Here is a 144179-nt window from a genome sequence, read left to right as displayed (position 1 = left end):
TAAAAAAATACTAGAGGTAAGCCAAACCCTATATAGATATAGATTAAATCTTATTACCCAAAACAAGATTTAGAGGTGCAAAGTTGAGGGTTGGCAATAGTCGAAACAACAAAGACTATAAACATAGAAATGGAAAGAGAGATCTATGTCTTAGGAAGGGAAGAGGCGCAGGTTCTAGGGTTTTTGTGTAGTGTGTTCTTAATTTTTTTTTCCTCTTTAGAAGCCTGTTATAATTTGTTTGGGAGGGAGAAAGAGAGCCAATTTGTTTTACTTAAAATATTGCTAACGTTTATCAGGTTTTTCTTTTTTTTTTTTTGGGGGGGGGGAAGGGGGAGAAAGAGATTTTTTTAATTAATTTTTTATTTTTTAAATATTGCTAATGTGAAAAATTGTGTGAATTCAAATCATACAAGGCAAGCTCTCAAAAAGTCAAAAAAAGTAAGAAACTTTTGGTTTTATAGTATATATAGATAGATTTGGCTTGCATCAAATACTTTTTTAACTGGAACCTTCTTTTATTTTAATGTGAAACTATCATATCATCCACTAACTAAATAAAAGGTAGAGATTAAAACTTATTACCGCTTGTTATTGTATATTTAAAATAAAAGGACATGTTTAGTTAAAAAAGTACTGGAGGTAAGCTAAACCCTATATAGATATAGATTAAATCTAAAGAATAAACACAAATTTAATGCTCTCTCTCTTCAAGTTGGCAAGTCTTGCAACCAAATACCTCCAAACATTAACAAAGGGGAAGAAGAAAAGGGGGGGGGGGGGGGGGGGGGGGGGGGTATAGGGCATGGCAAAATTTCCCTCCCCAAAAATTTTAAAAATAAAAAAATTCTAGCATCCCCATTACCATCATCCTTATTTCCCAAGGTTGAGATTTTTGTATTAAGTGTTTTGATAATCAAAGTTATATTATTTTACATAAAATTTATTTTCTTCTAGTCATATTACAAGTTTATATTATAGGGAGAAAGTATCTCTTTAAACTATTTTTTTATTGAATGTGAATTTTGAAAATCTAACTGTTAAATTTTATGTTCTTATTACTTCCTCCATGCTTAAAATTCCAGAAATCAAATATTAGTCGCTATGTCATCAATCAAATATTTAATTTTCACATTTTTGTAATTTAAAATTATATATAAAAAATAAGTTTATTGATCATATACTAAATAATATATGATTCGAACAAAATTTGACTTATATGTTAAGAACATAAAAAAAAAAAAACATACAATTTAATGGTTAGATTCTCAAAATTCACACCCAATAAATAGATATAGAATGAGTTTGAAGAGTTTCTTTTCAAACTAATTTGAAAAGAAACCTTGTTATAGATAGTGGTTTTTTTTTTTTTTTTTTTTTTTTTTTGCTCGTCTACAATTCAAAAGAATCAGAAGATAAGAAACTTAAATAAATAAAATGATAATTTAGAAAATCAAATAAATATTTTTGAATTCATATTTAAATATAAAATATTACACTTAATTGTTGTCCTAAGTTCCAAATTGTATTCCAGTTATGCCTTTATAGTTTATATCTTTGTTTTTTGCGCAATGAAACAACTAGATATTCATGGAATGATAACTTGTGGAAAAAATAAACTTTTAGCAAACGAACAAACATCATCAAAAATAATCAGATGAGTTTAATAATTCAATATGCTACTTATCACAAAAATAATTGAACACCTCAAAATTAAGATAAAAAAAATCGCCTATGAATATTAAAAAATAGAGATTGTATTTTATAAATTATAACGGTGTGAATATTGTTAAATTTTGTAAAACAAAGAGACAATTGTAGAGATTGAAAATGAGCAGAAACAATAGAAAATAAGAATACAAGGGTTATATGGTTGAAATTAACAACCTATGATCACAGAGAAAGCTCTCAGAAAGCTATATCTCTACTCTAAGCATTGTTTATTACAAAGAACTTAGGAAGAGTATAGATAGGGGCTAGCTCTACATATGGACTCACAATATATTTGTGTCTCTTAAACCATTTTACATAATCACATCACAAACAATATCTTTAATACTTCCCCTTAAAATCAGTGTACAAGTTTAATGATGCCTTAAAGTTTGGAATATAAGCTGGTACGGTGAAGATCCTTCAAAGATGCCTTGGACGACTGGACTGGACACAATGGAGAAAGAACCATGCTAACTGGGATGAAGATTACAAATAAATGTCGGAAGATGGCTAGCTGCAAGGTCCTGAGAATAGATGCATCAGCAACCAAGGAGAACTGAAAGTTCAAATATGTGTATAAAACACCCTTGAACGTTTAGACCCCAATAACAGAAATATCAATTCAAGCTTAATGTCAAACAATAAATGTGTGGAACATGAACATAAGCTAATAATCGAATCGATAAACAATCTAAACCATAAATAATCACAATTACAGTAGTAATTAAATGGTAAAGATAAAGGGAAGAGAGATGCAAATACAAGAACAACACTCGATGTGTTATCGAAGAGGAAACCGAAGCCCTCGGCGTAAAACCTCTTTGCCGCTCTCCAAGCGGTCAATAATCTACTAGAAAATGTAGTTGGGATACATGAACAGCAATAGACCCTCCAAGCCTAATTTACCAGATGTACCTAAGCCCTCCAAGCTTCTTGCTCCAACGAGGTTGCGCCGAACCTTTTTATTTTCTAGCTTACCAAATTCCGCTATAGTCCATAGCATCAACCAATATGAATTGGTCCCTTCCTAACTGCTTCCCAAAACACCAAATAAACCTTCTCACAGATATGGGTATGGTGAGAAAATGATTTGACCAGGAACCTCTCAAGGATGTATCAATAGAGAGGAAGAGAGTAGAGGAATTTGAAGAGTCTCTTAGGTGAAGATTGTGGATGAATCAATCTTGTTTTTCTCTAGGGTTTCTCCCTCAAAATTCTCTCTGGAAGCTCTCTTTCTTTCGTAGGTATAAGGGGTATTTATATTGGGGTGAGAATGGAATGTGAAGAGTTAGGTTTTTCAAAACAGGGCTGGATCGCGGCTTGGCCTCGCGACTTGGTTTCACGGCTTAACTGAGTCGCAAGATCCAGCCGTGAGATAACTAAACGGCCAGTTGTCCGATTTTGTCTTGTAGTGCTCCAGCTAGCATGACGCTTCAACTTTTGGCATACCTGGCATGTGTGCAGCTTCTGGCGACTTGCAGCCGCGAGTCACCCGCGAGATCCAGTTGCGAGTCTCTATTTTTCTTGCACATTCTTAAGCATTTCTTCACACTATCTCGCTCATTACCCTTACAAAAATCCCACCTAAATACATGGTTACTAATTACTGAAATACAAGCAAATTTGGCACGAAATAAAGCCAACAAGATGGTTGATTAAATTCAACCTTACAATCTCCCCCTTTGGCTATTTCGTGACAAAACCCTAAAACAGACTCTAGACTTAACATGTGAGTTGGGAACAGTTGAACAAAACTCACTCACACCTAACTCTAGAAACTGTGAAGCTCTTAAATCATATGAACATGAATCTCCTGAAACATAACAATACACCATGATCATTGTATGCAAAAAAGCATGAAATGCATATGAAGCAGGCATGATGTGATCAAGCAAAGATGGAGTTAAGAAACAAACCATGGCTTGATCAAACAATTAATCACTACAAGGCAGTGACAACAATCCTCATTCACACTTGGAATGAACATTTGAACATACAAGCTAATAAGATCAATGCAAATCACTTGCATGCCCAACACTCAACCAATGCATAATACACTAAGTATATGCATCTAGGAACAATCCTACAAGGGCACAAGAGTGACAATACTTAAAAGGAAAATGCATGACATTTAGTTAGAAGTACTGATTTAACAGAGCATAAAGGCAGCATAAAGCATGGTACAAACCATAAAGCCTACAAAATATGAAAACAAACCCTAAAAGTTTACGAAAGCAACATGGGTACAAACCACAAAATACTGAATATAAACTTAAATAATATAAACTAAAAGTGCTTAAAGTTTCTCCCCTTCAAAGTGATGAGAAGCTGTGATGCACTTGGAACATATATACTTGTAACCTGAAACACTTGCACAAAACACGCTAGATCCTCAAGATAAAGCAAGTAATAAAATGACAAGTATAATGTAACAAGTAAATTGCGATCAACTAAACATGATGTGAAACATGTGAGCAACTTGATCATACACCAAAACAGTCATATAGAAATGACTACAATGATCACATAGTAAAGTAATTGATTATCCGAACATGCATTCAATGAAGCACAATAGCATAAGGAAGTATGCATGTCCAATACACAAACATGAAGCGATGAGAACAACAAAGCATAACTCAAAACACCATAAAGCCAACAAGAAAACAAACAAAACAAAGTTTTCTAATTAACACGATATCTTCTCCCCCTTGGTATATGCATCTCTCCTATGGAATATCTATTTCCCTACAAATGTGCATGAGAAATAGAATTTTTTCCCCCTAAAGATGTGCACAAGAGTCATATAGAAATGAAAAAACTCTCCGGTATACTCTCTAGAGTATACTCTCCCCCTTTTTGTCAAGAATAGACAAAGGGTCAAGGAGAAAAGAGGGAAAGAGATGAAGGTATGAACAATAATAATGATGCATGAGGGGTGCGAGATGAATGAGAAAATGAAGCTCAAACCAAAGACAAAGTAAAATGCTACAAAGCATAAGGTAAACATGACATGCTAGGATGAAGAAGCAAGGTAAAGACTAATGCATGACAAGGGTAGCAATGGTGTATGCAAGAGGTGGCTATATGCAATGCATGACCAATGCATAAAAAATGCACATGTGGGGCAAGGTGTGTTAAATACACAACCAATGAACCAAACATGTTCCTAATGAGAAAACATAAGAAACCTCAAATTTTGGTACTCATCGGAGTCCAAACAAGCGAGAAAATACCTAAGAGGTATTTTATCAAACACCTAGCATGCACACTATGAACAATAATATGAAACAATGCATAAACATCATGAAATACACCCTTAATACATGTTTTTTCTACCCCAAGGGGCCAACATCCAATGCAAATCAACAAAAGAAACCAATCCCATGAAAAAATTTGACAAAAATCAAGTTTTCTCAACCCCTATAATGAAAATCTCAACCAAGAGTACAAAATTCTCCAAAACATAATCTAAGGATCAAAATCAATGAAAAGAGTTTATAATTACCTTAGAGATGTTAATGGAATTAAAAACCATTCAAATTGATTGGGTTTAGATGTAAAAATAGTGAAAGAGAGGTTTAAGAGAGGATGGGAGAGGTTTAAAACAGGTTTCCCATAAAAAGCCCTTTAAAAAGCTATTTCTGGGCGTTTCGCGACTGGGCAAGTCGCGAGGTTCAGTCGCGAAAATTTTCGCGAGTCGCGAGTGAGTCGCTAGCAAGCCGCAAGTGAGTCGCCAAAATTTTTGGATGAACTCACAACTGGGATTTCGCGACTGGCGAATCGCCAGCTGAGTCACGAAAAACTCTAACACCCGTTTTTCAACACAGAATATGTTTAAACAATGAAAAACAAAGTAAGCACTAAACATGAATACAAAGAGTGATAAAAAACACTTCCAAAAGCATATAAAATGATCAAAAATATTTTTGGATTGATCCATATATAGTTGAGCACACACACATCATATTTAAACAAGTACAATTGAACAAATGAATAAGGTATTCATTGAATATTAGGCATGTGTGTTGTGTGTGCGTATTAAATGTGGAATAGTCCTTAGTCTAGAGTGAAGTTTCAATGATCAATTCAATCAAGTCATGCACAACTAGTACCAAGTCAAGTGAACTATCTCAATTATAGAAATGAACTTATATGACCTCCCACAAGAAAATAATTACATACAATGAAGCTTTTCATTTGGCTTCCTTACAATTCATAACATTTGATCATTTTGAATCACAACATCTCATTTTGAGATCAATGCCTGAAATTTGTGATATTTTAATTTATGAACAAGCCTTTGGCTTTTTGGGCATCATACATTTTCATATAAGTCGCTTTCCCTTTTTCCTAGTCGAATACTAGTATGTGCGACGGCTTTTGCAACTCATTATCTCTTTTCATTTTGAGATTTACATTTACTGAGCTCTTTAAGTAATAAAAATAAAAGAATGGGAAGAGATATAGGCACAAGTCTACGCATGTATCAAAACCAACATGACTATTGACTAATCATTCATGACAAGCTAGAAGATCGATTTACAACAATCATACAAAAATGTCAAGATTTTTTCCACAAAGATATAAGTGCAAAAATAACAAGCTAAACTTGTAAATGCACAAAACCATTTGTACAAAGGTACAAGGCCAAACTCACATGTGATATGTGCTCAAACATATACAATCAAACTTTTTGAATTTTTCACTTTTTATGTGGTTTTGGGTTTTTTACTCACACAAAACTGAAATATAAAAGTAAGATAAAAAACAAAACAATGCATACAAATAAATGCAAGATGCACAAAATGCATGAAGATATGACATTTAATACATGAAAGGTCCTACAAAGATCGAAAGAATTAGATCAAGGACCAAAAGAGCAAAAGCTCAACCATAGGAACCCTTCCTCATCCAAACGGAACGATTGTTTGGAATGAGCGTCTCAAGAGAAGTGAGACGAGAGTTGGAAGAATGAGAACCGGAGATGCACATAGTCAAGGAGTTCAGAGCATTAAACATTTTCTTTAACAACATGCTATTTTCACTCAAAACCGGTTTATTCTTTTTAGCACAATTTCCAAAAAACTCAAGTTTTTCTTTTCTTTAGATTCTTTTAAAAGCATGAAACTTAGAGTATTGAGATCTTAGATGACCAAAGGCATCACAATGGTGACACATAATATGTTTAGGTCTACTAGGCCTTTTGGGAAGGGATCTAGCAATATGATTTTGTTCCCTCTTCAACTTATGACATTAAGATCTTATATGACCAATCACACCACAATGGTGACAAGTTGGAACAAACTTAGATCCATCCAAAGCCTTAGGTTGAGACCTAAACAAAGGCTTTGACTTAACAGCTTTTCTCTCCACCTTTTGATTTCTTTTGTGTGGAGGAACGTACACCGATTTGTCCTTAGAGGCAGAACACACAATAGGCACAAGATCGGGTACCACAACATGATTGCAACAAATATTATCCTCCCTTTTATCAATGGGTTCAGCAATCAAACACTTGGCATGCATCTTAAGATATTCATTTTCACATTTTAACTCATTAACATGTTTGTTAAACAAAACAAGTTTAGCATCCAAGTCCTTATTCAAACATTTAAACTCTTTTAGCTTTTCAAAAGAATCTTCAACAAGTTTTTTATATCTCTCAACTAATTTGTTGGATTCATTGAGCTTAGCAATCAAATCATCATTTTCACAAAATAACTTGTTCAAATTCTTTTGAAACTTCTTAGCATTTTTCTTCAAGAGTTTGTCATTTGGAATATCAACAACATCAAATGATTCATGCAACATAGCATCATAATCATGAGGATCCACACTCATAGAGGCATTTTCATAAACACATGACATGCTACATTTATCATCAATCAAATCATACAAAGAGGCATACAATTCACAATCCATGGAAAATAAACACAAGGGATCAAGGATCACACTTAGGTATTTAAACCACAACAAGTGTACCTGCTCTGATACCAATTGAAAGTTCAAATAGTGTATAAAACACCCTTGAATGTTTAGACCCTCAATTACAAAATAACCAATTCAAGCTTTATGACAAACAACTAGTGTGCAGAAAATGAACACAAGTTATAACCAGAATTGGTAAACAATCTAAGCTAATTCAAATCACATTCACAGTAGAAAATAAAAGGCAAAGATTAAGGGAAGGAAGATGCAAACACAAGGACAACACACGATGTGTTATTGAAGAGGAAACCGAAGCCCTCGGCGTAAAACCTCTCTGCCGCCCTCCAAGCGGTAAGTAATCCACTAGAAAATGTAGTTGGGATACATGAATAGCAATAGACCCTCCAAGCCTAATCTACCCAGTGTATCTACGTCCTCCAAGCTTCTTGCTCCAATGAGGTTGCGCTGAACCTATTTCTTTTCTAGTTTCCCATATTCCGCTACTTGACCATAGCATCAACCAATGTAAATTGGTTTCTTCCTAACTGCTTCCCAGAACACCAAACAACCCTCTCACAGTAATGGATATGGTGAGAAAAAGTTTTGGTAAAAGGTCTCTCAAGGATTTAACAATGAAGAGGAAGAGAGTTGAGGAATTTAAAGAGTCTCTTATGTGAAGATTATGGATGAATCAATCTTATTTTACTCTAGGGTTTCTCTCTCAAAATTCTCTCTGGAAGCTCTCTTTCTTTCGTGGGTATAAGGGGTATTTATACTAGGGTGAGAATGGAATGTGAAGAGTTAGGTTTTTCAAAACAGGGCTAACTCGCGGCTTGGCCTCGCAGCTTAACTGAGTCGCAAGATCCAGCCGCGAGATAACTGAACAGCCAGTTGTTCTATTTTGTCCTGTAGTGCTCCAGCTAGTATGACGCTTCAACTTTTGGCATGCCTGGCACTTGTGCAACTTCTAGTGACTTGCAACCGCGAGTCATCCGCGAGATCCAGTCGCGAGTCTCTGTTTTTCTTGCAAATTCTTGAGCATTTCTTCACACTATCTCACTCACTACCCTTACAAAAATCCCACCTAAATACAGGGTTACTAATTGCTGAAATACAAGCAAATTTGGCATGGAATAAAGCCAACAAAATAGTTGATTAAATTCAACCTTACAAGAACTAATATGGCTTAAGAATTAATATGGCTTAAGAATGGCTACACCAATGGCCTGAGGAATATCAATGAAGGTGACATTATAATGAAGTACTTGTGAGTGAATTGGCAAATTTTATGTAGATTGGACCTAAAATGAATGAGAAAAGAGCCAATTTCAATGACTTAGGATACTTTTATGGGAAAATTGACCTTAAAATTAAAATCAACGCAAAAAAGCGAGAAGGATAGGTATGGTTTGATAAAACTCAACCATGTTTAATGGTCCAACTATATTTTTTTTTTCTTATATCCTTTATACTTGCAAAATTTCTGAAAAAGTAAAAATTAATAACTATGTCAACAATGAATTGTTTAAATTGCAAGTTTTTATAATTTAAAATTATATATAAAATATAATTTTATATATCATATAGTAAATAGTATCAAATTGGCACAAAATTTGACAAGTATATTAAAAGTGTAAATAACTATAATTTAATGGCTAGATTTTCAAAATATGTAGTAATATTAATGATATTGAGTAACTAATTTCGTAACTAAATTTTGTTCTAAAAACTCCCAACTTGATTCACTATTTTCTAGTGAATTCGGTGTTTTGGGAAAAGAGCATTTGAGGCTTTTTATAGTGATCCGAGAGGGATGCAGGGCTCTTCCCAACCAATGTGAGATTAGTTTTGCATGATTTTTGTAATTAAAACTTTCCTTACAGGGCATCTGTATTCCTACATCTGTGTGCATACTTGAAGGTGTGAGCACATGGCCAAAGTATGCGTATGCATGATTTAGACATGCACACACAAACTTAGGTTCCTGTAGGTTTTTCCTAAATGTTCAATTAGTGTATAAAACACCTTGAACGTTTCCAATTTACAAATTACCAATTCAAGCTTATTATCAAACAATATATGTGATGAAAATAAACATAAGCTTATAACAGAATTGATAAACAATCTAAACCAAATAAAATCACATCCACAGCAGAAATTAAATGTCAAAGATTAAGAGAAGAGAGATGCAAACACAAGGACAACACAACAATGTGTTATCAAAGAGGAAACCGAAGCCCTCAGCGTAAACCTCTTCACTGCCCTCCAAACGGTTAATAATCCACTAAAGAATGAAGTTGGGATACATGAACAGCAAAAGACCCTCCAAGCCTAATCTACACAGTGTACCTAAGCCCTCTAAGCTTCTTGCTCTAACAAGGTTACACCGAACTTTTGTCTTCTTTAGCTTATTGGATTCCGCTATAACCCATAGCATCAACCAATATTAATTGGTCCTTTCCTAATTGCTTCCCAAGCACCAAATAGCCTTCTCATAGATATGGGTATGGTGAGAAAAAGGTTTTGGCTAATGTACCTTTCAAGGATGTAACAATGGAGAGGGTGAGAGTTGAGGAATTTGAAGAGTCACTAAGTAAAGATTGTGGATGAGTCAATCTTGTTTTTCTCTAAGGTTTCTCTATCAAAATTCTCTCTGGACACTCTCCATATTTTGTGGGTATAAGAGGTATTTATACTGGAGTGAAAAAGGAATGCAAATAGTTAGTTTTTCCATAACAGAGTGGACTAGCGACTTGGCCTCGCGACTTGACTGAGTCGCGAGTCTAAGCCGCGAGCTAATTGAATGGCCAGTTTGGACTTTTTATCCTGTAGTGCTACAGCTGGCATGACAGTTTAGCTTCTTTACATGCTTCACTCGTGTGCATCTTCTAGTGGCTTGCAAGCCACGAGTCCCTGCTTCACTTCACAGTCTTGAGCATTTCTTCACACTCTCTCACACACTACCCTTACATGATTCTCACCTAAACACAAGGTTACTAATTGCTAAATTATAAGCAAATTTGGCACGGAATAAAGCCAACAAGATGGTTGATTAAATTCAACCTTACAATCTCCCCCTTTGGCTATTTCGTGACAAAACCCTAAAACAAACTCTAGACTTAACATGTGAGTTGGGAACAGTTGAACAAAACCCATTCACACCTAATTCTAAAATCTATAAAGCTCTTGAACCATAAGAACAAGTATCTCCTGAAACAAAACAACACAATATGATCATTGTATGCAAAAAACTTGTAATGCATATGGACCAAGCACAATGCGATCAAGCAAAAATGGAATTAAAGAATAAACCATAACTTGACCAAAAACAAACAATCACTATAAATAGTGACCACAATGCTCATTCACACAAGGAATGAACATCCGGACACGCAAGCTAATAAGCTTAATGAAAAATATCATCTGCATGTCCAACACTCAACTGATACATAAACACTAGGTAAATGCATCAAGGATAAAAATCCAACAAAGGGCACAAGAGTGATGTACTTAAAGAAAATGCAAAACATTAAACAACAAGTACTACGCTACAAAGCAAAGGTACAAAATCCAAAGTACATAGAAAATGAAGATAAACTAAGTCATGTGATAACAAATAAACAAAGCAACATAGTCATATGATAGCAAATAAACAAAGCCTTAAACATAGGCATCTCCTGCTCAACATTAGCTCCTTCTCAACATCAGTACTCCCCTTATCATTATACTCCCCCTATCATCATCATCTCCCCCTTTTTATCATGGAATAGCTAGTCCTCATTTTCTTCTAGCTTCCTTTGGATTTGGACTGATTGGATTTGGAGAGAAGTGAAGTTCGTATCACAACGGATGTGGTGATGGTGCAAGAGAGTAGCAAGTCCAAACATCTTGGTGCTTATGTCGTGGATGGATGCCATAATATTATTCAATTTCTCATCATAGGAGGATGAGGCAGAGTGTGAACCAATAGGAGGTGCTGAAGTTTCCGTCTTGATTCCCTTTCAACTATGACAATTTCTAGCATTGAGTGTACGGATGTTGATTGGACTTGGCTACAGGTAAGGAGACTCATTGTCAGATGGATGAACGCCTTTGAGCTTTAAAATCCTTGAAATGAGGCAGCAAAAGGGAATGCATGCCCTTGAATCAATTCGATGAATCGTTTTGCGCAAAAGATGAAAGATATGAGCACGGATGTCGATCTCTTCATCCGAAATCAGATCATGAAGGAACAAGGCTCTCCCTAGATTCATATATTCGGTGTTGGATAAAGGATATAGATTGTGGAACATGATTATGGTAAGTAACCTTAGTTCAGGAGACAGGGAAGAAACACTAATTGAATTCCTAGTCTAGGAGAATTCCAAGTTTCTTCCAAGGGTTTCCTAAAGTAAATCCTCGTCTGGATTTAAATCATCATATACCGGTGTTGTAGCAAGCATTAGCCGATTGATGTGTAGGATATCTGCTAGATAAACAGGAGACATGGAGAAACTCTTTCCTCTAACACAGCATTTGAGCTCATCTCCTTCAACAATGGCATTAGCATAAAATTCTTTCACCATGTTCACGTATGCAACATCAAGGTTTGAGGGAAGAAAATTCCAATCCTTGGTGCCAAACCATATAGGAATGTTGGTTTCACAAAGAGATGATTGGTCAACAGCCCTTTCAACTAGTGGTGTGGCGTCTCTGAAATAATTTTCTTGAGTCTGAAATGTAGCATAGGATCTGAAATTGTGGGGATCATATACTCCTGACGGTGATCAGGTCCTTTTTGGCCTAGGAAAGGGGTCATCAACATCAATCGCCGACTCTTTTCCCTTGTTACAACCTCCTTTCACAGCTGCACTCTTGAATGGAGACATTTTTAAGCTGCATCATGTTACATCAAGGAGCAACAGAGACCACACAAGACAAAAAAATCTATTAGCACAGAGTTAGTCCCAAAAAAATATTGTGGAAAAACCCTAAATTCATTACATTAGGATCACAATAATGTCATAGAATGTGTGTGCGCTACAAATAACACATTTGTGCCGCCAAAGATAGAGTGAAATAATGCATATCCAACATAACCCACAAAACAATCTCTGCAACACAGTAAATGCCCATATTCAACCATCAATAAATCTCAAATCTCAATAACAACTCACAAATCAAGAAGTTCAAGGCAAAGAGCGTGAAATACTTAGGAAAAATAAGAAAACCTATACCTTTTCCTTGAAGATTGAAGTACAAATGATGAGTAACAATGGAGATTTTTGGGAGGAACACGGTGGGTTTGAGAGAGGTTCAATCGGGGAAGACAATGAACAGTCACAAAAGTTCGAGGGAAAACCCAAACGTTTTAAAAACTAACCAATTTGCGCAAAACACGCGATATTCGCAACTGATTTAAGTCGCGAGCAAGTCGCTAGGGTAAGTCGTGAGACTCTTTGAAACCAAAATTTTTGAAAATTTCTCTATGTGTTTTTTGTGACTAGAAGTTCTACCTGCGAGGTAAGCCGTGAAAATTTCTATGTATCCCTCGCGACTAGACCTTCCACCCCAAACAAGTCTCTAAACTGAGCCACGAGAAACATTAAAAACCCAAATTTTGAAAAATATTCTAAGTATTTTTTGCGACTGGGACATTGACCCGCCAGAAAGTCGTGAAAAATCTTTGTGTGGGCTCGCGACTGGGGCAAGCGACTGGACCAACCCGCGACTGAGTCGCCAAAACAAGGCAACACTGTTTTTGAAGATTTTGACAATTTTTGCAAAAACAAAATACTTTCCAAAAACAACTAAAACACTCAAAAATCTTTTTGTGTTGGATTAACAAAAATTGAGCATGTGAAAACACATTTAATCAAGTACAATCACACAAAATGAATATGACATTCATTGAACATAAACATGTGTGATGTATGTGGATATCAACAATGAGATAATCCTTAGTCTAACGTAAAGTTTCAATGATCAATTCAACCAAGCCATAAACAATTAGCACTAGATAAAGTGACCCATCTCAATTATGGAAATATGCATATATGACCTCCCACATAAACTTGATAACATAACTTTGAAGCTTTTCATTTGGCTCCATATACATCAAATCATTTGATCTTTTTGAATCATTACATCTCATTGTGAGATCGATGCCTGGAATTTTTTATATTTCAATTTGATGAGTTAGCCTTTGGCTTTTTGGGCATCATACATTTCATTTTACGTTGCTTTCCCTTTTTCCTAGTCAAATACTAGTATGTGTGACAGGCTTTTGCAGCTCAATATCTCTTATCATTTGGAGATTTACATTTGGTGAGCTTTTTAAGCAAAAAAAATAAAATAAATGAGTGGGAAGATATATAGGCACAAGTCTATGCATGTCTCAAGATCAACAATACCATTGACTGATGGTCTTATGGAGTGATTCAAACCGTGGACCATCAAAAGGCTTGGTGAAGATGTCCGCCTTTTGGTTGTCCGTATGAATGAACTCAAGACATACAACTTTATCTTCCACTAAATCCCGAATGAAGTGGTAACGTATCTCTATGTGTTTTGACTTGGAATGCTGAACCGGATTCTTAGAGAGATTTATAGCAGTAGTGTTATCACAGAAAACACACATTATCCCATAGTCATGAAGTAGCTTCTTCATCCAAAGTAGTTGTGTACAGCAACTTCCAGCAGCTATATACTCAGCTTCAGCTGTAAAGAGAGACTCGGAATTTTGTTTCTTGCTCATCCAAGAGACAAGATTGTTTCCAAGATAGAAGCAGCCACCTGAAGTACTCTTTCGATCATCCACACTTCCAGCCCAATCAGCATCCGAATAACTAGCAAGACAAGCATTAGAGTCCTTTGAGTATCACAAGCCATAATCCGGAGATCCATTGACATATCTTATGGTTCACTTCACCACAGTCAAGTGAGATTCTTTTGAAGCAGCTTGATATCGAGCACAAACACCCATGCTAAAAGCAATATCCGATCTACTTGCCGTGAGATAGAGTAAACTCCTAATGATACTCCTATACAAGGTTGGACTCACTTTTACCCCAGAAGAATCAACATTGAGCTTCATAGATGAACTCATAGGAGTAGAGGCATGCTTCTTGGAGTCTAATCCAAACTTTTTGACCATATTTCGAGCCTATTTTTCTTGTGAAATGAATATGCCTTCCTTCCTTTGTTTGACTTGAAGATCCAAGAAGAATGTAAGCTCCCCCACCATACTCATCTCAAACTCTTTCTTCATTTCCTCAGAAAATTCTATGGCTCGAGCATCAATAGTAGCTCCAAATACTATGTCATCAACATATACTTGAGCTATGAGAAGATAATCCTCATCATTCTTGACAAACAGAGTTTGGTCAACATACCTTATTTTGAATCCTCTATCCAGGAGGTACTGAGTGAGCCGATCATACCAAGCTCTTGGAGCTTGTTTCAAGCCATAAAATGCTTTCTTTAATCTCAGCACATGGTTCGGAAAGTGAGGATCTTCGAAGCCTTTGGGTTGTTCAACAAACACTTCTTCATTCAAATAGCCATTTAGAAATGCACATTTCACATCCATTTTGTAGAATTTGAAGTTCATGGTGCATGCAATTGACATGGGAATGTGAATAGACTTAAGCCTTGCCACGAGAGTGAAGGATTCATAAAAATCTATTCCTTCTACTTGAGTGTATCCTTGAGCCACTAATTGAGATTTATTCTGGATAATCTCTCCATCTTTTTCGGTTTTGTTTTTGAAGATCCATTTGGTGCTGATGACATGAATACCTTCAGGCCTAGGAGCGAGTTCCCAACATCATTCCTCACAAATTGATTCAGCTCTTCATGCATTGACTTAACCCAATTTTCATCTTGAAGAGCTTCTTCTACCTTTTTTGGCTCAAATTGAGCTAGGTAGCAATGATATGTCACATGATTGGCCAGAGGTTTGTTTCCCTTTCTAAGGCGAAGACCTTCATCTAAAGACCCAATAATGTTACTTTCCGAATGGTTTTTATTGTGTCTTTGAAGTGGACACTACATCATTCTGAGAGATAGGAGGATGAACTTCCGGAGGAGTGAGAGGACTTACTACTCTAGACATTGATCTAGTCTCCACTCTTGAGTTTACGGGAGTTGATTCCTTTTCCAGTGTATATCCTTCAACCTCAATATCAAGGGCTTCGACCTCAACAGTGGGTTCTTTAGTGCTTGGCCCTTCTCCATCATCAACCATCTCTACTTTTGTTATAGCATCATTAATTTTCAAGTTGATGGACTCCATTACTGTCTTTGTTCTCTTGTTGTAGACTTTGTATGCCTGGCTACTAGCAGAATACCCAAGGAAGATACCTTCATCACTTTTCACATCAGACTTCCCAAGATTCTCCTGATCATTGAGAATGTAGCACTTGCTTTCGAATACTCGGAAGTACTTCACTTTTGGCTTCTTTCCATTCCAAATTTCATATGTAGTCTTCTTCATTCTTACTCGAAAGTATATTCTATTGCCAATGTGACATGAAGTGTTCACAGCTTCTCCCCAAAACTTTTGTGGAATTTGCTTATTGAGTAGCATGACCCTTGCCATCTCTTGAATTACGAAATTTTTTCTTTCAACCAACCCATTTTGTTGAGGAGTCTTAGGAGCTGAAAATTCCTTTTTATTCCCATTCTTTTCGCAAAAAAAAAAAAAAAAATCAAATCGTGAATTCTCAAATTCCTTGCCATGATTGCTCCTTATCTTAACAATAGACACCCCCTTTTCATTTTGAAGCCTCTTGCATAGAACCTCCATTTTCTCACATGCTTCTGATTTTTCCCTAAGGAATTCCACCCACGTGTATCTTAAGAAGTCATCAACAATGACCATAATGTATCTTTTTCCTCCTAGACTTTCAGTTCTTGTGGGCCCCATTAGATTGACATAAAGGAGCTCTATGCATTGAGAAGCAGCAATCACATTCACCTTTTGATGACTTGCCTTTGTTTGCTTCCCCATTTGACATGCACCACAAATGGTTTTCTCGACCTTTCCAAATTTTGGAAGTCCTTCAACCGCCTCAAGTTTCGAAACTTTAGCCACTTGTTTGAAGTTTGCATGACCGAACCTTTGATGCCAAAGTTCCAACATGTCAACTCGAGCACTTTTACAGGAAATTGGTGCCATAAGGACTACTCCATAACAATTGTCGGTAGTCCTATTCTCTTCCAAGACTTGAATCCCTTCTTCATCAATAATTACACACCCCTTCTTTGAGAATTGAACAAGAAAGTCCTCATCACATATTTGAGTGATGCTTAAGAGATTTTCCTTCAACCCTTTGATGTATAAGACATCCTTCAATAGAGGTAATCTAGGAATCTCAACAGTTCCCTTGCTAAGAACTTGAGCATGACTTCCATCCCTAAATGTCACATAGTCACTAACCTTCTCTTTGAGTGACTTAAACAATGTTTTATCTCCTGTCATATGACGAGAATAGCCGCTATCAAGATACCATAGGCATGAATTAAAATCCTTCAAAGAAGTATGCACAAACAAGCAAGCATGAGACAAGCACTTTTGACCTTCAAATAGAAACTTATCTTCATTTTCCATGCTCTTGCTGGATTGAATTTTCTTTTTCAGATTATCAATATTATCACACAAAATTCTATTTCTTCTTTTATACTTCTTAATCAAAGAATTAGACTCACATAGGCTATTGTGTAAGATGTGATTCTCATTTTCAAAATACTTCAGCATGTGAACAAACATCCTAGCATGTTTCTTTGTTTTCAATAACTCTAGGAGTTCATTGTTAGGACACCCTTCAAATAAACTCATAGAGCCATTATCACAAACATTTAAACCACATCTCAGCATAGCCTTTTCCATAGCTTCATCCATAGCTAAGGGGTCTAGGATCACACTTAGGTGATTAAACCATAACAAGTGCACTCGTTCTAATACCAATTAAATGTTCAATTAGTGTATAAAACACCTTGAACGTTTAGACCCCCAATTTACAAAGTACCAATTCAAACTTATTATCAAACAAAATATGTACGGAAAATGAACATAAGCTTATAACAGAATTAATAAGCAATCTAAACCAAATAAAATCACATCCACATCAGAAATTAAATGACAAAGATGAAGGGAAGAGAGATGCAAACACAAGGACAACACAACGATGTGTTATCAAAGATGAAACCGAAGCCCTCGGCGTAAAACCTCTCCGCTGCCCTTTAAGCGATTAATAATTCACTAAAGAATAAAGTTAGGATACATGAACAACAGAAGACCCTCCAAGCCTAATCTACCCAGTGTACCTAAGCCCTCCAAGCTTCTTGCTTCAACGAGGTTACGCCGAACCTTTGTCTTCTTTAGCTTACTGGATTCCGCTATAACCCATAGCATCAACCAATATCAATTGGTCCCTTCCCAACTGCTTCCCAATTACCAAATAGCCTTCTCACAGATATGGGTATGGTGAGAAAAGGTTTTAGCTAATGTACCTCTCAAGGATGTAACAATGGAGAGGGTGAGAGTTGAGGAATTTGAAAAGTCACTAAGTAAAGATTATGGATGAGTCAATCTTGTTTTTCTCTAGGGTTTCTCTCTCAAAATTCTTTCTTGACACTCTCCATATTTTGTGGGTATAAGGGGTATTTATACTGGAGTGAGAAAGGAATGCGAAGAGTCAGTTTTTCCATAACAGAGTGGACTGGCGACTTGGCCTCGTGACTTGATTGAGTTGTGAGTCTAAGCCGCGAGCTAACTGAATGGCAAGTCTAGACTTTTTGTCCTGTAGTGCTACAGCTGGCATAACGGTTCAGCTTCTCTACATGCTTCACTCGTGTGCATCTTCTGGCGGCTTGCAAGCCGCTAGCCACCCACGAGATCCAGCCACGAGTCCCTGCTTCACTGCACAGCCTTGAACATTTCTTCACACTTTCTCACACACTACCCTTACATGATTCCCACCTAAACACATGATTACTAATTGCTAAATTACAAGCAAATTTGGCACGAAAGAAAGCCAACAAGATGGTTGATTAAATTCAACTTTACATTTCCTTTAGCAAAACATTTTCTAAGTTAAAAACTTTCTATAATTGGGCCCTAGACTAGTTGCGGACCTTCTAGTAATATCATCATTGGGGAACCGGGCTTAAGTCGTAAGATGAAAAAAATGAGGTGTTTGCAGGTGGTTAATGCTCCAAATAAAAAACAATTTGTTTGCCAACATAGATGGCACATGTAATGCTGACTAGGATTAAACTTAAAAAAAAAAAAAAAAAAAAAAAAAAAAAAAAAAAAAAAGTAAAAGAACTCACCTATTGAATGAAGACCTCAAGTTCTTGGGATCAAATCAAAATCCCTAAATCATCAAAATCTCAATTGCTCTATTTTGGACCCATAGGCCATAAACCAACTTCATGTTTTAGTTGAGAGAGAAACGGTGAGCCCCAACGTTTGCCATCATTGAACTTCTTGATTTTATCCATGAAGTCAACGCATCTTCTACTTGTCCTTCTCATTGGTGGAGTCGTTGAACTTGATGTGTTCATTAGACAAACATATGAATGAGCAAATTACAACTTATCTACCTATGATTTGGTTGAAATTTAAGTTGTCTACCTATGGTTTGAAAGTTGACACTCTACCCACCTAAGGTTTAACTAAAATTTAAGTTGCAACCAAAATTTAAGTTGCCTACTTGTGGTTTGAAATCCCTTGTTGTAAGTGTTCTGCTGAATTATTTTTTATTTAATTTGATCTTGTATTTTTATGTTTTTGTGTTTTTGGAGGAAAAAGACATAAAAGTGGAGTAAAACTACATATTTAGCCATGTTTTAAACCGAAGTGAGTTATGGAATTCTAACTGAGCTAATCTTAGGTGAATAAAGTGTCAAATTTCAAATCACTGTTAGGCATCTTATATTTCGACCAAATTATAGGTGGGTAAGTTTTTGCCCCATAAAAATTCAATGAGTCTAGCCAATGTATGAAAGCAAAGACAATCTATGGGATGAAAAATGCATTGGGCAAACTATATCCAAACAATTCGAGCAAACTATCATATTTCAAAAATTATTGTTAAAAAAACTAATCTATTAAATTCAACTTTAAAGATATATTAAACCCAAAACTCAGTTATTATATTATCAACCAGTGATTAATCACCAAGAATTTTGTGATAAAAAAGTAAAACCTTTTAAACCTAGAAAGTTTGCAATGTACATTAAAGCCAAATTTATTATTCATCAGCCTCCTGCTAAAGCAACTTCCCCAATGCTCTCTGATCCTACGCCAACTCCAAACGCTTTGAATACACCTCCAACTCCTTAATCTTTTAATCCCTACACCAACTCTCGTAGACTCGCTGGTCCTCACCGTCGGTCTTCACTCATTTGAGTCTCATCCGTCACCATTCTCTTTGGAGGAATTTGAGGAGGTGCCTTTCAATGAATGAGAATTGAGTAATTAGGATTTGGATCCCAAATCTCCCTTGCTTGCACGTGAGGGTGCTTTGAGTTATCAGGTTCTTTGTTTTGTAATTTAATGTTGACGTGCTGTATTTACGTCCATCTATGTAGCATACAAATAGTAATATTTTATTTGCGCCGTTACCCACATAAGTATTTTCTAATTATCACTTAGTGGAAGGAACCATTTTGACATAATAGCAAAAGATTAGAGACCATATATATAATTTTAAACTCATTATATTTATATATCCAAGATTTATACATAAGTGAAATGGATATTACACTAGGGTTTCTAACCCAGAATAAATATATTACTAACCCTATGTCTAAATTATTAAATTCTCCCTTAAATAATAATATTAAAAAAAATATTCTTCCTTTCTTTTCATTCCTTTAAAAAAAAAAAAAAAAATTGTAACCGGGTATAAAAAGGTGAATAAATTATATAATTTTCCTATAATTTAAGATGTTTTCGGATAAATCCATTAAAAAGTAATCGAAACAGTAAACTTTTTAAATTGATTTCAATTCGCAGCCTCAATAAGTATCTTTTAACTAAAAGTAAAAGAAATACTTATAATTACTCATGCTGCTTATTCAAACTAAACTTTAACTTTTACAAAGTTATTAATTAAAACAAGGAAATTTTATCCCATTTCAAATACGTCTCTAATAAATTTTCTCATTATTTACGACTAAAACATTTCTCAACCCAAAAATTCTTACATGTGAAACTATAATACCTCTAATACGCTATATTAAAATTACATGATAATAAGTTATTTAATCATTTTCAAAAAATCATTTACATTAAAATTGCATATTATATAAGCTCAAGTAGGAGTTAAGCCTTAGTGTGATGACAAGTGTTTTCCACCTAAAACAATAGGTGGTGGATTCAAGTCTAGAAATCAATCTTTCTGTTAAGGACATATTTTATGTAATTGGCTAATCCTTTGACAAAATGCACTTTACTTGTAATTTGATAAATCTAGGATGTGTTTAGTACTTCAAGAAATAAGAGTTCAAGTCAAGTATTAAAACTATGAAGATTGGACCAAGAAATAAGTGAAGAAAAGCTGTTCATTAAAGCTCGACAGATACCTTGACAAAAACAGTATCTATCAAGATTTAAGAATGAAGCTCGACAGAGTCTCGACATAAGCTGAATCTGTCGAGATCTATGAAATCATAATTTCCATATCTAATTTTTGGCCCTAGCTGACATGTATGTGCAGGGTTTCCTTTCTCACAACTCTAGACATATATGAGGCTTATTTTAAAGGTCGTTATATAAGGAGAACATATGCAGAAAGTGACCTAATGCCTTATTCTCTTTGCAAGAAGTTACTGCGTCTTTTGCACCTTAGATTTTTGTAACCAAGTACTTCTTGATCTTCATTGTTGATGAAGTGAAGAACTTTGCAGCCAACAATCTTCTTCAAGTTGGTAAGTTAGTCATGTACTGGGATTCATACATTATTGGTTAGTCATGTACTAAGATTCGTGCAAAAGGATAGCGTTCATATATTGAAGAGTTCAGAGATTCTAAAGCGGTAGAAGGTTTCAGTTCATCTACGGGGATTATAAAGTCTAGGGACAAAAGTTTTGTATTAGATCTAAAATTTCTCTTTACGATAGTGAACTGGTTTTCGAGAAGGTTTCCCCCCAGGTTTTTTTAGTGAAACTAGTTTGTTTCATTGGTTTTCTTGGATCATCATATCTTGTCTTATTTACTATTCCGCTGTGCATGATATTGATGTTTGTTTGTTTTAACAAGGTTTATTCATAATAAATCTAATTAACAACTTGGGTTTAAAACTTGTTAATTCTATCAACTAAGGTCTAAATTTCCCAACACTTTCCAAAAAGAAAAGTGTTTGGGGTGGGGGAGGAGGGGTAATGGGAGGAGATATGACTACCTAACAATTACCTCTCTAAAACCCGGCTAAAGTTGGGGTATTTTTGTTCATAGGGTACAACCTATTATTATTATTATATAAGCTCATGTTATATCATTTACTATATAATAATAGTGGAGTCCTAATCGTAATTGCAACAAACTCTATTTATTTTTATTAATTTTTTTCCTCTTTTTTCATGTGATCCACTACATGATCTCACCAGATCTCGATGAGATCTCATTGGATCTGTCAATTTCTTCATATGGTGGGGAAAAGCAGCTATTGGGGGTGGATATCAGTTGAGTCGGTTGGAATTGGATTTTGAAGTAAAGACCCACAAACCGACCGGTTAGAATTGGCTTTTGGATGCTAACCATCACTAGCCTCGGATTGGGTAGTTTTTAGGTCAGCTCGATCTATCTGGACTAGTGGGTTGGTCTAATGAATGGGTTGAACAGCCCTAATCATGAGCCATAAGGCACTAAGAAATTTACCATAACTATGCCATTGCTTGAGTCATGCAAATCAAGAATGTACTACGATATATATTTATATAATTGTAAGTATTTTTCTTAGAAAAAAAGTATGTATGACTTACTTCCAATACTTTTTTAAAAGAAATTTCTTTTTGCTTTAATGAAAGATTGTTACATTACTTACTAACTAAATAAAATCTATAGATTAAAACCTACTACCACTTTTTATTGTATATTTTTTTTTTAAAAATGACATGCCCAGTCTAGAATGTATTGGAGGTAAGTCAAACCTGATATATATGGTAAGATTAAAGGTAGAAAATTAATTTGTTTTAGGCTATATCTTTTAGGGAAGGATCTTGGGAACGTGGGTAAAATCATTTGACACTGATGCATGTACAGTGTTTATGTAATGTTCAAATTCTTCAATCTAAATGAGTATGGTTTGAAGATTAATCATTTGGGATTTTGATATTGCGTCTTCTTCTCATCCTCTCACATAATAGTGAATTTACTAATTATATTCAGAAGTCTATAAGTACAACAAAATCTTACAATGTTTTCACAATAACCTTATTTTAAATTTTGGTTGGTCCAGATATAATTTTATTTTATTTTAAACTAACTTATGGAGGGTTGATAGCTCAAGTTATAAAAATATTATGTAATATTGTTGCGGCCATGGAAGAACTCAAATAAATTTATGGCGAAACCCATTTGCCAGACCAACTGTGGCACTGAGTAAAGTTAAAATGTTAGCCCAACGCATTTGAGATACAGGTTTTTCAAACACAAAATTGAGTTTCATTAGAATGGATTATTGACATGCTAAAAAGGCGTACATAGAATAGGAGAAATGATTGAAAGGTAAAAACTATTTCACACGGTGAGTCTGTGTTTCTGTAACTGAAAAACGTGACTTTAACTCGCGTTAAACTCATGTTTTCAGTTTATTAAAACAGAGTGTGCGAAACAAACATAGCCCGATAAAATTAGAGAAATACAATAGATGGGTGAAGTTAATTAACTTAGCAGACAGCTTCCACTGCCAATCTTCCATTGACACTGCCTAGGTTGGATGTTCCGAATGTTGCAGATGACACAGTGATGGAACAACTTTCCCTCCCAATGCATGCATTTTCCACCACAGAGAAACTACTGGTAGCCTCAAAAGAACCTTTCTTGAATGAACCGCACTTTCCTTGAGGGTCCCCATAACTTGCAAATTTGATTTCTGAGATGGTTTTCCCACCTTGGCATGAAAGATCCAATTCGTGGCCCTCGTATGCATTTCCACACACAGTTCCAATCGTGACTGTTTGGAAAGACACATTCAGAGGATTTCCACCGAATTCTTCAAACAAAATCAATGTGTTTCCGTCATTCTTGAGGAACGATCTTGGCACATGGTACCACCTTTGGGTTGGATTGCCACAATTTGTCACACATTTTTCAGCAAAGTACCCTCCACGGTAATCACATGAATCACTGCATCCACTGCTATTAGCGTAGAATGAAGGCCAATAGCGTCCAATGCTTTTCCCATTCACCCAAGCTTGACCTTTGCCCAAACCTAGCAAGTCCACCACCACTGAGTCTGTACCAGAAGGAGTTTTGAAAGTGGTTTTATACCATGTCAAACGTCTCCCTACAGGAACATCCAGCGTAGTTTTCCACCTCCTCAGATTGGCTCTATTTGGATTGTATAGTTGGTTGATCTCACCATTCAATCCTACCTTGTAAGACCATTGGTTGGATGATATATTCCAAGTAGAATTGGATCCAATCAATTCTACAGGGCCTCCTGCTATACCAACGGGAGTAAGATCATAAAAAGAACCATAGCCTGCCAATCCAACTGTGGTACTAAGTAAAGTTATAATGTTAGTCCCACGCTTTAGAGATACAGGTTTCTCAAACACAAAATTGTATTTGCCATTTGTGCCCCATTGAGAACCAACGTACTTTTGGTTAACAAAGGCATGAAGAACATGACCTTGGGTGCTTACACGCAAAGTCACATTCTCCAAAGATGATTTTCCTTTCGTGTTAACACTAGTCGTGTACCACAAATAGTCACTAGAATCAGCTGTTGCTCGCTTTTGTTCAAGGAGTAGATCTGCTCTGAATTTACCTTTTCCTCTTAGTGTGTCTTTTATTGCCTCTGGTGCCCACACCCAAGAGAGCCGTTTATGATGACGGCTGCTACCAACTTGTTTCTTAACCATAATTGATGTTTGGGCATTAACCTTTGCAGTGTTGTACACTTCCTTGCTACAATTTTCAAGAATGCTGACAGACCAAGCAGGCACAAAGTATTTACCATCTTCTTGCAAGTCAACATTGGCATCATGTGAAACATCTGAATTGCTCAAGAAGCAGAATCTGCTTCCATTCTTAGCGTCAGCATATGTGGTCAGATGAATGTTGCCATATTGCTTGGAAGTCCTATTGCCAGTAGTAAGAATCTTTTCTCCCAATTTGATAGCAGCATGGAGATCCTTGAGATGCCCCCACTTAGGTTGATTGGGATTCCCATATTCATCAAGTGGGGCATTGTAATCATAAGAAGTTGTGATGTATGGACCTCCAGCATTGCGTCCAAAGTTGGTTCCTCCATAGTACATATAATAGTTGTTGAAAACTCCGCCGGATTCAAAAAACCGTGCAACTGAGAATGCCACATCTTCAGCAGTTCTGAAAGGGTCTCTGCCACCCCAGTTCTTGAACCATCCAGTCCAATTCTCAGTGAACATTTTTGGACTCTTAGGATTGTTTGGTGTAAAATTATCACAATAATAACCATTGCAAGTATTGATCATGGGTTGTGGAGCATCTGGTTGTTGGCACATAATCCAGGGGACGCCAGTGTTTTGGGATACAGCCATTTTAGCAACCCATTGAATGTAGGATTTCCCTGCTGCTCCGTAAGGTCCATCGACGTTCCCATACTCGTTTTCAATCTGTGAAAAGATGATTGGTCCCCCTTGTGAAGCAAACAAGCCTGCTTCTTTGCACATGTTTACTATCTTGGTTGTGAATGTTTGCATTTCATTCTTCCACACCTCATTATCTGTCCTTATCTGAACACCTGGCAAATTGTGTACCCACACAGGGACACCACCATAGTTCCATTCGGCAGTAATGTAAGGACCGATGCGTAGAATGGCATAGAGTCCAGCTTCATGAACCAGCTTGAAGAATTTGACGAAGTCTAGATTTCCTGAGAAATCATACTTGCGACGCTGTGGCTCATTGCGACCCCAAAAGATGTATGATTCTATTGCGTCCAGCCCACCATCCTTTGCCTTTTGAATAAGATCTGGCCACATCTCCACTGTGCTGCGTGGATAATGAATTGCGCCCGATAATATAACCCTCCGCTCTCCATCAATAATTATGGCATTTGAATCATATGAAATATTTGCTCCTAATGAGCTTGTATATAGGCAAGCTAAACTTGCAATGACAAGAACCTCAGTCCAATATATTGACATCTTAACAAACTCTTAAAACTTATGTTTTTCCTTGTGGCGGATAAGCATGTTTATATAGGAATTTTTGCCCTGCCTTTAATCTCTATGGTTGTTATTTTTATCCATGTCCAAATTTTTCTACACTTATCAGCTGCAAATTATCCATAAATAAACACTTACGTGACTATGTAAATTTCTAAATTTTGACTAGGACTCGGTACTGGTCGATTTTTATCAAATCTTATTTTTAGGCTTTGCTAACTCCAAATTATTAGGGATTGTAGGTTTGTTAAAAACCAATAATGTCAATGCTTTAAGATTTATTTAACAAATTTTAGTAATGCACACAATATAATATTTTTACAAACTATTGACATGACAAATTCTCAATAGTTTTCATTTAGGGTCATTTCTAACATCACATTTTTACTTATCAATAATCACCCACTATACTAGCAGTTTGTAAAAATGTTTGTGGTTTTAGCATTTTTCTTTTGGTGAATAGCTCAAATAGATGCAGATAGGGATACAAATTGGAGGGAGCTTAATCACTTCTTTTAGGCCTAAGAGAGAGGAGTAGAGCGAGTTTCAATACTATTATTTAAGGAACTTCCCTTATTTGGGATCCTCAATTTAGATGCACATGCATACTGTCAAATTCATCTGTTTTTAAGGCTTAAATCATAAGGTTAGACATGCTACATTAGTGATTTAAAAACTCCTAATTTTTAGCTAAATTAAAAAAAAAAAAAAAAAACAGTTTTTCTCCCACCTCCACATTTCTCTCTCATATTAGTTGTCAAGTACTAATACAACTTTTTCTTTTTGAATTAAAAAAAAAAAAAACTGTTTTTTTTTTTCCACAAACGTACCATTTTTTTTTTTTTTATCACTAATCTGTTTTTCTCCCACCTCCACATTTCTTTCTCACATTAGTAGTCAAGTACTAATATAACTTCTTCTTAAAATAAAAAAATAAAATAAAACTACCATGAGTAAAACGTATAAACCCAAAAAATAAAAAATAAGAAATCTCATCGCACGTGCAAAATGAATGTAATGAGGCTAGTACTATTTTATGGTTCTTTTAAGTGGTTATGGAAGAATGAAAAGATAAAATTTTATCATGACAGTTAATAATTTGTTATCCAATGATATGGATGTTCTAAAGTGGTTCCATTATATTCTTTTATTAGCATGACAGCTAATAATTTCTTTTCGACTTAGGCTTTGACCTTTTACTTTTCTTATAAAATATTCGAAGTTTAAAATTAAAAAAATAAAATCAAAATCAAAAGCATACTATAATTGGTAAAGCATAAAGTAAAATACAAAATGAGAAGTAGCGAATTTGTATTCTTTTTGTACCTTTCTCAAGTCTCGACAACACCGATTTGGTTAGTTGTGCTTGCACAGTCAAGTATACTTTCTTTGCACATTTCTTGAAAATGGTTAAGAGATTTAGGTGGGAAAAAGGGTTGGAGCTTTGAGGTAAAAATCAATATATTTTTTGAACCACAAAACAATACACAATCGTTACTCTCTTGTTCTTCTACTATTTATCTTAGAGACCCTCTTCACTGTTTTGGGTTGTTTCATGTAAATTGTATTGATCCATTTAAATTCACATGAAAATTGAAAGTTTAAATCATTTTCTTAAAGAGGTCTTTTAAAGTGAACGTTTAAATCATTTTCTTCAAGGAGTCTTTTAAAGAGAAAGACCGGCATCTCATCAGAAATGCCACCACTCAATGTGATGAAGTCTCCTATAGTTATACTATCCTATGTGCAGCAAAATGGATCGATTCCACAATGAAATTGTTGTTATCAACTAGATCGACTGAAATCAAGGCTATGTTTGCTCTTTTATGCCAAATATAATATTGTATTGCCATTGAAAAGTTTTAGCGTATAAGAGCATTCACAGTAAAGCATCTAAAAAAATCTAGCTTTTAACAACTCAAAACACTACTTTATCTATTTTAATAATTCACTTTATAATACACACTACAGCAAAAGTTTTATGTTAACATTCAACACATTAAAATAATATAAACAACATAATAAAATAATATATCTGACACAATAACTAAAAACTACAACCATCAATACATTAAAATACTATTTTTTGGTTTAACTTTTGAGCTACAGTGTTTTAACTTTTGAGCTACAGTGGGCTGCTATCTATAGCAGCCCACAATAGCTCAAAGTTTTTTTTTTTTTTTTTTTTTTTTTTTTTTTTTTTTTTTTTAACTTTAGCTGCTTTGCTGCAGCCATAGTTCTGGAGAGTTGGTTGCATCTATAGTTTTTGTCAATTTAGCAACCACATTGGGGATGCTCTAAGGCAGCAAGTCTTTAGCTTTTTCCTTTTGGGTATGTTGGCAGGTCAATAGCAAGGTTTTCAGATCCGAACCGTTCATTGAACCGTAAAAGGGAGACGTTCAAGGTTTTTGAGGTTGAATCGAGGTTGAACCGTGATGACGTCATAATTAATTAAAGCCTAAATATATATATTAAATTTATAAAACTAGCAAAATTGACAATATATCTATATATGTGAGGGAAATTTAATGATTTTCAAGCATATATTTAATAATTAAATAAGAAAGTTAATAAAATAAAATAATAACCATGAAAACATTAAAATTTATGATTAATTTTTGAAGTAAATTTGAATATCTTTGAAGGATTTTAATTATAATTTTTTTTATTCTTTGTAAGAGATGGATAATTTAATTAAGTAGAATAAAATTGTAAAAAAAAAAAAAAAATTGCTAGGGGTTGGACCGCACGGTTCTCATCAGTTCGTGCGGTCCAACCCCGGTTTTAGCAGTTCACGGAATTAACAAAAAATCTGGTTCTTTAGCCTTAAAAAACCGGTTTTCATCCCAGTTCCCGGTTTTCACAGTTCGACCTCCCGATCCGGTCCGGTTCTGAAAACTATGGTCAATAGTTGACAGTTGTGTACTCTAGCATATATTATACTTCTTAAAGTTTGAGCTCCTTGTCTCTGTGCATCTATGAAGCACAGACACGGCGCGACGCGGCAATGCGCAAGGGACGCCGCTGCCCGCACGTCGGGCCGCATCATACCATGTGGCTTTTTTTTTTTTAGCTGACTCGCGCTGACGTGGCTCCGACTCAGGCCAATTCGCGCTGAATCGGGCCAACTTGGGCCGTATAGGCCAAAACCGCCGATTCAGGCCAAAATTCAAAAAAAAAAAAAATGGTGCAAAACAACACCGTTTGAGCCAAATATTAAACCCTACTGAAGGCTCACTTCACACAAACACACCAAACTTCAGCTCTCTGCCTCTCTCTCATTCAGTCACTGACTCACTCGTCTCTCACTCTCTCTGTGCTCTCTGCCTCTGTCTCTACTCGCTGTGAGACACTCAGCCAGTGCCGAGTCAGTCACTTGACTCACTTTAGCTAATTCTTTCTTTAGTTCTCTCTCACGCATTCTTAACTCAGGTACCTTTCAATCTTAGTTTGATATTTGATTTCAATGATTTGTGATTTGTGAATCTGTGATACTGATTTGTGAATCTTAGTTTTCAATCTTAGTTTTATTTAGTTAATAGTTATTACTTATTACTCATTGTGAATCTGTGAACTTGAGTTTGATTTATTATTAATTTATTTAGTTAATACTTAATAGTTATTATTTGTAGGTTAAATTGAATCTATTGAATTTGCAATGGATGCAGTTACTAGCACAAAAACTTCATCTCAAGAAGTGCCAAATGCTGAATGTCCTTTTTGTCAATATGTGACTAAAGTAGAAAAACCACCTGGTGCTATCGTTAAAAAAGGTGGAAACACATACTTTAAGTGCAACTATTGTGGTGTAGTTTATTTGGGATCCTATTCCAGGGTTAAGGCTCATTTATTAAAAATTCTTAATAAAGGTATTAAAGCATGCCCTAATGTGACACCGAGCCATAGGCTGGAAATGCAGCGAATGTATGATCAAGTTGAGAATGATAAGTTAGAGAGAGAATAAAGAAGTCGAATTCCCTTACCCCCACCTCTCCCAGGCCATGGGCCTATACCTATTTCCCCATTTCAGAGACAGGAAGGAAGTGATAGTACAAATCCGGTTGATGGTAAGAGGAGGAAGGTGACTGGGATTTCTCCTATTGAGAAAGCATTCCAGAATACTGCTAGACATGAATTGGATAGTAGAATTGCTAGGATGTTTTACACTGGTGGGCTTCCATTTAACTTTGCAAGGAACCCATATTATCGTAATTCCTATGCATATGATGCTACCCATAGCATCCCAGGTTATGTTCCTCTTGGATACAATGCCTTGAGAACAACACTTTTACAAGAAGAAAAAGCTCATATTGAAAGACTCTTAAAACCAATTAAGGACTCTTGGCTTGAAAATGGTGTAAGCATAGTTTTTGATAGATGGTCAGATCCACAAAGGAGGCCTCTTATTAATATTATGGTTGTATCAGATGGGGGTCCAGTGTTTATAAAGGCAATTAATGGGTCAGGTGAGTTCAAAGACAAACATTATATTGCTAGGGTGCTGAAGGATGCTATAAAAGGGATTGGACATGAAAAAGTTGTCCAAGTCATCACTGATAATGCTAATGTGATGAAGTCTGTTGGAGCTCTTATTGAAGGTTAGTATCCTAAAATATTTTGGACACCCTGTGTTGTCCACACTCTCAATCTAGTTTTGAAGAATATTTGTATAGCAAAAAACACTGAAAAGAATGAAGTTATATATGAGGAATGTAGTTGGATTACACGTATTGCTGATGATGCATCCTTCATACGTGTTTTTATTATGAACCATTCAATGAGGCTGGCAATGTTTAATGAATTTAGTCCATTAAAACTACTCCAAGTTGCTGATACTAGATTTGTTTCGGTTGTTGTAATGCTGAAAAGGTTGAAGTTGATAAAAAGATGCCTTCAAGCCATGGCTATTAGTGAGCAATGGGCTTCTTATAAGGAGGATGATGTTGGAAAAGCTCTAAAGGTGAAAGATATGATTCTAAGTGATCTTTGGTGGGATAAAGTTGATTATATCCTAGAATTCACAGCACCTATTTATGATATGCTACAAGTAGCCGACACAGATAAGCCTTATCTTCATCTTATGTATGAGATGTGGGATTCAATGATAAAGAAGGTGAAGGCAGCAATATATCAGCACGAAGGCTTGAAAGATGATGAGTATAGCTCATTTTGGAGTGTGGTGTATGATATACTCATTGATCGATGGACTAAAAATTGTACACCACTACATTGCTTGGCCTATTCCTTAAATCCTAAGTAAGTACATTTATTTTCTATTTTCCTTAGTTCCCTCTTCTAGTAAAACACACGTTTCATCTATATTTGTTTTTTAATCTTTAACTAGGTATTACTCCATTGAATGGCTTTCGAAGAATCCAAAACGCATCTCTCCACATCGGGATCATGAAATTTCTATAGAAAGGAGCAAATGTTTGGATCGATACTTTGAAGATAAGAGTGAATTAAAGGTGGTGAAGTTTGAGTTTGCTGCATTTTTAGAGGGAGGTTTCCTTCACCAGCTGCCTTGACAGATAGGTGGGACTTACTCCCTTTGGTTTGGTGGCAATACCATGGCTCCGCATTTCCAACTCTTCAATCCCTTGCCTTTAAACTTCTTGGACAACCTTGTTCATCCTCATGTGCTGAGAGGAATTGGAGCACATACAAATTCATTTATTCCTTAAAAAGAAACAAAATGGCTCCTGCACGCGCTGAAGATTTGGTATATGTGCATTCTAATCTTCGACTCTTGTCAAGGCACAATGAGGAGTATGTAAATATAGTAACAAAGATGTGGGATATTGTAGGAGACTCTTGGAATGAGAGCGACATACATGGAGGAGCTGGAATTCTTGAGAATGTAGCCCTTACACTTGATGAGCCAGAGTTGGAGGCCATGGTTATTGGGAATGCCAACACTAGTGTTACTACCAGTGAAAGTGAAGTTCAAAGTGAAGCTATTGATCTTGATGATGATGATGCTAGTGTTTGATTGTCTTGTTGATTATCTTTTATTTCGTTTTAGTTTCAAACTTGCGAGCTGTATTCTAATTTCCGAACATCATGGAATGTTTTAGTTTCAATCTTGTGGGTTGTATTTAATTTATGAACATCATGTTTTAGTTATTATCTACTATTGCCCTTAAATTTGGTATATGTTTGTATAATGTGAAAAAGTATGCTTAGCAATATATTAAAAATATAAATAAAAATATTTTTAATAATTTTTTAATTACCGAGTCCCGCCGCACCCGCACCCACCTTTTCCAAAAATTGCCGAGTCCCGCACCCGCACCTGAGTCCCGAAACGCACCCATGCTACATAGCTGCGCGTTGTATTGTAAGAATCTATAGAATTTCTTGCTTCTCAAAAAACTCACATTAGTCAGTGTACAATAGAAAAAGTTGTCAAATTTACATATTTTCTTCAAAAACACCACATATCAGTCCATCTAAAACACAATAAATTTACATTTTTGCTACAGTAACTGCTCAATTTAAAAAACTCCTCTATTAATAATTTCTTCAAAAGATTCATTTAATAAGACTTCTTTAGTAAAAGACTCCTTCATTAACCCATCACCATAACCTAGAACTACAATCCAAAGAAGAAGAAGAAGAGTGGGAGAAAGTTTAGAGGAGAAGTTTTGAGAAGAGAAAGAGTTTGGATGTGGGTAGGAAAAGAAGCGGTGGAGAGGGGTGATAGGCCAAGAAGGTATTGACCCCTTGTGATGAATTAACCAATTAATTAGCCAAGTTACTTAATTAAATTAGCATACAATAAGCGTGGTAGACAAACAAATCACCAACTAAGTTAAAATGGAACAGAAAATAAATTAACACGGTGATTTGTTTATGAATGGGGAAAACTTACACGGTAAAAACCCCACTGGGTGATTTTAAGGTCACCACTCCTGATAATTCACTATTATCTCAACAAGCGGTTATAAGTAAAAGAATCTCAGTACCTTATACCAACCTACAGTTGAACCCTTACACCAATACCCAATTAGACTTATTTTGTAGTAACAATCTTTCCTTTCAATGCACTACTCCCAGTACGTGACTAACCAATTCGATGCGCGAATCCCAGTACGCGGCTTACACACCAACTTGAGAAAGATGTTGGCTGCAAATTTCTTCAGTTCATCAACACGATGAAGATCATAAAGCTCCTTGGTTACAAAACCCTACAGTGTACAAACACAGCAGCTTCTTGAATAGAAAGATGAACTAGGGCATATGTCTCCGGTTACAATATTCTTGTGAAAAACTTTTGCATTGAGGTGCATTAGCTATGACAACCCTTAAAACAATCCTTATATATGTTTAGGGTTGTGAGAAAAGAAGGCTCAAACATCTATACACAGATTGGATGAAAATCATAACTGAAAATTTGATTTTCTTAAATCTCGATAGATACCCTATCTATCGAGCTGCTGTCGAGCATCGAGCTTAAACAGCCTTTTATACCTCAATAAATACTAGTTACCGAGATAGCTGTCGAACTTTAAAATCCAGCACTTCTTCGCTTAATTCTTGGACAGACTTGCATGGTTTTAACATTTGAACTTAAAACTTTGTTTCTTGAAGTATTAAACACATTCTAGATCTACCCAATTACAAGTAAAGTGCATTTTGTTAAAAGATTAGCCAATTCTATATTGACATATATTCCTAACATAATTCACATGTGTCCTAATAAGGGGAGAAACATTTTATTTGAGAAGAGAGAGAGAGAATGTTAAAGAGCTTACAATATTGTAAAGACAGATTAAAAGAAAGTCTTTTTTTTTCCTCTTAAATAGATTTTAATCCCTTTCAAGTCTTATAGATTCTTCATCATTAAAAAATGGGACTTTTAAGCCATCACCATTCTTGTGAGACATACCCATATTGTGCTCTAATAAAGGTTTAAAAACCATTTAAGAGAGATGATAGAAAATCTTTTATATATATATATATATATATATATATATTTATTTATTTAGGTGTCTAGATATAGTATACATATTATATATATATGTGTGTGTGTGTGTGTGTGCGCGCGCACACACATGCGTGCAATAAAATAAAGAGAGAGGGGATCTGCAAGAAATTAAATGGGCTGACATAAAATAAAAGTATTAATAATAAAATCCCTAGATGCCTAGGTGGGATGAGATTTCTTCTCCCTAAGGGTACTTTCTATACAAATCCTAGGTGATGGTCCAATACCCATCTAGGGAAAACAAGCACATTAATATGAACCAACAACAATAATATGAATGTTGAAATAAAGAGAGAGATATATACACAACATGCACAAGAACATAGAAAAAAAATAAAGTAACTATGAACAACAAGCAAGATAAAAGAAAGATTTTATATATATGGAAATGATAATTGTAAGGCAATAAAAGGGGTGGGATGGGTGTAGTTATTAGAGAACTAACCCATCCCTATAGCCTTACCCACAAAACTTACAACAAAAATGGATGGAGTTTTTTGTGGGTTTCCAAGAGAGAGAGAGAGAGAGGAAAGATTTTTTTTTTTTTTTTTGAATTTCTAAAGGTATTTTTCCAGAATTTTCTTACTATTTTCTAATTTTCCTCACTTTGTTCTCTCTATTTTGCTATTTCTTCCTAGAGAGAGAGAGAGAGAGGAAAGTTTTTTTTTTTTTTTGAATTTCTAAAGGTATTTTTCCAGAATTTTCTTACTATTTTCTAATTTTCCTCACTTTGTTCTCTCTTATTTTGCTATTTCTTCCTATTTTTCTCCATCTTTCACTATATGATTTTTTTTTTTCAAAATTTTGGGCCGGGGCGGGGGGTGGGGGGGGGGGGGGGTGTTGATACATTAATGCTAGCCTCCCATTTTTGCTATCCCATTGGCTATTTTTTGTCTTTTTCGGATTTTTGGCTTGTTCTTCGTGTTGCTGTTTGGAGACCTTTCCAAGCTCCGATTTCTTCAAAAATTCTAAATGCACGGAAATCTCTGGATGTCTAGTTTATAAAGGTCTTGACTTCACTCAATTTGGAGCTACGTTCGTTGAGATATCATGCTTGGGAGGAAGGTGATGCAAAGCTAAAAATTCTGTGACGTTTTTTCTTCAAAAATTCATATCTTCCAATCCGAAGTAGATATCATATAGTCCTTTTGTTCAAAATTAGCTAAGACCATGTTCTTCAAGATGGTTCAGATGACTCATTCTAGTTCTTGCCCAATTGGTATAGTTTATTGTGCGAAGTCGAGTAAAAAACTATCATTTTTCCTAAAAAAACAATGAAGATTTCATTTGGGTTTTCAGTATTTTGGTGATATCTTATCCATTTTAACTCCGATTTTGGTGTAATGCCCCAAGTAAAATATATATATATATATATATATATATATGAGGTCAATTTTTGTTTAGACCCACGTGCCCCACCTTGTAAAATATCTCTCCCTCTTGGCCGGGTACCGCTCCCTTTTATCTTGTCCACCTTTCTTTTATTTCACTTTAAAACACAAACATAAAAACGCACAACACTTCTTTCTTTCTCCCTCACACTCTCCCACTGGTCCCCACTCCTATCCACCACCACCACCACCATCTTTTCTTGTGAAGTTTATTGGAAAACTCTATAGGAAAAAGTTAAGGCTCACTCATTTCTATTATTTGAGGCAAAGACTCCTAATCTTTTTTTGGGTTTATAAGCTTTTTCCTAAGGTTCTTTTAATCTAAGCTTTGATAATGATATTCATGTGATTTATAAGCTTTGGAAGTGATATTCATGTGTTTATATGTATGGGTTTGGTCTTGGTGGACTTATTTGATGAGTGGGTTTGTACGGTGAAGATTTAAGGGTTTTTTCTTGCTAATGTGAAATAATTGGTAAATCTAATTTTCATTGTTTATTTGGAGCTAGTGGAGGATTTACATTTGGGGTTTGTAGTGGTGGATATTGTTATATATGTTGTTATTTCATGAGTCATTTGAAAATGGCATGTATATATTGTGGAAGAAATTCATAAGGTGTTAGGATCTCTTATGATAAAGGAGAAGGCTTTGAATGAGATGATTTAAGTCTATAAATTGAGATCTATGCCTTGTAAATTAAATTGCTGATAAACTTTGGACGTATAATACATTATTTGTGAGGTTAAATACTAGGCTCGCCTAATTAAGTGCTTATTTGGCAATTCTTAATTTATAACTAGATACAAGTTCAAGCATTATGCTTTATGCTTATTGTGATAGGTTTGCTTGATATTATTTAGGTTATAGCTAATCTCATTTGGAACTTGGAGAATTAGGCTTTTGTGGGTTGCAAGGTAACTAGCTTTTTAATAGGATTTTTTAGAAAATAACCATGTTGCATAAACGTTATTTTTGGGTCAAAAACATTTTGGAAAATTATTTGTGGGGCTATGTTTTCCTGAAAAGTGTTGTGTTGTGACCCTATTATATATGACTATTTATGAAAAGTGTGTCGTATTTGGTAATGCATATGGGGAAATGCATGATTTCTTAGCTTGGAAAAGATAAGCATCTTTTATAAAATTATTGGGAATGGATTTTATGGATTTATTGCATTATTTGCAAATTCTAAAGATGTTTTATCTGGACTTGTGATATTTGGGAAATTGATAGAAAATCTTAATGACAAAAATGATTTTGGAAAATTTGAGAACTTTGTGAAATGCTTGGATATTAAAAGGTTTTATGAAACTACTTGGAAACAAACAAGTTTCAATTTCATTTAACTGTGAGTTGTATGTTGTTTTTACCCTTGTGCCATGATAGGTGTGATTACCCCAACCAAATGTCGTAGTCTTTGTGACATTGGTATCTTGGCACCCTATCTTTGTGGCAGTTTGATGTCTTGTGGCATAACTTGATGTCTTTGTGGCATAACTGATGTCCCTACGACATACCTAACATCTTTATGGCAGCTTGTCATGTGGCCTTGGGTTGGACTTTCAAGTTTTTAAATGGTGTTTTGATAGCTCACAATATATAGTAGGTAGTTTCATGTTGAAATATTTTGAGAAAGCTTAGTGCTACATTCTTTTAATCATTCTCACCATTTTATTAAGAAAAATGGATTTGCATGATCCAAATCAAAATTCCCAAATTATAACAAGTTTTGTAAAATGTTCATTATCATTAGGCTTGCATTTCCTCCACCCTCCTTAATTATGCTACTTATTGGGTTTTAGCTCATCCCACCCTATAATAGTTTTTTAGATTTAATTAGCTATACCTTGGGTATGGAGCTTACTTCATTGGTAATGATTGGAGTGCTATGTTAAATTTGGAGACTTTTGCTATAAATGGTTGGTGACTTGATCTTGTTATGTTCAACGAGACCTTAATTAATTCTATTGGAGGTTGGTCACTTGAGGTTTGTTAGACTTAGGCATGGTAGGCCTAGAATCAATGTTAAGGTTCCTTATTCTTGATATGATTGTGACTTTGTGTAATCCAATTGGAGTTTTGTAACATATTCATGTATTATGTGGAGGCACACAATTTTTAGTTGTTGTTCATAAATATGTTATAGAGCTCTAACTTGTAATGTGGACATTTTAGTATGGTTTTATATTCTTATACAGTAGAAAAAAAAAAGTAAAGAAAAATCTCCTACAATCTCTCTCTTAATGGTTCTTTTCTCATGTTTTGGACCCTTTTAGGTTTAGGTCATGACAATTTTGGTATCAGAGTTTAGATTATGATTCTATAGACTTTGAAAACCAAAATTGATTTTAATCTAAGTGAGAGCATTAGGGGTTTGATGAATCCTTTATTTGGTACATTTGTTGAAGCTTCCACATGCTGTAGAGTTCTTTTGATCTTGGCTCCATACATTATTTTGTTTTTAGTGCCTTACTGAAAGTTGTGACAAGAGCCTAGAACTTTTTGATTTTAAGTTATCAACTTCTACCCCAATTGGTGATATTATATGGAATAATCTCATGCTCAAGTCTTGTATCTTTTAATCGAGGGTAGAGAGTTATTGGCTAAAATGGTGTTTCCAGATAAGCATGATTTTTATTTATCCTAGGCATGAATCGGCTGTCTTCTTATCATGCTTGTATGCATTTTTAGAGAGAAGAATGGGTTTATGAGGTTATGTACCAACTACCATGATCTAAATTGATTTACCATTAAGAGTAAATATCCTTTGCCTTTGCCTTTGCCTAGCGTTGATGACTTGTTTGGCTAATTGCAAAGAGCACAAGTATATTCTAAGATTCATTTTGTTTTGGTTATTGCTAGTCGAAATTTGGGATATTCCAAAGGTAGCCTTTTGGATTAGGCATGGTCATTACAAGTTCTTGATGATGATGTTTGGATTAAGTAATGCCCCTACTACCTTTACAGATTTGATGAATGTGGCGTTTCATGATTACTTGGATCACTTTATCATTATGTTCATTAATGGTATTTTGTTTTATTCTAAGAGGAAATAATTTGTTTTCTAAAATGAGGAAGTGAGAATTTTGGTTGAATCAAGTAGGGTTGTTAGATTAAGTGATCTCTAAGGATGGAATCACATTGGATCATAGAAGGATGTAAGAATCATGAGAAAGATTTCCCAACATGACTTGGAGTTGGCTATAGTTGCGTTTGCTTGAAAATTTGGAGACACGACCTATATGAGAGATATGATACTTGTATGGATCATAAAAGTTTAAAGTATTCATTTAACTAGAATGAGCTAAATACGGGACAACGAAGATGGCTTGAATTGATTAAGGGTTATGATTACTCTATTAACTATCATCCTCTTAAGGCTAATGACATAGTTAATGCACTTAGTAGAATGTCTCCAAGTTTTTCAGCTGTTTTGCATACCACTTAGAGGAAAATCATTATTGATCTAGAAAGGATGGGAGTTGAGGTTGTATAGGCCATTCTAAGGCCTACTAGGCTAGTTGAGAGTTCAACCAACTCTAGTAAAGAAAATTAAATTGGTGCTAGGTAATGACTCATAGTTGATGAAATCATAAATGAAGTGCATAAAGGAAGGAGACCTAAGTTTAATGTGTAAAGTTTCATGAATGAGGAATGAAATTTTTATAAGAGGGGAAAAATGTAACGCCCCAAGTATAAAAAATAATAATAATAATAATAATGAAAAAAAGTGTGGTCAGTTTTTGTTTCAACCCACGTGCCCCACCTACCCCTTATCTCCCAACCACATAACCTTGTAAAATATCTCTCCCTCTTGGCCGGGTACCTCTCCCTCTTATCTTGTCCTCATTTCTTTTATTTCACTTTAAAACACAAACACAAACACAAACACAAAAACACACAACACTTCTCTCTTTCTCCCTCACTCTCCCATGGTTCCCCATTCCTCACCACCACCACCACCATCTTTTCTAGTGAAATTTACTAGAAAACTATATAGGAAAAAGTGAAGGTTCACTCATCTCTTTTATTTGAGGTAAAGACTCCTAATCTTTGGTGGGTTTATATGCTTTCGCTTGAGGTTCTTTTAATCTAAGCTTTGATAATGATATTTATGTGATTTATGAGTTTTGAAAGCGATATTCATATGTTTATATGTATGGAATTGGTCTTGGTGGACTTATTTGATGAGTGGGTTTATGGTTTGTACTAACGGTGGTTATCTAAGGTTTGTTATGGTGAATATTTTGGGAGTTTCGCTTGCTAATGTGAAATAGTTGGTAAATCTAATTTTTATTGTTTATTTGGAGCTAGTGGAGGATTTACGTTTGGGGTTTGTGATGGTGGATATTGTTATATATGTTGTTGTTTCATGGGTCTCTTGAAAATGGTATGTATATATTGTGGAAGAAAATTATAAGGTGTTAGGATCTCTTATGATAAAGGAGAAGGCTTTGAATGACATGATTTTAAGTCTATAAATTGGGGTCTATGCCTTGTAAATTTTATATGCTTTCGCTTGAGGTTCTTTTAATCTAAGCTTTGATAATGATATTTATGTGATTTATGAGTTTTGAAAGCGATATTCATATGTTTATATGTATGGAATTGGTCTTGGTGGACTTATTTGATGAGTGGGTTTATGGTTTGTACTAACGGTGGTTATCTAAGGTTTGTTATGGTGAATATTTTGGGAGTTTCACTTGCTAATGTGAAATAGTTGGTAAATCTAATTTTTATTGTTTATTTGGAGCTAGTGGAGGATTTACATTTGGGGTTTGTGATGGTGGATATTGTTATATATGTTGTTGTTTCATGGGTCTCTTGAAAATGGTATGTATATATTGTGGAAGAAAATTATAAGGTGTTAGGATCTCTTATGATAAAGGAGAAGGCTTTGAATGACATGATTTTAAGTCTATAAATTGGGGTCTATGCCTTGTAAATTAAATTGTTGAGAAACTTTGGAAGTATAATACATTATTTGCGAGGTTAAATACTAGGCCAGCCTAATTAAGTGCTTATTTGGCAATTCCTAATTTCTAGCTAGATACCATTTTAAGCTTTATGCTTATTATGATAGGTTTGCTTGATGTTGTTTTGGTTGTAACTAATCTCATTTGGAACTTGGAGAATTAGGCTTTTGTATGTTGCAAGGTAAGTAGCTTTTTAATATGATTTTTTGGAAAATAATCATGTTGCATAAACATTATTTTTGGGTCTAACACATTTTGGAAAATTATTTATGGGATTATGTTTTCTTGAAAAGTAATATGTTGTGGCCCTATTATATACAAGGTTTTGAAATCCGGACCATTTATTGAACCGTAAAAGAGAGGTTCAAGGTTTTTGAGGTCGAACCAAGATTGAACCGTGATGACGTCATAATTAATTTAATAATTATTTTAAATATGTATAAAAATTGAAAAATTACCTAACATAGTCGAATTAAAATAAAAATCCAAATTTCAAATATATTTTTCATATCATAATTTTTACAAAATAAATAAAAAAATATCAAATCTTAAGATAATATAGATATAGTATTTATTTATTTATTTATATGTTAATTAGTAAAACCTTGGTAATAATAATAATAACAGTATAATGATTATTATAATATAAGAACTTGTGGGCTTGTGGCAAATTGGCAATACACGTCACGTCACATCACGTTAGGCTCAAGGTTGCTCAAAGCTCAGCTCATTTGAATTAATCTTATGTTATGCCCAACAGCCCAAGTCCATTTAAATGGTCAACTATGTATTGAATTTCAAAAATAAACCGCAAAACTAGAAGAGTGGCAGACTTGCCCATTAAAAAATTAGTTAAATAATGAAGAAAGGGACAAAGGATTGTCCAAGTAAATGGTTGACAGCCAAGCATCTGGTACAAGCAAAAGAAGAAAGGGACAAAGGGTTGATATTTTACACTTTGACAGCCAAGCATTTACTGACTTGTGGAAGACTGATAGAAAAAAAAGTAAAAATTTCATCTTCATCATCGGTAAACGGGTGAAGAATAGCAGACTTCAAAAAGAGTAAAAATGCAGAAAAAAATAAATAAATAAAATAAGAGAGACAAAGAAGAAAAAGAAGAGGAAAAATGAAGAAGAAGAAATGGAGATGCAAGCTCAAGGTCTGAAAACATCTCACTGTGGTTGAGAAGCTTCAACAATGGCTGTAAGTATCAAAAAAAAATATTTTGACTTGAAGTTGAACCTTTGAGAACTATCCACAGTTCTTAAAACTAGCAGCTTCAACCATGGTTCGTACGGTTCACTGCTTTTTTTACATATGCCAGTTTTGAAAGCTAAAAGAACCGTTTTGATGAACGGTTCCCAATTAACCCGGTCGGACTGGACCGGTCTAGTCCGAGTTTCAAAACCTTGATTATATATGACTATTTATGAAAAGTGCATCATATTTGATAATACATATGGGGAAATGCATGATTTGTTTGCTTGGAAAAGATAAGCATCTTTTATAAAATTCTTGGGAATGGATTTTATGGAATTGTTGCATTATTTACAAATTCTAAAGATGTTTTATCTTGACTTGTGATATTTGAGAAATTGATAGAAAATCTTAGTGACAAGAAATGATTTTGGAAAATTTGAGAATTTTGTGAAATGCTTGGATATTGAAAGGTTTTATGAAAATAATTGGATATAAACTATGAGTTTCAATTTCATTTAATTGTGAGTTGTGTGTTGGTTTTAACCTTATGCCTTGACAAGTGTGATTACCCCAACCAGATGTCGCAATCTTTATGACATTGGTATCTTGGTACCCCATCTTTGTGGCAGTTTAATGTCCTTGTGGCATAATTTGATGTCTTTGTGGCATAACTTGATGTCTTTATGGCATAACTAATGACTTCGTGGCATAAATTGATGTCTTCATGGCATAATTTTTTGATGTCTTTGTGGCATAACTAATGTCTTTGTGGCATAACTAATGTCTTTGTGGCATACCTAATGTTTTTATGGCAGCTTGTCATATGGCCTTGGGTTGGACTTTCAAGTTTTTAATTGGTGTTTTGATAGCTCACATATATAGTATGTAGTTTCATGTTGAAATATTTTGCGAAAGCTTGGTGCTACATTCGTTTAATTATTCTTGTCATTTTATCAAGAAAAACGGATTCATATGATACAATTGGAAATTCCCAAATTATAACATATTTTGTGAAATGCTCATTATCATGAGACTTGCATTTCCCCCACCTCCATTAATTATGCTACTATGGGCGTATGGGCTTGAAGGGATCTAGACAGCCCATCCACGAGGGTTTAGGCCCAAATGACCCGAAACAGCTCACTTGACCGAAGCCTAGGATCGTTGGGCTAGAATCGTCCCATTGAGAGGTGCGCAAGGATCGGGGTGTAGTGATCGATGGCGCCACTTCAACTGGGGTCGTGTTTGGCCCGGCATAGGTACTGACCACTTGGCCCACTAAGAAAATGAGGGTAATTCAAGTCGGTGACCAAATTCTAGTAATGCCTTTAGGGAATTTGCCGTTGAGCACTAGGTTTTCGATGTACTAAGACAGCATCAGTTGCGCCTCAACGCCAATAAATGTTCCTTCGAAGTAGGATCCGACAAGTTTTTGGCCTATATGATAACCACTCGGGGAATAAAGGTGAACCCCGATTAGATTTCAGAAACCCAACAGCTGCAACCTCCCAATAACCCGAAGGAGGTACAAAAAGTTATAGGAATGATTGTCGCCCTAAACAAATTCATCTCAAGATCAGCGGACAGGTGCCGACCATTTTACTAGTTATTGAATAAGTGGAAAGGTTTTCAATGGACAGAGGAATGTGATGGGGCCTTCAGAGATTTAAAATCCTATTTAGCTAGCCCGCTAGTTTTGTCACGACTGGAGGCCGAGGAGGACCTTTCCTATATCTGGCGGTTTTTGACCATGTCATGAGCTCAGTGTTGATCAAGCAGCATGAAGGGATTCAAAGACCCATATATTACCTCAACAAAACCCTAATGGATGCAGAGACCTAGTATTTTCCATTGGAGAATATTGTATTTGCCTCAGTGCATGCTACAAGGAAGTTGAAGACTTATTTTCAAGTGCATACAGTTTGGGCGTTAACTGAGCACCCTCTGCAGTCACTATTGAGGAGGTCAGATTTCAAGGGGGGGATAGTGAAATGGGGGACGAAACTAGGGACATTCAACATACGATACAAATTGAGAAATTTCATTAAAATATAGGTGTTAGCAAGCTTTGTTGCCAAGTTCACTCCCTCCTCTGGGGCTTCTTTGATGATATGCCAAGTCACAGCTAGACAATGGAAGGTGTATGTGGATGGTGCGTCTAACACAAGAGGTTCGGGAGTAGGGGTGGTGTTGGTGTCCCTTGAGGGCATAAGAGTAGAGAAGTCACTAAGGTTGGGCTTTCGGGTTTTGAACAATGAGGCTAAATACAAAGCCCTTATTGCTAGATTACGAGCAGCACAAGGGCTCGGGGTAGAGAAGGTAGAAATGGTTTCAGATTCCAAGTTGGTGGTCAAGTAGATGGGAGTTTCAAGGCAAGAGACCAGTATAGCCAAGGTATCGAGAAGTCAAAACAGCTGTGCTAACTCCTTGGCAACATTGGCATACTCTTCGGGTGATTACATTCCCCGAATGATACTAGTAAAGCTTTTGGAGCACCCGAGCATTGAGTGCCAAACGTTAGTGGCAACTACGTCGGAACTGGGGTCGAGTTGGATGGATCCATACGTAGCCTTTTTGTCTGACGGGTCTTTGTCGGGGGATGCAAAAGAGGCGGAGAAAGTGCAGAGAATGTCAGCACGTTTCTGGCTGTCTGAGGATAAGAGGTTGTATCAAGAGTCATATAGTGGACAATATTTGTTGTGCCTTCATCCTGGGAAAACCGTTGAGTTGTTGACCAAACTTCATGAAGGAGTATGTGGCGAGCACTTAAGGGGAGGTCCCTTACATATCGAGCCTTGACTCAGGGATTCTAGTGGCCAAATATGCAACGAAAAATGGTAGATTATGTTAGAAAATGTGATCGATGCCAAATTCATGCACTGTTATTGCACCAGATAGGGGGAAACCTTAACTTGATCGCGAGTCCTTGGCCCTTCGCCCAATAGGGGCTAGATATAGTCTGACCTTTCCCTTAGGCCACGAGAAACAGACGGTATGTAGTGGTGGCTACAGACTATTTCACTAAGTGGGTAGAGGCCGAAGTCTTAGCAACATCAGGGACATGGATATAAAAAGATTCGTGTGGAAGAACATTATCACAAGGTTCGGAGTTCCCCAAGTGTTGGTATCTGATAATGGTTGCAATTTGATAGTAAGCACTTTCGGGAATACTACAACAGCCTTGGAATAACCAACAAGTACTCATCACCAGCATACCCCCAGAGCAATGGGCAAGCCGAAGCAACGAATAAGGTGATTGTCAACGATTTGAAAAAGAAATTGAAGGGGGTAAAGGGAAGTTGGGTCAAGGAGTTTCCGAACGTTTTGTGGACGTATCGAATTACTCCTAGAAGATCGACAAACGAGATGCTCTTCTTCATGACTTATGGTACCGAAGTAGTTATACTGATTGAAATCAGTTTGTTAAGTTCAAGGGTGGCGTCCAGGGACGTAACAATGAAAGTATAATCAATCTGGATGCATTGGAAGAGTGAAGAGACATGGTGGCCTTGTGGCTCGCAAATTATTGACAAAAGTTGGTCTAGGGATATAACAGGAATGTTAGGATTCAAGAATTTGTGCCGGGGGACCTCGTCCTGCGAAAGGCTGTTAGGAGTATGAAAGATCAGAGTGCCGGAAAATTGACTCCAAACTAGGAAGGGCCCTATCGAGTGACAGCTACGGCCGAAGCGAGAGCCTATTACTTGGAAGATTTGGAAGAGAAACCCTTAACCTAACCATGGAATGTCTACAATTTAAAGAAGTATTACCAGTAAATGTAATGGGTGGCATGAAATTGCCATTATAATATGTAAAATAACAAGGACCATGGAATTAAGTAATTTTCAGTTAATTGATCTTGTGTAAGGAAGAGACGAATGATGAAGTAAATATTATTTTTGCCCAAGGATAGAAGTCTGGCCTCGGCTTGACTCCAGTCACTGACCAGAAGGAAACCTTAGATATTCTTACCCAAGGACAGAAGTCTGGCCTTGGCCTAACCCTAGTCACCGACCAAATGGAAACATTAGATATTCTTATCCAAGGACAAAAGTTTGGCCTCGGCCTGACCCCAGTCATCGACCAGATGGAAACCTTAGATATTCCTACCTAAGGACAAAAGTCTAGCCTCAATCTAACTCTAGTCACCGACCAGATGGAAACCTTAGATACTTTTGCCAAGGATAGAAGTTTGGCCTCGACCCGACTCCAGTCACCAACCAAATGGAAACCTTAAATATTTCTACCTAAGGAAAGAAGTCTAGCCTCGGCCTGACTCCGGTCACCAACTAGATGAAAACTTCACATTTCCACCTAAGGACAAAAGTCTGGGCTGGTCACCGACCAGACAAGAACCTTAGCACCACTCCAAAAAAAAAAATATATATATATATATATATATAATAATGAGGAGCATAACCATGCTCGGTTCCGAATACAAACAACAACCTGGATGCATTTTATAGTTGTCGTAACATTCTATTTTAACTAGGGATATATTTTTAAATACGTACTTGATATTAACTGATTAGTGTGCGTAAAAGCGATGCACTGAAGGGCAACACTTAGCAGTAATGGAATGTCACCGAATGGTAACACTTAAATGAATTTTTATTGTAAATTTTGAGTTCAGCCCTATTACCTAATACTAGGGTTATTATGTTACCTAACGTTGACACTTGAATGCTTCCCGATATAAGCATCAAGGCCTTTAGTATGAGTGCAAAGTTACCAAAAGCATGATAAAAGCAGGTGGAAAGCATTATTTTTTCCAATACAAATCCAATATGATAAAAAGAAAAACTCATACCATCAATCTCATACAAAGAAGGGGCGGGGGGGAAGGAAAATCAATAACAGTAAAAATAAAATAAAGCAAAACCAACTGACACAATACAAACACTTCTAAAAATTAAGCTTTAGGGGTAACAGTGGCCAGGGGAGTTGTGGTGGGGGCTCCTTGATCAGTTGGAAGGGTGTTCGATAGAGGGCCGGAGGTGACCATTGGCTGGGCAATTTGATAGGACATGGGGGCTCCAATTCTCCATTGATCATCTTTAAGCACCACCACATGGGAGTCAATCTATCAGGACAACTTTTGGGACTCCGGGCTCTTAACGCCCTCCTCCTTGTCACTGCTGTCCTCTCTTTGCTCTTCAGCCTGGGCCTCACTAGTAGGGTCCTCGGGCAGAGGTACTCGGTCGAAGTTCCTGAAGGGGGAGTCTTCAGGGAGGCCAATGGTGTTAACAGCTACCATCCAGCCTTCCATAAACCCGAACTTCCAGGCCTGAAAGATAATGGGGCCAACAAATTTTTCAGGATCCTTGAAGCCCCTGTTGTAGTAGGTTTGCTTTTGGGCCTTCTCCCCACCCTTGTAGTCAGTAGAGAGGTCACTGGCAGTCTCGGCAAGCTTAACCTCAGCCTCATTGGCTTTCTGCTTGGCCAGCTCCAGCACCTTTTCAGCAGTGGTTGCCCGCCACTCCATGACATTTAACCCAAGGGTTTTTTCTTTCAAGCTAGCCTCGGCTACCTATTTTAGGGCTTTCTCCTTAATTGGCCTCCTCTTGAGCATCTTTAAGTCGGCCCTCCACTACATGCACCAGTTGGACGGCCTAAATCAACAAAAAAAGGTAGAGTTCGGTTACCCTAGACTGATTAGTAACACTTAAGAATATAAAGAAGTAAATGAATGAGTAAATCGATATATGTATATGGATGCATATGGGACAATGATCACAATAGTGGGTGTATAGGGGTACTAACTAGAGAGCTTGGGAGGAAGCAAAACATACCGCTACGGTGTACCACTTTAACTTGAGCACCAAGTCGTCGTCTCGGTAGTCGGAATAGTGCTCCACATCAACAAGAAGCAACAAGGCCTGCCCAAGACTGTCTGATACTTGGCCCCCCTCGCCGCTTCCCTAGGTTCGAAGGAATGAGTTAGAAGGTATGGCTTTATGCAGTTGGAAGGAACACTTCCACAGAGCAATCGAGCCTAAGAAGGGGGCTGTGTCCTGTGAGCCAATTGTGGCAGGCTGGCTTGGGGGCCATGTCTCCTGGGGGGGTCTTGTTGGTAGGTGGAACAGTAGACTGACCCGAAGCTTTGATGGGCAATCGGGTGATGGGAGGGGTGCTTTCCTTAGTCACAGCACCACTACTACCTTTATTGCGTTTTCTTTACTGTCGAGATGCAAGAGAAGCAATTTGTTGAGGGGTGGGCTAAGCCGGAGCTTAGACCCCTGAAGCTTGCATGACCAGAAACCAACGGTCCAAGGCCATTAACCATTTCTTTACCATTTCTTCTACTGGGTTAGGGAGCACAGGTTTTGTCTCTTTGGCAGCTGGACCCTCTTTGTCAAGATCTCCTAAGAGTAGGGCATCCACGGGAATATGTTTTGCACGGCCTTGGAAAATGGTATCCCCCAAACCATCTTGAATGGGTTCTAGGGAGTCATCTTGACCAATTAGGGACCTAAATGTTTGGTTTCCCCGAATGTGATCCCCTTAGGCAAGAAACTTGGTAGTCGAACGTTTAGATATGATAACAATGGGCTACCGACTATCTAAGCACTTGACAAATTCTAGTAGCTCGTATAGGAGGGCACACAACCCAAAATTAGATGGGAGGCCCTTAGCTGACCGTCACAGTGCTCAAAGATCTCTGAACGAAGAATGAAGTTGAGCTTCTTCACGCGCACCACTCTGATGTCTTGCTAGAACTTCTTAGAAACTGCAAATGGGAAAATGGAAAATGTAAGTGAAAGATAACAAAAGGTAATGAAATGAAACAAAAAGTAATGCAGTGGAGGGGGAAAGGGAGTCTCATTCGGTGAATGCAAGAGATCGACAAAAGAGGTATCGATTTATCTGATGGGGAGAGGTCGAACAGGTCATCTCTTTGTTCAGCTAGTTCCCACTCACTCTCACACATTCCCCCGCCAAATTCCTGTTGGAATCGAGGAAGCAGGATATTAACCTAACCATGGTGTTTCGAGTTTGAAGGTAGTACCCGTGCTTCAGACTTCCCCGATTGGCATATAGGAAGTTGATGTCGTGATGGGTCAGACTCAAGCCATACAAGCGGTTGAGACACCCCACACAATTAACTACCCTATAAAAATTAGGCAGGCATTGATCAGGGCTAAGGCCATAAAAATTGAGGGTTCTAAACAAGAAGGGGTCTACGGGAAACCTAACCCCACCCTCAAGGACGGACATTAAAGGAAAAAATACAACATGGGGAAGCCTTTGGTCTACTATCTCTCCCTTATGGCAGTATGAAATCTCTACATCATGAGGGATATTGTACTTGACTTTGAAGGATTCTATGTCTTCCCTAGTTTTCAATAGGTATGCAAAAGTCATATTGTCAAGTCTAAGTAAAGATGAGAAGAGATAGTAAGGGAGAAGAGTACTTACAGATTGATTTCTTGTAGAGGAGAGTGATCTTATAGGGAAGTTAAGGGCTCAAGAGCAGAAGAAGACAGTGTTCATAGAATGCAATGCTGATTAAGGGTAGTATTTATAGGAATAAGGGTCATTAATCGTAACTACCCAACTGCAATAACTGCACGCCATCATGTCCCTTCACAAGCGCCTTGGTAAACGATGCCTTAGGCCATCTGAGCCATCCGATATTTCAAATACTGCCACGCACACAAAAAGAGGGGCATTCTGTTGACACCCCATTTTGCAACCTGCATTTAACCTCACATGGAGGGTAAAAGGGTAATTTCACTTTGGAAATATGCAACTTGATTCTGGTCATTAAATCCTTAATCTCATTTCACCAAAATGATCTTGATGTTGTAACGATCAAATCGACTGGTCAGAAGCCCTAATCGGGCTATCAAATTGAAAGTTATCATCAAATAAAATTTTAATGGCTGAGATGCACTATCACAAATTGAGTTCGACTATATGTGATTATGAAAAATTGATTCTAATTGGTTATAATTATAATCAATTTGAAATTAATGACATATCATAATTTGATTGGCTAGGACTACATTATATGGTAAGGTTGCACACACTTAATTAATTAGATAGTTAAACATTAATTATTCAATTATTAATTTGTGCAATTATCTTTAAATTGGGGTAAATTTAGAACTAATTAAGTCTGAAATGGGAGTGATTGGAGCCTATTAGTGTTAATTGGAAATTAATTTGGGACTTATTAATGTTAATTGTTCTGAAATTGTTTTCTAACAAATGACCTCTACTCACCATTTGATTGATATCTCTCAGAATATTTTGATTCTATGAATGAGTTTAATTTTCCCAGAAACTAGACATCTGGGGCTTCAATTTTAGCATAAGAACGAGAAAATTCCAATCAAAATTGAGTAAGATGTGATTTTTTGAATTTGGCTCTACAAGCTGTTATAGTAGCTACGGGAAAATCGAATTTTGTTTACTCCTCACTCCCACCAATCTCTACATTTAATGCACCCAATTTCTCCAAAAGCTAAAATAAGGTCTAGGTTCATGATTTTTTGTCAACCCTCATTAAATGACCTTCCATTCATATTTTCTTCACCACTATTATATAAACTCTCCCCTCTTCTATATTCCAAGACAAAAAAAAAAAAAAAAAAAAAAAAAAAAAAAAAAAAAAACTCTCTTCTCCTTTCTTGAGTTCTAGTGAAGTAGAGTAGTTTTTTCATATCTTGGTCTTCCTCAGACTCAAGGTATTGAGTGAGACTCACTCTCCCTCTCCTAACTCTTCTCTTCCACCATCCTTAGGACCTCCACCAAGAGTCTCCTCCTCCACCATATGGATCTTGCATAAAGGTATAATCTCTTTCCCTAACTTGTTTTTTGTGTTGCAATGATGAGAATTTAAGATTAAAACATGATAGTTTATTTAAATTCTGTAAGGTTGAATTTAATCAACCATCTTGTTGGCTTTATTCCGTACCAAATTTGCTTGTATTTCAGCAATTAGTAACCCTGTATTTAGGTGGAATTTTTATAAGGGTAGTGAATGAGATAGTGTGAAGAAATGCTCAAGAATGTATAAGAAAAATAGAGACCTGTGACTGGATCTCACAGATGACTCGCGGCTGCAAGCCGCCAGAAGCTGCACATGTGCCAAGCATGCCAAAAGTTGAAGCATGATGCTAACTGGAGCACTACAGGACAAAATAGGACAACTGGTCGTTCAGTTATCTCGCGGCTGGATCTCGCGACTCAGTCAAGCCGCGAGCCAAACTTGTTTTGAAAAACCTGACTCTTCATATTCCATTCTCACCCAGGTATAAAAATCCTTCATACCCACGAAAGTAAGAGAGCTTCCAGAGAGAATTTTGAGAGAGAAACTCAAGAGTAAAACAAGATTGTATCATCCACAATCTTCACATAAGAGACTCTTCAAATTCCTCTACTCTCTTCCTCTCCATTGTTAAATCCTTGAGAGGCCTGTTACCAAAAAATTTTCTTACCATATCCATTACTATGAGAGGGTTGTTTGGTGTTCTGTGAAGCAGTTAGGAAGGAACCAATTTCACATTGGTTGATGTTATGGTTAAGTAGTGGAATCCGAAAATTTAGAAAAGAAATAGGTTCGGCACAACCTCGTTGGAACAAGAAGCTTGGAGGGCTTAGGTACACTAGGTAGATTAGGCTTGGAGGGTCTATTACTATTCATGTATCCCAACTACATTTTCTAGTGGACTACTTACCGCTTGGAGAGTGGCGGAGAGGTTTTACGCCAAGGGTTTCGATTTCCTCTTCGATAACACATCATTGTGTTGTCCTTGTGTTTGCATCTCTCTTCCCTTAATCTTTGCCTTTTATTTTCTACTGTGGATGTGATTTTAATTGGCTTAGATTGCTTACCAATTCTATTTATAACTTGTGTTCATTTTCCGCACACTTATTGTTTGTCATAAAACTTGAATTGGTATTTTTGTTATTAGGGGTCTAAACGTTCAAGGGTGTTTTATACACTATTTAAACTTTCAATTGGTATCAGAGTGGGTACACTTTTATTGGTTTCATAACCATAGTGTGATCCTTGACCCCATATTGAGATGGACCGGTCTCAATCCCTAAATGCACCTCCATATTTTGATGGTAGTAATTATACTTTTTGGAAGGTCCGCATAAGAACATTTTTATGTTTCATTGATGAATCAGTTTGGGATGCTGATGATATAGGTTGGACCAGGCTTGAGGAAGCCAAATCCACATAGGATAAGGTAGCACTTGCCGCATCTAATGCTAATAGTAAAGCATTTAACGTGATTTTTTGTGGTGTGTCTCCAGATGAGTTTCACAGGATTTCTCACATTACCACTGTCAAAGAAGCATGAGAGATAATGGAGACTACCTACGAAGGCATGAAGAAAGTGAAAGACACCAAACTGCAGATGCTAACCACTCGGTTTGAGGAGCTCAAAATGAGTGAGGATGAGTCCTTTGACTCTTTCTATAGCAAGCTGAATGAGGTGGTTGTCAGCAAGTTCAATTTATGGGACAAAATGGAGGATTCTAAAATAGTAAGGAAGATCCTTCGGTCATTGCCGGAAAGCTTTCGTGCGAAAGTGACAGCGATTGAAGAGAGTAAGGACCTTGATGACATCAAAGTCCAAGAACTGATTGGTTCTCTTTAGACTTATGAAATGTCGCTGCCCACTCAAAAGAAGAGCAAATCTCTTGCTCTTAAGACCATTAATGAAAAGTTGGAAGTCCATGACTCATCGAATGAGGATGTGGTTGACAAAGATGTTGCATACCTTGTGAAAAATTTTCGAAAATTCTTGAAATTCAAGAATAATGGTAAATTTGGTGATAAAGGGAAATTCCAAAGTTCAGGAAGGGAGAAAAGGGAATTTAAAAAGAAAGATGGAAAAGAATCTCAATCTACACAAGGTGTCACTTGTTTTGAATGCAACGGGCATAGACACTTTAAGAAAGAGTGTCCCAATTATTTGAAATTGAAAGGCAAGGTGTATGCCACGACACTGAGTGACTCGGATTCATCCAACTCAGATTCTAAGGAAAGTTGTGACAAAGAAGGGAATTATTCTGCTTTTATGACTATTGCCCATGTTGAGTCTTCAGATGAGTTAAATTTGCTTGTACGTGAACTTGGCGAACATAGTGATGAAGAATCATTGGGAGTTGTTGAAGAATCAGATGCTGAAGAAGATGAAAGCACAGCCAATCTTCAAGAGAATTATAACTCATTCCTGGAGAAGTCAGGTGAGTACACAAGGGTAGCCAAGGCAGCTATAAGAAAGATGAAGAAGGCAGAGGAGGACAATAAAAGTCTCCTAATTCGCTATAAGGAGGCCAAATGTGAGATAGAGACACTGAATGGTGAGCTGTCAGAAGCCTACACAAAAGTGAGATTTCTTGAGCAAGAGGGTGTGCAAGCAAATGCTAAGATAGAGATGGTCTCCACCAAGAAGCTAGATGATGTTATTTCATCTCAAAAGCATTTTTCAGACAAATCCGGGTTGGGATATACCAGAGGGAGTAGCTGATCTGGCAATATCACCAAAGAAGTGAAGTTTATAAAGGCCAAAGAGTCAGTTGAAGTTGGCCTTACTACTGAGAAACCCAAGATAGAGGAGAAGAGGAATGTGGAGAACCAACGAATGTTGAACAACCCCCGTAATCAATTTGTGGGCAGGTCTAAATCCCAAGCCAAGTCTCGTCCACGACCACAAAGAGATCCTAGATCGAACTATGTGTGTCATCACTGTGGACTTCAAGGGCATACTCGACCAAATTGTCAAAAGCTAAGAGAAATGAATAGTGCAACTGCTCCAAGGTCACGAGGACCTAGAAATGACAGGAGAAATTGGACTGGTGAACCATCAAGAGATCAAAGTGGTGATCCTGGAATGATGGACCCAATCCTATAAGGACATCACCCCAAATGCAAGTGACGTGTGGGTGAAAAAAGGTACTCATGCATAAGCATTACAACATATCCATGCATCAATACTTCCTATGCTTTGTGACTTTGTTTGGTTGTTTACTTATTAATTGTGTTGGTTGAAATTTGTTTGTCTATTTTTGCATACTTTCGTTCATTTTTGTTGATTTTGATCAATCTTTTCCTTCTTATATGTCAAAAATTTATAAACCACATAAAAAGTAGAAAATCAAAAAGTTTGATCGACATTGTTGAGTTTTGTCTCAAAACTTGTTTTGCCTTGTACCTTTGTGCTAATGGCTTTGTGCATTTACGAGCGTAGTTTGTTCCTTTGCACTCTTATCACTGTGGAAGAAATCTTGAAATCTATATGACTGTTGTAAATAGATCTTCAAACTTGTCATGAATGATTAGTGAATGGTTATGTTGATCTTGAGACATGCATAGACTTGTGGCTATATATCTTCCTACTCTTTATTTTTTTGTTCTTACTAAAAAGAGCTCACCAAATGTTAATCTTCAAATGTAAAGAGATATTGAGTTGCAAAAGCCTGTCGCACATACTAGTATTCGACTGCTCCAAGGGAAAGCGACCAAAAATAAAGTGTATGATTGTTCAAAAAGCCAAAGGCTATCTAATCAAGGTAAAATATCAAATATTATTCTCACAATAAGAGGTGACTGTTTCAAAAGGATCAAAAAGATCAAATGTTATGATTGAAAGTGGAGTCAAATGTAAAGCTCCAAATTATGTAATCAAGTCTTGTGGGAGGTCATATATGCATACTTCTATAATTAAGATGGGTCACATGATCTAGTGCTAATTGTGTATGCCTTGGTTGAATTAATCATTGAAACTTCACATTAGACTAAGGACTATCTCATTGTTAATATCCACACACAACACACAAGTTTATGTTCAATGAATGTCATATTCATTTGTGTGATTGTACTTGATAAAATGTGTTTTCACATGCTCAATCTTTGTTGATTCAAACACAAAAAGATTTTTGAGTGTTTTAGTTGTTTTTGGAAAGTATTTTGTTCTCACAAAAACTGAAAATTTCAAAAATAGTGTTGCCTTGTTTTGGTGACTCAGTCGCGGGTTAGTCAAGTCGCATGCCACAATCGCGAGCTTGCGGGTCAGTTTTGGTGACTTGTTCGCGAGTGGAAGGTCCAGTCGCGAGGGGTACATAGAGATTTTCACGGCTCAACTCGCGACTCCCTCGCGAGTGAGACTTCCAATCGCGAAAAACACTTGGCAAATTTTTTCAAAACTTTTGGATTGAAGTGTTTTGGCAGGTGTTGTTGGCGACTTCCTGGCGACTTACCTCAATCACGAAAAACACGTGTTTTGCACAGTAAGGGTAGTTTTTAAAATCTTTTTCAGTTTTCCCTCGAACTTTTTATGACTATTCACTTTCTCTTTCAACTGAAAATAATCCAAACACTCCGTGTGACTCTCTACAAACTCCATTTTTGCTTCATTTCAACTCAAAATCTTCAAGAAAAAGGTAAGGGTTCTCACTTTCTCACTCAGTATTTCTGATTTGAGCATTTCCCTCTTGATTCTATGAGTTGATTTTCTAATTTGCATTGGGTTGGTGATTCGGTGTTGAGCTTTGTCCATGTATGGCATGTTAAGGATCTTGGTTTATATGAACTTGTTTAGGTTGCTAGATTTGTTCATTATCATTTGTCATACTCTAAGCTTAGGGTTTGTTGACTGACTTATACCCATTTTGTTTGATCTTACTTTGGTTTGTTGTTTCAAAATGATTGAGTTTTGTTTGTTGGGATATATTGATTTGATTCTGTGTTTGTATATCTTGTGTGTGCTTCTATCTTAAGTATTTTGTGTCATCTCATTCTCATCAAGATATGTCTCATTAACATATGTTTGCCCCTTGTGTGATGTTATTCTATGCATTTTTAGAACTTTTCTCCAAAATGTTGCTTGGTCTTGAGTATCTACCAATGGGTACACTCTTTTGAGTTGTTGGTTTATGATTTGAGCCATTTCCTCTTTACCTGACTTTAAGCCATCTTTGGTCTTGTTGCTCTACTCTTATCTCTTTATGACACTAACAGAGTACTAATTTTTTTATATACATGTACTGTGCTTTGTTGTTGTGGCCTTTTCTGCTTGTCTACAGATGGCTCCTTCATCCCTAAAGAAGAAAACACTTGCCAAGAAAGCAGATAAGAGAATGAAAATGGACCATAATCTGTTTAGGTCTGTTTCCCATTTTGAGAGATACAAGAATTTTTTCTTTAAGGTAGGAATCATACAAGAAAGGTATGTGGATTTGGAGGATTCGAGAGACATCTTTATCCCTAGTTGTTTTGAGGGAAGAGGATGGGAAAAGCTGCTAAGTGATTTACCAGCTGTGTGAATCCCTGATTAGGGAGTTTTACTCCAATGCTGTGATAAGGGAAGAAGAGTTGAGCTGCTGGGTTAGAGGAACAGAATTCACCTTAGATGCACAGGACATTGATGATGTGCTAGGTCTTGAGGGGTTAGAAGATCATGAGTTCATCAACTATAAGGATAGGATGCTTTTTATAGAAATTGTACAGCAGAGGATTGGTGGACAGACAGAAGGGAAATGCCTTAATACCACAGCCTTTCCAGTGGACATGAGGTGTCCCACTATTATCATGATGTTTAACTTGTATCCTATAAAGAAGTTGACTACAATTAACAATGCCAAAGCTATTTTTCTGATGGAGCTCAAGGAAAAGGCATTCATTGATATCAGCTCCCACATATTTGATACTATTGTGGATGAGACTAAAACCACTTCTAGGCCTAAACTGATCTTTCCTAGCCTACTCATGAGGATTTTCAGAAAGAAAGGTGTTGCAATCCCTCGAGACATCAGTCCCATATCTACGCCTTCAGCAATTCACAAGCAAACCTTCAAGAGGATAAGTGTTCGTCTTCCAGGTGAAGAAGATGAAGGTGATGAAGGAGAGGGTGTCCCAATGGAGACTGAGGCAGAGGCAGCAGGTCAAGCATCAACTTCAACACCCAGAAGGAGAGGCAAAAGGACTAGAGCATCAACTTCTTCAGATATACCTCTAGATGCATTTCAGGTCATCTTGGATAGACTTGATGGGCTCAGAGAGTTCCAGACCGAGCAGTCTGAGAGGATAGCAGCCATGCAGGACCAACTTCATGTTCTCACAGCAAAATTTGACAGCATCACCACACATCATGAGCAATGACCCTTTGGCCATTCCGGTCAAAAAGGGGGAGAAGTTTTTTTTTGAAGCAGCCCTTGAGGGGGAGTACTAATTTGAGGGGGAACAGTCAAAAACTGTGTTTTTCTTGTTTACTTGGTTAATGTTTATGGTTATAGTATTATGGTTTGGATAATTGTTGTTATTATGGATTTGATACACTGTGGTTATGGTTTATGTTTGGTTCAAACTCAAAACTCATTGATGGTTTCGAAACTTTGTTACTTTTTATATATTGATAATGTTTTTCAGTATATAATGTGTTTTGTACCCATGTTGCTTTTGTAAGCTTTTAGGGTTTATTTTCATTATCTGTAGGCTTTATGGTTTGTACCATGCTTTATGCAGCCTTTATGCTTTGTTAAATCAGTACTTCTAACTAAATGTCATGCATTTTCTTATTAAGTACTATCACTCTTGTGCCCTTGTAGGATTGTTCCTAAATGCATATACTTAGTGTATTATGCATTAGTTGAGTGTTGGGCATACAAGTGACTTGCATTGTTCTTGTTAGCTTGTATGTCCAAGTGTTCATTCCAAGTGTGAATGAGCATTGTGATCACTACCTTGTAGTGATTAATTGTTTGATCAAGCCATGATTTGTTTCTTACTCCATCTTTGCTTGATCACATTATGCCTGCTTCATATGCATTTCATGTTTTTTTGCATATAATGATCATGGTGTATTGTTGTGTTTCAGGAGATTCATGTTCATATGATTCAAGAGCTTGACAGTTTCTAGAGTTAGATGTGAGTGAGTTATGTTCAACTGTTCCCAACTCACATGTTAAGTCTAGAATCTGTTTTAGGATTTTGTTACGGAATAGCCAAAGGGGGAGATTGTAAGGTTGAATTTAATCAACCATTTTGTTGGCTTTACTCCATGCCAAATTTGCTTGTATTTCAGCAATTAGTAACCTTGTATTTAGGTGGGATTTTTGTAAGGGTAGTGAGTGAGATAGTGTGAAGAAATGCTTAAGAGTGTGCAAGAAAAATAGAGACTTGCGAGTGGATCTCACGGGTGACTCACGGCTGTAAGCCGCCAGAAGTTGCACACGTGCCAGGCATGCCAAAAGTTGAAGCGTCATGCTAGTTGGAGCACTACATGACAAAATAGGACAACTAGCAGTTCAGTTATCTCGCGGCTGGATCTCGTAACTCAGTCAAGCCGTGAGGCCAAGCCCTGTTTTGAAAAACCTGACTCTTCACATTCCATTCTCACCCAAGTATAAATACCCCTCATACCCACGAAAGTAAGAGAGCTTCCAGAGAGAATTTTGACAGAGAAATCCTAGAGTAAAACAAGATTGATTCATCCACAATCTTCACATAAGAGACTCTTCAAATTCCTCTACTCTCTTTCTCTTCATTGTTAAATCCTTGAGAGGCCTTTTACCAAAACCTTTTCTCACAATATCCATTACTGTGAAAGGGTTGTTTGGTGTTCTGGGAAGCAGTTAGGAAGGAACCAATTTCACATTGGTTGATGCTATGGTCAAGTAGTGGAATCCAAGAAGTTAGAAAAGAAATAGGTTCAGCGCAACCTCGTTGAAGCAAGAAGCTTAGAGGGCTTAGGTACACTGGGTAGATTAGGCTTGGAGGGTCTATTACTGTTCATGTATTTCAACTACATTTTCTAGTGGATTACTTACCGCTTGGAGGGCGGCGGAGAGGTTTTACGCCGAGGGCTTCGATTTCCTCTTCGATAACACATCGTTGTGTTGTCCTTGTGTTTGCATCTCTCTTCCCTTAATCTTTGTCTTTTATTTTCTGCTATGGATGTGATTTTAATTGGCTTAGATTGCTAACCAATTCTATTTATAACTTGAGTTCATTTTCCGCACACTTATTGTTTTTCATAAAGTTTGAATTGGTATTTTTGTTATTGGGGGTCTAAACGTTCAAAAGTGTTTTATACACTATTTGAACTTTCAAATTCCTTGAATAATTTTGAATGTTCTTATGTATTCTTCACTTGTTCTTGGTTGTTCATCACGTGTTCGTGCATAACACTAGTTTTGATCTTAAATCCACATAAAAAAATATGTAAAAGATATTTGTTTCATAATTTTTTCAAATCCTTAAATCTAGGATATCACCATCCACATACATTCACTAGAATTTATTTTTCAATTCAAATGCAATGCTTAATAAATTGAATTAGGGTTTATCACATGCACACACATTAATTACAACTTGCAAATTGATTGATAACGTATTGGATGATGTGATATGAATGTTGGCCACCATAGTCTAGAAGACATGTTTAACAAGGTGGATGCCTAACACCTTCCCACCTTGTAACATAGCCTTCGAACTTAGATCGCTTATTCTTGTAATTTTCAATTTCTAGATTGTAACTAGGAAACAAAGCCATGTACTTCATCTTAGATTGTATCTAGGACCAAAGCCATGTAATTTCCTATGATCAATGTAAATTCAATTTCAAATTAATAAAATGAGGAATTTTTCAATTTTGGTTTTCTTATTTATTCCAATAATTAAATAAGTGACGACTCCATTGTAAAACCCTTAATCTAAAGGGGGAAATATAATCAGTCAAACCTCCATTTTGAGAGGCAATAACACGACTCCACCCATTCACGTGGGTTTGGACCAACACCCAAAAGAAAAGGGCCGGGGGCGCGGTCTCTCACAACAGCAGGAAAATAATGATGACCAAACCACTAACCAAGTAATATAAAAGGGGGAAGAGACAGAGAGTTAGGGGGTTAAAAAAAGTGGGAGGAAGAAACAAAGAGAGGGAGAGAGAGTGAGCAAAGAGAGAGGAAAACACTTGGGAACTGAGGAAAATCAAGGGGAGGTCTCAGTTTAGGGCTTAGAGAGGACGAACCAGACTAAGCTAAGAGCCTGATTAGTAGGATCGAAGTATAGCCCACGTATAAATTAATTGGGGGCCTAATTACTGTCTTGCTAAGAGGTATTCGGTGCCCACAACTACTTACTAGGTTTTAGCTCATCCCACCCTTTATCCTTTTTCAGATTAATTAGCTATACCTTAGGTATGGAGCTTATTTCATTGGTGATGATTAGAGTGCTATGTTAAATTTAGAAAATTTTGCTATAAATGGTTGGTGACTTGATCTTGCTATGTTCAAAGAGGCCTTAATTAATTATGTTGGAGGAAATCAATTTTAAGATTCCTTAGTCTTGATAAGATTGTGACTCTGTGTAATCCAATTGGAGTTTTGTAATATATTCATGTATTATGTGGAGGCACATGATTTTTTAGTTATTGTTCGTAAATGTATTAAATGTATTATAGAGCTCTAACTTGTAATGTGAAGATTTTAGTATGGTTATATATTCTTATCTTGTGGAACAGAAAAGAAGAGAAAAATCTCCTACAGTCTCTCTCTTGATGGTTCTTTCCTCATGCTTTGAACCCTTTTGGGTTTGGGGCGTGACATTCGCCTGTGAACTATCATTTCAAAGGGAAAAATATGCCCTACGAGATGGTCCAAAATTCAACACAATCCAACGGTTAGATCAAAAAGTCAACTTTTTGCCATACCTAGTTAGGGTTTTGGCCTCAATTACTATAAAATGATTTTTTTCAAACATTGTGACCTTTTGATTCATCATCCAACCATATTGTGTTTATTTTTACCTGTTTTGGCTTTGAAATTCATGATTTTGCACTTTTTTTAATTTTTGGATTTTTTTGGTCTTTGCTTTGACTCGTGAACTAAGCCAAACAAAATACAGTATCGACAATCATAATCTATTTCTTGCAATATTTAAAAGAAATTATAAACTAACCCTAGAAGGGGTTTTTAGAGAGCGTGTGCTTCTTGTGCCACCTATTGTAGATCTAGGGTTTATGTATCCAAAACTTTCTCAAATCTTCTACTGGCAAGGGTGTTAGAGATATAAACCTTCGTGGGTGGTCTTGGAGCATAGGCTAGACGTCTATGTGATTTAAAGTTTCAGATATCAAGTGTATTGAAGAGCAAAGTGTGAATTGGAAGTTCATGTTGGAGCGGATCCATATCAAAGAAGTTTGAGGGTTTCAAAGTTAGGTTTGATAATCGTAGTTAGGGTTTCAAAGTGTACTATGAATTAAATATTTTTAACTATAAAATTTTATTTGATAGTGAATTGTTCTTCTTGGGATTGGCCCCCCCAGGATTTTTACCTTGAAACAGGTTTGTTTCATTAGTTTTCCTAGGTTATCATATCTTATGTTATTTAAATTTTCTGTGGTATGATATGTTTGATTTATGTTTAACCTAAGACTTGCATAATTGATTTAATAAATAAAAAATACTGATGTGTAAAATTGTGGAGTTAACAAATCTGATTTGGCATAATATAGAGAGGTCAACCAAAAGTCAAAAGTTTCGGTTTTATAGTATATTTAGATTAATAACTTGGCCATAAAATCAGGTTAAACATTGTTTGTTCAAGGGTCAAAAACCAACAATAGCAAAATAACCAATAACAACTACTTGCGAATCTGTGATATCAACATTTAACATATTTTCGTTCTTTTTAATTTTCTTACATAAAAAGGTAAGGCAATAGGCTTTCTCTTCTTTTAGCTCAACATGCTAAGTCTGTTTTTGATTTTAAGGCATGGGTTGAGGAAACCCCCGGCTTTTTAGAAGCTTCTATTGCCTCTGATGTGGCTACTTGTAGCAATTAATTTCCTATTAATGTTATGTAGTGATATTCCCATCAAAAAAAAACAATGAACATATTGTTTTATTCTGTACTATTCGCCAGTATTGTCCTCTAGTTTCATATTTTAAAGGCTAAACATGGAGCATTTGAAAATTTTATTTAAAGATTGTAAGGTGCAGTCCTAATAGAGAGAATAAAACACAAAATATGTTTTCAAATATGTTGCATTGTAAATAAATAATGTCAGAAGAGAAATCATTAAAAGATATAAATGATAGCAACAAAACTCTCTTATTCAACTTAACAATCTCAATACCAAATCAATAAATCAATCAATCAATATTAATATACATACATACATACATACATATATATATATATATATATAATTTGAGACCTCATGTGAGAGAGCATAAGGTTTTGCCAAATGGCAAATTCTTCATTTAGGCTTCTATCTCAACAAATATATTACATTAATTTCCACTTAATTATATATAATATTTGTTCATTGAATGTGTCCCTAGATTAAATGCACATACTAATGATTAATAAGTATGCACTAATATTATATATATATATATATATATATATAGAGAGAGAGAGAGAGAGAGAGAGAGAGAGAGAGAGAGAGAGAGAGAGAGAGAGAGATAGAGAGAGAGATTAAATTCTGTAGGGACGCGGTGTAAAACTTATGTTATACCCCTTCAATATCAATATGCCACATCATTTTATTACATATTTAAGAATAAGTACAACCACACCCAATCAATTCTAATACCCATATAAATCCAACCAAATTAGAAGTTTATTGAGATGTTATTAGGTGTGGTATGATGTATTAAATTTTAAGTAAAATACTGATATTGGATGATGTAAAATATGGGATTTACACCCCATCCTTACCAAGTTTGGACACACACACACACACACACACACACACACACACACACACACACATATATATATATATATATAGTTTATTGATTATCTTTTTATATAAGAAACTAAAAATCTAACATGAGAGACAATGAGGTTCTATCACGTGACTTTGCTACATTAATTTTTTATTTAGCCTTCCATCTCACATTTTTTTGCTCTCTTCTCCAAAACAAACTTTAAAAAAAAAAAAATTGATCTTTTCTTTTAAATTGTCTTTGAAAATGGATCTGTTCAACATACTTCACAATATGATCCCAAGTTGAGAAGTAAATTTTTTTAGTAAGAATATTTTAATATTTCAAAATAAACATGAACAATAAAAATATGCATATTTCATGGAAATATACATAAATATCATATAAAATTTTATTAGAATGATATTTCATTGAACCTATCACTATCATAATCTACTAACATAAACATGATATCATAAAAATTATATGATATTTCCAAAAGCCAACTAAATATTAATATGATATCATAAATAACTTATGCTAACTCTAATATATTAAAGAAACAAAAACTATGATTAAGAGAACAAATAACTTACTACACCTCATAATAAACATCAATATATGAAATACAGTAAAATGCTTTTATCATTATTTAAACTAAAATATTCCTACGTTGTTCTTCTTTGTTTTATTGTTCAAAATATATATGAACAATAAAATATTCATATCATGGAAATATACATAAATACCATATTAAAAATATATTAGAATGATATTTCATTGAACCTACCACTATAACAAATAACTTATTACACTGCATAATAAACACCAATATATGGAGTAGATTAAAATGATTTTGTCATTGTTTAAACTACAGTATTTCTATGTTGTTCTTCTATACTTTAATGGCTCTTTACTTTTAAGTAAAAAAATATAATGGATATGTGTGTGTAATTTTAAAATTTTTATTTTCATCGACCAATTTATTACTTTATCTAATTTCTATAACTATTATGCTATAGTCTAAATTCTTTGTCCTCTACCTCTTGAGACTAAAATAAAATAAAATAAAATATTCTTTAATTATCCCCTTAATTTCGAATTATTTTAATTCAACAAAAACCTTTTATGCTATAGTGACTTTACTTTACGTTATTATTTAAACTTTCTTTGAACATTCTATATAAGTTTTTCACACGATATTTTAAAGTATTATTTGCGCATCGCGCAAGTGCTTTGCTAGTTGTTACAAAAGCTTATAATAGTATCATGAATCACCAAAATGCAGCTAAAAGTTGACATTTTAGAAAAAGAAACGAATATAAGCAACATGTCATGCTAAAAAGGTGGAAATAGAATTGGAGAAAGGATTGAAAGTGCAATATTGGTAAAAACTCTTTCACACAAAAATAGAATAAGAGTAATGATTGAGAGTGCAATATTGGTAAAAACTCTTTCATTGTGTCTGTGTTTTTATAACTGAAAAACTTGACTTTAACTCACGTTAAACTCATGTTTTCAGTTTATTAAAACACAGTGTGCGAAACAAACATAGCCCGATAAAATTAGAGAAATACAATAGATGGGTGAAGTTAATTAACTTAGCAGACAGCTTCCACTGCCAATCTTCCATTGACACTGCCAAGGTTGGATGTTCCGAATGTTGCAGATGACACAGAGACAGAACAACTTTCCCTCCCAATGCATGCATTTTCCACCACAGAGAAACTACTGCTAGCCTCCCAAGAACCTTTCTTGAATGAACCACACTTTCCTTGAGGGTCCCCATAACTTGCAAATTTGATTTCTGAGATGGTTTGCCCACCTTGGCATGAAAGATCCAATTCGTGGCCCTCATATGCATTTCCACAAACTGTTCCAACCGTGACAGTTTGGAAAGACACATTCAGAGGATTTCCACCGAATTCTTCAAACAAAATCAATGTGTTTCCGTCATTCTTGAGGAATGATCTTGGCACATGGTACCACCTTTGGGTTGGATTGCCACAATTTGTCACACATTTTTCAGAAAAGTACCCTCCACGGTAATCACATGAATCACTGCATCCATTGGTATCAGCATTGAATGAAGGCCAATAGCGTCCAATGCTTTTTCCATTCACCCAAGCCAGACCTTTGCCCATACCTTGTAAGTCCACCACCACAGGATCTGTACCAGAAGGAGTTTTGAAAGTGGTTTTATACCATGTCATAAGTCTCCCTACAGGAACATTTTGAGTAGCTTTCCACCTCCTCAGATGGGCCCTATTTGGATTGTATAGTTGGTTGGCCTCACCATTCAATCCTACCTTGTAAGACCATTGGTTGGTTGATATATTCCAAGTAGAATTGGCTCCAATCAATTCAATAGGACCCCCCACTATACCAACCGGCACAAGATCAAAGAAGGAACCATAATTTGCCAATCCAACTGTGGCACTAAGTAGAGTTATAATGTTAGTCCCGGGCTTTAGAGATACAGGTTTCTCCAACACAAAACTGTATTTACCATTTGTGCCCCATTGAGAACCAACGAACTTTCGATTAACAAAAGCATGAAGAACATGACCTTGGGTTCTTACACGCAAAGTCACATTCTCCAAAGAAGATGATTTTCCATTCATGTTAACACTAGTCATGTACCACAAATAGTCACTAGAATCAGCTGTTGTTTGCTTTTGATCAAGGAGTAGATCTGCTTTGAATCTACCTTTTCCAGTTAGTGTGTCTTTTATTGCCTCTGGTGCCCACACCCAAGAGAGCCGTTTATGATGACGGCTGCTACCAACTTGTTTCTTAACCATAACTGATGTTTGGGCATTAACCTTTGCAGTGTTGTACACTTCCTTGTTACAGTTTTCAAGAATGCTGACAGACCAAGCAGGCACAAAGTACTTGCCATCTTTTTGCAAGTCAACATTGGCATCATGTGAACCATCTGAATTGCTCAAGAAACAGAATCTGCTCCCATCGTTAGCGTTTGTGTATGTGGTCAAATAAACGTTGTTGCCATATTGCTTGGAAGTCCTATTGCCAGTAGTAAGAATCTTTTCTCCCAATTTGAGGGCAGCATGGAGATCCTTGAGATGCCCCCATTTAGGTTGATTGAAATTCCCATATTCATCAAGCGGGGCATTGTAATCATAAGAAGTTGTGATGTATGGACCTCCAGCTGTGCGTCCAAAGTTGGTTCCTCCATGGTACATATAATAGTTGTTGAAAACTCCACCGGTTTGGAAAAATCGTGCAACTGAGAATGCCACATCTTCAGCAGTTCTGAATGGGTGTTTGCCACCCCAATTCTTGAACCATCCAGTCCAATTCTCAGTGAACATTTTTGGACTCTTAGGATTGTTTGGTGTAAAATTATCACAATAAAAACCATTGCAAGTATTGATCATGGGTTGTGGAGCATCTGATTGTTGGCACATAATCCAGGGGACGCCAATGTTTTGGGATACGGCCATTTTAGCACACCATTGAATGTAGGATTTCCCTGCTGCTCCATAAGGACCCATGATGTTCCCATACTCGTTTTCAATCTGTGCAATGATGATTGGTCCCCCTTGTGAAGCAAACAAACTTGCTTCTTTGCACATGTTCACTATCTTGGTTGTGAATGTTTGCATTTCATTCTTGTACACCTCATTATCTGTCCTCAACTGAACACCCGGCAAGTTGTGTAACCACAGAGGGAAGCCCCCATAGGTCCATTCCGCACATACGTAAGGACCAATGCGTAGAACGGCATAGAGTCCAGCATCTTGAACCAGCTTGAAGAACTTGACAAAGTCTAGATTTCCTGAGAAATCATACTTGCGACGCTGAGGTTCATGGCGATCCCAGAAGATGTATGATTCTATTGCATCAAGTCCACCATCCTTTGCCTTTTGAATAATATCAGGCCACATCTCCACTGTGCTGCGTGGATAATGGATTGCGCCCGATAATATAATCCTCCGCTCTCCATTAATAATTATGGCATTTGAATCATATGAAATATTTGCTCCTAATGAGCATGTATATAGGCAAGCTAAACTTGCAATGACAAGAACTTCAGTCCAATATCTAGACATCTTCACAAACTCTTAAAGCTTGTGTATGTCTTTTCCTTTTATGGCTAATGAGCATATTTATATAGGGAATGTAGCCCTGACTTTAATCTCTATGGTAGTTATTGTTATCCGTATCAAAATTTTCATACTGTTATCCGTTACAAATTATTCATAAATAAACAATCACTCCCTTACAGGAATATGCAAATTTCTAAATTTTGACAAGGACTCGGTAATGATTGGTTTTTTGTTATTACCAAAACTTATTTTTAGGATATATAGTCTCCAAATTATTATGTTTGGTAACTTATTTTCTGTTTCCAAAAACAATTTTCTATTTTTGAAGCTAAAAAATTTGTTTGGCAACTCAAAATAAAGAGAAAACAAAAACTATTCTCAAAACTCAATTTATGAAAGAAACTGAAAATTTGCAGTTGTTTCAGTTTCTAATTTTCAAAATTCAATGAAAATACGTATTTAATTTAATGAATCTATCTCATTTAATAAATTAGCAATAGAGTTCAAATCCTAATAACAACATATTTTTGTATTTTTTTTTTTCAACTAACCTAACATGTTTTTTATTTCAAAAATACAAAAAATTTGTTTTTTTTTTTTTTCCAAAAACAAGTTTTTGAAAATAAAAAACAAAAACTGTTATCAATATAACCTATTGTAGGTTTTTTAAAAACCAATAATGTCATAGCTTTAAGATTTAATTAACAAATGTTAGTAACAAATTATTGGACATAGTATAACATTTTTACAAACCGTCAACAACGTGGCAAATTCTTTTAAGCGGAGGGGAGAGCGGGTTGTACTATTTTGTTGTTCTTTTAAGCGGTTATTGAAGAATGAAAACATAAAATATTAGCATGACAGCTAATAATTTGTTATCCAATATATAATAGAGATCCTCTAGAATAGTTCCATTATATAGTTCTTTTATGACAGCTAATAATTTTTTTTTTTTTTTTTTTTGATCACTTAGGTGTTGATCTTTTACTTTTTTATATAAAATACTCGAATTAAAAATAAAAAAAAATAAAAAAAATCAAATCTAGACACATTGCATATTATGACTGGTAAAGCAGAAAGTGAAATATAAAAAGTGTAGTAGAGAATTTGTATTCTTTTTGTACCTTTCTCAAGTCTCAGACACCTCCGTTTTGGTTGGTCACGCATGCACAGTCAAGTATACTTTGTTTGCACATTTCTTGAAAATAGTTAAGAGATTTAGGTGGGAAAAAATGCCGGAGCTTTGAGGTAAAAATCAACATATTTTTTTATCCACAAAAAAATACATAATCGATACTCAGTTGTTGTTCTACTCTTTATTTTATAGACCCCTTCACTGTTTTGGGTTGTTTCATGTAAATTGTATTGACCCATTTAAATTCACGTGAAAATAATTGAATGTTTAAATTATTATCTTATAGGAAACTTTTAAGGAGAAAGACCGTCATCTCAGAAATTGCACTACTCAATGTGATGAAGTCTCCTTAGTAATAGTATCCTATTGCCTAGGCGCAGCAAAATGGAGCAAGCCAAAGGTGGGTACTACAGCTCCTTCGTCGGAGGTCAAATGATTGAATTTGATCATCAAATGAGTTGTTAATTACATCGCTCCATATGACGCCAAGAAGAAGTGCAGTGCTCAACAATTAAGTTTTGGGCAATTATCAAATAAAGAAGATTTCTAGTCAAGCTAAAGCTGCTGCTGAAGAAATAGTTGCCGCAGACAACACAAAGAACAGGGGAAATCAAGAACCAGGACAGAAGAACGACTTGTAGTTTAGTTGATTGTATATGCGTTTGTTTAGTAAACTCACACGTGACACACGTGCCATGATCTGTTAGTGTTAGTTTTGTTTCCGTTAGCACCTTTTCTCTTCTAACAAAATTTGGGAATCTTTCTTTCATTTTCCTTCAAAAGCTTCGAGGCTCCTTCCATGGCTACCACTGTCATGGCTACTGCTTCAACCTCTGAAACTCAATCTTCAACATAGGAATCATCAAATGTGAATGATCCTTTGTTCTTGCACCATGGAGAGAATCCTGGTGCTTTCCTCGTTTCTCAACCTCTAATTGGTGGAGAAAATTATCCAGCTTGGGCTCAATCTGTTAGAAAATCTCTCATTGCTAAGAATAAGCTTGGCTTCATAGATGGCTCTCTCACTTTGTCATCTCCAATTGTGGACTCTCCCTTTGCAATCCAAGCTTGGATTCATGCAGACAATATAGTAGGGACTTGGATAATCAACTCAGTCTCACCAATGATCCAAGCTAGTGTCATCCATAGAGATACTGCTTTGGAAATTTGGAACGATCTAAAGGTGACTTTTTGTCACAAGAATGGACCAAAGATCTTCAACTTGTATAAGCAAATCTCAGAGCTTCATCAAGGTGAAACTTCAATCACTGATTTCTTCACACAATTAAAGGTCTTCTAGGATCAATTACAAAGCTTTAGTCCCTTTCCTTTATGCACTTGTGGAAAATGTCAATGCAATGTGAACCAAAGGCTTACTAATCTTCAAGCCAAAGAATCAGTGATGAAGTTCCTTATGGGACTGAATGATTCTTTTTCCCAAGTCAGGACTTAGATTTTACTCATGGATCCTTTGCCTTCTGTCAACAAGGTGTACTCTTTGTTGATCCAAGAAGAGATGCAAAGGAGTGTTAGTTTGGGCACAAGGGTTGAATCCACTGTACTAGCCACTAAGAACCAGAATTCTACTACTTCTAATGGGGGTTCTAATAGTACGGGAAAAGAGAGGTCTTTGTGCACTCATTGTGGCAAGCTAGGTCACACCATTGACAAGTGTTACAAATTACATGGTTTCCCACTAGTTTATAAGTTCAAGAACAAGTCCATGGCCCATCTGGTCTCTTCTATTACTCCAGATCAACCCCACAATTACATGGTGATGTCACCTCAAGAAGGTGTGCCTGGTCATGATCTTGTCACCACTGATGCTCCTTCTTTCACACCAGATCAGTACCAACAATTGTTGGCCTTGATTGGTGCACTACCAAGTCCACCTCAGTAGAATTCTACAAGGCGGGAATGTCACATGGCTAATATTGTGGGTTTTCCTAATAACACAATAGCAGGTATTCCTTTGAATCTTAAACATTCGGTCTTTTCTGCTAAGATTGTTATTAGAAAAGCTTATAATATGAAGACTTGGTTATTGATACTGGCGCTACTGATCACATAGTTTGTTCTATGGATTTATTAACCTCTATTACTGTTATTTCACATACCATGGTTCAATTGCCTAATGGGGAAGTAGCTATTGTTACTCATGTTGGAATCATTCAACTTTCTTCACATATAACCCTTACAAATGTCCTTTGTGTACCCTCTTTCTCCTTTAATCTTTTATCTGTCAGTTCCATGACTAAGACACAACCCCTTTGTCTTGTTTTCCTTTCTGCTTATTTCTTTATACAGGTCCTTACCAACTGGAGCACAATTGGAGTGGGGCAGATGTTTGATGGTCTATACTTGCTACAATAATCAAGCCTATTATCAGCTTCTACTTCTCTTGTTGATTTTCTATCCAGGCACAACATTAGCTCTTTTACTGCTTTTTCTTCTACTAATCACCACAATAATCTATATTCTTTGTGGCATTTTAGACTAGGACATCCATCTGATCTTAAGCATCAATCTTTGAGCAATGTATTTCCTTTCATGCATAATTGTTGTACCAAACAATGTATTATTTGTCCATTGGCAAAATAGAAGAGATTACCATTTCCTTTCAATAATAACATGTGTGATTCTCCTTTTGATTTTATGCATATGGATATTTGGGGTCCTTTTTATGTTCCTACCTTAGATGGTTATAGATATGCAACTTGAGTTACTTGGCTTTTTCTAATGAAGGCAAAATCTAAAGCAAAAGCCTTGATTGTTTCCTTTTATAACATGGTTTTCACTCAATTTAATATCAAAATCAAATGCTTTAGGTCTGATAATGCCCTTGAGTTCAAGCTTTCTGATTTTTATTCTGCATCATTCACCAAATTAGCTGCATTTATACTCCACAACAAAATTCTGTTGTGGAGAGAAAACACCAGCACATTTTATCCACTACAAGGGCTTTGCAAATTCAGTCTAATCTACCTCTTTTTTTCTAGGGTGACTGTGTGTGTCTACTTAATCAAAGACTGCCCCCTCCGCTTGTACATAACAAAACTCCCAATGAACTTCTATTTAGAAAAGTTCCTTCTCATTCACACCTTAGGGCATTTGGTTTTCTATGCTTTGCTTCAACCACTGGTCCTAAACCTTCCAAATTCTCTCCTAGAGCTAGAAAGTGTGTTTTTATTGGCTGTCCCTACAATGTCAAGAGTTACAAGTTTTTTGATCTTTTATCTCACACTATTCTTATCTCTAGATATGTTGTTTTTCATGAAAATGTTTTTCCCTTTTCTGTGACTGAAGTTGTTTCTTCTTCTTCCTCTCTCATTCCACTTCCTTACATGTCAACACCCATACCCTCTTCTTTTTATGATAATCCTTCCCAACCTTCTTCCATTCCTTCCACTTCTTCCCATACTATTTCTAATGCTACAATCATTGATATTCATCATGACATTGATGAGGATTTACCTCAGGACCTCCCGGAGGCTCCAAATGAGGTTTTGGTTCCTAATTCTCATCTTAGAAGGTCTACTAGGACTTCCAAACCTCCATCCTACCTTCAAGCTTACCATTGCAATCAAGTAACCTTAGTTCCTACTTCTGAACTGTCTCAATTAGGTACATCTCATCCCCTTTCTTCTTTTCTTTCATATGACCACTTGTCACCATCCTATAAAACCTTTTGCTGTTCCATATCTGCTATTGTTGAACCATAACACTATCATCAAGTTGTGTCTAACCTTAAATGGCAAGCTTCCATGGATGTTGAAATTGCAACATTGGAGGCTAATCATACATAGACTCTTACTCCTCTCCCACCTAACAAAAAGGCAATTGGTTGTAAGTGGATTTACAGAGTTAAGTATAGATCTGATGGCTCTATGGAGAGGTATAAAGAAAGGTTAGTTGCTAAGGGATTCACACAGAAAAAGGGCTTGGATTATATTGAAACATTCTCACCTGTTGCCAAAATGGTTTCTGTGAAATGTTTGTTGCCAATGGCTGCTATGAAAGGTTGGTTTTTAAGCCAACATGATATGAACAATACATTCCTTCATAGGGATTTGATTGAAGATGTTTACATGGCTCTTCCACCTAGATTTCAAAGCAAGGGAGAGGTGGTTTGCAAGCTAAACAAGTCTCTTCATGGTTTGAAGCAAGCTTCTTGACAATGGTTCTTTAAATTTTCAGAAGCTTTGGTTCAATTAGGATTTGTTCAGTCAAAGACAGACTACTCATTGTTTACTAGACAAGAAGGGGAGTCTTTTATTGCTTTACTGGTCTATGTGGATGATGTGTTGATTGCTAGCAATGACAAAGCCAAGGTTGATCAATTCAAGGTCTTATTGGATCAAGGGTTCAAGCTCAAGGATTTGGGAGATTTAAAGAATTTTCTTGGTCTAGAAGTTGCAAGGACTAACAAAGGTATAGCTCTTTGTCAAAGGAAGTATGCACTAGAAGTTCTAAGTGATGCTGGTATGCTTGGTTGTAAACCATCTAAAGTTCCAATGGAGCAGAACCTCAAGCTGAGCAAGTATGATGGTGAATTTAATGACCCAAGTAAGTACAGAAGGTTAGTGGGGAGGTTGTTGTACTTGACAATTACTAGACCTGACATCATTTATGTTGTTCATAAGTTAAGTCAGTTTATGTCAAAGCCAAGAAAACCACACCTAGAAGCAGCTTATAACGTCTTGTAGTATTTGAAGAATGAACCAGTGAAAGGGGTGTTCTTTTCAGCTGCATCAAAGTTACATGTGAAGGGCTTTACAAATTCAGATTGGGCTTCATGTCTAGACACAAGAAGGTCAGTGACTGGATATTGCATCTTTATTGGAGATTCCTTGGTTTCTTGGAAATCTAAGAAACAGTCCACTGGAAATCTTTATTGCATCTTTATTGTACTTTTGTCACATTTAGTGGTATCCTATTTTTCTTCACACATTTGACAGTTCCATTATCATATTGACCAGTACTAACATCACTTTTGATTGTACTTTTATCATATTTGGTGGTACCCTATTTTTTTCTCACATTTAACAGTTTCATCATCATATTGGACAATATTAATATCACATCTGACAGTACTTTTACATTTGGGCCCACCACTAACGTCACTTTTCTACTTAATAATAACCACTCATCATAATTACAATTTGTAAAAAAAAAATGTAACTCTAGCATTTTCTTCCTTTTAAATGCTATTAAAAAAAATTAGATCTAAAATCTAAAACAAAATAAATATCCCAAAAAATTAGCCCAACAACAAAAATTACTAATAATAAAGTTAAAAACAATTAAGCTCAATTAACCAATTTTACTAAAAACGAAAAAACCAACCCTTTTAAAAATTCTAAACAAAATAATTTTGTCATTTATAGTTTACCATTTTGACCATAATGATAAGTGTTAGCCTTATTTGAGTCACTAGAGCCTCCACCAGCTAAGTTTAAGAGAGCCCTAATTGCAATGAAAGGTTTTCTTTGTTGAAGACATATCAGTGCCACAAAAGCACTGATCTCTCTCTCTCTCTCTCTCTCTCTCTCTCTCTCTCTCTCTCTCTCTCTCATAGTTTATCATTTCAACCATTATGTCTTTGCATGAAGTCTCACCTGTTGTTATTCCATTTCTAACTCTTTTGTTATTCCTTTTTTTTTTTTCCAAGAACATATTGGTAATTCTAAATCAATTTAATGAGGGTGTTGGGTGCAAGTTGCAAATTGGCCTACTACTATATACATACAATATGACAACAAAAACATTTTTAGGTTTCTTTTAGTTTCTGCAAGTTCTTCATTCTCAAGCCTTAAGGTATTTGTTCCTAGAACATATTGGAAAGTCCAATTTTAACATAATTGGCTATTAAAAAGTCAATTTTCATCTCTCTCTACTTTGTTCATTCACATGGGCAGTTGATAGTAGCCCACACTAACTCCTTAGTGTAAGCAAGACCTATTTATTAGAAGTTGAAACTAAGCCATATAAACAATCACCTTGTCTTCTTTTAGTTGCTTCGGTCTTTATCTCCTTCTATATATATATATATATATATACAAGTGTAAGCTAAGGGAAGATAGAAGAGAGCCATTCTGATTACAATTGTAGTTCAGAGTACAAAGTAAAAAGCTCTGGGTGAGGAGTATTAAGCCTGTGGATAGGTCTTAAAATTTAGCCTGCTGAAGACTGAGGGGAAGGGTCCCTTTTATAGCTGGAGGGAGCCTTGGATCAGATCAGGAGCCTGCTGAAATCACGGGAGGTGAAATGCTTTTACCTTCAGGTGAATAACTTTTCAGCCGAAAGCAATAGTGATTTCCATGATTCTGCTGGGGTACTGTTGAGTGAATAGTAACTGGTCACTGTTTATGAACAGTATCTTGTCCCCGTGCTTTTCTGGAATAGTAACTCTGCATAGTGTTCTGGACTGTGCAGTGAATAGTGTTCTGTCGGTCAGCCTTGCAGTGCGGGTACTGTTCTGAATAGTATCCGATTCTGCAAAGGTGGTTCTGGACTTCAGAAGCTGTTCTGGAGCATTCAGGAGTCCGTTCTAGTGTTGCTTTTAGTCGCTGTCCAAGTTGTAGGCATCATAAGGATCTTGAGAATCCTGGAATGGATCAAACTGGAAGCGATTGCAAGAGGCTTCAGAAGAGGCAGGAGAGTTCTTTTCTACTGACTCAAGCTGAGCTGACTGGAGAAGTAGCTGTTGGGCAAGATCTTTAAGTTCCTTGCTAGACCTTCCAGAGAACTGGGCGGAATCTAGGCTAGACTGTGATCTTGTGCGATGGGCTATAGTCTTCTGAACTGGAAGAGGAAAGTCATTATACAATTTGGTGATGGCATCAGTAGGTCTGAATCTATCCCACCATTTTGTAAAGAATTCCCGATCGAGTATATTCTGGTTGATTGCATAATTCCACATGCTTATCCAGTGGATCTTGTACTTGACTGTCATGTGCAAGATGGCTGGGAACTGGGAAGAATGCTTATCAGTCTGGAAATTGGAACTGAAATACCTTAGTGCATCTTGTAGGGGTTCAGGGAAGTTTTGAGGAGTTGATCCAAACATTTCCCACCACTTGAGGAACCACGAAGGGATTTGTCCTTTGAAATTCTTATCAAATTGGATGAACCATGAATGATCATAGGTCATATTCTGAAAGAACAATACCTTTTCAAATGCGTCCATATAGTCATAATAGTTGTACAGGGGTTCTGAGCCCTTGAGTACTGTAAGTTTTCTGAGAGTGGAGGGATGTCCCCAATCTTTGCAACTGACAAAACTCTGGATTATGAACTTATGGTAAAGAACAATTGAGGGATTAGTTCTTTCTCTGATGTCTTCTATTCTGGCAGACTTTTCTTGAAGAAGGATGCCTTTATAGAATCTGATACCTTTTTCTGGGCTTTTAGGAAGGAAATGCCATTCATGAGGCAATACTTCCATTGCTAATGCCATAGGATCTGTTATGTGGGCCAAGTGAGGCTCAATATAAGAGATGTGCTGGACAAAAGGCTTTTTGATGTAAGAAGCTCTACCTGTTTTGGGAGGGAGAGTATAGGACTGTTTAGGTACGATTGGACCAAAGGGTTCTTCTACTTTTGAAGGAGAAGCTACTGCTTTGGGAGGCAATGTGGCTAAGGCAGAACTGTAACTGTGTTGTCCTTGGGGCCTTTGGTAGTTTGGTTTGGGAATTGTGGAAACCAAATAACGATTGGCAACAACGGATGGCGACACAGGTGGGTTCTTTAGTGAACTGGAAAAGGGTACTAAAGGGCCAGGGTTCTGTGCCTGACTGGTACTCCTAGTGTTATGCTGTTTAGGCAATTTGGGAGGTTGGGGTTGTACGGGTTTTTTCCCGGACATTTTGTTATGGATTCTGCAAAAATTCACGGGTTAAGAAATCAGGGATACTGTTTTGAGTTCCTGCAATGAATTCAATGTCAAAATCGAAAACTGAAAGAATGGCTTGCCATCGTGCAAAAATCTGTTTTGATGCAATGTTTTGAACATCTTTTTCTAAAACATGTTTTGCAGATTTACAATCAATTCTTATTAAAAACTTTTGATTCAAAAGATCGCTTTGAAATTTTGAAATGCATAGTACTATAGATAAAATCTCTTTTTTAATAGTACTATAATTGAGTTGGGTGGGAGTCCAAATTCCTGAATGAAAACAGACAATTTGTTCAGGGGAAGTGGGACTAGTACGCTGAAGGAGAATGCCACCATAACCAATGTTTGAGGCATCTGTCTGAACTACCTTGAAGGAATTTTCAGAGGGGATTCCAAGGCAAGGGAGTGTCTTGACATATTTTTTGACCTGTTGAACAACCAGTGTATGAGTGGGTGTCCAAGGAGGAGGATTGGTTCGAAGTCTATCAAAAAGAGGCTTGCATTGTTGCCTAAGGTTTTGATAGAAATCAGAAATGTAATTGAGGGATCCTAAGAACCTTTGGAGTTGGGTTTTCTCTAGGATCTCATCAGGGAACTTTTCAGCAAATTGGATGGCTCTATCTATAGGTTTGATGACTCCATGTCTGATATCAAAACCTAAGAACCTAACACTTGTCTGAAAGAGTTTAATCTTCGGGGCCGAGACAACAAGACCATTTTTCTTGATGGTTTGGAAGAATGTTCTGAGATGCTTCCAATGTTTGTCTAGGGATTCTGAGAAGATGAGTACATCATCAATGTACACAATGGTATGACTGGAGAATGGATTAAAAATCTCATTCATGATATTCTGGAATTCAGAAGGTGCATTTTTGAGACCAAAGGGCATTACATTCCATTCGTAATGACCAAAGGGTGTGGTGAAGGCTGTCTTGTACCTATCAGATTCACTGATTTGTATCTGCCAAAAACCACTCTTCATGTCAAACTTACTGAAGACCACTGCTTTACTAAGCCTGTTCACTAAGTCTCTTTTGTTGGGGATAGGATACCTAATCCATTCTAAGACTTTGTTAAGGGGCTTGTAATTGATGACAAGTCTAGGGACACCTCTCTCAATCTCGGCGTTTTTCTGGACATAAAAGGCTGGACAAGACCATGGTGACCTAGAGTTTCTGATGATTCCCTTTTTAAGAAGATCCTCTATTTCTGCCTTACAAGTATCCATAAGTTCCTGACTCATTTGGATAGGTCTGGCTTTGGTAGGGATGTTCTTTTCATGGAAATCTTTGACATATGGTAGTGCAACTTCGTGCCTTTTCCTATGCCAAAAGGCTGTGGGAAGATCAGAGCATACTTCGTGCTTGAGTTCTTCTTCAAACTTTCTGATGTCTGATTGGTAACTCTTGCAAGATAATTGCTCATCAGTCCTTTTGTAACTTAATTCATGGCCAAGGTACACAATGTGCTGGGTTTTGGCTTTGATAAGGTTAAGGGTCTTGGAGATAGCAACCTGTTGGAGACTATTGATGTCTTTAGGTTCAGGACTCCTAAGAAACTTAAACTTGACTGGTTGGCCAAAAGGATGGGTAGTGATTCCTTCACTATCCGTGATGAAAGGATACAACAGACATATGAACGGGTTTCCTAAGATGACCCTATCTGTCATATTTTTGACAAGAACAAAGGTAGTTTTAAAACACGCAGTGTCTTGGCAAACATGTGCTTTTGGGATTTTGAATTCAATCTGCATTTTCCCACCACTTGCAGAAGTTAACCTTTCTCTGGTTTTCCGGAAGTACTTAGAGGGAATGATTCCTTCTTGAATGCAGTTGAGATCAGCGCCTGAGTCTATTAAGGCCACTACCTCAAATTCAAAATCTTTGTTTATGACAATCCTGACTTTGGAATGCCATTTCTGGAAGTTAATCCGACTGATGGATTTTAAGAACGATCCATTGGATGATTCTGGTTTCATGTCTGCAGTAGGGTTAACTTTATCATCTACTTCGTCATCAGAAGGGTTTTGTAATGAGATTCTGTCCTCATTGCCTTGATGGGAAGTATACTCAAGGTTTTTGACTCTTTGGTCTATAAGACCATGATCAACCTTAAGGATGATTAATTCTTGCCTAAGGGTTCTAGCCTCAGACTTGGTATCTTTAATCTCTTTCTGGAGATCATGGACAGTTATCTCTTTCTTGGATTTAGTAAATCTATTGTAGATTTTTTCCAAGTCAACTTTTGGTTCCTGAATCCTAGGCTTGGAAGCACTGGGCTCTCTGACTAGGGTTTTGTGGAAATCACTAAGTCTTTGAGATTTCTCCTCTGGGTCCTTGATCTGTTCTATGAGATCTAGGAGCAGTTCTTCTTGCTTGGAGAGAACTTCAACAGTGTTGTTTCTGCAACAGCTGTTTGTGCATGAAATGGTTTCATCTGAGCTACTAGAGGTGCTATCTGGAACTCTAGGAGAGGATGAATCTTGGTAAATCTGACAGATTTCTCGGTCAATAGAACTATTGGGAGACTCACTTTCTGGATGGTCAAGTTCTAGGGTTTTTGAGATATCTTCAGATACTAAAGAATGGGTAGGGGATTTGCCTGGACATTCTTTCTTGATATGTCCCTTTTTTCCACACTTAAAGCATTTTCCTTTTGCTTTAGGTTTGAGGAGTTTTAAGGAATTGGGTTTCCTATAGATGCCTCTTGCTTCTAATTTCAGGCGTCTATATTCTCTGGAAACAATCCTTTCCCTTTTGAAATCCTTAAAGGCTGGGTTTCCTCTGTATTTGGATTTCCAAACCTTTGGTGGAGGGTTAGGTGAATCACCAAGCTGATCGTCTAGAGGTTCTTTCTCCTTTTCACTTTCTGAGGAGGGTTCATTAGAACTACTAGAAGATATGTGAGCTTTTAAGACATTTACTTCTGGTAAAGGAGAGAATGGTTTCTCTGCTTTTTGAGCTGAATGTCTTGCTTTTGGTGATGGGATGGTTTTTGCTGGAAGTTTGGACTTGACACAGTTCCTCTTATGCCACTTGAAATGTTTTTCAAAGTATTCAAAGAAAGGATAATCTGCTTTTACCTCTTTCATGAATAACTTCCATTTCTCCAAAACTTCAACTTTTTGTACTCTGGTATGGTTTGCTCGATAGGCTTCTCTCTTAACTATGTTCTTTTCAGAATTAAAATCCTTTTCGAGTTCGTCCATATCAGGGATGAATTCCTTTGTTAACACGAGGAGCTGATGGTCATATTCAGTTTCTTGCTGAATAGGATTTCTAAAGTCAGATCCTGATGGTGAGGGTGGTTTAAGACTGTCTTGACTGTTGTTGTCTTCTTCCTGATCAACAACTGAGTCTTGCTTGGCTGTGTAACAAGGGGTACTAACCTGAGAGTGGTCTTTGACACCTTGAAACTGGGCACCTAAGTCTTTTCTAGACATAGGAAAAGGAGCTCGTGTTCTAGACGAACTACTTTGGGATGCAGGTCTATCTTTTAAGAGGATAGTTGGCTGCCTAAAGGGTGGACGTAGATCGAAGGATCTAGATCTTGGTTCCTGGTATGTATCCTGGTGCAGATCTAATGAGGATCTGGGCAAGGGTTCATCATACTCAAAGGGTGATCTAAACCTAGACTGGTCAAAGCTAAGTCTAACCGAACCGTCGGCTAGTTGCTGGACATAATCTAGATCTGGATTCCTAACAGGATTCTGGATCTGTAGAGGATAATTCTCATTCTCTAAAGACCATTGTGCTGGGAATGTTATTTCAGACCATTTCAGGGTTCTTGGTACCTGAACGGTGGATCTAACATCTGAGGTTTGGATAAGAGTGGTTTCACCTGGTTTTCTCTTATCGAAAGCTTGGACGGACATGTTTGTCCTCATGCACTTATAATACACTCTGTATATAAGAGCAAGCTGCTTGGTGCCATGTAATACAAAGATTCCATGGGTTTTAATGTTGAGGGTGAGGACCTTCAAGATATGAGGGTCGTCAAGTGTAACTGTGAGGTTTGGAAAACAGTCGAAATGAATTGGACCGTTACTCAAACTGGATTCTATGGTTCCTAGGAGACTGTCTCTAAATCTGATAAGACGAGTATCCCTAAGGGCCATAAGGACCGAGTTGTCTAAACCTTCTCTGATCAATGGTTTAACTCCAACTTGGACAAGTCCTATGTGAAGGTATTTGTGACCAGATTCCCTGTGAGCTTTTATGGCTGCAGGGGACAACAAATAACAGGTTTCATATTCCTTGTTAATGCTGTAGACTTGTTCTATAGTCCTAACATGGTAGTCGTTCTTGAAAGACTTTTTTAAAGACCATGACGAAGACTTATAGACTTGGGTTGTGGGAACTTTGGGTATGTTCCAATCTCCTAACTTTTGATCTAGATCTGTAAGCTGGTACGACTCTGAGTTGATTGTTCCATCTTCTTGTGGAATCTCAGGTGGGTTTGTACTGCTAGATCTATTGGAAGTGGAAGAGTCACTCCTTCTAAACATCCTATTTATCATTCTGGATTATAAGCCTAAGAAATCAATTACAACCTAGACAACCTTTATCTTCCAATTTCTGGATCTAACCTTAGATCTGAAACAGGGTGTGTATGAACGCCTACTGTGTCTTGTTACCGACTTACGACCGCTCGGACACCTTTCTATGACTCTTGCTACTGCTTACACTGTTCCCTTAGTATGAGTGTACTTTCCCTATCGTTTCCGACCCTCAACGCCTAACGCTCTCCTGGCTAACGGCTAAACGGGCATTACAGATTGACTCGGGCTTCCTGCTCAACCTTGGTACTTAGACTTCCTGGGTAGCAAACGATCACAGAACCGGAATTACTCCTAGATTTACCGGATAACAACTTGACACAATACCTAGCATAATACACATCTGCAACAAATTGTGGGGAAAGAAACAAAGAATGGAAAAAGAAGATAACTGGGAAGCAAAGGATTAGCTTAAACAGATAATCACAAGATAATAAACAGTTTGAATGAACGGGATTCATTAACAGGAATCAAACAAAAGCTAGTAGGGTCCATACCATCTCATTCTTCTGGTAGAGGAATTTGTTTCCCACAAAGCGGCATGTATGGCCCCCACCATAACATAATGGCTCTTTTAAGGCTACAATTTTTACCATAATTTGATGAAGTAGTCAAATGTGAATGATGTACAATTGCTTTCATATGAATCCATCATTTTTTCTCCACTAATAACGTGTGACCATTTCAAAGTTGTGCTCAAATACTTTTTAAGAACAAAAACACAATAAAAATCAGCTAGAATTATCTTAGTTTCTTCCATAAATCTTCGAATATACCAATTAACTTCCTACGTATTTCCCTTGATAGCTCCCATCACATTCAAGGCATATTTCCCTCTAAAATGACATAGTTGAGGTCACTTTCTTAATATTTATCTTTTTCTAATTAACATTAATGTGTGAGATTAATAGGGATATATTAGTTATTTATTTTTATTTATTTTTGTTTATTTATTTATTTGCTTATATATATATATATATATATATATTAATATTAGTACATCTTAGCGGCATTAACCTATTGGTAATACACACCTGTTTTTGCCAAGCACATACCTGGACTGATCATGTGCAGTTACAGGTCTCATTAAGAGCACCTAGTTATAGGCTTATTGCAAGTGCCTCATGAAAATAATCTTAGGCCCACCTTCAAGTGGAAGTAAACATTTCAATTTTCACCTTGATCAGGAGACACGCAAGTCTCACCTAGCATAACTGTTTCTCATCAACTGGTAAAATGTTTTTCCAAGGAGAGTATGACTTTCATTTTTGGGCAAGCTCCTCTTAAGATCTTGCTATATGAATTTTTTAGTTAAATAATCACATGGTTGAATCTTAAAATAGGAACCTAAGGGACAACAATACCTAAGATACTGTACTTAAATTTTGTCCTTATAGTTGTAGCTGGCTGGCAAATGGGACAGGTTTTGCACTTAACCCTCAAGTACATTGTCTCTGGTTCTTTTGAAGTATTTTAATGCAGTTATATTGGTTTAGAAGAAGAAGAAGAAGAAGAAGAAGAGCTCCTTAAAGGAATAGTGGGGTTGCCATGTAGAAAAACAAATTGAATAAAACTTTGTCAAATGCATTTTAAGTGATTTGATTCAAACAACTGGGAACTCTTTCCTCAAAACACCCATTAATAGGTGGTTTACAGACAACAAAGTACTTCATCATTCGATGGTAAAATCTTCATCACTCCACCCAGTGTAAGAATAAATGACATACTTCCCATCCAGCTGCAATAATAGAACTTAATTAATCCAACGCCACTGCAAAATGAATTAAACAAGCTTAGTATCACACAAAAACTTTAAAATATTTTTCCCATTGTCCACAAAACGTTTAAGAATACATAATGAAACATATCATGCCATGGCATACTAGCAATCTAAAAGCAAATACATTAAAAAACAAAACAATGCATGCAAGTTTTAAAAAGTTGATGCCTTCTCGAAACAACACAACAAACAACTCCCTTCAGTTAGGTAGTTAATTTTGGCATGCCTTTTTCAAGGACAGAGGTCTAAAATAAAAGGTTGAGAGAAACCCCTATTTGCAATTCTATAAGAACTTTCCTCAAGCACTTGGCATGCCTTCTTTTTAAATCCATGATTGAGTTGTCCATGCAAAGAGCATACCAACTCATTAAAACAACCAAGGCAAGTCAATCATACAAAATCACAAAATTGCAACAATAATGATCTCATATTTTGGTTCTCAATTGTTGTTAGATAGCAACATAATTTGATGTTCAGAAACCTCCTATTGTGGTGAATATTCAACCCAACATCCTCAATGAAACTTAGAATCTTAATGAACTCTTGTAATCCAAATCGACCTTCAAAACAAACAACACCCAAACTAAAGCAATTAATAATCGGATTAGTAACAGGGAACAAAAGTTAAGACAATTCACATATATCTCATCTGTTGATTGTCAAAAAAAAAAAAAAAACCATAAAAGAGAAGAGAGAGAGAGTGTGTGACCTTTTTGACGGCCTTAACGGTCTAGGTTAATACCGTCGTGGGAGCAGAGAGCGGCTGGAATTGAAATACTATGTTTCTTATATTGTGGGTCATGCTTAGGGTTTTGTTTAGCAGTGATGGCTCTGGTCTTGTAGTTGTTTTGGAAGAGAAAGAAGTTGAGAGAGAAGAAGCTTACAGATAGAAGCGTAGAGAGAGTTCTAAAGCGTACAAAGAATAGTGATTTTTTTTTTCTTTGTTTATATCCATGGCCTGCTTTACTAGTAACAATTATTCCCTTAAATTAAATTAAGGGTCAAGATCAAAACAACACTAATTTAATAGTTCAGAAGGTGGGTACCATATACCTACAAAAAATTGAGGATATGGTAGAATGACCCTTGGAAATATCCTCAATTTGAGAGAAAAAAAGCATACAGAAAGAAATGTAGAAAGAAAAGTGATTTGTATTTCTTTGTTTATATACATGACTTGCTTTACCAATAATAAGTATAATAAGTATTCCCTTAAATTAAATTAAGGGTCAAAATCAAAACAACGTTAATGGGGTATGGACCGATAAACTTATATATCTTTATAATTATGGAAATATCCTCAATTTGAGAGAAAAAAAGCATACAGAAAGAAGCGTAGAAAGAAAAGTGATTTGTATTTCTTTGTCTATATACATGACTTGCTTTACCAATAATAAGTATTCCCTTAAATTAAATTAAGGGTCAAAATCAAAACAACATTAATGGGGTATGGTAGAATTACTCTTTCCATAATTATAAAGATATATAAGTTTATCGGTCTTTTAGAGGTTTTAGAAATAGGGTCAGAAGAGAGTGCTTTGCAAATTACGGCAATCATCTTCTAAAAAAAAATTTACGACAACCAAAGTCTAATTAATAAAGCATAACGATAAACTTTTACGGTAAATCATAATGGTTATAACACGAATAAAAAGCATATTACACACTAAACTGTAGAATCTGTTACAACGCGCGCCAAGTGATAAAAGAAGAAAATACTCATACAGCAGCAGCCGAGAACTCTGCTGTCTGTGTTCAACTTTTGACTTGTTTCTCTGCTTTTTTTCTTGCCCGTCTCTCCCTTGAGCTCACATACTTGAATCCTCCATTTTCAGTCTCAGAGTCCTCCAAATCATTAAATGATTTCTGCAAGTCCAAAAGAAATCAGAGAAGTGTCTCAAACTATTATTAATTTAGTGAGGACTGAGGAGGAGAAAGCTACCTCTCTAAGCTCAGAAAAGCTTACAGCATAGAAGGTAGCAGCAGCAGCTGCTACAATTCCAAGGATGGGTAAGGCTACTTGCTGTATCCCATCCATTTCCCTTATCCTTTGGCTCCTATGCTTACAGATAGTTTTTCTTTTAGAATGGTAGTTTAAGCTCTTGGTGGGATGAACTGATGTGGATAATGTTTTCGTCGAATTCTTTTTCTAGACACTATTGAGGTGCAAATGGGCTAGGCTTAGGCAAATTCATGGTTGGGCTATGTCAGCATGTGAATTTTGATATGTGTAATGTATGTGCCTATTCATATTTGACCCAAGCCCAAAAATTACATGCGTAAAATGATTAGATAATTATCTTACTTTTACTTCCAAAATTGATAATTTATACCTTCCCTTTAAATGATTGGACATTGGTCCAATTAAAATAGGACATATATATTTAAAAAATTCAAATCAAAAAATATTAAAATTTTACCAAGAGCCTTTCAGCTAAATTGATTGATACTGTGTTTCCCATGAAGACATCCAATTTTTAAGTACCTCCTATTATAGTTATTGAATTATTCATAAAACACACTAAAATTTTCAATTCCTTTGCTTATTTTTTTTTTTTTAAAGAAACTATTTTAAAAAGTAATTTGTTCTCTCACCCTCGCTAGTCAAATGGCACCATTTTGCTATTATTTCTGTCTAATGTGGAGAAAAAACAAAACAATCTTGTTTGTTTTGGTATAATAATCGCCAATTGAAATTGAGTAATATTAGGGCAGACCCATTCCCACCCACTCAAATCTACATCTTGCTTGTGTGTTATCTATTGATTGGATTTCAATAATTTCAAGTACATGTGATGGACCCATGCGAAAGTGCTGAAATTCAATCAAAAGTTGACACACAAGGAGGATGTGGATTTAGATGTGTGAAGGGGTGTATCCCTAGCATTAATCATTGAAATTTTCTTCATCAAGATTAGTTGCTTCTTTAGTGTTTGTGCTTCAGTTATAATTTCATACTCATGTGATAACATTTTAGCACAAAATATGCAATATGGATGTTAAAACCCTTGCAACTCAATTAACTTTTTTTGGTATGTCTAACAAAAACATTTATGATTCAAATCTCAATCCCCTATTATTGTACTAACGAACTATTTTGGGTGAGAGAGAGAGATAGATACTATTGGAAAACATGGGATTTACATCTCAAACAGAAACACCCAGCAGAATAATTTCAAAATCTAAGGGCATGTTTGGTTTGGAGGTCACTCATATCTCAACACTCAAATCTCATCACTCAAACCCATTACCCAATTCTCATAATTCTAACTCAAAATTTCTCATAACTTTACTCCTTTCTGTGTTTCACTAAAAATTCTTGGTGGGTTTTTCAATTGAAAAACTCAACTTTATGTAAAGTTGTGGGACCCACAAAAATTAATACTCAGTAGTTTGCATAGAACGAGAAAACTTTACTCGCTTGTGAAGTGAAGACTGATACTAGCCTTTGAACAAAACTCAGCAAGACCAGATTTGGGAAGAAGAAGCCACTGCAAATCCCAACAAAATCAAAACACACCAACACTAGCTGCAAATATAGAACCCACTACCATCAGCACAACCACAAATCCTAACCCCATAACCAAGAAAATCCAAGCCTCAACCAACAAATAATCAAACAATATGCAAATGGGTTTTATCTAAACTAATAAAATAGGGGAAATAAAATAAAAATGGAAAGGAAGAAAGAGAAATGACATCCAAACAAGCAACTACAAGAACAATTTTGTCAACATCGGATCATGGAGGGAGAAACAAAGTTTACTTTGAGAAAGTTTAGACACAACCTATGGCAATTTTGGAGGGAGCTTTAGTGGTGTTGGAGACATATCAAAAACTTTCAAATACTCAAGGAAACTTTTGACCATGGAGCTATAATTACCCACGTCCTAGTCTTGGGGGTAGCCTAGTTTTCTTTTATGTGGCTCCAGGGCTAGCCTAGTGTGTGCCCATTCTCTTACCTTTTGTATACGGATTTACTTACTCTTTGAATAAAAAATTTCTATCTTTTACCTCAAAAAAAAAAAAAAAAAAAGAAGACACCGAATCATGGAGATGGGAGAACCATGGCTTGGGAAGAGAAGAGGAAAAAGGCAAAACCAAGAAGAAAGAAAGAAAAAAAAAATCTGAGGCCTGGTATGAGAGAGGAGAGAGCGGGGGGAGTCAATGGGCTGGCTACAGATTAGACAACACACTGATCGTGGGGCCCACAGCTTAAGTGGAATTACAACATTGCCACCATCAATCTATTTGAGTGATGAGAACTGATACTAAAAACATCACCAAACACACATCTTAGGCTTAGGACCCACCAAGAAAGAGTATTGGGTGATGGAAACTAAGTAATGAGTTATGGAAATTGGTGAAGCCAAACAGCCCCTAATTCATTCTTGCAAGTAAACATATAAACTTGAATTCTAGAACCAGTGTTTGAGTAACATATGTGAACTCTAAAAAACAAAGAAGAAAATACAATCGTCACCTTAATTCCACATATGCCCAAAGTGCAGTCTATCAAATTTAATCAATAAATATAGGTTCTTTTCTTTTCTCAATAGGTTGGCCTTTTGGATTAGCCTAATTGAGTTTTAGTCTGTAGCATGGCATGAGACCAAAGGGTGTATAGGATGTAATAAAGTGCTAGCTTCAATGGGCTTTGAGCCTCTTGTCAACTCTTAGCAAGCCCAAGATTACCATTAACTATATTTAGCACCACTATGGAAATATAATTGCACTCTAAACTTTATTAATATAATTATAACCCAAGACTCTATTAATTGAATATCATTTGACATTTCAATGTAATACCCATGGTGAAATAAAGTCTTAATTAACTACCATTTCATAAATCACTATTTTATTCCTTGAGTCCCTGGTTTAATATTTTAGCTATTCTTATATTTTATGAAATTTAATTTTTTATATATATAAACTTTAGTAACTCTTTACTAAAGTAGTCATACCTAACATTTGAAATAAATAATTCTCATTAAACTTATCTCAAGAGGATTTATTGTGTATCTTATCGAAATTATGAATTCCATATTAAGAATATATATTTCTTCAACATTACGTGCAGTTGCCTGACATACGGAGATTTTAACCATTAGATTAAGAACTCAATCTTGATATATCAAAGCAACCTACCATTCATGATCGGATTAATGGTCCTCTCAAGATTGAGAGTCATTACACACTTTTACCTTTTTCGTGATGTCAGTAGCCACAATAGCTTCTTGAGTCTAGGAAAATATAAGTCGTGATATATCAACACATCAACTAGAAGTCTTAGCTTCCATGATCAAGATATATAATTTTAATTGATATGTTATAGTCTTTGTAGATTAAAACCCCAATTTCATCGCCAACTATGAACTATTATTTTGAGTTTACAAAGAATGTATAACTTTGATCTTTAGAGTGCAAATTATATCCCCATGCCTAAATCACATACTATGCATCTCATGGACTTATAAGATAATATCCAAATATTCACATTACAATAACCTCAGAAAATAAAAATAACTTTTATTATTTAATAGATAATGAAATACAATTGGATTTTAGAGCACCAATTCTAACAAATACAATATAATTATATCATGTATCTCTAAGGAAAATTTTGGAAGGCAATTAAAATAAAGTGGACCATTATATAAGCTTGATTCTATCATATCGATTAGGGAGTAAGATGCCCCCATTTGATTGGATATTGATTAAGTGTGTGTTGTATGGGTGTGTGATGAGTCCTACATCGGATGTATACTAATCTAGGCTTTATTAACAACTATTAAGAATCTCAATTGTGACTAGACTAGTAATTTTGGAGTATAGCACAAATGTAGCTAGCGTTTTTCCATAGATTGTTAAAAATGGTTCAAAGCCAACCCAGTAACATAATTAAGCTCAAAAACACTACCCCACAAAATGGATCTAAATAAGAACATTAGGGATTTAAGTGAAGAAGATTGTGAGACCCAAATTTGAATGGCTATTGATTAATTATGTTGTCGATGCCTCACAGTGGTCGACCACCTAGGAACGACAACGCGCATGCCTCCCCACCCCAGACGATGGTTGCGCTACGCTTGGGTAATGTGATCTACCTCCTATTACTAACGAGTCATTTTTAAATTATCACAAGTTGTGAAGTAGCCGCCAATCATTGGGTTTTTTTTCTAAGTTGTAATTAGTCACCTAAATCTATTTGATTTTATTATCAATCCTAAGTTAAGAAAAAGTCATTTTTTCCATAATCTAATTGGATGATAAAAAATCTTGATTTTTGGTTCAAAATCTGGTTACGTGTTGGGAAGGTGTTAGACACCCCACAACGCCTGTCGTGAGACAGTCCTTTGTTTTGATAAAATCTTAATTTTTGGTCATTGACAAATAAAAACAAGATACTAGCATTAGCTTTTAGGGCCCTAAAGGAATTGGCTTTGAGGTTTGGCATTTGTCAATGCTTTGCTAGCACATGTGATTTATTACCAAATTTCCATAGTAAAAATCTGGCAGTATTTCGCCTTATTTTCGTGACGAAAACTCAACAAAATTTCACCTAAAACATTATTCTCACCAAGACTTTTGTGAAGAGAATATGGCAAGAAGATGCCACATTTTCAATGCAAAAATCAAGCAGATTTTCACATTTGGTGCATTACGACGCACCAACAAGGTTTCATGTCTATGTATACGACATGCATCAATGTGCTCAGACTAAGGTATGCCAAGGCTCACCAAAGTATCGAACACATGATGCGTGTCGCATACATGGGGAAATGCATGTCAATGGCTGACATGGATAACGGCGATCACACCTGGTAGGTCATGCACCTAGTGAAGCATGAATATGCAACTACAGCACAAGTCTTGAATATATACGCACACTCTAAGGTTAAGAACATCAATTACTAAGGAAAGGTTGCCTCCCTAACCACGTATGTCCATCACACGAAGTCCATAACTACCTTTGCAACATGCAACATGCACCACATATATCACACACAGAGGGGATAAGTAAATTAGAAATTGCCGACATCCAAAGGGTATAGCCCAAGCAAGGTACAGGAATGGAAAGATTCAAATATTATTGTACTCAAAGAATGCGGCCCAAGCAAGGTACAAGAAAAAGAACCCTAATCTAGAAAGCTATAGACATGGTTCTAAAAGAAAAGGCAAAGAGAAAGAAAGAGAAGCCCCACAAAAAGGCTAAGCATCCTAATCTATTGATCTATGTCGTTTTGCTTGCATCATTAAAGTTGTGCATGCGCTCCATCTATACATGCAACAAACAAGAAAAGAAAACATGTTGACAAGCAAAGGAACAAAGAAAGGAAGCAAGCAAACAAGCACTCAAGCAAAGGAAAGGAAACATGCTAACAAACAAGCAAGCAGAGAGAAAGCATGTGAGGAAGCAAACAAGCAAGCGAGCAAAGAGAAAAAGTGTCCTCAAGGGACAAATGTGGGTTTGGATATAGTGTCCATAGATCCATTAGATTGGATTATGGACGACCTACATGCCAACAAGCATGGCTCCAAGAAGGGGACTCGAGATCCCGTGTATAAAGACAAGCATGAACCCGCATGGGATATGTGAAGCAATACTTGAAGACACGAACAACAAGCAAAGACACATTCATGAGCAATGATAAACAAATATGAATGCAAAGGATGCAAACAAATAAGAAAGGCAGAGCACAAGGTGTAAACAAACACATACTAAAGGGAAGCATAAAGCATGTGAAGCATGGTAAAGATGCAAGAAGCTAAATCTAAACATGCAAACATGGATGAACATGGAGCATCCAAACAAGACAAAACAAGAGATGAATCTAAGAGTAAAAGCAAGGAAAAATATGTGAGAAACCAAACAAGCAGGAAAGACTCTAAACCAAACCCTTTATTGAACTTGGGTGTTTGGACATAGGCCTAGACCACTAGATCTAGTTCTACACCCTACCCATGACTCAAAGAGAGAAAATATGGCATAGACAAGATATAGAAGCTAAAAGGCACTCAAGCATAGCATCTAAACATGCAGATTGGAACATGTGAAAATGGCATAGAAGCACAAACCATGAATTTTAGCTAGGCATATCTACACACTAAGTGTGCGCCATCCATACCCAGCTTGTACTTAGAATGCGTCAGGTACCTTTTTGCTGATATTAGCAATTTTGGCTTTTTTTCTTTTTCTTTTTTTTTTCTTTTTTGACTTCGGCTGCTGATTTGGATGCCTTCCTGAACTCTAATCAACTTGATCTCAGTGGCACTAGAAAATCATTGGTGTATAGTTTCCACAACACTCGATGTTTTGAAAATCAGACGATCTGATCAAAAGTTACAGCCTCAGGAACCGAGCTGATGTGCTTGGCACAGCTTTTAAGATATCTCAACTATTGTTGTGAAATTTTAAAGTACTCGCAAGTATACGAACCATACCGAAGTATAGTTGGACAAGAACGAGGTCGAACCCACAGGGACTTGAATAAACGTAGGAAAATTGATTAAACCTTAACCAAACTAATCCTAATCTAGTTTAATAAAAACTGGTTTTTTTGCAACTAAATATACTAAAAAAATAATAAAATTAAGCAAATAGTTAAACTAAGCAAAAGATATAAAGCAATAAAAAGATGTAAACAATCAAGAGAAATGAATTAAGGTTTTGGAATCTGCCTTGTAAATCATATCAGCATATATTTATGATCATTAATTTTTTCCAACCACTGCATGATAATCTAGAAATCAATCTTGCTATCATGGAAAATATCATCATTAAAATCCTTATTTTAAAAATCAAAAGCATGCTCTTCTTCGCTTCTTAAGTATAAAATCAAATCATCAATTGTATCCGTAGCCAAACAAATCACAAGATATATCCAATTCTAAAAATCAAATAATAAATTGTATCCATTGACAGACAAATCACAAGTAATATCCAATTTTATAATCAAGAATTAATAAACCAAGTATTCAATTAATTAAGACAAATCTTAAATCATGAGAAAAACATGATTGAACTCATATCTAGAATCTCATCTTAGTCAATTGATATGAAGCAAGAACAATTTAAATCATTAAAGAACAACTATTGTAGGAAAAATCAAATCACATAAATATTACTGATAATCCTTAACAAGGTTTCATCCTCAACCCTATTTATAAATTTAGCTACTCATAGTAATTGAAAGAAAACACAAAAATAAAATACTAAACATTAAACAAGACAAATAAAATAAAACTAACTGTCATGGAAGAAAACCAAAGAAGTAGCCGCACTCTCTATACATTCAGCCCTCAGCCCTAGCACTAGCCTCCGCCTCTCTGAATTTTGCCCTAAAGAGCCCTTAAATAGGTCAAGGAATCCTATTACAAATTGAATTCTCGTTTGGAGAAAATCCCAGATTTTTAGGCTTCACTTAACCGACTATTTTGGCCCATTTAACATCAGAATTTGGACTTTTGGTAAATTACAAAGTTGTAGCCCTTTAAGTTATCGTTCCAGCCCAACTTGAATCATCTCGATTGGACATCTGAGCCGAAAGTTATACCAAAAATACTAACTGATGTGCAGTCTGGAATCCTAATCCGAATTGGACTTGGACTTGGGGCAAATTTCCTTTGATTCCTTGCTCCAATTGGACTTAAATTTAATTGGGTTGGTCTTTTCTTAAATTCATGCCTGGCTGAATGTAAGTTGGCTTGATTCAATTGGCCTAGCCCCACTTTGCATGTAAAGCCCTTCTAACCTACAACACAAAGATATTATATAATCAGTCACAAAATAACATAAAAGTAAGGCTAAATATGTAGATATGTGAGTACTTTATTGTATATATTTCATGCACATCAAATACCCCCAAACCTACACCAAACATTGTCCTCAATGTTAAAAATGATACTCTCAAATATATGTCTTGAATGAAAAGAGAGCAAAATATGAATATGCAACATGAGAAAATCAAGTAGGAAAAGTAAGGTAAGGAGAAAGAGGAGACATACCTTGATCAAGTTGATTGTCATAAATTTTAATTTCTGTCAAATATCAGCTAGAACAAAAGAAAATAAAATGAAACAAGAAAATAAACACAAAGATTAATCTAAAATCAGAAAATAAACAAGAAATTTTTTTTTTTTTTTTTTTTGCAAAAAGATTTAACACAACTGGAGATCAATCCTGATAAACAGGACCAACCAAACCTCAACAACACCATGGAGATAAATAATGCATATTATGAATGGACTAGTCCAATGATATTGTAACTTACCTGGGTCAAAAACATGTTGAGAAGTTTTTGTAGTGTCTTCCAAGTGAATTCTTTGCATAACCACAGAAGCACTAATACCCTTAATATCAGCAATTCTCCAACCTATAGCTTCCTTATGCTCTTGAAGTATACTTATCAATTGGTGTTCCCAAAAGTCATCCAACTTTAGTGGTTCTACAATAGATGGGAATGGGGATAAAGAAAGTGGGAAACAGACCACTTTTGGCTGCCAACTATCAATACTTAAGAGAGGAACAGAATCCAACAATGCATTGACCTCCTCAATTGATTTTTCAGTATCCAAATTGCAATCAAAACAGGTTAAGCAAGCGTTTGGGGGATCCTCACAACTTGATTGTAGGAAAGTATCATGGACTAGGCTCCCAATCATGTTAACCTCACATATATCCTCATTGTCTAGTACTTGCTTACTTATGTCAAAAATATTAAGCTCAACAGTCATATTCCTAAAAGAAATCTTCATCACACCACTCTGACAATTGATCAAAGCATTGGATATGGCTAAGAAAGGGCAACCCAAAATGACATGGATTTGTGTACTGGCATTTAGAGCAGGCTCAATGTCTAACACAACAAAATCAACAGGAAAATGGAACGCATCCACCTTAATTAGCACATCCTCAACAATACCTCTAGGGATTTTCACAGACCTATCAGCTAATTGAAGTGTCATGGTTGTGGGTTTCAACTCCCCCAAACCTAACTGTAAGTATACTGAATATGGCATTAGGTTCACACTTGCCCCCAAATCTAGCAAAGCTCGCTCAATGAGATGATCCCCAATCCTGCATGAAATTGTAGGAGATCCAGGGTCTTTACATTTCACTAGATATTTATTCTGAATGATTGAACTAACTTGCTCTGTCAAAAATGCCTTTTTAGGGACATTTGTCTTTCTCTTCATTGTCACAAGATCTTTTAGAAACTTAGCATAAGCAGGAACTTGCTGAATTGCATCAAGAAATGGAATATTAATTTGCACTTGCTTAAAAACCTCTAAAATATCTCCAAATTGTGCACTTTTCTGAGGACTGATTAAACTTTGAGGGAATGGAGCTTTAGGAACAAACCTCCTATCAAGGGGAGAACTAAGATCCTGAATTAGAATTGAGGTTGAGTTGCCCTTCTTTTCTCTATGATCATCCTGTGAACTATGAGTTCCTTTTTCCTTTAATACAATATTTTCATCATCCTCCACTTCTGGCATTTTCACTTGATTATCAACTTGCTTACCAGACCTAAGGGTAGTAATAGACTGAATAGATTCATGTGCATGAGTAGAACTAAAGAACCATTAATTGCATACTGCCCTTTTGGGTTAGGTATAGGTTAACTAGGAAACTTTCCTTTTTCCCTCTCTCCAACTTGGGTTGCTAACTGGCCAACTTGATTTTCCAACTTCGAAATAGCTTGAGTATTCAAATGGGTGGAACTTTTTGTCTCTTGAATAGCTTGGCTAGTTGATTGCATGAAAGTTTTGAGAGACTCCTCCAAAGATGATTGTGGTCTTGGTGGTGCCATAAACTGAGGAGTTGATTGAGGAATGGGAGGAAATGCTTGAGTAGGTGGACAAAATTGACTTTGTTGATGCACTTGTTGTCCACCTATATTTATGGGGGAATGGTTCTGCCTCCAAGAGAGATTAGGATGATTTTGCCAATTTGGATTGTATGTCTCCGAAAATGGACTAGCAAGTGGTTTTCCATAATTATTTAGTGCATTTGCTTGCTCAGTATAAAAATCAGGGTAACCAGCTATGGAGGGACACATTTGTGTTGTATGCATAGGACTTGCACAAATAGAGCATGTTTCACTTTGAACTTTATTGACAGAATTCATCCCTCTACCTAAAGTTAAAGCTTCAACCTTACGAGTGAGATTTTCCAACCTAGCTTTTATGTCTAAATCTTCACTAACTTCATACAATCCTCCTTTCTTAATTGTAGGGGCATATCTCTCTACGATTGGAAAAATCCCATTGTTGTGAGCTTTCTAATAGATTCTCAAGAAATTTGTATGCCTCATCATCCCTAAGACTCAAAAATCCACCACCATTCATGGACTCAATCATGTTACGATTTGTTTGAGTCAAACCATTATAAAAATATTGTACTAGTCTCCATGTTTCAAAACCATGATGAGGACACTTTAAGATCAAGTCCTTAAATCTCTTCCAACTCTCATAAAATTTCTCTTGTTCATCTTGATAAAAATCTGCAATTTCTCTCCTCAAAGCATTCTTGGCCATTGGGAAAAATTTAGAGAGGAATTTTGTGACCAACAGTTCCCATGAAGTGATAGATCTAGGTGACAAAGAATTAAGCCATACTTTTGCCTTATCCTTCAAGGAAAAAGGGAATAAACGCAAGCGAACAGAGTCATCAGTGAAATTCTGAAACTTACAAGTAGCACAAATCTCAAGAAAATCCTTCACATGCATATAAGGATCTTCTCTATCCAATCCATGAAAAGTAGGAAGAAGGTGGATTATCTGTGACTTCAACTCAAAATGTGCAGTAGTGGTTGCAGGCAATACTATGCAAGATGGAGGGTTGGTGGTTATGGGTGAGAACAACTCCCTAAGAGTTTTTGAATCATCTCCTATTTCTCCCATTATGGATGGATAATCAAAACTAACAAGACGATTTTCTTTATCACGTATCCAAGTTCTCATACACCAAGCACAAAGAAATAAATTTTTTTTTATTTAAAAATTAAAAAAAATTTAACTACAACTAGTAGAAGGAAAAATTCGATTAAGACCTAATTTATTTTCCTAACCAAGTCCCCGGCAACGGCGCCAAAAACTTGTTGTGAAATTTTAAAGTACTCGCAAGTGTACGAACCGTACCGAAGTATAGTTGGACAAGAACAAGGTCGAACTCACAGGGACTTGAATAAATGTAGAAAAATTGATTAAACCTTAACCAAACTAATCCTAATCTAGTTTAATAAAAATTGGTTTTTTTGCAATTAAATATACTAAAAAAATAATAAAATTAAGCAAATAGTTAAACTAAGCAAAAGATATAAAGTAATAAAAAGATGTAAATAATCAAGAGAAAGGAATTAAGGTTTTGGAATTCGCCTTGTAAATCATATCAGCATATATTTATGATCATTAATTTTTCCCAACCACTGCATGATAATCTAGAAATCAATCTTGATATCATGGAAAATATCATCATTAAAATCCTTATTTTAAAAATCAAAAGCATGTTCTTCTTCACTTCTTAAGTATAAAATCAAATCATCAATTGTATCCGTAGCCAAACAAATCACAAGATATATCCAATTCTAAAAATCAAATAATAAATTGTATCCATTGACAGACAAATCACAAGTGATATCCAATTTTATAATCAAGAATTAATAAACTAAGCATGCAATTAATTAAGACAAATCCTAAATCATGAGAAAAACATGATTGAACTCATATCTAGAATCTCATCTTAGTCAATTGATATAAAGCAAGAACAATTTAAATCATTAAAGAACAACTATTGTGGGAAAAATCAAATCACATAAATATTACTGATAATCCTTAACAAGGTTTCATCCTCAACCCTAATTATAAATTTAGCAACTCATAGTAATTGAAAGAAAACACAAAAATAAAATACTAAACATTAAACTAGACAAATAAAATAAAACTAACTGTCATAGAAGAAAACCAAAGAAGTAGCCACACTCTCTATACATTCAGCCCCAGCCCTAGCACTAGCCTCCGCCTCTCTGAATTTTGCCCTAAAGAGCCCTTAAATAGGTCAAGGAATCCTATTACAAATTGAATTCTCATTTGGAGAAAATCCCAGATTTTTAGGCTTCACTTAACCGACTATTTTGGCCCATTTAACGTCAGAATTTGGACTTTTGGTAAACTACAAAGTTGTAGCCCTTTTAAGTTATCGTTCCAGCCCAACTTGAATCATCTCGATTGGAAATCTGAGCCGAAAGTTATGCCAAAAATACTAACCGATGTGCAGTCTGGAATCCTAATCCGAATTGGACTTGGATTTGGCGCAAATTTCTTTTGATTCCTTGCTCCAATTGGACTTAAATTTAATTGGGTTGGTCTTTTCTTGAATTCATACCTAGCTGAATATAAGTTGGCTTGATTCAATTGGCCTACCCCCACTTTGCATGTAAAGCCATTGTTACCTACAATACAAAGATATTATATAATCAATCACAAAATAACATAAAAATAAGGCTAAATATGTAGATATGTGAGTACTTTATTGTATATATTTCATGCACATCAACTATTTTAAATATGATTTCAACCCATGAGCAATCGTTGGAAAATTAATTCAATATTATTTGCAATGGCATCAATTCCAACCCGTTTCAACGATCAGATCAAAATTAGGTTTTTGGTTGTCGTCAAGAGTCAACCTCGGGTCAAACTTGATCAAAGTTAACAAAAATCTCTGATAGCCTCAAATTTGATGTGAAAACATGAAAAATATTCTTTCGGTATGATTTTGACCAATTTTGAATTTTAGTCAACTCTAGGTTGATCAGGGGCATTTTGATCATTTTGACCTAAAACAGCACTTGAGTGCACTGATACTCAAACGGGTTGGACCATGATAATTGAGATGTTTCCATAGTCCTCCAGCAAGAAAATGATATTTTTGTAATATTCAGGGGCCAACATGCAAATCGAGAGCAAACAAAATATAGTATTGACATAAGTTATGTAGGTGTGTGAAGATGAGTCCTACCTTCAGCATAAAGTCCTTGTCTTGATAGGGGTTTGATTACCACTTTTACTAATTTAATATGCAAAAAAATGTATATTTTTGGTGTCTTTCAGTTGCTTCTTTTGAAAATAGTTGTAATCTTCTATTTTTATTTTAAAGGGAGGTTGTTTTTTCCGTTGTTTTACTTTAATTGTCTAATCACACAATACGGAGACATTCGAAAAACTTATATAATTGTATATTTTTTAATCATTGGCACTTGAGTGATCAATTGTTTAAATTTTTTTCTATATCTATTATGTGACTAACTAGCATGTAGTCTGTGCTTACGCACGGAAATATTAACAATTGTGATGATAAGATGTTTATCTTAGTAGATTCAATTTCCACATTGAGCATTATGAATAGAAGTAACTTAACACCAACATTTAAAAATCAAATTGGACACATAGCACAAAATTAAACTACAATTAGAAATCAATTTGATTCAATTTGAATTCTAAAATTGAACTTCAACTTAATATAATATATATGATTATATTTTTGTCACTTTTAACAAATTAACAAAATCTTAATCCAGACACACTAAAAACTATTAAAAAATAAGAACTAATCATTGAGCTTGAAATCTTCTTGGAGGCGCCAATGAAGCGCTAATGTATGAGAGTGTGAAGCAAGGAAGAGTGGGATTGAACATTGTGTTTGAACCCGGCCTTGCTCTAAAAAATCCGTAAGGAGGAGGAGAGGGCAGTGTGTGGATCTAGTTGGTAGAGGTTGAGAGAAGAGGAGACATGGGATGAAGATATGGAATTAGGAGGAGATGATGTTTTACTTTTATAGTCTTTCTCGTTGGACTCCTTGGTTCTGGTTGTGAGATTAGAAGAGCTCCAGACTCTATTGAGATCACCCATAAAAGTGTGCAGGTGAGATGTTCTTGCTTAGGCCAATGAGTATTATTATTGTGGTTTTCTTGGCTTCCGTGTTAAATGTTAATACATCATTTATTTGGGTACAAAAATTAGAAAATTTAGATAAGATACATGACACAAAATTGGAGTCCAATTTATAATCTCCATGAAAGTGTGCAGGTAAGATGTTTTTGCTTAGGCCAATGAGCATTATTATTGTGGTTTTATTGGCTTCTGTGTTAAATGTTAATGCATCATTTATTTGGGCACAAAAATTAGAAAATTTAGATAAGATACATGACACAAAATTGAAGTCAAATTTATAATCTAATTAAATTTTTTTTTTTTGAGTTTTGGTTAGGACAAGTGGCGCAAAATTGAGAATCCAATTGAAATCTAATTGGATTTTCTCTCTGCTTCACCTATTATTATATATATAGACTAGTTAGTTAATATTCACAAGCAAAAGATGGTCAAGACTCTCGTAAACACCCCCCCCCCACAAAAAAAAAAAAAAAAAAAAAAAAAAAAAAAAAAAAAAAAAAAAAACTTGTAATTGGCACTTCCTAATATTTTTAATAGAAACGTACATAATTCGAGTCCTCTCCTCCCATTGTATTTTTTGAATTATAAAAAAAAATTGGTAAAATAAAAGAATTTGTAAAAAAAAGATCCAAACTTAATTTTAATATGATTTATAAAAATTATGATTTTGATTTTTTTTTTCTCAGTAAAGTTGTGAGTTTTAACTAGAATTAATTAATATATAAATTTTTCTCTTTTTAATAAATTATAATGTTTAATAGTATATATCAACACCAAATAAAAGACAATAAGTCAAATGTTTTATAATTCAGTAGCATTTTTGGTTGTTCCTTATAAGAATAGCCAAAATTTGAAACCATTTTACCATTATTGTAGCCATTAAATTATTATTTTTCATAAAAAATAAAAATAAAAATAAAAAAAATAAAAAAAACCAACAAAAAGTTGTTGACTCAACTTTTATTTTTCCTTTCTTGTGCACCAAATTGAGCATTAAATTTGTACTCCAGCAAGGAATATCAAATAGTATGATAGTTGGGTGTATATATATTATGCAAGGATCAATCGCTAATTAAATTATTAATTATCCACATTTTTTTGATAAATTGATAATTACAACAGTGGGGAAAGAAGGATATGAATCCTATATCTCTCAATAGAGTAACAGTTGTCTTTGCATTAATTAGATTCACTTGCCTAACACAGTCACATTTATTGCTAAACGACTGGCCTGAATAGTGCCTGAAGCCTCAAAAGTCTATCTTCATCATGAAAATGGTGGTGTAAGTGTCTGATGAGATAAGCAACTCGCCAGTTGTATCAAAATAGCACATTCCAAAGAAGGCAAAAAGGAGGAAGTATAAAGGAAAGCTCAAGGCACAATAGAGAGACACAAAAATAGAGATAGAAAAATAGATGAGATAGACTAGAGAGTGTTTGTAAGCTTATACTTGAGTAATGGATAGTTAATGAAATTTTCATCTTTGTATAAGTGCCATTTTGGTTTTGTTCTACCCGTTCAAATCTCCCATTGTGAAATCTTTGTAACCTTTTAATACTGAATTAATTGTGACATCATACTAGTTTTGACTCCCACATTTGCAAATTTTATTCTCAAATGTGAGGCAACTTTATACGGAACAAATAAGGGTGTATAATATTTATTATAATTTGTTCTTTTTATTTGACGGAACTATGAGTCCTTTTGAATCAAACTCAATACTGTACTAATCTATATATATAATAATAGGTGAAGCAGAGAGAAAATCCAATTAGATTTCAATTGGATTCTCAATTTTGCGCCACTTGTCCTAACCAAAACTCAAAAAAAAAATTAATTAGATTATAAATTTGACTTCAATTTTGTGTCATGTATCTTATCTAAATTTTCTAATTTTTGTGCCCAAATAAATGATGCATTAACATTTAACACAGAAGCCAATAAAACCACAATAATAATGCTCATTGGCCTAAGCAAAAACATCTTACCTGCACACTTTCATGGAGATTATAAATTGGACTCCAATTTTGTGTCATGTATCTTACCTAAATTTTCTAATTTTTGTGCCCAAATAAATGATGCATTAACATTTAACACGGAAGCCAAGAAAACCACAATAATAATACTCATTGGCCTAAGCAAGAACATCTCACCTACACACTTTTATGGGTGATCTCAATAGAGTCTCAATAGAGTCTGGAGCTCTTCTAATCTCACAACCAGAACCAAGGAGTCCAACGAGAAAGACTATAAAAGTAAAACATCATCTCCTCCTAATTCCATATCTTCATCCCATGTCTCCTCCTCTCTCAACCTCTACCAACTAGATCCACACACTGCCCTCTCCTCCTCCTTACGGATTTTTTAGAGCAAGGCCGGGTTCAAACACAATGTTCAATCCCACTCTTCCTTGCTTCACACTCTCATACATTAGCGCTTCATTGGCGCCTCCAAGAAGATTCCAAGCTCAATGATTAGTTCTTATTTTTTAATAGTTTTTAGTGTGTCTGGATTAAGATTTTGTTAATTTGTTAAAAGTGACAAAAATATAATCATATATATTATATTAAGTTGAAGTTCAATTTTAGAATTCAAATTGAATCAAATTGATTTCTAATTGTAGTTTAATTTTGTGCTATGTGTCCAATTTGATTTTTAAATGTTGGTGTTAAGTTACTTCTATTCATAATGCTCAATGTGGAAATTGAATCTACTAAGATAAACATCTTATCATCACAATTGTTAATATTTCCGTGCGTAAGCACGGACTACATGCTAGTTTGTTTAATACGAGAATACTTTTTGTTAAGCATTTCCTGGCATCATATATAAATATATATTTATATATTGGCATCATATAGGTTAATGAATATTATAAGATACAATTAATAGGTCCGGTGTTGGTCAAACTGAATGATCAATCATTAAGGGGGAAAAAAAATTGAGTCCTCATGTACATTTCTAGATTGAAAAGCAACATCAACATCAATATGCTTTTTTTTAGATATACGTCAATAAAAAAATCAAAATTAAGAGTCTCTGATGATCATTTCTGGGTTGAAATGAAACAACAACATGCTTCTTTTTTAGATGAACATCAATATGCTTTTAGCAATTGCAACTTAACGTAACAAAGGTTTTTTTTTTTTTTTTTTTTTTTGTTAATTGGGTGGGGTAAGTGTTCAAAATGCAACACTCTGTAAGCACTATTTCACAGACAGACGTTTAAGATAACATTTGAAGGTTATTTTGCAGCTTGCGGGCTAGACATTTCTTCATGGCTCTTGCTGCACTTCAGTTAATCAATTCCAAATTGCACCAACATTGCCACGATATTTGGAGAGTATGGACCAAATTAAACTCAGAAATTAGTACTTAATATGGCTTAGAGGAAACAGCTAATCAACATTTCCGCTTTCAACACTAAATGAGAAAAAGGAAGATGAGGACAAAGCAACAAACCATGATACTAGAGAAGAACAAGAAAGTAAAGCCAAAACATTTTATTTTCAAAGTAAAATGAAATGAGAACTGAGCACTTAAAAGAGTCTTAGAGAATCATCTTCTATCCGGTAAAGTTTAACTTAGTGTCACCTAATGCTTTGCATCTTCTTCTTCACAAAACTTGGAATACTGATCTGAGCCCATCAATTTGTTAGTCTCATCCTTATCACTCATTTCTACCTTTATAATCCATCCATTTTCATATGGGCTCGCATTGATCTGAAACATCAAACATTGACAAAAGGTCAGGCAAAACTCCTTCAATAATTTTCCTTAAACCTAAACATTCACCAAAGAGAGGCAGAAACAGAGATTCTAATAAAGTTTAACCATGGTAAATACACATTCATGCACACGCAGATACATAAATAACACCTACACACCTACATACATGCATACAATACATCTACCAATAAAGAATAAATAATACCCTTTAGAAATATTTTGCCCCAAATAATTTCTAAAAAATTCTCCCCTAACATTGTAGATCAATTTTTTTTTTTTTTTTTTTTTTTTTTTTGGAATAAAAAGGACAAAGTTGATGTTAAACGAACTTCATCTGACAGCAACACAAATTTTTTTTTTTTGGCTACTTACTAAGGTACACTACTTCTGTTATGATTATAGAGTCCCACATGGATTAAATATAAGTTTAACTAAGTGTTCATAAGCTCTTGGGCACCCTCCTCTTGCAAACCAGTTTTCAAGGGTGAGTACTACACATGAATTTGTAACAATTGATATCAGAGCCAACCACCACCCCGAGTAATTAGGTGTAGCTCATTGAGTATGGGATCAACACCTAGAGGCTAGATTAAAATAACTAATAGGTGAGTGGAGCCACTAAAAGAGAGAGGGCTACCATCAAGTCAGTGTCACTAGAGTGAGCCCCTGTGCCTTGCAAACCCCTTGCAAGCTGGTTTTCAAGAGCGAGCTCTACCCATGGATTTGTAACAATTTCCATACTCTCCTCTATTTTCTTCTCTCTTCAATAATTATCTTATGCAACCAATATATGCATTCTCACTCTTCTAAGGTGTGGATTCCACATACTAGTGAGAGCTGGATTCTGTTGCATCATTAATGGACATAATTTATTCTAGTATGATAATATGAAGTGGGGTGGATAAACTATGCCAGAATCCATCTTCACGGAGTGTTTTTAAAGTCAAATCCTATTTAAAAATGTTACATTCTACAGCTCATTCGTCTTTTCCTTGAAAGACTATGGAGGCCTAAATTCTCATCCAAGGTCAGTTTTTTCTTTTGGACAGTAGCGTTAGGAAACTCCTAACTAGTGGTAATCTCGGGAAAGCAGTGACTAATTGTTATAACTCGGAGTTGTATGTGTAAGATGGATGGTGAAATTACAAATCACTTAATCTCTATTGTCCAATTGCTCGAGAGCTATGGAGCATGGTATTTTCTCTTTTCAGGGTTCACTAGGTTATGCCAAAGGTTTTGTGGAGCTCATAACAAATTAAGGTAAGTTTAGCGAATGGAGCAATGTTAAGATTTGGAGCACGATCCCTCATTGTCTCATGTGGGGCATTGGGCAGGAGAGGAATGCCAAGAATTTTGAAGGAAGTGAAAAATCATTACATGATCTAAAGAGTGTGGGACCCACATGTATGTAAGACAATGGTTTCATGAGACTGGCGTATACAAAAATTTCTCATGTACATGGGTAGTGCCCCTTGTACATTTCTTTTTTGATAAGTAATAAAGATGCATATTCAGAAAGCTACCTCATGCATAAAGGCATAAGGCAGATCAAATATTACAGAAAGAGAAGAGAAAAAACAAAGAAAATACTAATTACAAAAGAGAGAACTAAGAAACATAGGTTGAGAATCACTAGAAGTGAGTCCCCAAGTCCTAAACCAATCAAAAAGGGAGCCACTGAAAGAAGCAAGCAGCTGGTCATCAGAGCTTTCTATGTCCTTAAACATCCACCAATTTCGCTCCCTCCAAATTCACCACATTAAGCACAACGGGACCAAATTCCAAATGCTAGAGGAGTGCTTTCCAAACTAATTCCACCAACCAAAAAGAGCATCTGCAACCAATCATGGCAAGACCCATGAAATCCCAAAAGATCTAAAAACTATACTCCACAACCGATAAGCCTTTCCATAATGAAGTAGCAAATGATCTACCATCTTCCCATTACAACGACACATAATGTACCAATCAACAAAATCAAACCCTCTATCCTCCAAATTGTCACCTGTAAGAATCTTATCCCAAACAGTGGTTCAAACAAAGAAAGAAACACACCAAGGAGCCTTAACCTTCCAAATACCTTTCCAAGGAAAGAGAATGGGCAAGGGACCTTGTAGCATATTATAAAACGAGCGGATATCAAAATCCCCATTCTTCGTCAACTTCCATCTCATACGGTCTCCATTCTCAGTTGGAGGTAAATTAGAATCCAAAGTACAAAGAAATTCATCCACAACACCCATCTCCCAATCATTTGGTCTCCGAATGAAACGAACATCCCAACTTCTCCATTCCTCTATCCCCAACTGTTCAAGACAAGAGGCCACAGAGGCTGCTTTATTGGAAGCAATCTCAATCACAATCGGAAAGGTCAGTTGGAGTGGTGAATCCCCACACCACCGACCTGTCCAAAACTTCACTCTATCCCCCGCCACTTGTACATTTCATTAATGAAATATTTATTGATTAAAAGAAAATGAGGTAACTTCCAATACTCTAGTCTAGAGTGATCAATATATTGACCAAGTATTAAAGGTAATAGCTCCTCACATCAATTAGAAATGATGGACTAACTCCAAGTGACATGTGGAAAACAATGGAACATATAAAAACACATGCAGACTGGCATATAGAAAAATTTCTTGTGTACATGGGTAGCGCCCCTTGTACATTTTCATTAATAAAATATTTACTGATTAAAAAAAATGAGGTAACTTCCAATACTCTAGAATGACAATACATTGACCAAGTCTTAAAGGTAATAGCTACTCACATCAATTAGAAATGATGGACTAACTCCAAGTGATATGTGGAAAACAATGGAATAAATAATAAAAAAACTTGCACTTTCTACATTACTCCCTAATTCATGCATAAGTGAATAACAATCAAAGAACCGTATCATAAGTCAGCAACTTTCTGTAGGTGCAAAACATTGCACCATGCAAGTTACTTATTCAGAACCTATAATATCCTCCATTTGGACAGATCTTATGAAAAATTGTACATAATCATTTGATTCCTACTGGGAAACAATGGAATGATTACACATCTTTTATGAATTTCAATCACTGATTGAACTTCCATGGTAAATCTGATAATGGGAATCCAAATATTCAAAGGTTCCCTATTTCTGTCGAACTTGCAGCACTTTGATAGTACAAATAATAAAATAAAAATAAAAACAATTTGTCAAATTTTAACTCACAGAACCGAAAATAATGGATATAGAATTTCATAGAGGCTATGGATCACAAAATCTTATTTTAAATATCAGAAGATTAATTCAAGGGTGACACGACTTACCAAGCCTGGAGAGCTGTTGAGCTTTTCATTGACTTCAATTACTTTGCCTGAAACAGGAGAGTAAACATCGCTGGTTGCTTTCACACTCTCAACAGCACCAAAACTGCTGCCTTGTGAGATAGAGGCCCCAGCTTCAGGCAATTCAACATAAACAACATCACCTAAGTGATCCTGAGCATGGTCTGTTATGCCTATGGTAGCTGAAATTCCATCAACTTTCACCCACTCATGAGAATCAGCATACTTTAAATCTTTCAAAACTGCAAGAGAAAAAAACATATATAGCGGGATAAGTCCAACAAAATACTTCAAACTCATAATAACCACACCTAAGGGGCAGTTACAATTTTTTCATATCACAGCCAAAAAAATTATTTTTAGAATTTTGTTAGTCTCAATCATGATGTGTAACCACCTATACAGGCTGTCCGATATCTAGTGGCTGGGTTATTAGAATTTTAGACAGAGTGTCTGTTTGGCTAAAGCTTATAAGGTCAGCTTTTAGCTTTTAGTTTTCATGTACAACTTTTTACAACTTCACTTTTTCAATATACAAGTATATTTTAGCATACTTAAAGCAAAAAGCTACATAAGCTGTTCCCAAACAAACATTAAAAATACATAATATGCATTCGCATGACAGAATCAGAGTCACCAATGTAATAAGCTTTAAGTAACAGACACTGACAATACATAATATGCATCCGCATGACAGAATTATAGGCACCAACTTAATAAACTTTAAATCAGACTAGTACACCAGCAGCTATCCCTCGGGCTTAAACCAAAGACCTTGTCATAGTTTTCAAACATGGATCAATCTACCCATCATCATTGAACCGATAATAAGATTATATATTGAATCCCTTAACAGAAAGCTTGTTTTTGTGTGTGAGAAACAGACATGACACAACCACCAACAAACACCCCCCCCCCCACGCAAATCTCACACACACCACACACAAGCAGACTTCATAATCTGCACCCAAGGTTGTACATCAAAGTTAACAAGTTTGAATTCCATGATTACAATGTTCTTGAAGGGCCAAAGCTTCTGGAATTTTAAAATTCCACATGATTGTTCATGGGGGTGGAGGAAAATTCTTAAATTCAGGGACCTATTCAGACCTCATCTTAAGTTTTTGGTGGGGAATGGGACTAATTTCTTTATATGGCATGTTAATTGGCATCCTAAGGGCCCATTGCTTCTGAAGTTTGGTCATAGTGTGATTTATGACTCAGCAAGTTCTGTTGATGCAAAACTTGCTAGTGTTATACAAGATGAAACTTAGATTTGGGGTTATGCTAGATCAGAGAACCTGGTAGCTATTCTTAGCAAGCTGTCTTTAATTGAATTTGTTGATACAGATTAGGCATGGTGGATTCCTTCTAGTTCTGGAGTTTTTCAGTTGCTAGTATTTGGGATCAGATCAGAAAACACATACCTGAGGTTGCTTGGTGGAAGCTTATCTGGTTCTCTAATGCTATCCCTAGGTGTGCTTTTATCTCTTGGCTAGCAATAAGAGATAGGTTATCTACTAAAGAAAGATTGGCAACAAGAGGCATAGGGAATGACACACTATGTGTCATGTGTAGGAATGCTGTGGAGAACAGGGATAATCTTCTCTTTGAGTGTTCCTTTTTTCAAAAAAATTGGAGAAGAATCAAACACTGGTGCTGCCAAGATAATATTGGGGATGATTGGGCTAACATTGTTGATTGGGTGGAGAAGAATTGGAGCGTAAAGTCTATGAAGGCTGTTTGTAGCAAGTTGGTTTTAGTGCAGCTATATATCATATTTGGGGACATAGAATGCTATTATCTTCCAAGGTTTGGTTAGAACTGAAGATCAGATTGTGGATTTCATCAAAAAGCAAATTAAGTTTCGGATTTAGGGAGGAAAGCTTTATGCTAGTTTCCAACATAAATCAAGAACTCTGTTATCATTGGGGGTTTGCAGATTCTGTTCTTATTAGGATTTCTTAGCTCATGGATTATACAAACTATTCCTTGTGGGTTTTTTTTGGGGGGGAGTTGTTACGTGGATAGATTGTTGGTTTTGTTTGAGTCTGGTTGTTTTGGTGCTATTTATGCTCTGTCAATTGATTTCTTTGTTGTTATAGCCTTGCTCTAGCCAGCAGGTTTGTAGTAACTGTTGTTGTTGGCTTGCCTTTCTAGGAGCCTTGTTTGTTTGTCGTTTGTACTTTGTTGCTGGGTTTCCCAGCGTGTTCTCAATAAAATTTCTTGATTATCAATAAAATAAAAAAATTTAGCATGGCAAGCCCTAGAGGCAAGATATTTCTCTGTTAGAATTAGAGTTAATCCATTGTACCTTCAAAAACATAATCTTGAAACAAGTTTATTTCTCTCCACCTATAGCAATGCAAAATCCCAATATCAAAGTTCAGATTATACCTATGTACCCACTCTGCTATAAATTCTTTTCTACCCTTCAGCCTAGGTAAAGATCTATCAACATCAGTTGAGCATCTTTTGTACAAAGACTACGGTTTGCACCAACCATGCACTGTACCACAACACTTTGAGGAACACACATGGTTTTCAACATGGCAACACTTTAAACACAAAGTTATGCATCTAACTCCAAAGGTGATGGAGCCATGCCTATGACCAGACTGTTAGAAAATTTTCTCCTAACAATTCGGCATACCAAACCTTGAATCTATTTTTTTGAGAAATTTAACTGTAATCAATCTTGATCAATTAATATAAGACAAGGTACTCTAAACAAAATTGAGCATGAATATAGTACCCATCCTTTAAACAAACAAACTTAGGACAATTGAGCAAGGTCCTTAGTCTCAAGCAAGCTCAATATTTTTTTTCTGTAAAGTAGAAAGCTACTCAAGTCCTTCCAACAGCAAACCGGGAAACAATCAAATCAAAGACCTCTCAGCCAAACCCAGCCATAATATCATGATGGTGAAATATCATTCCAAAAAGCATAAATTGCAATGAAATGGGCCAATGACATATCAAGCACACACTAACTAACAATGTTGATAAAATCGCTTATACTTGTGCAACTTTCCTTCTTTAAAGGCCACATAAGCTATCTAATTATTAATTGGACACAATACCATAAAAATTAGTTATTTGATAAGTATGACCATAATTTATTTTTAAGAAGATAAATAACGGCATTGACTAGAATTGAAATGAACCAACTGTTGGACTAAAGTTTTGTAGTTCTTGCTACATTTTATATAATCATGTCAGATATAATACTTAAGCATTAGCTAAGTGCTAAATCCCAATCTCCCTCAGAAAAATATTTAAACATTCAAACTAAAAAGAGGAGGCATGGGTTACTTCAGCGATGTAGCGCCTGGTACTCAAATTGCTCAAGGCATTTTCTCTACCCCCTTCTTACGCTGAAAAAGAAGGGGCAGCTTGAAGCCAAATTCTGGGCTTGAGAGATTGCCACATTTACCAATCCTACATTTCACCTACTGACATTCCTTTGGCAGTGTATAACAATTAAGATATTAATATTTCATGTTGAATGGACACTTTCTTAGTCAATGAATAATCCTTTACAAAGGACTGGAACAACACTAGTCCACCATGTAAGTTCAATCATAAAATGGATACAAGCGAAGATTCTGAAAAAAACCACAGCACTGCATTGCATGAATCCGAATAATAAAAACGTAAGCAAGCATAAAAACTATAAACATGTGATAAGCATAACTAGATCAGCATCACAATATTTCGTCTTCAGACCCAAGAAATTCAGCAAAACGCTGAAAATATACTTATGAAAAAGGGTGGGTACAGCCCCACAATTTTAAAGCATAAAATGAATTAGCACAAGATGAAGGCAATACCATCAGCAACACTAATCTGTAAACGTAAACCATTTAATTTGTTTCCTTTACCAATACATTCTAATCAGTCTTCTAGCATTTAATACCAAATGATCAAAATCCAATAACTAACTGCAACAATTGAATTGCACTAATAAAAAAAAATAACCCATTTCAGACGATGACATAAACATACAAATATTATTATGATATCTGGATAAGTAACTGTACAAATAAAGAAGAGAGAAAAGTTGGGGGGTGTTGAGAATTTTATACCAGAAGAGAAGCCCCTGACCCTGAGTGTGAATGGTACAGAGATCCTCAGATATGAAGCAGCCCTTGTTGCCCACATCAGCCTACTACACGCCATAATCTACCTCTTTCTCTCTCTCTCTAAAAAGCCTCTTTTGCTGCTGAATGAAAAAACAGGAAATCTCTCGTAATCATAGATTCGTGGTACACTGTGTCATAGTGTAAGTCCGAGGTGTTTAATCAAAATTTTGCTTGCTTATGCTGTTTATTCACAAGTTTGTAAGTTATATTTAGGTTATGTTTGGTACCGCTTATTTTGTTAAAATTGAAAAATTATTGCTGAAAGTACAATAGATAAAGGTAAAAGTTTTTTTTTTAGAAACAAATAAAGATAAGAGTTAGTTGAAATAATACAATAGAACTCATGAATAATGTCAAAAAGTGCAGTAGAACCCATGAATCTACTACACTTTTTGGCACTATTCATGAGTCCACTGTATTATTTTAACTAACTTTTACCTTTATTTATAGTACTTTCAGCAATAATTTTCAGTTTCAGCAAAATAAATAATATCCAAACACACCTTAGTGTGAGTTTGACTCCAGCTTAAAAAGTCAGTTTATTTTACTATTAAGCTTATTTTTGTTACTATTCATGAGTCCCACTATACCATTTTAGCTAACTTTTACCTTTATTTACAGTACTTTTAGCAAAAAAATTTTAGTTTCAGCAAAATAAGCGGATCCCAAACAGACCCTTAGTTTAAGGCAAAACTATACTATTGGTCCCTGAAGTTTGTCATATGTGTACAATTGGTTCCTTAAGTTTGAAACGAGCATAATTGGTTCCTCAAATTTTAAATCTGAGTTGTATTAATCATTTTATTAACTACGGTTAGTAGTGTTACTTACGTGTCTAACAAAACAATGATTTGGCATTTTTTTTAATGATATAGCATGTTTTTAATTAAAAATAGTTTCCACGTTAGAAACAATATTCAAAGTATTTTGAACCTATTGTATTTTGTATTTTGTATAAGTTCATGACAGTGCTTATATTGTCTATGCAGGGATGTATACTGAAGGTATATAGGACTATATTGTGAGTGGCTTTTTCCTTTTCCCACTTCCCAAAATCAACTTTGGTGCAAGGTGGACCATAACCAAGCCATATTGTCTAGCTTCTTTCCTTGCTGCCAATGAATGTATCAACTTTCAAGACTATCCTATTGTATAAGAATGTGATGGGATTCAAGAGGGCAGGGCAGACTGTATTAGGTTTTAATTTGCAGAGGGAGGCGACAGCAGTTCAATGGTTGTGCGAGAGAACCAGTGTTGTTGCTGGCGAAAGCTAGGGCTTGGGCTGTTACCCGCAGCGGCTAGAGCTTGGGTCTCCATTGGCGGTGGCAAGACTTGGCTTTTTCTTCTCTTCTCTCTCTTGTGGGTGGGTTTTTTTTTTTTTTTGTTATTGTAGAATCGGTGGAGAAGAGAAAGACGATCTGCAAAGAGAAAGTGATAGTGGTGGAATTGTTGTAGTGTTTGGATAGATGAACCAAACGAAGCATTTTGGTCACTAAGAAAAAATATAAGAGATTTTTGATTCAATACATAATCTATAATCTCTGTGAAGCTCTTTTCAAAATAATTTTTTTAATTTTGTTGGTACCGAGTTCAAAATACAAGATACAATAGGTTCAAAATACTTTGAATATTGTTTCTAACGTGGAAACTATTTTTTTTTTAATTTTTAATTAAAAACATGCCACGTCATTAAAGAAAATGTCAAGTCATTGTTCCGTTAGTCACGTAAGTAACATCACTAATGACAATTAGTTAAAAGACTAATACAATTTAGTTTTAAAACTTGAAGGACTAATTATGCTCGCTTCAAACTTAAGGGACCTATTGCGTACATAGGGCAAACTTCAAGGATCAATAGTATAGTTTCGCCTTAGTTTAAACTAACATAATTTAGTAATAGTTGTAACTTTAAAAAACAAATTAAAAAGAATTTAAATTTTATATAAGTATTCTCGATAAAATATATCATTTACATTTTACACCCTTCATTAGCATTAAATTTTATTTTTATTTAAAATGGTTTTTATTTTTTTTTAGAATAATTACCAAGGGTTACCATTAATCTGAAATTAGTCAAAATCCGTTAAGAATACATGAACAAGAATATCCTCTATCTACATTTAACATGTCTAGCAAGGTTATGAGCAACAGAATTTCTCTGTCTACAAATATGAGAAAAACTAAGGCCTTGTTTGGGAGGAGGTAATGGAATAAAATGGAAAGGAATAAAAAGAATTATTTTAAAATATTCTTCCATTCCCATGTTTGGGAGTTTTAATGGAGGGAATGGAAAGCTCATTCCCTTGTTTGGGAGTTTAAGTGAGAGGAAATGGAATGGGTAGGAGGGAACACTCATTCCTTTCTATTTCTTTAACACCTCAAATTTTCATTTTCCTCGAAATTGGAAGGAATGGGAGGAAATGAAATGAAATTTTATGATTTTTTTTTTTTTACTAAAACTCCCAAAATACCCCTATATACTCAATTCTTTATTTTAAAATAGAATGTTTAATAGTAATATTGTCATAAAATGATTTCATTCCATTCCCTCCATGTTACTTCCAAACAAGATTACTTACATTCCATTCATTTTCATTCTTTTCCATTCCTTTATTTTAAAATATCTAATCAAGATTACTTAATTCCATTTTTTTCCATTCATTTTCCTTACTTAAATACATTCCATTCCATTTTTTTCCATTCATTTTCCTTACTTAAATACATTCCATTCCATTCCTTTCTATTCTCTTATGATTATTTCATTCTATTCCCTTATGATCATTTCATTCTATTCCCTTATGAACTCCCAAACGAGGCCTACAAAGGTTTCTAAAAACAGTTTTGCTTCAGCTTTAAGGTGTCCATAGGAGGTGACTAAGAGCTTTGATTATCACTTCAGAATCACCTTTAAAAACAAGAGCTGAAAAGCCAAGTTCTTTGAGCAAAACTTAAAGCCCTAACAGTAGCCAAGGCTGCCACTTCAGCAACTGTATGGGGGAGTAGGATATTCTCTGCCATTGAAGCCAAAACCCAGTCCCTGAGAGTCTCAAATAATCACCCCAATACCTATTTCCCTTGATTCCTTGAAGATTGCGCATCAAAATTTACTTTGACAAGATGAGTAGCTAGAGGAGACCAACGTATAAAATCACTAACCACGGCAGAGGAGTCATTCGATTACACCGGGATGGCTTTAATGAATTTGGCTAAGTTGTTGTCGGCCATTGGAATAACATCAGTAATGGGAAAGGTTGTCTTCTGTTCGGAGTCTATTTCTTCAAAACCAGAAAGCCCAGATAATCATAGCAAAGGCATCCGAATCCTTATTCTCCTCTATCACGTGTTTCACCAAATCTAAAAACTTAGGGAAGTGTTTAGTTTGGCGAAAACTCCACATCAAGTTAGAACTCCATACAGTCGAAACTTCTGGGTAAAGCAACAGAGCGTGAATCACATCCTCAGAGAAATTGTTTGCAGTACTCACAAACGTCATCAGTTAGGACTTTCCTGCGGACTAAATTAGTTTTGACATGTAGAGCATTTTTGCAAGCCCTCCATATCAAACTCTTCACATTATTTGGCACCCTACATCCCCAGATTTGTTTCCAAGCCCCTAGATAAGGATCTTGGATTTGATGAAACCTGGTTTTCCATGGTTCTTTCTTTAAATAAAAAGTTGTAACCAGATTTGACTGAATAGCTACCCGATGAGACAAAATGTCACACCAATTTATCTTCAACAGCATTTCGACTTAGAGGAATACGCTTAATCATATCTGCTTCCTGAATTGTAAATAATTGGTCCAGCAATTCAATATTCCAGCCACTATTGAATGGTAAAATCAGAGACTTGACCGAGGCATCAGAATATTGATCTATCACTAGAGATAAAGTTTTTGGGTTATCCAAGGAAGGCAATCATGAATCTTTCCAAATACTTATTGCCTCTCCAGTTCCTATTCTCCACTGAGCCCCTCTCTTAATGACTTCCCTACCTTTCAAAATACTCTTCCATGCGTGCAACCCAGAGCTCAATCCTTAGCCCCCATGATAGAGCAATTATGAAAGAATTAAGCTTTGAACAATCGATAACATAGGGATTGCTTGTTTTGGAAAAGACACCAAACCTGCTTGGCAAGAAGAGCATCATTAAATAAGCTAAGATTTTTAAATCTCATCTCTCCTTCAGATTTGGGTTAACAAAGTGTCTGTCATTTCACCTAGTGAATCTTCCTACGATCACCTCTCTGACCCCACCAAAATTTCAAGATGAGGCTTTCAATTTCAATAGAAGGCCCTATGGAAACTTGAAACAACTACTCATAGTGTATGTTAGAATAGCTTGGATTATAGCTTTGATCAAAATCTTTCTACCTGCTTGTAACAGTAGTTTCTCTACCATATCTATTCTTTAATGTACTCAAGCTGGCTTTTTTCCTCCTCTGCACTAGAGATGGCAAACCAAAATACTTTTCATATTGTCTAATTTCAAGGACCCCCAAAGCATTCTTGATGAGTTATCTTTTGTCTTCAACTATAGATTTGTTGAAAAAGATGGTTGTCTTGCTTTTATTAATTTGCTAACCAAAACAATTACCATAGCTGTCCAGGATGTCAAGAACTTTCTAGCACTCCTGTTGGTTAGTTCTACAAAAAAAGGAGACATCGTCTTCAAAGAGAAGATGAGTTAGTCTTAAACCATTTCGACAAAGAAAGAAACCTTTAAATTACCCAAAACTACCTTTTGAGAGATGAGGTCATGTAAACCTTCAGTACACAACTAAAAAAGGAAGGGAGAAAGTGGATCCTCTTGTCTAATGCCATGGGTTGGATAATTATTCCCTTTGGTTTACCATTAACAAGAATGGAATAACAAACAGTCTTCACACAAACCATCATTAATTTAATCCATTGTTCACCAAATCCCATTCTTCTCATGATTGCCTTAAGATAAGAGCACTCCATCTTATCATAAGTTTTGCTCATATCAAGTTTGATGGCCATGAAATCATCCTTTCTATTATGTTTCAGCATACCATGCGAAGTCTCCAAAGCAGCCAAAATATTATCATAAATAAGTTTGCTCTTTGTAAAAGCATTTTGGTGTTCAGGGATAATTTTTGGTAAAATCTTTTTTTTCCTATTAGCTAGAAACTTTGAAAAAATCTTATACAAAACATTGTATAAACTAATAGGTCTAAATTCTGAGACTAATTCAGGACTTTTGACTTTAGGGATGAGTATGATAAACTATGATTACAATTATTTGGGAGTGTTGCAAAGTTTAGAAAACTAAGAACAGAGTGAGTCACATCATTACCAACAAGCTTCCAATAATTCTGATAAAAAGATGGGACATACCAGGCCATGATTGCAGCTTGACTTTATGGGTCATTTGCTTGATTGCAGCTTGCACTTCCCAGGCCATGAACTCCACAAAGAGTTAAGAATTCATGTCATCACTAATAATACGATGAATAGACCCAATAGAGAGATTTGATTTCACCATATTTATAGATAGGAATAAGCTTGATAATAAGCAATTAAAGAGTTTCCTATCTCCTCTAAACTTGAACACCAATCTCCATCAGAATTTTGAAGCTTTGTGATAAAATTCTTCTGATGTCTCTAAGAAGCACTACTATGAAAATACTTAGAATTCTTGTCACCATGAGTAGCCCATAGAACTTTTGATCTTTGAAGCCACATTCAATTTTCCTTGTCAAGTAAGTCCTCAATTTCATATTTAAGCTCTCTAACTAGAAAGTTCACCCCTGAAAATCATTGCTTATATCTCAGCTTGAATAAGTTGTTCTCACTTCAATTTCAACTATTTTCTTATATTGCATAAATTCTTTTGACTCCACTTCTTTAACTCCTAACCACACTTCTTAATTTTATGAACAACCCGAATGGCTAGATCTAATCAAGCTTGTGAATTCCATACTGCCTCAACTATATTTGTGCATCCCTTATCAAAAAGCCACATTTCTTCAAATCTGAAAGGCTTTTGATAACGTGAAGGTTCCAAATCAGCCGGCACAATTCAAAGGGGACAGTGATCAAAGTTGTCGGAGTGTAAATGGTGAACTCTTGTACCTCTAAATTTGAGTAACAGTTCATTATTAGCTAAACTTCTATCTAATCTTTCCCATATTGAATGCCCATCAACAAAGTGCTTTTGCCAACTAAATTGAGAACCCCTAAAACCAAGGTCTATGAAACCACATTCATCAATTACATCATAAAAGAGTTGCATTTGACTTTGGTTTCTATTTGCACCCCCAAGCTTCTCGGAGTTACTAATTAGCTCATTGAAATCACCTGAGTGCATCCATGGAAGAGACAAGCAATTATTAAGGTCACAAAGTAGACTCCAAGACTCATAAAAACCAGTAAATCTCCAATCATCATCCTTCCCCTTATTAATAATGGCATCAATACGATTTTTTGAAAAGTTATCTACATTCACATCAATCAAATTCCACCAATACAAAGCTAAACCACCACCTCTATTAATTCTTGGAACAAAGAACATATTGACAAAGTCTAGATCTCGCTTAATTTTTTTTAGCCTTGCTTCATCTGCCCATGTCTTGGTTAAAAACACAATAGAGGGATCTCTTGCCCAGACTAGTTCTCCAGACTCTTTTCTTGTACATAGATTCTCAAGCCCACAGCAGTTCCATACTTGACAAATCACTGTGACTGGTGGGGCTGATCCACAATGCCCACCATTTCAAAATAGGTATTACCATCCTCCCTTGAAACCTACATTCTTTTGCTAAGTAACTTAGGCTGGACATCATCACATTGTTCCCCCACTCTTTTCCCAAAACCTTAATCAAAGGTTAGCTAAAATGGTGGTTATACATTCTTATACAATTCTAATATATTCCTTTTAATCTTGATCTTTAAGAACTTTTTTATATCCAGTAAGCTAAGAAATCACATGCCAAAATACTAAAATTTGAGCTCTCTTATCACCATCACTCTAACTCAGTTGCTCAATTATTTATCTTTATATAAATGATATTATTTGAAGATATCCTTAACAAATGTTTATATACAATACCATGACGTTGAACTATTTATTTTTTCAAATTAAGAAAAAAATTAGTCTATATATATATATATATACTATTATAGGGATGAAAGGCTCGGGAATGTATATTGGGCCATGGGCTTTGTCCGAGGACATTTAGTAGTCTGAAGATGAGACGAGTAGACGTTAGCGAAGAAGTACATATCAGTGAGTTATGGAAGGATCCTAATCACGGGGGCTTGGGAAGGTCGTCCAAGAAGAGATACCTCCTCGGCTTAACGGAGTAGAGGTTGGAGGGGTTGGCCTGCCATCAAGAGCGACATTCAGGACAATTATATTGGTGAGGATAAACATTAGGGGGGAATAGGACAAAGGAAAGCCAAGAAATATTTAAGAGAAAGTTACTACAACCGCATTAAATGCTCTATAGCTAAGGACACGTTTGGTAGACTGTAACAGTAATTACATAGGAATATGAATAAATATTACAAGAAATACAAAATGTTGTAATGTAATGCTTATTACTATTCATTTGTTTGGTGACAACACAATAATAGAACTTTGAAAACAACGAAATGAAAGCATTTTAAATCAAACTTAAGATATATTTTAGGAAATATCTTACTCATATAATTATATTTCCTAAAAAATAAAATATTTTTTAAATTTGAAAAAGATATTAGTTATTTTTTATGATTTTTTATTTTCATAATTGTTATGTGCATATAGAAAGTTTGTTTATTTAAAAATATATTAATTGTAAAAATTAATACACCTACTAAGGAATATCTATTACATCCCTTTTAGAGATGAATAGTTATTCCTCATTTCAAAGAATAGCTATTCATAAGGAATGACTATTCCTTATAATAAAAATATAACCAAACTACTGAATAACAAAACCATATGAATAAATATTACATTACAGTGCCTATTATAGTCTACCAAACATACCCTAACTTTCTAGCCGCATTAATGTGGAGGTGATACATGAACGGTGATATTCAGCCTTACAGCTACCCCCAAAGACTTCAAGAAGGTACTAATGGGATAAGGATCAAAGCAAACCACTTAACCTACACGTGGAGGGTGGAGATGAAGTAGAACTTGAGAATATAAGAAAGAAAGACCCCATTACAAGGGGGGCATCGGAGATTCTGTAGAAAAAAACATTGTAGCACTAAAAATTGTAATCATAACAAGTCTCAGAGAAATATATTCAAGAACTACTCTCCTCGGACTTTGTCGATGAGGAATTTCTTTACATAAAACTTGCTAGTCTTTGTTTTCTTATCATCTCTAATCCATCGTGAGTGTTGTCTCATTTATTGAAGCCTAGTTTTTAAACCCACTCTCTACAAATTCATTGTATTGGACTTTTTGGACTTGGATCATTTTACCTTTTGGGCACAGGATTCAAAATCTACATTTACAACTATAAAACCAAAGTCTCTTATTATTATTATTATTATTATTATTATTATTATTATTATTATTATTATTTAATAAGAGCTTACTACATAAGATTTGAAGCTCTCGCATTTTTCCACATCAGAAATATTTAAAAAATTATTAGAAAAATCTCTTTCTGCCCTATAAACAAATCCCGATACTTCTTCTTTTAAAAAAAAAAAAAAAAAAAAAAAAAAAATTATACTTTAGCCACCTGTGGTTTGTCCTAAAAACACTTTGACCACTTGAGATTTAAAAATTGGCACTTTACTCACCTGATGTAAGCTCTATTTATCTCCCGTTACCCATCTATGTTAAAAATAAATGTAAATTTGTATTTTTGCTACTTTTATATATCTTTCTCCTCGCAAAACATAAAATAAAAAAAATAAAAAAAAAATCAAGAGAAAAAAAGATCTAAAAAGTTAGGTTTTATAAAATTTAAGAATAATCATAATATTGTTCTTGTTAAAATTAAAAATACTTAGTATTGAGTAATGTCGTCGATTTCCTCAATTTACTTTTAATATCTTTCCCACACAGACACATTAATTCCTTTTCAACTTTCGTAGGCTTTGCTAGTGTGGGATCGGCGGCTGAGTTTGATGGTAGCTTAAGTTTGGCGAATGGGATCAGGAGCTGGGATCGTTGACTGGGATTGGTGGAGCTCTGATGTGGGTGCTGCAATGTGGGTTTTGAATATGATGAGTTACGAAATTTTTTGGTGGAGCTCTAATACCGATGACAGTGGGTGATTGAGAGTTTTGTTTTTGGTTAATTATTGTCGGTGGTGGCAGAATGAGGAAGATGGCGGTGGTTTGGAGGATGGGTTTTTTTCTCTGAACCATTAAACATCTAAAATTTGGTTGAGCTTTTGCAGTTGGGTTGATTGCTTCTATGGCCACCACCAACATTTTTTTTTTTTTTGGCTTAACTTTACAGTTTTCTGGTAATTGTTCCTTTCCTGTCTCCACGTTGCATTTTGAGTGAAGATGCATTAGTTTCTGAATTGATTGAACCTGGAACTGGTTGTTGGAATACTAGTAAGATAGATGATGCCTTTCTCCCCTTTGAAACTTCCACAATTAAAGCAATCCCATTGAGTTCAAGAAATTACAGAGATAAACTGATCTGCACAAGAAATAAACAGGGGATTTACACGGTTAAAAGGGCTTACCGGCTGCTAAAAGAACCCTCATTAGTGACTAACACTGGTGAGACATTCTCTAGGCAATATGGACAACAGTTTTGGAAGAGTCTCTGTTCCCTGTTGATGCCTCCCAAAGTGAAAATTTTTTGTTGGCGTGCAATTAATGAGATTCTGCCTACCGGATCAAAGCTCTTTCGCAAAGGTATTTTACAATCCTTGTCTTGTGATTTATGTCAAGAGGAGCCTGAAACTGTTATTCATAGTTTATGGGAATGTTCATTTGCAAAAGGAAATATAGAATTGATGTGGATTGTCCCTGAAAATTTTGAAAATTAACCACACATCAGCTCGTGATCTCTTTGAAGATCTAAACATTGTCAGTTCTTGAGAAAGTTTGAGTTTTGTGGATTTGATCTAATTGTTAGTGAAGAAACCGAGTTTGGTGTAGTTTTGGGCTTCTAACAGTAGCCCCCAATCAACCCTTACCCTCTCCTTTTCTTTTCTTTAATTTCATTCCTACACTAAACACAACTCTCAACTCTCTCTTTACTCTGACTTGGCCGAACTATTGAAAGAGATCTCATCTTGCTTCTTGCATTTTCATACAGTGCTAATGATGAGAAGAAAATGAGTTATCAAGATTGGTTGAATGTTCTTAATTTTGGTTGGATGATTGTTTTAGTTGAATGTTTCTAATTTTACAAAACCTAGCTTTTAGATCTTCTTTTCCCTTAGTTTTATAGTTTTTTATGTTTTAAGAGAAAGAGAGACGTAAAAGGGTAACAAAAATACAAATTTATTCATATTTTAACAGAAGTAGGTAACTGAAGACAAACAGAACTTAGCTCAAGTGAGTTAAGCGCCAATTTTTAAATCACAAGCAAATAAAGTGCTTTTCGGTCAAACCACATGTGGACAAAGTGTAATTTCCCTTAAAAAACACAAAACAAAACACGATAAATAAAATGAAAATCTCTCTTCTCATATCTTTCCTTCCCCAAAAAACAAAACCCAAAACTTAAATCATCTCTCTTCTCATATCTCTCAAATGCTACCATCTCCTTCCCTCGAAAACAAAACCCAAAACTCATATTTGACCATCTCCTTCAAATCTTGGATTTGACATAGTACTTCAAAGTCAGGATTAACATGTATTTGGTTGATGTCTGTGGAAGGAAGATCAAGTGGGCTGCACTCTCCATCATTGCAATTCTCACGCTTTGGGATAGGCTAGAATTCTCTTCTGCCAGATAGAGTCACCCTCTGCGGTGGTTCATGAGAGAGGAGAGGCCGATCTCAGAGATCTCTACCATGAAGGTAGTGCTAGTCGGTGAGAAGCTGAGCTCTTGGAGTTTGGCCATGAAGGACATGGGGGGAGAGAGAGAAAGAGAGAGAGATCAGAATTTGTTACAAATTTATTTGTTGGGTGGGCTAGTCCAATCCATTGAAGAACTAACTCGGTTCACCTAAGCCCACTTCATGTAGAATCTCGAGCCAATTTTTCAAAGGACTTAGCCCAATCCGAACCCAAATTAATACATGGCCCAATCCGAAAAGTACCAGGTCCAAACCACTTCACCTTAACACACACCAGCCCACATACATTTTTGAAGCCCCAAGTCAATGTAGTTGTGAGCGCAAAGAAAAGTATGCCCTGGCCAAGACCGTGGCAGAGAAAAGTAGAGTCGCCATGTAGATTAGGTCTAGGAACCATATTGGGTCTTTTGGGCCAATCACTTACATGCATGGATCTGCATACCAGATTATAGGTACAACTTGGGAATGTGTTAGGCACCCAAGACCACCCAACTTGTGGGCCGGCCTCCATTATATGTTGCTAGGCAATATTTATTTAAAGAGTTTATTAAGAGAGCTCTAATCCTTAACCTAAACATGTATCATGCACTTAAGGAAATAACACACACAACATATAAAAGATCAAAATATAAAAGGAAACAAATAAAACACAATCAAACATATTATATCAAAAAAGAAAAAGATAACAATTAAATCATACACACAAGGAAAGATTATAAAATAAACCAAACATGGAAAAAAACTAAAAAAAATGGTAAATAATTAAACATAAATAATTAACCTAAAACAGAGTCAAACATAATCAAATTACATGTGAAAAAATAACTAAATAAACAAAAATAAGAATTTTACCCTAATCTGGGATCAAGGTCCGTACGCATACTCAAGCATGCGTGTTCATGGTCCATACTTGATGGATGCATATGCATCCTTTAACACAAATTCGAAAATTTACATTTTTAGAGATTTAATCAAACAAAGATATAACATGCAAGATCAAACAAGCATGTTAGAACCCTAAACACTAAACTAACATAAAGAAAATAAAACAAACATAAATATAGACAAGTAAACATCAAACTAAACAAATATACTAAACTAACATAAACTAAATATGAATTTTAAACTTTACATTAAACCAAAATAATAAAACAAGAGCAACCTAAAACAAATTATAAACAACCTAAAATCAAATTAAAACACATCAAACATAATAAAATCAATAAGCAAATAAAATAAAATAACTAGAGAAACTACATCTAGAACTCATATGAATCATATGTAGCAAGGTGGGAAATCATGGAAGAGATATTCACCTTGCTTTAGAATCACTGATTTGAGATTGTTTTAACCGGCCCCTTAGTGCCTACAATACAAATATTGGATGGAAAAGACAACAATAATCAAAGAACACAACAATAGTTAGTAATCACAACTCAATAACACAAGGTTTTGAAAAGGTTTTAAAAAACAATTTTGAAAGAAAACTTTCTGCCTTAGAACTAACTAAAGAGATGTTTTAATTTTGCAAAAAAAACGTTATAAGGTCAAAAAATGAAAAAAGGGCTTTAAAGAATATGGAGGCCAAAAAATCACTCTCTCTAGTTAGGGTTTTGATTTGAGACATAAGATGAGTATTTATAAGTTAAATTAGAGTTATAGGGGCTTTTTAATGATCTTTGGACGTTCTCAAGGGTCTATGGGCCTGCCCATATCAAAGCATGATGTTTTGGGCCCTTAAAATGAAGTTTTAAAACCCAAAAAATGGGACTGCCTAGTTGGCCCAATTTCAAATGGTGATAACTTACTCAATATAAGTCCTAATTAGGAAAATTTTATATTCAAATTGAAGCCCATGATGTCTACTTTCCAATGAAATATATCTCACTCAAAAATTCTTTGTGTATCAAAAGTTATGTTCAAAACAGTGAGCAAATGTCATTTTTTCAATATCAATTTCAAAGCAATTTGAGCACTTTTAAGTTGTGATTACTTCCAAACTATTGTAAATTTTTTAATTACCCTTAGTTGACATATGTCAAGCTCATCATTAGGGTCGGGGACCAAAGTTTATTAACAGGTACAAAATGCGGTGTCTATAGTAGTCCAACCCAAAAAATTGAAATCAACAAGCCACAAATTATTTCCTATTATTAGGCTCAAGCACACTCGCACATAGTACTTGATACAAAAAGAAATCCTAGTTAATATTAAGTGATATTTGAATGTAATAAAACTAAAAATATAATCTCAGATTCATTACATTTTTTTACCTGTAAAGGTTCATTCGTATAAATAAGCTGTAATTTGATTTTTTTTTTTTTTAAGTCAAAATTTCACCTGTGAATAAGATCTTTATACTTAGATAGACACCAAGCTTACTAATGTAAATTTATGTTAGTATGTAATTATCCCAATTCTTTTATTGCTTATTGCACAAATTTTATTAAGGAGAATAAATTATTATATAAAATATTTAAGGTTCTATTTTTTTTTTTAATATTAGTTTTGAAAGATGATAGTAATAATAATGTTTTTTCCCCATTTTGTTTAAACCTTATCTTCATTATAGAAAAATTAATATATCAATAAAAAAAATACATTAAAGAAATTCACCAAGAAATGTAGAAACTTTTATTTCAATCTATATGTGTAATTTTTTTTTCTAGGTGAAGATCTACATATGTGAGTAATACTTCAAACACAAATTTTTTTACAACATTTTTACAAATTATTGATGTGATAAATTCTTAATGGTTATCATCTGAACCCACCACTAATACAACTATTTTACTTCCCAAAAACCACTCATCACATCAATAATTTGTAGAAAATTTTGTAAAATAATTTGTAACTTTAGTATTTTCCTATAACATATACTTAAGTTTCAAATTTTTTTTCTTTCTAAAATAAAGTTTCAATTTTTCGGGGCGGGCTCCACGCCCGCCCCGGGGGGGGGGGGGTGTGGGTGCAATTGACCCCTCTTGACCCTCCCTAGATCCGCCTATGGTTAAGGATTGGAATTTTAATTTAACTTTGATTAATATTTTACATTTAGTAATTAAATGTTTTATATCAAGGATAGGAATTTTTGAGACTGGAATCCTAATGTAAAATCAAAGCAGAAGAAATAAAGAATTGTTTAAATTTTCATACACAATAGTTTTCTCGTGCATTACACAGGTTAGCGACTAGTATGTGTGTGTATTTTGCTGTCAAAGAATTTTTTAAAAATATACATTTTTCCATGTCATTATTTTTAATATATGTTTTTTTTAATTAATTTTAAATTCTATAAGAAATTCCCTATAAAACCTCTTATATTTATAAAAACTCTTATATTAAATTCTAATTGTGGTACTCAAACCCAGTTTTACTCCCTATACAGGTATTTGGGCTCCTAATTTATTTGTTGGTGGGTTTCCTTGTACTCTTACTAGGGTTAGCTTCAAACGCTACCTTGACAAGCCAATCCTATAACCCTTGCACCTCTCACGCTTAGTCCTTACCTTTCCTACTCTCACAATTTCACTCCTATTTCTCACCACTTTGTGTTTGCCAACCACCTCCCATTCTTCCTCTCTTCCTTTTTATAGTCTCCCCTTAGTGGGGATCCAAATCATTACTTTTGCATCAATTCCCACGCAATCCGACTTCTACCCATAATACCAAGGAAACCGATTCCTTCTGAGGATTCTCTTGAAACTTGTACCTGGCACCGAATAGTAATCGACAACAAATTTTCCCATGGCACTAACTATACTTGGGGGAATGACCTAAGTCCTAACTATTCCCTCCTCAACCTACTAGTTGGTACTTGGCCTAACCCGGCCCAAATATGGTAGGTCACCTCCGAGTGCCAATCCTATACCCTTGTACTTTTGCCATTAGGCTAGGCCTACCCCAACAATGCTGGGCCAATCTTGGTTACCGACCCCAAGTCCGTACACTAATGGAGTGTATAAATATAAGAGGTTTTTATAGGGAATTTCTTATGGAATTTAAAATTAATTAAAAACAAATATTAAAATAATGACATGGAAACTGTATATTTTAAAAAATAAAATCTTAGGCAAAAAAATTAGAAAAAATCTTAGACAAAAAAAAAAATTATATATATATATATATATATATAAATATATATATATATATATATATATGTATATATTTGTTGCTAGAGGTGGTCACAACTCTAATGGGCCAGTTTGATATAACCTAGTTATCCAACTTGAGTTTGTAGGGTTTCTTAAGGCAAATCAATCAGAATTGTCCATGAGTGGCCTTTGGGGGGATGAATCAAAATAAAATTTCTTTCCAAACTAGTTTGGAGAGAAACGCTTCAAACTCCTAATATATTTTTATATTGAATGTGAATCTTGAAAATCTAACCATTGGATTCAATTTTTTTTTTTATTATAATCTTCATGCTTGCAAAATTTCAAGAAAATTAAATATCATTGCTATGTCATTAGACAAATGTTAAAATTTAATTTTTTTATGATCTTAAATTGTGTATACAAAATAATTTTATTGACCGAATAGTAAATAACATCCTATTTGAATGAAATTTGATATGCATGTTAAGAACATAGGGAATATGAAATTCAACAGTTAGATTTTCAAAATTTACACCTAAAAAAAATAGATATATGAGAAGTTTGAAGAGTTTCTATCTAAACTAATTTATAGAGAAACTTTATTCAATGAATCAAGTAACGGGCTTAGACCAATAATTTTTTATGCCATAAATTAGTACAAATAATAGTCCAAATTAATGGTCTTGAAATTTTTCTTTAGTTTTTGGCCCCTTTCTTAAACAAGGTTAATGTTTCAAGTAGAAAGAATTATTTATTTATTTTTTTAATTTTTAAATCATCTTCAGTGGAGTAGGTAGATTTAAATTCAAGACATTTCCATTAAAAATGGTAGAAAGTAAGCTAAACCAATAATGGTCATTGGTTAAAAAAAAATACTAATTTACCATGAGCCCTAAATATGGGATTTTTCTTATAAGTTTTTTTTTTCCTAGCCAACTAAATGGATTCTAATTTTACCATTTGTTAAAAAAAAAAAAAAAAAAAAAAAAAAAAAAAAAAAAAAAAAAAAAAAAAAAAAAAAAAAAAAACACTAAGAGTAAGAGTAAGAAAAACACTTAGGTGGCCATGTATACAATATATGCTTAGTCACCAATGTGTTTATTTCTTTTATAATCCACTATCTATACTACAATTAAAGGGGCATTCAAGCTATGTATTTTAAGTCTTGGATATCTGAAAAGAGCAGTGGACTCTAAGTTTTGGATGGCTTTCAAGCCATGAACTCTAAGTTTTGAATTTCCCAAAATCTATAACATTATTTAAGGGGCTTTCAAGTCGTAACTCTAAATCTTGGATATCTAAGAAGAGCTTCTAAGTTGACTTCCAAGGCATAGACTTTAAGTTTTGGATGGCTTTCAAGCCATGGACTCTAAGTTTTGGATATCCCAATATCTATACCACTATTTAAAAAGTTTTCAAGCTGTGAAATTTAAGTTTTTTATGGTTTTTAAGCCGTGAACTCTAAGTCTTGGATATTTAAAAGGGACTTCTAAGTTGACTTCCAAGTTGTGGATTCTAAGTTTTGGATAGCTCACAAGCCATGAATTCTAAGTTTTGAACATCCAAAATATTCTCTACATGCTCACCTACAAGTTTTCAGTAAAGGGGATAAATTCGTAACATAAAATCTCACAACTTAAATCCTACAACTCATGGTTAGGGGTGACAATTCATGTTCGCGTGTCAAGTTCGTGTCGTGTTAACTTATGAGTATCCGACTATAGAAGTCAATACTAACCCAACTTGTTTATTAAATGGGTCAAGATTTCTCAACTCTAACACAACTCATTTATTAAACAGGTCAGTCGTGTCGACATGTTTATCAGATTTTATCAAAATGAAAAAAGAAAATATATGAAAAAAAAAAGTATTTTTAATATAAAATTAAAAAAATAATGGATAACTGCATCACAAATAATCATTCAAAACTAAATGAGTCAAGATTCATCAACCCTAATATAACTCATTTATTATATAGGTTAGTCATGTTGACCTGTTTATCAGATTTTATTAAAATGAAAAAAAGATTATGAAAAAACAAACAAATAAGTATTTTTAATATAAAATTAAGAACTAACGAGTAATTGCATCACAAATAATTATTCAAAACTAAAGCATATTTCAATATTACAAATAATCAATCAAAATATGTCAAAGAAAGTAAACCACAATAACTAATAAGTTTATATACTTAGGATTTAATGGGTATATTAGTAAAATGTCATTTAATTAAACGGGTTAAACGGGTTCCATAGGTTGAATGCTAATTCAACTCGTTTATTAAATGGACCAGTTGTATCAACCCGAATATGACACGAACCCATTAACTCTCAACCCATAATCTACTAATTTCATGTAACGTTGTGTCAGGTTTGCGAGTCGTGTTCAATTTTGCCATCCCTACTTATAGCTGACACTATTTATGAGTTAGAATATTAGACCAATAAACCAAATTGAGATCAGGTGCAATATCCTAAGTATTGCACATGATGTAATTGCTATGAATTGTTGAGATTAATAGTTGTAAAAAAAAAAAAATTTAATCTCAATTATTGATTAAAAGGAGTTAAGAAAAAATTTATGAAAAGTAAAAAGTAGAAATCGAAAAAAATGAAAAAACTTTGTGAGACAAAGTTGGTAAATTGCACCCGGGGTAAGGAATTGCTCAGAATCCTAATCCCAATGAAAATCCCGGCCTCTCTCTTGGTTGGGTCCCACCGCCTATGTCATGGGTTCCATTATTCTGCAAAAGGAATCTTTTACTCACGCTGCCACAGGTGCCAGGATTTTGTCTTTCAAGAAACACCAACCATTTTTTTTTTTTTGGTCAAGAAAATAAATAGTATTAGTACTGATCATAATAACTGTGCTTTTCATTATGAAGATAGGAGTGTTCAAACCTCTAATAAATCAGCAATGCGAAAACTTTGTAATCCATTATCATTGCGAGAAATACAAAGTCAAAGTTTATTTATTAATTTTAGGACTCCATTTTGGTCTCTAAATAACCAATTAATTAGATCAATAACCAATTAATTTACTACTTGAGAGAGTAGGTGGTTTGCTTTATTGCTTGTTTCTAAAACCACATTCACCATTCAGCCAAAAAAAAAAAAAAAAAACCACTTTGACAAAAAATGGAAGACTCTAAAACAACTAGTCAAATGTTGTTAGGCCGGCGATGTTTTGTTGAGACTTGAGAGGTCCAAACATTCTGGTCCCCTTTTATTTTTTTTTTTTTTTTTTTTTTTTAAATAAAAAAGGCCAATGTTTTAGGTTATTTCTACTTATTCCCTAAAATTGTAGTATTTATGTAAATTTTCATTTTAGTCAAGGTTTTCTCTTCTATGTCCCTTCTGATAAGTGATATCAAACTAGTTGCAAATTTTTCTTAAAGGGTTCTCAAGGTGGAACTCAAAGGGTATTTGATAAAAACAACATGAGACATGGCAAGTGGAACAAAATGTTTATTCGATGTGCCTTTCTTTCTAATAGACTGCCTGCATCTCCATTGCCTTTTTATCGAAAATTTTATTCGTTTATTTGTTGAAAGTAGACAAAAATGCAATTGTATCTAAAAATATGAAGAATTTTAAAAATTGTACATAAACAAATATTTCAATAAAATGGAAAAAAAAAAATCTAAATTGTAAATACACATTAAAATGTGTTTAAGTTATCTTCAAAGAAAAAATTTAAGTAATATAATAGGGAATTTTAGAGTGACTAATACTGCAGCCTTGAACCAAATTAAAGGGGAAAAAAGAAATGCAAAAACTCTTTTTTGATCCCTATATTTTGGCTATATTTCAATTTGATTCTCAAGTCTTCATAACTTTTATTTTGGTACTTATATTTTAAAATTTGCTGTCATTTTGGCCTTTATTATCATCTCACTTACGGAAAACACCTACACAACTTTGGTTCCTATTTCTGCCATTTATCCTCAAAAAAATAAAAAATAAAATAAAATAAATTGGTTCCTATTTCAATTTGATCCTCAAGTTTTCACTGCCTTTATTTTAGTTTTTATATTTTTATACTTGTATTAATTTTTGTTATTAATGTCATCCCACTTATGGAAAATGTCTAAATGGCGTAATAATTAAGTTTTAAATATTAGGTGTTTTCTATAAGTAAGATGACAACATGAACTAAAATGGCAACAGTACCAAAATGAAAGTTGTGAAAATTTGAAAATCAAATTAAAAACATGGCCAAAATATAGAGACTAAAAAGTTGTTTTGCTAAAAAAAAAATATATTATACACATGCACAATTAAAGAATCCTTGTTTCGAAATCAATACCTAGTTATTTCCCTTCTCATAACTTACAAACAAGGTATAATTTCTCTTTTTGGAACTATTAAGAATTAAGCAAATAAGATTCAATATGGAAATCTTTCCAAAAATAAACATTCACTATGGAAACTTGCGTGAAAGGATGTTTAAGGAATTCTATATGGTAAATTGCAAATTACACTCCTAAAATTTAGGGATGTTTGGATTTTACATCCTAAAGTTTCAAAATTTGGATTTTACCCCCTAAAGTTTGGAAGTGTTTGGATTTTACATCCTGACATTTCAGAATTTGGATTTTGTCCCTAAAGTTCAGGGGTGTTTAGATTTTACACCTCCAAATTCTGAAATTTTAAGGTATAAAATCCAAATATTCCTAAATTTTATGGAGTAAAATCCAAACACTCCTAAAATTTAGGGGTAAAATCCAAAATTTGAAATGTCAAGTTGTAAAATCCAAACACCCCAAAATTTTAGAGGGTGAAATTCAAATTTTAAAACTTTAGGATGTAAAATTCAAACACCTCCAAACTTTAGAGGTGTAATTTGCAATTTACCCAATAGAATTCCTTAAATATCCTTTCACATAAGGATGACAATTTTTCCTCGCCCCGCTTAACCCGCCCCTCCTCGCTTCACCCCGCGCGGGTTTTCCCCGCCTCGCAAAGGCGATGGGGCGGGGATGGGTTTAGGCTTTTTAGACCCGTCCCGCCCCTCCCCACCCGCCCCGCGTTACTAAAAATTATAATTATAAAATTTTCATACTCTAAAACCCTACTATTTAAACAAACATATTAATATTAGCATATTTTACTCTATCTAATGTGATTCTCTGCATTTATTTTATTATGTTATACTATGAGATTTTTATTTATTTATTTATTTATTTTAATGATTGTCTTGTTAAACACTTGGATATATTATTCAATTGTTTCTAAAAATTGATTTGATTTGATGGGATAAATTTAGTTGTAATTTCAAGTATATTTTTATTAATGAAATAGGTTTCATTAAAAAAATTGTACTAGTTGTAGGGCAAATTAACAAAAAGTAGAGTTTTACGGGGTGGGGCGGGGTTTCGTGGGGCCCCAAAGGGCGGGGATGGGGTGAGAAAGTATTCCCCGTCATGCGGGGCGGGTTGGGGATGGGGCAAGACAAAACCATACGGGGCGGGGACGAAGACCCCATCCTTCGGCCCCGCCCCGCCCCATTGCCATCCCTACTTTCACACCAAAAAATCTCTAATATAAGATATTCTAAATGCTAAAGAATTTAGCATAAATGAATAGTATTGTTCCAAATTTGGAACGGTACAGACACATATGCTAAAAAAATATTTATTTTTTTATTTATTTTATTTCTGTGTGTGTGTGTGTGTGTGTGTGCACCTCTCTTTCTCTCAGCCCTTCTTTCTCTTCTCTCTCTATCTCAGCCTCTCTCTCTCTCTCTCTCACAAGCCGCTGATCTCCACCCACATCTGATCTTGCTACTAATTGGTGGGTTCGGATTGGTGGGCTAGGTAGTGGGTGGGTTTCAATAGGTGGATTTGGTGGTAGGTTTTGATGGGTGGGTTCGATGGTGGGGTGGTTTTGGCGGCCATAGGTGAGTGGGTCGATGGGACGCTACTTGTGGGAGGGGTGGTGTTTTTTGTTTTTTTTTTTTTTAAATAAAAGTTAGGGAAGTTTTTAAGTTATTTTAATGGGTGATGTGATAGGAAGAATAAGAGCATTTACATTAAGCATGCTATAAAATGCTATTAATAACAATCAACACACAAAAAACACACTACATCAAACATGTAAAATGCTATAATTTTTTACACTCAGCTATAGTGAGCTGCCATCTCTAGTAGCTCATTGTAGCAAGATGCTATATTTTTATTATTATTTTCTCTTTATTATAATCTCTCATTCTCTCTAACCTTTCTCTCTTTCTCTTTCTTTCTGATCTCTCATTCTCTCTACCTTTTCTCTCTTTTTCTCTGTCTCTCCATCTCCCTCTTTCTCACATCAAGTTTCGAGTTGACTTTGGCAATCGGTGTGGTTGGGTTATGGTGGTTTGGTGCACCCTCTGTCTTATCCTCTGCTCCATGTCTCTATTCCACCTCTCACCACCACCTCGCCCACCAAGAGCTTTTTTTTTTTTTTTTTTTTTTTTTTTTCTCCAAATCAACACTGGTGTGGAGACCGACATACAGGTCTTGCTCTCGAATTGACTCCGTTCAAAGATTTTTCCTCTGATTTGGTTTGGGTGTTTTACTATGTGTTAATCGTCGCTGTGGGTTGAGGTAATTTGTAGGCTAGCATGCATTTGGGAGACAATAGCATTAGTTAGCATGCTTAGAAACGATTCAGTAAAGTAGCATCCCGAGTTTTATTAGCTCGAGTTCAATATGAAACTTGAGTCTCAAAGACTCAAGTTCCACTTGCTGATCTGGAGGTTTTTTTCCACATAGATCTCGAGTCTTATAGACTCGAGTTTGTAAAAAGTAAACCCGAGTCTATAAGATTCGATTTCTATAAATGAAGATCTAGAAGACAAAAGAAGAAGAATAGAAGAACAGAGTACCAAATTAGGAAGGAAGAAGAAGAAGAAGAAGAGAGGAAGAATAGAGGACTAGATCGGGCAGAACGAAGAAGAATCAGATTTGGAAGGAAGAAGAAAAGAACTGAGGAGGAAGAAATAGAGGTTTGTTCGTGGAATGTGGAGAATGGGGAACTTGAGTTTTAAATACTTGATTTCTACGTGAATTTTTTTCCACGTGAATTTTTTTTCACATTAGACTATCATCACTTGCAACTCGAGTCTTAGAAACTCAAGTTCAACCTTTGAACTCGAGTTTTAGAGTTTCAAGATGCTAGTTTGCTGCATAGTTTTGCAAACATGACAACAAATTAAAATATTTCAAAAATAATGTTAAATGCAAAAAAAAAAAAAAAAAAAAAAATCCTATGGATTTAGGTTTGGGTTTGGGTTCAATGTTGGATTTGTCCTTCTATTTCCTCTTCCTCTATAGTACTAATTTAAACTCCAATGGTCTTGCATATATCTGATGTCTAAATTCTTTTTGGAGATTGGATTTTGTGGGTTTGATTTGGTGACTAGTGGTGGTCATCGGAGAGGCTGGGTCAGGTTTTGTTGTGGGTTTTGGGTGGTGGCTTGGGTTTCAAATTTTCAATTTTACAATGGGTGGTGATTGTGGATTTAATTTGATTTTTGAAGTCTTTTTTTTTTGGCTGGTGGTGGATGCTATTGTGGTTTTGGGCTTGTGATTTTGGTGGTTGTGGTTGTGGGTGATGGTGACGGTGGTAGTGGTAGTGATTGTTGTGGTTGTGGATGGTGGTGGCCGGTGGTAGTGGGTGTGGGTGTGATTTGTTGGGTTGAGATGGAAGAGTGTTAGTTTATTGGATAGATAGGTGAGTATGGATGGCTGGTGTTTTTTTTTTTTTCCATTGGTGGTGGATGGGGTGGGTATGGGTTTTCTAGATTGAGAAGGCTGGTGTGAGTTTGCTGGGTTGAGAGAGACAAAGAGGAAGAGAGAGAGAAATAAATATTAAAGAATAAAGAAATAATAAAAAAACAATATTTAAATGAAGCGGTAAAAAATATAGAACTTTTGATGTTAGGTGTATTATAAATGAGTTATTAAATGCTAAAATTTTTTAGAGTTGATGTGAATGCCCTACCTGTGCAAAATTATAGCTCAGGTGAAATTAGCATATTTCTTCTAAACTTGAATGTGCCGTATGTAAAATCCAACTTTCTTTTCTTTTTCCTTTGTACTCTTTCTGAAGTTTCTTTTTCCTTGCACGTTTAGTTGCTTTTTCCTTGTACGTTTAGTTTACTTTATACTTGATCTTGTTGATTAAGATGCATATTCGTATCTACTCATCTATATTTATACTGATATTCCTTAACCAACTCATGAACTAGCACTAATTAATACATTTTGAACAGTGAGGATCTAGATCTCTAAGTTGTAGAAAACTTCATCCATATTGATTATCACCGAGTTGACCAGAATAATAATGGCTTAATATTTTAAATGAATATGGGCTAAGTTTAAGTTCACATTTCTAAACTTAGTAGGATTTGGAGATATTTTACTTTTTATAGCTTAAATACTCAAATGTGTCTTGATTATTACTTTTCTTTACCCAAAAATACTAGAGTTTCTATAGTAAAAGCAAGTGTGCATCTCATTCTCTCTCAAAATATTGTTTAATTTAGAATAAAAAGTGCTTATTAATGCTTAGATTTTGTCAAACAATATTTTAAATATTCATGAGTTAATTTGAGCCAGGAGGCTTGTAAGTCAACTAGCATTTTATAGTGTTGCCAACTAAAACGTCAATGGTTTAAATATCTCCTCTCTTAATGTAAATATTGAATTGTCCAAAAAAAAATACCCACTAATCTGCCATAATCTAACTCATTTTGCCTGACTCATTGTAAGATAAATGGATGTGTTTGAGATGAATTTGAGTCTTTATCTTTAACATATAAATGGAATGGATTTGAGATAGAATTTCTAAAATTTTAATAAGATTTGGTGAGTGTATATGGTATTTAAATATCTAGAAGGTACCACCACGTATCTTTGGTGCGGTAGTCATTCCACAAGTATAAATACTTGTGGGGTATGGAGGGGCAAGGACCGAGGTTTAAGTCTCCAAAAGAAAGCTTCACATACATATACACTTAGATTAGGTTAGAATAGAAATTCTATCTTGTATCAAAAAAAAAAAATTATATATATATATATATATATCTCTCTCTCTCTCTAGAAGGTTTGGATTTGAATTTTTTTTTTTTTTTTTTTTTTTTTTTTTCATCCAAAACCCAACCTGTTGTCATTATTTCTAATCATGCTTATATCTATTAATGATAGTTTATTCACAAAGAGTATGTAACCAAACATCATGTAACACATTTGGACAATTCATATATCCAATTTGCGTACTCGAATTCTTAGACCTGCATAGAAGTATATCATCGTTTGGTTTAATCAAACAAGGGATACAATTGTATATATTTTTGGACGAAGAGGTAGATAGGCAAATGCGAAAAAAATATATTCATTCTTGAAAGTTATAATCCCATACAGAATGAGAAAAATTAGTACCAAAAAAAAAAAAAAAAGAGGAGACATGTCATGATCGGCTAAAGAAAAGATTGAAAGACACAGACTTCATGTTTGCACACATAGAATGGGCGGTTTGGTCGGTCATCAGAGGCCGCCACTTTGAGAACAAAAAGCCAAATATTTTTCTAATATTTTTTAAAAGACCAATTAAACCTCCTTCCTGTCTTCAATTTCCGAAATAGTATTTCTCAAAAAAAAAAATTCCGAAATAGTATTGGTACCAAATAAATTTAAGGTTTTACCCATTCATATGCGGATGGATTTAAGTCAACCAACACTCGCATAATTTTTTCCTTCGGAACCTTCACGATTCAAATATCCGGAAAACTATTTTTTAAACCCAATAATTTTTCCCTTTCTCTCTCCCCTGTGTGTATTTGTTTCTATAAAAAACAAAAAAGGGTAATTGTCCTTAAAAGAGTGTGTTGTGTTTAGTACAACTTGTCTCACTTTCCCTTAAAAGTTACCATGGCTTTTGAATGGAGTTATGATGTGTCTTTGTGTTAAAAGTTAAAACTCATTCCTTCTCCCCTGTATGTGTGTTTGTTTCTCAAAAAAAAAAAAAAACCCAATAATTTTTTTTTTTAAGGATAAACACAATTTTCTTTTATTAAAAAAATGTCAGCTAAAACAGTCTGAAAAATAGAAACAAACTATAGTGGAATATCCTTCATCCACACAATAAAATCTGGAACATTTCTAGCATGCCAAGCTTGAGAATCTTTGACCACAACTCTGATACTTGACTTATTCTCCGCTGCAAAGGTCGCTCCATCGAAATTAATCTTGAAATGTTTTGGAGGAGGTGGTTTCCAGGAGACTTGAGTTCGTGGGTGAGGGATCGAATGGGGAGCCTGCAAAGCTAAGAATTCCTCGCATCTGTTCTTCAAAACCTATGCAAGCTGGTGAAGATTACAACTTGGTTTAGCCAAACTAGGGGTGTTAAATGGGTGGGTTTTGGGTAGGCATAATTGGGTTGGGTATATAAAACCCATTTACCCATTAAAACTCATTTAACTAATTGCTTCTAACCCAAATCCAACACAACCCAATTATTATGAGTAAACCCCAACTCACCCAATTACCCAATTATCAAAATTACCAAAATGCCATTAAAGTGAAAACCCCAACACTTTCTTGGATTCCCTTTTCCACTCTCTCTAGTCTCCATTATTGGGATTAAAAAATTTCACATAAGCACATCCACATCAGCAATTATATTAAAAATCCAAATAAAAAAATATTTTCTTTTCTTTTCTATTTTCTCTCACTTTCTTGGCAACCAAACAGTGCAAAAAATACAAAGAAATGTCATTTCAAGCACTGCATGGTGAATCCTCTCTCCCTCAAAACCACAAACGCGGTCTTCCCTTTGGAGCAGATCCTCTGGGCACGACCCTGCACCAGTACATATGGGTCCTTCAACGGCTCAACCAACTTGCCGATCTCAGTCCAGACCCTAGTACCGAGAGCAACCTTCGACTGGAGGTCCAAAATTGGAACGTCACCGTAATTGTCGGCAAGCGGATCCTCCATCAAAAGCGACTGAACGCCGGAGGCCACGGCGGCTTCCTAGCGATGCTTTAGCTTCTCAAGCTTCGTGGCTTCTTTCTTGGCGGCTTTCTTGCTCTGAGGTTTGGAGGATTCATCTTGTTGTTGTTGTTGTTGTTCTGGTTGTGGTTTTGGTAGCTGGGGTTCGAAGGACGACATGGATGTAGGAGCAGAGAGAGAAAGAGAGGGTTTTGGTTTAAATGGGTTTGAGAGAGATGTGTTTGGAGGCCAAGAAAATGAAAACAACGTCTGAAGGCTTCTTTTTTCTTTTCTTTTCTTTTCTTTTTTTTTTTTTTAATTTTTTATGGAAAGGGCTAGGTTGAATTTGGGTATATTGTTTTTGGGTTAAATGGGCCTCAATGGGTTTTTAGTCAAAACCCAATAATCACTGGGTCTAATTGGGTCGATGCCCATTTAACCCAACTAATAATTGGGTGGGTTTGGGTTTGGGTTCAATGGTTTGGGTGGGCAAATGGGTTTGGACTTATTTTGCCACCCTTAAGCCAAACGCACTTGATTGCATTGGGTCCATATTGACCACGCACCGTAGCAAATAAGGCCAAGTCCTTGTTCTCCAGAATGATCCAAGAAAGCATCTCTTTGAAGTCAATAAACTAAAGTGATCTTCGGAAGCCCCATGCTATCTTATCCAACCAAACCAGATCCAACTCAAGGCAAGACCAGAGTGCATGTAATTGAGATTCTACCTCAACTTGGCAACGATCACAGATAGGATTCTCCAGCACTGTACGTCGGACCAAATTCTGCTTAGTAGGTATGGCATTTTGACTTGCTCTCCACATCAGATTCTTAACCTTGTTAGGTATTGCCAAAGACCAAACACCTTTCTAGAGAGACTTATATGGAGATGCATCAACCACCTGGGGAAGGGAAGACTCTTCCTTTTTTTAAAAGTTATATCTTGTCTTGCAAGTGTACTTGCTGTTTGGGGATAAAGGCCAATAGAGAGCATCCTCATATGTTGTTCGAGCTAGAGGGATCTTTTTGATGATATCAACTTCTTGAGCAAAAAAGAAACCATCAATCAAACTATGGTTCCATTGCCAAGTGTCTTCATCTATAAGAACATCTACCATTGCCTCCTCCAATGATTCAACCATGGCCGATTGAATCAAGGGTGGATGTTTTATTGGCAGCTAGCTGTGTTGCCAAATCTTTACCGATCTATTATTCCCTATGGCCACCACCTTGAATCCCTTTTTATGATATCCCTCCCCTGTAAAATGCTCTTCCATGCATAAGAACTGGATCTAGAGTCTTTGGTATCCATGATTGAACAATAGGGGAAAAACCGGCTCTTAAAAACTCTATAAAAAAGAGAGTCCTTGTTTTGCAAAAGCCTTTAAGCTTGCTTAGCAGTGAATCATTATACAAGGCCAGGTCCCTAAAGCCCATCCCACCTACCATTTTTGGCTTGGTCATTTCTTCATGTTTAAGCTAATGAATTTTCCAGCTCTCACCACATTGTCCTTACCAAAACATTTTGATCAAGGCCTCTATTTCATGACATAGCCCCAAAGGGAGCGTAAAGCAGCCTATCGCAAAGGTCGGGATAGCTTGGATCACCACCTTAATCAAAATCTCCCTACTAGTTTGAGAGAGCAATTTTCCTTCCCACCCTTGCAATTTCCTCCAAACTCTCTCTTTAATGTAATTAAAGCTGGCCTTCTTGCCCCTACCAACCAAAGAGGGAGACCAAGATACATGGATTTCCTGAAGTCCCAAAATGCCTTTGATAATATCTTTTGTATCCTCCGATATTGACTTACCAAAGAAAATGGCTATTTTGCTTCGGTTCACTTTCCGGCCAGAGGCATTCTCATAAATGGTCAGTAATTCCATTATTTTATTATATTCCTCTGGCATGACCCTACAAAAAAGAAGACTATCATCTGCAAACAACAAATGGATTAGTTCCAGACTTCTTTTACATAAGGCAAAACCTTTTATATCCCCCACTATAGCTGCATGCATAATAAGACCAAGAAGGCCTTCCATACACAAAAGAAAGAGAAAATGTGATAAAGGATCTCCTTGTTGAATCCCTTTGGTGGGATAAATCAGACCCTTAGGCTCCCCTTTGACCAAAATTGAGTAAGAGACTATCTTCACACACAGCATCATTAGGCTAATCCAATTTTCATTAAAACCTATCTTCCTTATTAGATTCTCAAGAAAACTTCATTCCACTTGGTCATAGGCCTTGTTCATATCAAGTTTAAGAGTCATATACCCCAAATTACCAGAGTTATGATTCTTCATGAAATGTAAGGTCCTAAAGGCAACAAGTATATTATTCGGAAATCAGGCAATCTTTAGTAAAAAGCAGACTATTGTTCAATGATAATGGTGGTCAAAATTTTCTTAAGTCTATTAGCAAAGACCTTAGAAAATATTTTATACAAGACATTATATAGGCTAATAGGTCGACATTCTTGAACATGTTCTGGATTTGAAACTTTAGAAATGAGAGTAATGAAAGTATGATTAACAGGGTGGGGAGAGTACCTATATTCAGCCAAGACAAAACCGATTGGACAGCATCATGATTAACTGTATTCCAAAAGTGTTGATAAGGGTGACATACCATCAGGTCCAGGAGCCTTAAGGGGTGCTATTTGTTGAAGTGCCTGAATTACCTCCCATTCTAAGAATTTGGCTAAGTGGGTGGAATTCATATCATTAGTTATTACTCGAGGGATCTGGTCCAAAATAGTTGACAATGAAACTGAAGTAGCTGAAGAAAAAAGTTCCTCATAGTATTTGAGTAAAACCAATGCTATCTTCTCAAGATTTTCCTACCAACTTTGTGAAGCATCTCTAGTGCCCACAATCAAATTTTCCCTATGTCTCTTAGTAGCCCAACTATGAAAATATCTTGTACTTTGATCACCATTGCTCACCCATTGTACTCTAGACCACTGATTCCACATTTGGGACTCTCTATCAAAGAGAGCACTTATTTTGGCCTTAAGCTCCCTGAGTCGAAGATTGCTACTTGAGATCATGGCCTCCTTTTTGACTTGGATCACAAGGGACTTATTTTTTTTCAAGTTATCTTGTAACACATTAAATTTTAATTTTTTTTTAAAAAAATTAAAACATATAATTTTAAAAGTAACAAACTAAATTCTAGAGTTCAAAAAAATTAACGAATTAAATTCTAGCTCATTTAAGTAAAACAAATTGAGTTTTTTTTTTTTTTTTTTGGGAGAAAAAATACATCCAAATATATTAATGAAAAGGGGCTAGATCAGCCTGAACAAAAGGGAGAACTGTGGATGGATCATCCTCCTTCCACACAAAACAGTTTGGAAAATTAGCAACTAACTTAGCCAAACTATATGCTACTTTGTTATCCTCTCTCTTGGTATGAGAGTAGGATAATTCAGAAAATTTATTTTCAAGATCACAAGCATCTATAACCATCAAACCATACAAAGCCAATCCGGCATCATTGATCTTCAAAGCTTGCATCACTATCTTCGAATATCCTTCCACCATAACTCTGTCTATCATCTCAAGAGAGCGACTTGGGGCAACCTCAACTCTGCCACCTAAAAACTCATGAAATTGACAATAATTTTATTTATTTTATTATGAGATGATTTTGAAGCACCAATGAGGTAATATTTCAACTTCTCTGATTTCACGGTAAAATATAATTTTATGTGATATGTTATTATTTAAATGATAATTTGAAGATTATGAAATTTAATTTATTTTATTAATTTATGTTCATAGGGACAACAAAAATTAATCTATATAATTAACTTGAACAATATAACCATAACTATAATTTAAGCAACTAATCATTAGCATAAATTTACAAAACGATATAAATTTTAATTACCGTATTTACTTTAGTGATGAATTTAAGCTTACTTTATATTCAAAACAAAAAGAGATTGTAACTAAACTGATACTTTCTAGTATTTCTAACAAAGACATCAAGGTTTAAATCTCCTTTTATCAACTATCGAATGATCAAAAAAAAAAAACTTAAAATTTTAATATTTGGCTTGGTGATACTTGATTATAAATTCACCTTAGGAATTTTAATTAATTAATTATTTTATTTTATAAACAGAAAACATTCCTTTTGGGATTCTTTTTTACACTAAAAAATAGATTAAAAAAAAAAAAAGAATAGAGATGTCTAAGACCTTATAACTCAATTAGCACTTCTTGGTGTTTCCAATGGAAACCTTTTGGGTCAAATCCCCCTTCTCATTATAACTATCTGTTGGGGGCATTTTTCGTCACCCATATGATGTTCGGGGAGTCAGGACCGAGACTTGACTTTAGGCTTGGAACATGGCCTAAAGGCTATCGGTGAAGTGTGAAAAGCCCATTTTGCTCAAGGTCTAGGTTGCATCCAACAAAAATTATAATAAGGTCCCAAAAATACCTCCTGCAAAGATAAGCTAGCATAAAGGATGACCCACTACAATAAGTGCTTAAATAATGGTCTAGCGGAAAGCAAAAGAAACGTCTAATGGTAGATGTTTGGAAAGCCAATAAACATATTTACATTGTAAAAATTATGCATTTTCTCCATAGTTGGTTAATATAAAAGTTGGCCTATTATAACAAGTACACCAGAGGAAAAATGGTCCCGTAGTGAATTTGATAGAACTCCCACGGTAGACGTCTGACAGGTTAATAAGTGTATTTACATGGTAAAAATCATATGTTTTCCTTAATATTATTAAGTTAACATAAGGGAAAATTTCCATAGTATCCAAAACATTATGGCTTCCATCATAATAACAATAAACAAGGATTAAATGTTTCATAATTACAAGTAAAAGAGGAAAAAATAGGATGGAATGAAGGGAGAGAGAGAGTGTCCATCTAGTGCAGCAAATGTTTAAACAAGATCTCCATGTGCCATATCATGCCCATAATGATGAATATATATGTATAGTAAGTGATGGAAATGATTTTATGGAAAGTATGAGTGAATATATGGAAGTATAGAAGAGAGATGAAGTGGTGTTTAGCCATTTTTGGGTATGGTGTAAAGAGGGGCTGTTTATGACTATGTTTATGGGTAAGTGTATATGAGCGTTTATGGACTAAAGGCTAGTTTCTGAACTAAGTGATTGACTTATGGGCTAAAAATAGCATGATGGGTGAGGAATATTATGATAAGATTGTTATCCACCATGAGTTTATGGTAGTTCCCTTTTATAGTGAAGCTTAAGGGATTGATTAGCAAAATATAGAAAGGGCCAAGTTTGACAGCAGCAAAATCCTAGAATATCTTTTCTGAAATTTGGCCCAAAATGGCGAGACTTGCTTTTTGGGTGTTTTGCTTATTTGGGTAATGCAACTGGAGGCTAAGATGCTCCTAATCTAGGCATTAAATGTTAGGATTTGGAGATTAATTTTGTCCAATAGGATTAGAGCAAGTATGAGGACTAGAGATCTTGCTTGCTGTCACTAGGATCAGAGCTCAAGAGGGTTGGTTGACACTCCAAGCCAAGTGTCAACCATTGATGCCTCTGTTGGAAGCTTCTATTGGACACCCCATTATGCCTTCCAAACCACTTTTCTCTAATTTTCTCCTTTAGGATTTAGAGGCTTGGTTCATGAACCAATTAATACATTTTTAGTAATAAAATAAACTATTTGGTTGAGAATTTCATGAGCTTGGAGGTCTAGGTTATGGCTTCCTTGAATTGTGACCAAAACTTGGGAAAGAAGGGTATTTATTGTCTATTAGCCTTTTAGGTGTCAACCTCTGGTACTGTTCACATTAGAGTTGGCAATGGGACAGGTGGCCAACTCCTAATTTAGTTTGGGAGCTTGGTTGCTTCTTGAGGTAACTTCCAGCGGAAGGTAGAATTGAATGGAGTTCTCCAGCAGGGCCAGTTTGCACACATGGGTTGTTTTGGCTGAGATTTCATGTTGGGCTTGGCCATGAGAGTTGAGTATTTTGGTGGGCCTCTAACTTGGTAGTTCTCTCCACTTGGGTCTATCCTTTTGCTTTCTCATTGTGAGCCCTACAAAATGGACAAAGCTACCATATATTGTCATGAATTTTTATTCCACATGGGCTTTAGTTGTTAGTAGAAATAAAATGAATTCATGAGCTTTAATAAATATTTATGATAGGTTTTGGGTACTAATTTCCATGAGCTTTAAATAACAACTTGTATAGTTTCTCATAATTTTTGCTATGAATTATTTTTGTAAATGATATTTTCTTTGGAGCTTTTAAATAATGACCTCCAATATTTCTTGAGAATAATATTTACCATGGGTTTTAAATAGAGGCAATATCCACGGGTTTCAAATAAAATATGGTAACAACCACTATAATGGAATAATGTGATATTCTCATGGGTTTTTCTATGGATAATCATAATATGCTTGTAAGGTGAATAATTATCATAAGTTTTGGAAATAGATATTATGAATGTTGTGATGTAAGATAAATAGTGACCACGGGTTCTTATATAAATTCCATGGGTTTATATTATGTTTGAAATAAATAAATGTCATAGGTCTAAAATAAATAATCATAACTTTCCATGGACTTTTATATTAGTAACACAAATTCATAATTCCTCACGGGCTTGATATATGTTTGCCTTGGGTTTTGGAAAAATGAGTAGTGTTACATAACATAAATAGTTACCATGGGTTTATAATATAGTATGAAATAAATAAATATTAAGGGTTTAAAATAAATCATAATTTTCCATGGGTTTTTATATTAGTAACACAAATTCATAATTCTCCACGGGCTTGATGTATGTTTGCCATGGGTTTTGGAAAAATGAATAGTGTCACGTAACATAAATGGTTACCATGGGTTTTATAAGATAGATTTCATAGACTTGTAATATTGTAGTAATAGGTTTAAGAAGTTAAAATATTGTTAATCATTGGACTTTAAGTAAAATACTTATGATATGGTATTTTGCCAAGTATTGATAACTTTGAGCTTTTTTACAAAATAGTGCCAAGTAGCTAGCTTGGGCTTTTGATATTGCCAATGAGAATTAGGCTTTTGATATTGCCCATGAAAATTGGGTTTTTGAAATATTGCCAAGCATAAGTAGCCCTGGGCTTTAAAAAAGAATGTGATGTGTGAATTGGGCTCATAGGGCTGTTTTTGCGCTTAACTAAATAATAATAAAAAAATTGGATAAGATTTGAGCTTTTGTGATAGCTTACATCATGATCCAAATAAGATATGAAATATTTGTGGTTAACATAATAATAGGGAAAAAAAATATTTTGTGAAAGCCCAATAACTTCTTAGTGGTGTTTGAAAATAAATAGGTGATACTTAAATAATATTAGGTGTAAAAAAAAATTGTACCCTAACACTATCTATTAGAGAACGCGACTTTGGCCCATTTGTTTGATTGAGATCAAATCACGTGAATGAGTGATATCGTGCTTAATTGTCTCTCAAAATGGAAGTTCAATTGATGATACCATTCCTCTTAGATTGAGGGTTTTACTTTTGGAATCTCTAATTTTTTTATTTTAGGAAAAAAAGAAAAAAAGAAAGCCACATTAAAAATGAATACTTCATTTTATTGATTAAATTTACATTTGATAGAAAAATAAAGAGAAATACATCTCCATAATCATGGATACAGTCTAAGTACATGACTTTAACTCCTAATTACATTCTTAAAATGAAAATTACATGATAAAGCCTAATCCACAAACCATTGATCTAAGATAAAAGGTTAAGTTATGGAGTGAGAAAGTGTTAAGCACCCACCTGGTTTGGCAAACCGGTCTTCTAGAATATGGTGGTCATTAATTTATGTTATGCAATCAAAGTATCCAAACATATCTTGGAAACAAGAAAACATCATGTTATTGTCATGAAAATTAATCAAAAGAATTTTTGAGGGTTTTAAGCATGTGAACATAAAAAATAGGTAAGTCTATCATGTTCTAAGACTCATCCCATATCATCAATTAGAAACATGTTTTCAATCTCAATCAAACAAGAATTAAGTCTAAACTAGCTCGGCTTGAGAGATTATACATGCATGTGTGGGTGTCTCGGCCTTGGAGTGGACTGGGTGGAGGGTGAAAAATAGAGTCGCCACCTAGATTAGGTCTAGGAACCATATTGGGCCTTTTAGGCTACTCACTTACATGCATAAATCTGCATGCCAAATTATGGGTTTGGAGTTTGAGTACAGCTTAGGAAGGTGTTAAATACCCAAAACCGTCCAGCTTGTGGACCAGCCTCCATTATGTATTGCTATACCATCTTTAGATAAAGAAGTTATTAAGAGAACCTAAATCCTTAACCTAAACGTGCTTCACACACTTAAGAAAATAACACACGCAACATGTTAAAGATCACATCACAATATAAAAGGAAACAAATAAAACACAAATCAAACATATTATACTAAAAATGAAAAGATAGCAATTAAATGAAAGACATAAGGAAAAAATATCAAATAAACCAAACATGGCAAAAATGACCAAATAAAACATGGAAAGCAAATAAACACAATTAATTAACTTAAATAGAGTTAAAAAAAAAAATCAAATAACATTTGTAAAACAACCAATTAAATAAAAATAAGATTTTTCTCTGATCTAGGTTTGGGGTGCGTACGCATACTCGAGTATGCATATGCATCCTTAGCACATAAACTATAAAGATCACATTTTTATCGAATCAATTGCATACTTGAGTTTATAACAAAGAGATTAACAAGATAAACACTAGAATAAATAAATAACTACATCATGGTAATATTAATATCACAAAACAAATATAATAATCATCAAACAAAGCATACTGGAATACTTATATATGTTAGAACGTATTAACTTGAAATCCAGAGGTATGAACAAGAGAAAATACTAAACACAAAGCAAATTAAATCACAAGGTCAGATTCAAAAACATCAATAAGATATCATAATCATTAAACCTAAAAAGAAAAAAAATCACAAATAAACTAAATCAAGATATTCTTGTGATTCTATGTAACAAAGTGGGAAACCATGGAAAAGAGACTCACCTTGCTTTAGAATCACGGATTTAGAGTTTGTTTAACTGACCCCTCAATGCCTACAACACAAAGATTAGATTGAGAGGACAAAAATAATCAAAGAACACAATAGTTTTTAGGAATCACAACTCAAGAACAAGATTAGTTTTGAAAATGTTCTGAGAAATCAAATTAGAACATTAGTTTCGGCATAAGAACTAACTAAAGAGAGGTTTTGAATCTTAAAAAAAAAAAAAAAA

General features: G+C 35.3%; 7 protein-coding genes and 1 non-coding gene across 12 annotated transcripts; 3 read left to right on the top strand and 5 right to left on the bottom strand.

Moving 5' to 3' along the window:
- Positions 1–23373: 23373 nt before the first annotated feature.
- LOC115987671 (beta-galactosidase 7-like) lies at positions 23374–25962 on the bottom strand. The gene has a single exon (XM_031111261.1). The coding sequence runs from the start codon at positions 25819–25821 to the stop codon at positions 23518–23520; it is 2304 nt and encodes a 767-aa protein (XP_030967121.1). The 5' UTR covers positions 25822–25962; the 3' UTR covers positions 23374–23517.
- Positions 25963–29665: 3703 nt separating this feature from the next.
- LOC115985534 lies at positions 29666–31535 on the top strand. The gene is made up of 4 exons (XM_031108475.1): positions 29666–29770; positions 30038–30605; positions 30681–31263; positions 31352–31535. Exons 1-4 carry the CDS (start codon positions 29666–29668, stop codon positions 31533–31535), a joined length of 1440 nt encoding a protein of 479 aa, XP_030964335.1.
- A 7743-nt stretch (positions 31536–39278) lies between these two features.
- Positions 39279–56908, top strand: LOC115988135. 2 transcript variants are annotated; one of them, XM_031111780.1, is made up of 2 exons: positions 39279–39425; positions 55618–56908. In XM_031111780.1, exon 2 carries the CDS (start codon positions 56018–56020, stop codon positions 56690–56692), a length of 675 nt encoding a protein of 224 aa, XP_030967640.1. In that variant the 5' UTR covers positions 39279–39425; positions 55618–56017; the 3' UTR covers positions 56693–56908. The 2 variants fall into 2 exon arrangements, with proteins under 2 accessions (XP_030967640.1, XP_030967641.1); XM_031111781.1 differs by lacking the exon at positions 39279–39425 and adding an exon at positions 52991–53488.
- Positions 56909–63791: 6883 nt separating this feature from the next.
- On the bottom strand, positions 63792–66173 carry LOC115988120 (beta-galactosidase 7-like). The gene has a single exon (XM_031111763.1). The coding sequence runs from the start codon at positions 66156–66158 to the stop codon at positions 63849–63851; it is 2310 nt and encodes a 769-aa protein (XP_030967623.1). The 5' UTR covers positions 66159–66173; the 3' UTR covers positions 63792–63848.
- Positions 66174–81457: 15284 nt separating this feature from the next.
- Positions 81458–83831, bottom strand: LOC115983678. Of its 4 annotated transcripts, none has more exons than XR_004090159.1 (3): positions 83633–83831; positions 83354–83556; positions 81458–81681 (listed from the first exon to the last, which is right to left on the bottom strand). XR_004090159.1 is itself a non-coding variant. In XM_031106409.1 (3 exons), exons 1-2 carry the CDS (start codon positions 83726–83728, stop codon positions 83446–83448), a joined length of 207 nt encoding a protein of 68 aa, XP_030962269.1. In that variant the 5' UTR covers positions 83729–83831; the 3' UTR covers positions 81458–81681; positions 83416–83445. The 4 variants fall into 4 exon arrangements, 3 of the variants coding, with proteins under 3 accessions (XP_030962269.1, XP_030962270.1, XP_030962268.1); XM_031106409.1 differs by having other exon boundaries at positions 83416–83556; XM_031106410.1 differs by lacking the exon at positions 81458–81681 and adding an exon at positions 81690–82250 and having other exon boundaries at positions 83416–83556.
- Positions 83832–91734: 7903 nt separating this feature from the next.
- On the bottom strand, positions 91735–93755 carry LOC115985533. The gene is made up of 3 exons (XM_031108474.1): positions 93364–93755; positions 91965–93223; positions 91735–91745 (listed from the first exon to the last, which is right to left on the bottom strand). Exons 1-3 carry the CDS (start codon positions 93753–93755, stop codon positions 91735–91737), a joined length of 1662 nt encoding a protein of 553 aa, XP_030964334.1.
- Positions 93756–94114: 359 nt separating this feature from the next.
- LOC115988244 lies at positions 94115–94223 on the top strand. Its single transcript, XR_004091414.1, has one exon. It is a non-coding gene; the product is annotated as a small nucleolar RNA R71 (small nucleolar RNA).
- A 6760-nt stretch (positions 94224–100983) lies between these two features.
- LOC115983677 (glycine cleavage system H protein 2, mitochondrial-like) lies at positions 100984–109026 on the bottom strand. The gene is made up of 3 exons (XM_031106407.1): positions 108790–109026; positions 104684–104943; positions 100984–101371 (listed from the first exon to the last, which is right to left on the bottom strand). Exons 1-3 carry the CDS (start codon positions 108881–108883, stop codon positions 101243–101245), a joined length of 483 nt encoding a protein of 160 aa, XP_030962267.1. The 5' UTR covers positions 108884–109026; the 3' UTR covers positions 100984–101242.
- Between the last annotated feature and the right edge of the window lie 35153 nt (positions 109027–144179).

This window comes from Quercus lobata, chromosome 4 (genome assembly GCF_001633185.2).
Source record: "Quercus lobata isolate SW786 chromosome 4, ValleyOak3.0 Primary Assembly, whole genome shotgun sequence".
NCBI lineage: Eukaryota > Viridiplantae > Streptophyta > Magnoliopsida > Fagales > Fagaceae > Quercus > Quercus lobata.
The sequence above is the reverse complement of the archived record's forward strand: the minus strand, read 5'-3'. Positions and strand labels throughout refer to the sequence as shown.

Bases quoted from the DNA above. Each gene is read 5' to 3' on its own strand.
- LOC115987671 (XM_031111261.1), bottom strand. From the start codon at position 25,821: ATGTGGCCAGATCTTATTCAAAAGGCAAAGGATGGTGGGCTGGACGCA.
- LOC115985534 (XM_031108475.1), top strand. From the start codon at position 29,666: ATGGATGCAGTTACTAGCACAAAAACTTCATCTCAAGAAGTGCCAAAT. The intron at 29,771-30,037 runs GTTAAAAAAGGT...TCCCCATTTCAG, and splicing joins AAAAACCACCTGGTGCTATC to AGACAGGAAGGAAGTGATAG. The intron at 31,264-31,351 runs GTAAGTACATTT...ATCTTTAACTAG, and splicing joins GCCTATTCCTTAAATCCTAA to GTATTACTCCATTGAATGGC.
- LOC115988135 (XM_031111780.1), top strand. From the start codon at position 56,018: ATGCTTTTTATAGAAATTGTACAGCAGAGGATTGGTGGACAGACAGAA.
- LOC115988120 (XM_031111763.1), bottom strand. From the start codon at position 66,158: ATGTGGCCTGATATTATTCAAAAGGCAAAGGATGGTGGACTTGATGCA.
- LOC115983678 (XM_031106409.1), bottom strand. From the start codon at position 83,728: ATGGATGGGATACAGCAAGTAGCCTTACCCATCCTTGGAATTGTAGCA. The intron at 83,557-83,632 runs GTAGCTTTCTCC...TTGGACTTGCAG, and splicing joins GCTTTTCTGAGCTTAGAGAG to AAATCATTTAATGATTTGGA.
- LOC115985533 (XM_031108474.1), bottom strand. From the start codon at position 93,755: ATGTGTCCCTCCATAGCTGGTTACCCTGATTTTTATACTGAGCAAGCA. The intron at 93,224-93,363 runs GTTAGCAACCCA...TACTACCCTTAG, and splicing joins TTGGAAAATCAAGTTGGCCA to GTCTGGTAAGCAAGTTGATA.
- LOC115983677 (XM_031106407.1), bottom strand. From the start codon at position 108,883: ATGGCGTGTAGTAGGCTGATGTGGGCAACAAGGGCTGCTTCATATCTG. The intron at 104,944-108,789 runs GTATAAAATTCT...TTTCTCTTGCAG, and splicing joins GGTCAGGGGCTTCTCTTCTG to TTTTGAAAGATTTAAAGTAT. The intron at 101,372-104,683 runs GTAAGTCGTGTC...TTGATGTTTCAG, and splicing joins TCAACAGCTCTCCAGGCTTG to ATCAATGCGAGCCCATATGA.